Source organism: Magallana gigas, chromosome 4, assembly GCF_963853765.1.
Source record: "Magallana gigas chromosome 4, xbMagGiga1.1, whole genome shotgun sequence".
Lineage (NCBI taxonomy): Eukaryota > Metazoa > Mollusca > Bivalvia > Ostreida > Ostreidae > Magallana > Magallana gigas.
This window is the reverse complement of record NC_088856.1, coordinates 14,293,160-14,415,055: the sequence shown is the minus strand read 5'-3', so window position 1 is coordinate 14,415,055 and position 121,896 is coordinate 14,293,160. Positions and strand designations below refer to the sequence as shown.

General features: G+C 32.7%; 7 protein-coding genes and 1 long non-coding RNA gene across 20 annotated transcripts; 3 read left to right on the top strand and 5 right to left on the bottom strand.

The window, feature by feature from the left end:
• Window positions 1-2,190: 2,190 nt before the first annotated feature.
• LOC105333232 (inhibitor of growth protein 3) lies at window positions 2,191-8,753 on the bottom strand. The gene is made up of 11 exons (XM_011436103.4): window positions 8,599-8,753; window positions 7,527-7,598; window positions 6,780-6,886; window positions 6,347-6,412; window positions 6,005-6,101; window positions 5,577-5,627; window positions 5,114-5,317; window positions 4,791-4,864; window positions 4,229-4,392; window positions 3,703-3,979; window positions 2,191-3,121 (listed from the first exon to the last, which is right to left on the bottom strand). Exons 1-11 carry the CDS (start codon window positions 8,624-8,626, stop codon window positions 3,008-3,010), a joined length of 1,254 nt encoding a protein of 417 aa, XP_011434405.1. The 5' UTR covers window positions 8,627-8,753; the 3' UTR covers window positions 2,191-3,007.
• Window positions 8,754-8,945: 192 nt separating this feature from the next.
• On the top strand, window positions 8,946-18,294 carry LOC105333231 (aminomethyltransferase, mitochondrial). The gene is made up of 7 exons (XM_011436102.3): window positions 8,946-9,133; window positions 11,204-11,581; window positions 11,829-11,907; window positions 12,345-12,490; window positions 14,490-14,676; window positions 15,105-15,221; window positions 15,812-18,294. The coding sequence occupies exons 1-7, from the start codon at window positions 9,047-9,049 to the stop codon at window positions 16,030-16,032; spliced, it is 1,215 nt and encodes a 404-aa protein (XP_011434404.2). The 5' UTR covers window positions 8,946-9,046; the 3' UTR covers window positions 16,033-18,294.
• Window positions 17,489-23,140, bottom strand: LOC105333230 (calcium-independent phospholipase A2-gamma). The gene is made up of 8 exons (XM_011436101.4): window positions 22,981-23,140; window positions 21,529-22,365; window positions 21,121-21,275; window positions 20,589-20,855; window positions 20,230-20,287; window positions 19,757-19,948; window positions 19,238-19,433; window positions 17,489-18,950 (listed from the first exon to the last, which is right to left on the bottom strand). Exons 2-8 carry the CDS (start codon window positions 22,339-22,341, stop codon window positions 18,667-18,669), a joined length of 1,965 nt encoding a protein of 654 aa, XP_011434403.2. The 5' UTR covers window positions 22,342-22,365; window positions 22,981-23,140; the 3' UTR covers window positions 17,489-18,666.
• Window positions 23,141-23,355: 215 nt separating this feature from the next.
• LOC117682386 (protein SHQ1 homolog) lies at window positions 23,356-35,057 on the top strand. Of its 2 annotated transcripts, none has more exons than XM_034449759.2 (15): window positions 23,356-23,377; window positions 23,605-23,687; window positions 24,314-24,381; window positions 24,507-24,571; window positions 24,913-25,041; window positions 25,555-25,721; window positions 26,867-26,979; window positions 27,548-27,636; window positions 31,797-31,850; window positions 31,969-32,069; window positions 32,379-32,432; window positions 33,022-33,145; window positions 33,351-33,471; window positions 34,116-34,155; window positions 34,744-35,057. In XM_034449759.2, the coding sequence occupies exons 1-15, from the start codon at window positions 23,371-23,373 to the stop codon at window positions 35,011-35,013; spliced, it is 1,485 nt and encodes a 494-aa protein (XP_034305650.1). In that variant the 5' UTR covers window positions 23,356-23,370; the 3' UTR covers window positions 35,014-35,057. The 2 variants fall into 2 exon arrangements, with proteins under 2 accessions (XP_034305650.1, XP_034305651.1); XM_034449760.2 differs by lacking the exon at window positions 23,356-23,377 and adding an exon at window positions 23,382-23,454.
• LOC117682387 (uncharacterized) lies at window positions 28,851-31,085 on the bottom strand. Its single transcript, XR_004596748.2, has 3 exons — window positions 30,778-31,085; window positions 29,840-29,889; window positions 28,851-29,260 (listed from the first exon to the last, which is right to left on the bottom strand). It is a non-coding gene; the product is annotated as an uncharacterized lncRNA (long non-coding RNA).
• An 11-nt stretch (window positions 35,058-35,068) lies between the features above and the next one.
• LOC117682385 (putative ankyrin repeat protein RF_0381) lies at window positions 35,069-47,660 on the bottom strand. 8 transcript variants are annotated; one of them, XM_034449746.2, is made up of 10 exons: window positions 47,577-47,660; window positions 46,561-46,637; window positions 45,696-45,882; window positions 44,171-44,281; window positions 43,842-43,911; window positions 42,853-43,076; window positions 42,653-42,673; window positions 40,913-40,987; window positions 39,999-40,079; window positions 35,069-37,832 (listed from the first exon to the last, which is right to left on the bottom strand). In XM_034449746.2, the coding sequence occupies exons 2-10, from the start codon at window positions 46,621-46,623 to the stop codon at window positions 36,643-36,645; spliced, it is 2,022 nt and encodes a 673-aa protein (XP_034305637.1). In that variant the 5' UTR covers window positions 46,624-46,637; window positions 47,577-47,660; the 3' UTR covers window positions 35,069-36,642. The 8 variants fall into 8 exon arrangements, with proteins under 8 accessions (XP_034305637.1, XP_065937466.1, XP_065937467.1 ...); XM_066081394.1 differs by lacking the exon at window positions 47,577-47,660 and adding an exon at window positions 46,793-46,860; XM_066081395.1 differs by lacking the exons at window positions 39,999-40,079; window positions 47,577-47,660 and adding exons at window positions 38,810-38,887; window positions 46,793-46,860.
• Window positions 47,661-50,441: 2,781 nt separating this feature from the next.
• On the top strand, window positions 50,442-72,003 carry LOC105333226 (ankyrin repeat domain-containing protein 16). Of its 4 annotated transcripts, XM_011436092.4 has the most exons (9): window positions 50,442-50,539; window positions 51,300-51,399; window positions 60,995-61,050; window positions 62,489-62,675; window positions 62,929-63,039; window positions 64,259-64,328; window positions 64,680-64,924; window positions 68,890-69,009; window positions 70,077-72,003. In XM_011436092.4, the coding sequence occupies exons 3-9, from the start codon at window positions 61,000-61,002 to the stop codon at window positions 71,318-71,320; spliced, it is 2,028 nt and encodes a 675-aa protein (XP_011434394.2). In that variant the 5' UTR covers window positions 50,442-50,539; window positions 51,300-51,399; window positions 60,995-60,999; the 3' UTR covers window positions 71,321-72,003. The 4 variants fall into 4 exon arrangements, with proteins under 4 accessions (XP_011434394.2, XP_034304403.1, XP_011434393.2 ...); XM_034448512.2 differs by lacking the exon at window positions 51,300-51,399 and having other exon boundaries at window positions 50,480-50,539; XM_011436091.4 differs by lacking the exons at window positions 50,442-50,539; window positions 51,300-51,399 and adding an exon at window positions 59,482-59,756.
• Window positions 72,004-90,447: 18,444 nt separating this feature from the next.
• Window positions 90,448-110,009, bottom strand: LOC105333239 (putative ankyrin repeat protein RF_0381). 2 transcript variants are annotated; one of them, XM_034448509.2, is made up of 7 exons: window positions 109,882-110,009; window positions 104,656-104,731; window positions 95,536-95,722; window positions 93,452-93,559; window positions 93,152-93,227; window positions 92,709-92,884; window positions 90,448-92,574 (listed from the first exon to the last, which is right to left on the bottom strand). In XM_034448509.2, exons 2-7 carry the CDS (start codon window positions 104,722-104,724, stop codon window positions 91,262-91,264), a joined length of 1,929 nt encoding a protein of 642 aa, XP_034304400.1. In that variant the 5' UTR covers window positions 104,725-104,731; window positions 109,882-110,009; the 3' UTR covers window positions 90,448-91,261. The 2 variants fall into 2 exon arrangements, with proteins under 2 accessions (XP_034304400.1, XP_034304401.1); XM_034448510.2 differs by lacking the exon at window positions 109,882-110,009 and adding an exon at window positions 106,333-106,355.
• Between the last annotated feature and the right edge of the window lie 11,887 nt (window positions 110,010-121,896).

The window sequence follows — 121,896 nt, the reverse complement described above, 5'->3', positions numbered from 1 at the left end:
ATATTCTTATGTAAAAATTCTACCCCTGGGGGCCATGATTTGAACAAAATTGAATCTACACTATCTGAGGATGCTTTCACACAAGTTTAAGCTTTCCTGGCCTAATAGTTTTTTAAAGATTTTCTCTATGCATTCTTATGTAAAAATTCATCCCCCTCATTGTGGCCCTGTCCTACACCTGGGGAACATGATTTGAACAAACTTGAATCTACACTACCTGAGGATGCTCACACAAACACAAGTTTAAGCTTTCTTGGCCTAATATTTTTTAAAGATTTTCTCTATACATTTTTATGTAAAAATCCATCCCCCATTGTGGCCCCAACCTACCCCCGAGGACCATGATTTGAACAAACTTGAATCTACACTACATGCCTGAGGATGCTTCCATACAAGTTACAGCTTTTCTGGCCTAATAATTTTTAGAATATTTTTGAAAAAAAACAACAAATTTTCAATAATTCTAAATTATCTCCCCTTTAAAGAGGGTGTGGCCCTTCATTCGAACAAACCTGAATCCCCTCCACCCAGTGATGCTTTGTGCCAAGTTTGGTTGAAATCCATCCTCCAGTGGTTCTGGAGAAGAAGATGAAAATGTGAAAAGTTTACAACAAGGACAGTGCCGCCAACGACGACAGACAACGGACAAATTCTGATCAGAAAAGCTCACTTGAGCTTTCAGCTCAGGCGAGCCAAAAATTCTTTACATTGTATCTTTCCTACCTTCAAAGTTGCATAAAATTCTCTGCAGTGGTTGAAGTGGATTTGTACCAACAGAAAAACAGGACCGACTTACAGACAGGTAAAAAAATGTTCACCCTGCAACTTGTTGAGGGGGAATAAAATTGTTTTATAATCTCGATAATCGAATGAGATTGAAAACACAATTGATTATTTAATAATATCACAGACTAGGAACCAAGACACGTATACTACATGTACATGCGGTATTGTGCATTTCTCTCCCCCAAAAATTAAGTGTCAATAAAGAGTTTTAAAAATACAAGTGAAGACAGTTGAAATCATATTGAAAGTACATGTGTAAAAGATTACCACAGCGACATCATAATTAATGTAGATATGGCGTCATAAAAATTATATTTTGATAAATTAATGTTTTTTAGCAAAATATGGATGTTTTCCATTGGATTTTCAACTCGGAGACATTGAGCGCATGCTTGCTCAAGTAACTATGATGTGTATACCATATAATTATACAAAGAAAAACATGTGTTAAAATCGTACTTGAACAGACCTTCACTCTTCCAAAGGCACAATATGAGGGGAGATGGCAATATTTTCATTTGTTTGCAAAATTGCAAGAATTAGCCCATTTAAGTGATGCCATAGATAAACAGCTTTTGGACAATGACACAAGGTATATAAGATTAAAGTGATAGATGTATAACATTTTTTATTTGATTTTGATAACATACTATTTAAAAATTGGTTAAAATTCGGGGCAGATATTTGACCAAATCAAATATAGTCCTTTGAATTCAAGTTTCATTTTCAATCATTTTGAGATGCCAAATTTATTTGTTTTAAAACTTTATTGGTTTTTACATACTTAGTACCAGTACATAAAAATAAACCTTGACTCACATCTTTGACAACTATCAAAACCATATAGTTTATATGTGAATGTACCAAATTGTGGATATGATAATGGATTGTAAATTTTTGATATCTGAATTAATAATTCCTAATGTGCATCTTCTAGCAGCAATTTTTAAAAGTCAGCACGTTGTCAATCATCACTTAGAGAGAGAGGAGAGTGATAAAGAAGAGCGAAAATTTTTTTGCTAGTGTTTTTATATTTTATTATAACAAAGGTACAAAAATTAATTAAGCAACAATCAACACACAAGAAGCACTGAATTCTGGGAATCATTCACAAGTAAATAGTTTCACTTTCTTCCTGGAAAACAATATATATATCTACATAACAATACAAACTATAGGAAAGAACAAAAGCAACACAGCAAATATGTAACACTGAAAAGGCACGTATAAAATTAAAAAAGAAACAAAATTTACAGCTACATGTATATTACACCAATGGATGAATCATGAACTACATTTACAAATGTGAAAGAGAGTTGCATTACTAGACTTGCTCACTGAGTTCAGAATAACTTCCATACTGTCTATGATATCTGAACTCATGTAATCTAAGTTTTGCACACCAAAAATACTGGCTGGTGGGTATTTATAACAATATTGGGGAAAACGATCAACATGAAAAGAGTTTTACTATTTTTTTTTTTTTTTACATTCTATTTATTTCTTTACTTGTAAACAATATCCATGGTCAGAAATGATGCTTCCTGGTACTGTTGAAATTGGGGGGAAATTCTAAACATCAACTGCTTGAGGCTGTTACAGATAAATATGCACATGTCTGGGTGTTTGCTCTCTATTAGGCATTATAATGTTTTATTTTTTTTTTAATGAAAAATGTGAGTTTAATTCATTTTTCAAAATTGTTAATAAACATACAGCTGCCCTGTTTTTGTTTGTTGTAAATACTGTACATATATAATACACTGTCTCATATGCAATATTCATCATATCCACATACAAGTACAATGAATCACCTTATATGGTACATGTATATCCAACAAAAAAAACCCCCAGTTTGAACAGCCATTCTTATTATTGGCACAAAGAAAAACTGGCATATGTACAATTCTATGAATCCCTCATTGATATGCTAGATTCTAAGTAATCAGAATATTTCTAAATGTTGGCAGCAGTTTGAATAATAACCACTCAATTGTCTGACTTGTTCTATAGCAATAGAATGGACAAGGCTATTATACACACATACAAAACAATATGAATCAATGTTACGAGGACCAATTATGCATACCGGTATGTGCTTGCCAATCCTTACAAACATGCGAACATACAATCTTGTACACTATAAGTGTGTTAACATTCAAGATCAAACAAACTGATATCATCTTCTTCTTTTTTTAAACGTTATTGCACTTTAGCTCAGCTAGTTCCTTCTACCGCGACGTTTAATGGCTGCCGTACACTGAGGACAAAACCACTTCCCTTTGGGAGCCTGGGTCAGGCCAACACAACCGTAGTGGAACCACTCAATGGGGCACTGCAATAAACAAGAAAATATGTGTAATTTACCGCTATCAGTGACCATTCAATGGGACAATGCAAAGAACAAGAGCACACATAAAATATTTCTGCGACCATTCAAAGGGATACTACAATTAACAAGAAGAGTGTACATGTAAATTATTAATTGGTCAGAGCACAGGCGCTTGTTTCTGTGATAAAATTTATCCCTTGGTATGGTACATGTAAAAACATCAAGTTTCATTATTATACTATAGGGTGAACTTTAATTACAAACACCTATGGGTCAGAGACTGTCAGCAAATTGACAAGGATTAATTTATAGAGGTGTGAACTAAACTCCAACTTGTTCTGTGAAATCATTAGAATTTGAAGGACAATTTTTGCAGAATCCATGTATTATTATTTTACACGTTCAAGGGGACAAATTTTCAATAATAATTGATAATGTGTTTCATTATTACTTGATGATATTTAATTTGTGGGTAAGGGGGATCAACAAAAATTTTAAAAAAGAATCTACATCTTTGGAAGCAAATTAACAAACACCAATAGCTACCTTAATACACAGAAAAAAATAACTAAACTGGCACTTACATCATCATTGTCACAGCCCACCATGTCGCCATAAGACACCTGGTTACACAGACAGTAGCGGGGCTCATTGGGGTCATTTTGCCAGTCCACCGGCTGGCCGTTCTCGTCCACTATCTGGAGGTCGCTAGAGGCATCCTCCACCATGGGGGAGGCCACCTGGGCAGAGAGAGGGGTCTGTGGGGTGCTGGGCTGCTGGGTGAGGGACAAGGACGGAATGGAAGAACTGGCCAGCTGATTCTGAGCTTCCCGGATTAGGGTGCTGGCCTTAGAAGTGGCTCTGTTTACAAGAACAATTAGTATGTAGTTTAAGATCTTACGCAAAAAATCATCCAGAATAACTCAACTTTCTAAAAAACCTTGATAACCTTTCACCATTTAAAGGATGTATAAACAGAGAATGATGAAGATCAACTGCTTACTTTTTGGAGCGTGGCACTTTGTGTGATTAATTCTCGTCTATTCTTTGTATTTAAGTACATGTACCACTATTACATTAATACACTAATGGTATATAAAGAGTGCTTACTTTTTGGAGCGTGGCACTTTCTGTGTGATTTCAGCCACGGGGGTGGGGGTGGAGGGTTGGGAGGTATAGATATACTCCTTGGTGGACAGCTCCTTGGTCAGGTCTTTGGCCATGGCCACATAGCTGGCCTTCATGCTTGGGGTCCTCCTTCCCTGCTGGCCCATCTACCGAAAAGCATGTCAAGATAAGAGCAATCATGTGTAAAACTTGAAGCATAACCCTGTTTATTGTACACATTGTGGAAAATACTTAATAATGTTGATGAGCATTCAACATTTCTAATAAAGATACGACAAATCATGAATTCACAATTTTCATCAAAATCTTTTTCTGTCATTTTGTTCATTAGTCAAGTTGTCACAAGCATAAGCAACAACATACTTTTCGTATCCATTTTAAAGTCAATATCATAAAATTAAGTACACTCATGTTCATGTTGTTTAAACTATATTTCAAATATGCATGTACATGATCACATTTTTCTGAAACAAATATTGAAAATTTATCATTCCTGCAAGTGCATCAACTGCTATGAAATAGGCCTATAGACATTGACTCTTACCACCTGTTGTGTTGCTGCTATTGCTTGGGATGCTGCCGCTGCTATTGCAGCATTGCTACCCGCTCCCATATGACCTGAAAACAAAATAAAACTCAAACATCTTAACCCATTTTCAATTCTTAAACTTGAACGCAAATGTACAGTTTATGTTTGATAATACCATAACTGGCTTAATTTGATAATAAACTCCAACGTCTGAACCCATTTTCTTAAACTTGAATGCAAACGTACGGAATAAATCATCAGTATTTATTTACCCATACTGTGTCACTGTGGAATACAGATCAGTATGGTGCTGATATAGCACATCAGCATGTACTTACCCAGACTGTAACTTATGGACTGTGTAGAGGTAGAGTTGAACATGGAGAGGGACGGGGAATTGGACCCAGAACTGGACTGTCGGCGACTCTGACCGATGGCCTCGCGGGCGGCCTCGTTAGCGATGGTGGACAGGACTTTCTCCGTGGCCATGCGCTTCTCTGTGTGATTGGTTACCTGTGACTGGGCATGAAGTAACTTCCGCTCTAGAGAGAGATGAAAAGTTTTACCATATAATGAGTATTTAGTACAATGTATTGAATATAACTTTTTAAAATAAATTATCAGGTTTTTTTTTTTTAGCAAAGAACACTTTGCATGACTACCAGTACCCCTAGTAACTTGATTTTATTATTTAAGAATATGTCTGCATTTGAATTCAATTAAAAAAAAAAATTGAATGTCCTATAAAACACTCTGTAAAATGTGAATTTCTAGTTCATTAGCAAAAAATCTCATTCTTACTTTCTGCTCTGTTACTGCCCAGGGAAGGTGGTTTATCCAACTCCAAGGACCCTAAAATCATCAAAAATAAAACATATCGAGTTTAATGCCTAATAATTCAAGATCGTACATGCAATGATCATTCATAGCACTTGGGTTTAATTAAAGCCAACTGTTTTTTAAAATAAAACAACAACATTGTGTTCTACATGTACATTTGGAAATACATTTATAAATCAAATGCTGCTGACAAGAAGGATTGTTTATGAGTCTATGGAGAAATTTCTTAACCTTCTTTATTCCGTGTAAATTTACACAAATAAACTTGCTGTTTTATCTAGATAGCATACACGTAATAACGTCAAATAGCCTCCATGCTATTTGCCCATGGTGAATAGTCATTGAAACAATTCACCTGCCGCATTAGATTTTCCTCGCGTTTAACCTACTTTTCTCTAACACTTCTGTGATTCCTGCATTGTCCGCCTCTAGTTCCATTTTAAATTTCGACAGCTCTTGGTCCAGTTTTCGTAAATGTCTGTCCACCTGATAAAATTTAGCGGAGAATAAGGCAAAGACCAAATAGTATAAGTCACAAATAAATTGAATTCAATTTATTAGTTAAAAGAATTAAACCTTTGTTTTACTTAAGGAAAGAGATGTACCGGTACATGAATCACTTTAAGATTTGTTGCATGAAAACAATTTTCAATAATTAATGCAACCTAATTATGAATGAAATTGTAAGGGTACCGGTATATGACTTAAAAGTGTTTAATCTAAGAGCATACCAGGTCGTATATGTGATTTGCGAGCTGCACTTTTTCATCAGCATCTTCTAAGGTCTTGTAATAATCCTGTTAAACATAGAGATCTCAATCATAAATAGTCTACTCAGACTAGAGTTAAGTCCCTTTTTCGAAATCTTTCTAATTGCTTACACAAGTGAGAAGGAATTGGAAACCTAATGAGCAATTTTAGCTGTTTCCTAATAATTTTACTTTAAATTCACAAACTTCTGTGTCAAATAAATGATCACTCAATTATGCTACACAGAGTTAACCCCACTGATAACAATTATTTATCTATCTCCATCTCCTTTTGAACATGACCAAACATTAACAGTATCATACTGTGAATAGATCACACCATTTCTAACTGTGGAACCCCCCTCCCCTAAAAAAAAACCCCAAAACAACAAAACATAACCCAATCTGTGTTTACCTGTTTGATCTGTTTGTATTGTTCATCTTTTAGTTCGCCCTTTATGTTGGGTTGTGTACACTTCTTGAAGAAGTTCTTCACTCTTTCATCAAGATTGTCCAAGGCATCTGTCAATTATCAAAAAATTGTTTGAAAATTTTCTGAAGCAGCTACCAGTACTGTATATAGGGAAATACCCCCCCCCCCCCCCCCCCATTTTACTTTCGTCCACCTTGTAATGGGACAAATTTACGACTGGACGAATTCAATTTTTAATTACGTCTTAATAAAAAAGAGTACTATTACACAACTGTGTCTGGGTGAATTCAAGATGGGGCGAAACCATTTACATGTGTAGAAGGGCAAAAAACATCCCCCCGTTTACAGTACTCTGTATTTGATCAAACTCAAGCAAAAAGGAAATATCCTATATTGCAAACCAAGTTTAAATCAAATGTGAGGTATTCAACAAGGTTGTCAAGAATTTTGTTCTTACAAATAATTTCTGCACTAACCAGACTGAATCCCATCTTTCATTATCTACATAAGCTCAGATGTGAAAATTAGGAGCTGCAAGCAACTTTAACAATGGTCAAAACAAGGTTGGATTACAAAACAAGTATGAGTCACATGAACAAATGTCAATTTCCACATGCATTTATTTCAAAATCAAAGGTTTTTTTAGACCCGGGTTTAATTTGTATTGTAAGATAGTCAAGCATATTGATACCTTGGATGTCATGAAAAACAGCATTTTTTCTAACTTACTCTGAACTTGTAAATCCATTTCTCTCATTTCTGTAAGTCTTTCTCTCATCTCCATTGGCAGGTTCTCTATCACTGAAATTTATATCCATAGACACTAATAAGGGTAAACCTATAAAATCATTATTTCTGCATACTTATTCTCTTGACTATAACAACTGCAGCTAAATCCACCATTTAATAAAATAGGACAAGAAATAATCAAGTTACCCATAACATCATGTATACCTCTGTTGTTTTCGCTAAGTAACTCTATAATCACCACAATGATCATATGCTAGATAACAAATTTTTAAAAAAAAAAGTCAGGCTTTTTACAGTAAAATGTCGACAATCGCACATCGTTAATTTACATATTTTTCAAGCAAAACATTAGTCTGACCGGACTGACTTAGGACAGAAATTTTGTTAATCTGAAGTAAAATCTATTACTAGTAGTCTGTGACTAACAGACTAATGTTAGTGTTGAACACTAATAGCTCCTAAATCTCGACAGTCTTCTTCAATTTCTTGTGTTGATTATATTGGAAATGTCTAAAACCTAGCCCTCTGAAGAGTTTAAACAAATTTTTCTGAAACAAATCTTTTTAATCTATTTCTTTTCAAAGTTGTTCGGAGCATTGTTACTTTGCAGCGACCTTTAGCATAATGAATAAATAGAACGGTGGATCCAACTGTGCATGTTTCCAGAAAATTTGAAATCTAAATGTGCATGTGATTATCGAGATATTACGCAATAAATGGTGGAAGCAGAAACTTGGGACAGAGTAGAGTAAAATATACCATGAATGGCATGACTCATATTAAAGTTATGCCGATGGCATCTTTAAAATTATTAAAAAATTATCTTTTGTAAATCCAATATTAGAGAATTTAAATAAAACGGACATAACTTTTAAAACTTCGTTTTACAAAAGTACAAAATATTTTCATGATTATGTCATATCACAGCACACCTTCTCTGTATTTCAACATCATTTTTTCATGAATGAACATATTTGATTCGAAAGATGAAATTGTATTTTGTTATTAAACACATGTTTGATTTAAAGGTGCATTAAACATTGATACTTACTCTCCAAATAGTCTTCTAAGTACAACATGGTTAGCTTGTTTTTAGTCCACTTCTCTTTCTTTCGAAATTGTTTATCTACTTTCACTTTTCAGTATTGAATATAAAGATGATTCTCAAGGTCTTCCGAACAAAACATGCGCCAAAAATATTTTGTTACGCTGGTTTTCATTGGTCAATAATTTTGCTAAGAGATTAACGTTTTACCAGAAATTTTGACGTCATATTCATCAAGAGCAAATAAAATAATGATTATTCATATTTGTGTTAACCTTATAATTGTTATTATTATAACAATCCATAAGATCTTGTTAGAATAATTTATTATACAAAAAAATACACATCGGGCTCGAGGTTCCGGTATATCATCTGCAAGTTTCTCACATCGTATGATCGTAACGGTAACATCGTTGCGATTGTAGTGCCAATTTAAAAGAAAAACGACATAACAATGTTGTCAAGGAAACTTTTACCTAAGAATGTGACAAATGTCATAAAAGGGTTTGCATGCCAATGTAGAAATTATTCGCAAAACGAGGTAAATATAAAGTTTTCGATGCATTCCAGATTTAACTGGTTTACTTAAAATTGTGTCAGATAAAGTTTCAAAAAGCCAAATACACTGTACTGTGCTCTCTGTTTGGTTAAATTATTGCTGCTGTGCATCAGAGCAGTAAATTGTTGTAAATCATGCAATGCACAATTACCGAAGTTTTCGATCTTTAATGAATGCAATTTTTATTCTTGCGAACATACAGCTGCATACACCTGCTGTTTAATGAATTTTTACATGTGTAACGGGATATGAGAAATAATAAAAGACCAGGCTCAGACCCCCTGAATCTGCTACCTGAATCATTTTTAAGGTGCTCTAAAAACTGGTCTGACTGCCCCCCCCCCCCAACACATCCCTTTGAATCATCTTTGGCCTTGAAGATAAGAATGCACACCTCACACCTCAGATTCCTTCCCCTTGCGACGGGATTCTGGGGGCCGCCTTTGGCCCCAAAAGGTCCAGGGCAGATCCTTGGTGGGGGGTTCAGGGGGGGCAAAGCCCCTCAACAGAAAATTAATTTGCGATTTTTAGTTTTCCTGTCATTCCTGATCAGAAATTTTGTAATTTTACCAGTTACATTAATGAAGATTTTAGCATGCATGTGATACTACATATTGGAATTAGAGCCAGATCTCATGAATTTTGTTCCAGAAAATATTGATATGAAAGTACATCATTTAATAGGTTTGTTTAAACATGTTAAATGTAGAATGGTTTTAGTTTTAAAAACAAATTCAGTATTTTCGCAAAGTACAATTAGTTATTGGAAGGGGATTGTGGTGAAAAGTCTACTGAGGCAGTTGCCTCATTTCCACAATGAGAATCCCCTGAGATGGATGGAAGAAATAATGACAATTATTAAATCACTGATTCTCTACAAATAGAGGCAGAACTATCTGGCCACCAGCATGCAAAGAGGTCTGACTGTCGAATGTGAATAACATTGAAGTTTAAAGCAATGGAAAGCATCTCGGTCGTTTTATTAAGGATACATGATGTGTTGTACCGATGCAAATTTTATGCTGACCAGTATTTGGATGAAAAATGGTTGCAGAAATCTCTACTGGCGTGCGACCAGTTCTCGCCGAGTACCATTTCTCGCCAGAACATTGTGACGTCATTTTATCAACACATAAAATTATGTACGAAAAATGACGTCACAATGTACTGGCGAGAAATGGTACTAGGCGAGAACTGGTCGCACGCCAGTACTCTACACCGTTTTGTGTATTGTGTAGATCTTCTCTTACATAGAGACAAGTGGATCTAGAACTAGGATATGAATTGATAATGCTGCTAGATATAGATTATGAAGTCATAAAATTTAGCTGCAGGTCTGTAGCTCCCGGTCTGAAAAAATTCGAATGGACGACCTGGGAGCTACAGGGCCACCCATTGAAAAAATTGCGCAGAAAAACGTGTGCTAGTTTTCGACTAATTTACCTTATATATATGCAAATTCTGTGAAAACAATTAGTACCATTAAATTCTTCATGCAATTTACTACTGATATCGTGTCTTCACTTGCCTCGGATAGTCTTTTAAACACCATCACCAGTCCCGTAAATTCATGTGGTGCACTTTGTTTACATGTAAAAATGGCAACTCTCGATCTCGATGTATATTCAACATTTCCGAGGTCGGTAGCGTGTTTCGGAGAAAGTCTGAGGCAAATAAAGAGGCGATATCAGTAGTAAATTGCATGAAGAATTTAATGGTACTAATTGTTTTCACAGAATTTGCATATATATAAGGTTGCCTATAAATAGGTTAATCAGTCCAAAACTAGCGCACGTTTTTCTGCACAATAAATATACAATTTTTCAATGGGTGGCCCTGTATCTCCCAGGTCGTTCATCCGAATTTTTCAGACCGGGAGCTACAGACCTGCATCTACATGAAATTATGACGTCAACAAATTGATTTGCTTCATCAGATCTTTTTTAAATGATATTCATATAACATAAAATTAATCCTTTGTGATAATACCAATAATCATGCTCTATTAATATGAGGTATAACTTTAATTTTTAATTATTTTTCCATTAACAGACTTTGAAAAAAACCTGTTTGTATGACTACCATGTCAAAAATGGTGGCAAGATGGTTCCATTTGCTGGCTGGAGTATGCCTGTCCAGTATACAGAGGGTATATCAGAGTCTCACCTTCACGTGCGGTCGGCGGCCGGTCTGTTTGATGTCTCCCACATGCTGCAGACAAGGGTCACGGGGAGGGATGGAGTGGCCTTCATTGAGAGCATGATTGTGGGGGATGTGGGAGGGCTGAGGGACAATCAGGGCACCCTGTCAGTGTTCACCAATGAACGGGGAGGGATTCTGGACGACCTCATTGTGTCCAAGACGGAGGAAGGGTATCTGTACGTGGTCTCCAATGCTGGCTGTGCTGACAAGGACTATAACAACATGCAGGTCAGGAAATGTGAACAAGTGCTTTGTTGGACTGATGTAGTTGAGGCTGATTTTATGTGTTTATGAAATCAATTGTTGAAAATTGATTTTTGTTGAAAATTTGTATTACATGTACCATATTCATGAATGAGATGACAGTATGCATTTAGCCTTTGTAGGAACCATTATTAGAAAATGGATTGTATTTGATTAAGATGTAACTGTTTAAAACAAACTACCCATTAATTATTATTGTATATCCCCACAGACACAAGCAGAACAATGCAGGAAAAAAGGAATGGATGTCAATGTAGAAATTATTAGCAATGGACTTTTGGCCTTACAAGGTACACTTGAAAGCATTAATTAAAAAACCCTAATACATAAACAGTCAGAGGTGAGACTGATTTCCATCATATTTTGTCATGTTTCCATTTCAAAGTTACTGGTAATTCTTCCAACCCATTTACTCCATAGTACACTATCATGCCATGGTCCCAGTGTAGAGAAACTTCTTGACCCACAGTTGAAACCAAAATAAATTAGTGTGCCCCGTAAAACAAATGAGATGATTTAGTGTGCCCAGACTTATCAATTTGATGAGAAATAATGAAATACAGTCATATTTATTTACAGTCTGAGGTTTATATTCTAATCTATGTCCTAAAATGAAATCATTATTTTTAAAAATGATGAAATTCAGTCTCACCCCTGATTGACAAAAGGTGAAATCAGTGTAAATTGATAGAGATGGGGAAACTTGAATAATCTTTGTTGCGTTTAGGACCATCCATGTCTAGTGTACTGCAGGAGGGAGTAGACTTTGATCTTAACAAGCTTCCATTTATGACCAACAAGATGGCTACAGTGTTTGGTATCCCAGAATGCCGAGTAACAAGATGTGGGTATACAGGAGAGGATGGAGTGGAGGTAATAGATGAGTTAGAGTCGGTCAGACTCAGATATTCTGTGGTTTCATTAATATTCAAGGGTATCAATTTTCGTGGATAAAGAGAAAATCACAGTTTCAAGGATATGTAAATTCGAGGCCAATGACCCTACCAATACAAAATCTTAATAGATATTGCACTTCAATGAACATTTAATTTCGGGGATCAACTTAACAACGAAATCCACGAAAATTAGCATTCAACGAATATTGATGAAATCACAGTATATTACAGCATCGTTAACAAGGGATATAAAGAAGTAGTTTAGTGACAACAGTCACAAATTCTCAATCGACGATATCAGAGTAAATGATAATGTATGATGCAAACTGTGATCATCTGTTCAATGTTATTTACTAGAAAATTTCAGGACAAAACTTCCATCCATTGAAGGTTTAAATTTCTTACAGGTATTAAAGTTCCAAATGCATCATCACAAACTATGGCCAATATGTTTGATTCTCTCCCATCTGGCTGTGGTTGCTTGAGACAAGAATATCTAGTAGTTCATTTAAATATTATTATTATATTATTTCATTATTATACAAAATTTATAAAGCGCCATATATAATTTATGATAAATTACTCTATAGCGCTGTACATATAAAAAGCTATTGGCATAAAAAGCTAAGAACATAAATAATATACCTAAATACACCAAATTTAAAAAAAAAAAAAAAAAAAAAAAAATAATATACCTAAATACACCAAATTTAAAAAAAAAATAAAAATACATATAATAACACTAAATTTTGTTTACATGTTAAAATCAATGCTGTGCTGTCTCTGTACTCAATAAAATAAAGTTTAAAATGCGTAAATACTTAAGAATAGTCTGGATAAGCCTATCTGAAAAGATAGGTTTTCAATAATTTTTTAAAATGAATAAAATTTCCCTCTAATCTAAGATTTTGGGGAAGGTTGTTCCACAATGTAGAACTGGCCACGTCGAACCGCCTGTCACCATACGACCTAGTCCGCGCACGCGACTGAACAAGGTGCATAGAGCTCTCTGAGCGCAGAGACCTATTTGGCTTGTAGACCTGGACCAGTTCTTGTATATAAAATGGCGATGTTCCGTGTAAGGCTTTGAAAAACTGTAGGATCAGCTTGTATTGAATTCGCTGCTTGATTGGAAGCCAGTGTAACTTGACCAGCACTGGTGTTATGTGGTCATATTTCCTAGTACCTGTTATAATCCTAGCGGCTGTGAAGTCTTGACAAGGAACTGGTACATACACCGTGTAGTAAGGCATTGCCGTAGTAAAAACGAGAGGTCACAAGTGAGCATACAAGGGTTTTACTAGCGCTTTCTGATATAAGGGTCGAATTCGACCAATTTTCTGTAGTTGGTGGTACATGATTTTGTGATGTTTCGAACCTGGTGATCCATGTTCAGTAACGAATCAAAAATGACACCTAAATTTTTTACAATTGATGAGACGCTAATATTGACCAATGAAAGTAAAGCACAGTCTGGAAATGACCTTTGATGTGGTCCTTTATCATCCAATTGCAGTTTACTGCTTATGCAGTAACACTGCACTGCCTGTAGAATTAAAACAAATTAAAAATTGATGTAACAGAAGACGCATGAATATCACGATACTTTATGACAAGCAGCTTTAGAAGGAGAGTGCTATACGGCCTCTGGATCGTGGCTAGAGACAATGATTACTAATGATAATTTTGAAAAAATCATAGCGACTCTGACAAAGGGAGATAACTTTTATTAACATGAAAGTTTTCTGTTTTGGTCATTTTATCTTCCCAAGTCAAGGGTTTCTGATCCGCACCGCTTTTCACAAAGTGTGAGAAGCGGTGCGAATCAGAAACCCTTGACGTGGGAAGATGTGGTCATTTGTGTCTGAGCAAGTTGATCAGAACAGAATCTCTATTAATTAAAAATATTATTCATCCTAAGTGAGATATTTTCAATACAATTTTGAATGGTCAAATTCAACCCTTTATCTATTCAGATCTCTGTGAGACCAGACAGGGCTGTGGATTTGGCCCAGGCTCTCACTGGGTCATCTAAAGCCAAGGTCATGCTGATCGGCCTGGGGGCCAGGGACACACTGCGCCTAGAGGCAGGACTTTGTCTATACGGCAGTGACATCGATGAAACCACAACTCCAGTCGAAGGGTCGCTCACATGGACTATAGGTGAGATTTTTTAATTACAGGATAGGGTGTTTGTTTTTACAAATTTCATTGATGCTCCTAATCCAGATATTTATGTAACATTTTCAAATTGTTAAATATTACAGTACTACAAAATGTATAAAAAAAGAAATACCGGTAGTTTGAATTGTCACTTTACTTCTAAATGAACATTGTATTCAAGATAATGATGTTCATGACACCAAAGTATCACCTGTGGTGAATTAATACATGAATTTACATATAGTGGTTTGTGATTAAAATCTCCATGACGAAGAGTTACAATCAAACGTCTTACACATTTTTTGCTTGAAATTAAAAGTTGATTTTCAAATTGTAATTTAATGTTTAAAATATCAGAATAAATGCACCTTCATGAACCAGTTCAAATAGGGGACTGACAATAAATTTGGTCACTGATTGTTTTGTAGGAAAAAGAAGACGAGAAGAAGCCAATTTTCCGGGAGCATCAGTAATTTTGAAACAAATTAAAGAAAAACCTCAGAGGCGACGAGTTGGTTTCATATCCTCAGGTGCCCCTGCAAGAGGTAGGCTAAATTAATGCTGCCATCTACATTTGCTTTATCTTTTGGTTTGTTGTTTAAAATATAAAAAAACCTGACATGTCTTTCACTTGAAATAGAATGCAACATTGATTTGATATTAACCACTTTCTTCATGTAGATTTTAAAGTTAACCATATGTATAGTGAATTTGATCTTCAACTATAGATCAACATCAAGAATTACATGTATAACTTTTAATTAGATAAATGATAAAGATAACCAAAAAATGACACTAACTTACATGTACATATTAATACAAATGGGGTTCCTGATTATACAATACTATATAAAATTCCTTATTTTACACGAGTACCGATACTTAATTCCGCGATTCCACTATTTTGTATCAAATCACGAGACCAAAAAATCGCAAGCAGCAATTTTTTTTTTTATAATTTCCTATTGTTAGTTTAAAACTGTGTGAAAAATAAAAGCAAGATTTTAAAATCTGCTAGGGCTGCTTCTTAAAATTTAATGTGGATATTAATTCCTTAGGTTTAATTCGGATTGATTTAGGAATCTACAGTACGTAACAATATTGCTTTAACAAGAATTCATTCTCCTTTTTATAGGACACACCAAAATTTATGATGAGTCAGGCTCTAGTTTGATTGGTGAGTTAACAAGTGGTTGTCCCTCTCCATCTTTGAAAGAAAATGTCTCCATGGGTTACGTGAAAACGGCTTTCACCAAAAACGGAACCAAAGTGAAGTTTGAAGTCAGGAAGAAAATGATCGATGCTGTTGTATCCAAAATGCCCTTTGTGCCATCAAACTACTTTTCTCCAAAATAAACTGTGTGTGCTATGTATCCAATTAGGTTTGTTTTGCCTTTTTATAAGAATTGAGAATGAATTTATTGTGGAAGGAGATAGTTTTTTTTCATGGTGGTGCATTTGATGTTAAGCTATACAGAAAGAATATTGTAGTGTTTGATACATAAAAGTTTAAGCTACATGGTTGTAGCTGTGTGATATTCTAGGAATTTTTAAAAGTTTTTTTAATCTCTCATGTGTGAAGAGATCCTGAAAAGGTATATAATGTGTATGCAAAAAATGTATAAGTTGATGAATTGTGTGAATCTCCGTTTAACCTTGATCTTCAATTATTATCAAATATTTTGTATGGAGTTTTTATACCCATGTACATTTGTTTTGAAGTAGTGCTTGTAATATTACATGTATACACTTTACTATGGAGAGGAAAATTTTACATTTTACTCTTACTTACGTATGTCAGGGCATTATATCAAAATGAATGAAATTAACTAAAGTTTACTTTTTGTCAACATGCATAAAGTGCTTTTTTATACATTAATATTCAAATAGTTATTTTGATCTGCATGTAAGTAGATCTGAAATACAGCACCAGCCTAAAACTACTTCATTTATTAAGATAACTATTTTTTCTGCATGTGTTGATATTCATGTTTTGATTCCAAATAGGTACTATATAACATTGAATTTTTTGCAACTTCGGAAAAGATAGCTATTTAAATATCATGAAATTAAATGATATAAAACTCGTTTTTTGTTTTTTTTGCAATGGAATTGTTTCTGGTTTAGATGATGCTTATCAAGCAAAATGTAGCAAAAATTACACCCCACAGAAAAATTCAGCATGGTGCAAAAGGGGGTACCATGAGTATAAGGTGTCATATACTAGTATTGTGTAGAATAGTTTCAATTTTTCTTTTGATCACATGTACATGTGTGATGTTATCATATGATAACCCCCCCACAAAAACTGTTGCATCAAATTTGAATATGTGTACATTTCTGTCTGCAGGGATTTAATAGATTTGCAATGGACAAATATGTTAAATCAATACGTGTGGACACAAATAAAATATTTTAAACTTTAAAATTTGATTAAAAAAAAAAAGAGGAAATACCGGTACATGTAATGCCAAAAAAATATGTTTCATCATTATGGCAGTGTACAAGATGATGTGCACTAGTCTAGATGCATGCACAGAGGGATTCTTCTTATTTGGTGCTTAGTGCTTAAAGTGAATCAATTGAGCAGTCTTATCCAGAGATAAAGTTTTTGAAAAATGTGGACAAATTAGGAAAATGTGCATGTGGCCAACTAGTCTACAAGAATATTGTGATTGTTTTGTATACACATGTACATGTACCGCAGTAACTTTGTTTCCTCCAATATAAGTCTCTTGTGCAAGTACTTTGTTGACAAAATGGTTTATGAATCCGAAAACTTTATTTTATCACATTAAAAAACAAAACCAAATGATTGTTTATAATGTTTTAATTCCTTTCAAAGAATCAACAAGTGTCCATTTACACAGTAAATGATTTCCTTAATGGCACATAACAGACACATACTCACAAGTACTGCATGTAAGAAATTAATTATACACTCATGTACATTACATGAATCTATTACATTAAAATCAGTCATATAAAAAATCATAATGCCATATAGCAATAAATAACACATATGAGGATTTGACATGATCCTAGCACTAACCAGCTCAACCTCCTAAAAATCTATGATATGTTCTAAAATCATATCTCTCACTAATTTCTTAAACGAGGCAAAGTATTGTATAGGGAAAAAATAGCAGCATGCGTATCAAGATGACATAAGAAAGTCATGAAATTATTAACACAATGATGAATAGTGTGGCACCAATACACCTATTATGAATTTCTGTTTGCACCGAGAAAAACATGAAAAAAACAAATTGAATACAGAATGGACATTAAGTCAGAATATGTATTATACAGAAAAAGTGTTCAGGGAAGAGCAATATACACCATGGAAGTATTCTTTGCATGGAATGACGTTCGGTAATGTTCTTCAACCATGATGAATACAATCGGAATGATTGGCAAGACCAAACATGTGTGACAAAGCATGGAACACCAGACGCATGTTTTAAAATATATTTCATGAAAGACAAGAGTATTCAACAGAGAAAGTACTATAAAAGAAACTAAGGTAAAATGTACTATAAAATCAATCCTGGTCATTAAATAAAGAGAGGAACAAATCGCACCAAGGTTAATTGTGATGAAAACAGTTTTGTTGAAGGAGGCAAAATCAGTATTTCTCCAATTACATTTAAAGGTAAGAATTAAAATATAAACAAATTATATACCGGTATATGCACTTGACTAGTACACAACATTATTACAAAAAAAATTCTTTCATTTCTCTACATATCTAATTGCAGTTTACAAGTGTTACATGTGTAAATATCCATTTACCATTAAATGTTTATTTCACATAAAACATGTAATGCAAAATCCTTATTTAATTAATAAATTATGTCATACTTTCACAAAATACAATAATACTTGAAGCAATTGCTTACATATCAAGACAACACAAAATATAAGGTCATTGAAAGTCCAGACAAAAATTTGATATCACATTATTAAAAATATGGGATTCTTAAACTATTATTTTTTCCCTCCAAAAATTCCTGCCTTTTTATTCGACCTCATTAACTTCTGTCGTCTGCTCCAGTCGGCAAGTCTCTGGGTCTGTTTCCTTGGCAACATGAGCTGGTTGCAAGCTGCGACAAGCTTGTGCTCATTCTTGCGGATATACATCCTGGCATCTTTTTGCATCTGTTTAATTTTCTCCGGCTTAATCTCGTTCAGCATGATGTTGTCGGACATGTAGGGATTAAATCTGTAATATGTCGCTGGGGGCAGAAGATCCTGCAGAGTCATGTGCACATCTAAAAAAAAAATACATATACATGTACCACTACATCACAGCAAAGCCGAGAGAACAAGAATTGACTAAAGGATATTTAATTGTTTAGAGAACTACATGTACACGCAATATGAGCTAAATTTTTGTTGATGCCCCCTTAAGCCAGAGCTCTCAGATATTTCTACATACCGGTACTTAAATATTGTTTACATATTTCACTTCTATCAAAATACAAAGGCAAAATTTTTAATATCTTCACATGGAGCACACTTTTTCAATGCCTCTTCTATACAAGAAACAATGGCTTACTTTCAGTATTTGTAGCACTATCTATGATATTGTCAATCTGTTTCTTCGCTGAGGGTAGACTAGACATAAGTTCAATATTTGGCTCATAGCGACCATTTCCAAGGGAGATAACACTCTGAATGGGTTCGTCGGGCCACAGAAGTTTACACTCGTGAATGGCGACACAGGCTGGGTTGTTGTGCATGATACCTCCATCCTGTAAATATGCAATGTAAGGAATAGAACATTTCAGAATGTTTCAAGAGATAACTATAAATTTCCTAATAGTAAATATCTGTTTTAACTTCTCGATATTATCATAATATTATCTAAGAAATACAAATGGAAATACTCATAACTTGGTGTGGTTTTAAAATCATTAACCCGCTAATTACATTTCTGGAATGCATGGACATTGTTATGAAACTTGATGTTTGATCTAACGTTATAATAATGATTATACATATTAAACAATTTAAAACAAGACAGGCTATCTGACACAGCAAGAACAGAACATTATAATCTGATAAATCTTTTTACCTGATGAATGTACTCATCCAGAACGAAAGGTTTGTAGAAGCCCGGGGCTGCTGAGGAAGCCCGGATACACTCCCACACCCTGTGTTTACAGCTGCCCGGGTACATGGAGTAGACCCCGGGGGGCAGATTGTAGGTCCGGAACATGTAGCTCTGTAGCTGACTGATGTTGGATAAGGTAGATAAAGCGGAATACTGTAAGGATTGAAACTTTAATCAGTACAATAAAAAGAAGAGTTAGATTTGGTAAAAAATGCTCATATGAATAAACAATCTAGGTATCAAGTAACTGTACTGCCTTCTCAAAATTAATTTATCTTTTAAAGAAAGTAAAAAGGGAAAAGTTCCATCTTAAACTTATTGCCAAGTGCTACAAAATTTTTAGGTTTATAGAATTGCACTGTAGAGGAACGTGACCATAGACTTGATTGATCAATTTTAGGCATTTCAACAAAAACTGGTCTATTTTATCTTACCTTTGGACAAAGAGAGTCTTCTGAGAAATCAGAGAGGAATTTGTCTCCCATTTTCTCCCTGCATCAGAAACAAAACAAAATTCATTTTCTAAAGAACATGTACATCTATTTCTGCCTTTTTGGAGCTTAACAGATGCTATAGTACATGTATTTATAGAATGTGTGTTCTGTATTGGATCCATATAAGTGGGCAGTAAATAAAAAAAAATTCAATCCCAAAACAAATTTTCTTTGTGGTATATTACATGTTACAGCTTATAGTCACTTTCTGAACTTGATAAAAAAATAAGGAAATTAAATAAAGAAATAACACATTTATTGTTTAAATGGATCTAATACATAATTGCTTCCTTCTTTACCTGAGAATTCGTTCAAACAATTCCACGTCATAGAAGGAATGATCCAGCACCAGCTGACTATACCCCCGTGTTCTGTTCTGGGTAAACATCTGCCGACTACACTCTATGTACAGTTCCTCACACTCTGTAATACTTCGCCGAAACAGGAACAAAATTGCCAGAATGAGTGAACCTGTGCTAACCCCACACACATAATCAAACAGCTTGTAGATCGGTTTGCCGCAATGGCGTTCTATTTCCCTGAGGGTCTGTAAGGCTACCAATCCCCTGAAAAATTCATTAAATGAAATAAATTTTGATTTCCACAGAACATGGCTCAAAATCATGCAATAACATAAGTAGGATTCAATTATAAGATTTGCTAGAAGACTAATACTTAATATTAAGGTAATTTAGAGATCGAGCTTATATTATATAATAATTCAAATTCTTGATCAGACAATTCTACTTGAAGTTTTTACCAGGTTCACCTAGAGCAATATTGCTCTGAAGACAGCAGATGAATTAAGAATAACTGCTACATAAGTCTTACTTTGTTCCGCCTCCATCAATGGTAAGTATATTGACCCCGCGACCCCTGGGAGGCTGGACATAGCCAATCAGTGACAGGGCCTGGGAAATCTCACTCTGGGTTAATTCACTGGATGTGTTTAGCTGCATTTTCAGTAGTACTGATAACAGACCATGCTAAAAATAACAATGGAAAATTATTGAAACATGGGAAAGTTGTTTGTTAAACAGACAAACCATAAACAGTCATTGCAATAAAGTTGAAATTCATATTATATTATTTCTGTTTCAAATAGAGTCAAATTGCAAAGAGCTTATGTAGCTAAATTTTGGATATGCCAAAAAGGGGGAATCTTTTAATATCATGATTTAAAAAAACTGTAAATTCCAAGGAGTTTAATAACCATCAATATAAAGTACAATATGTTACCTTCATAGCAGTTTGTCTTTCATCTGGATATAACATTAAGTGGTGACAAAAGTCCTCCAGTCGCCTGAGTTTAGAGTCTGGGGATTCGGCACGACTTATTAAATTCACATGCTCCAGTGTCTTTTTGGAAATTGCAGAGCGTGACACGTAATCTTTTCTGATAATCATTTTCTTCTTTACTTCTACTGTTGGTGTAGGTTCCTTAGCACTAGTGGCCCAAAATCTGTCCAGCAAATGCCACAACCCTCGATCCTGCACTTGACTTTTCTCAACCGTAGCATTTTCATTTTGGTTCTGTGCATTTTCTGACTTGGACAAAGGTATTGGTCTGTACCTTGGTTCAGGCTCTGCAGTTGGGTTATAAAATGACAAGACTGAGCTTTCTGCTATCTGGGTGGGAAAGTCTTTTGAAATAGCACTGGCCTCGTCCTCTATTCCAATGTCAATATCTTTTGATTTTTTTGCCTCGGTTTTCTTATGAAACTTTTCTTTGATTGATAAAGACGAAACTGAAACATACTGGACATAACCTTTCACAAAATCTGGGGTTCTGATAACTGCTTCAGATACACCATCATAAGCATCTTTTAATTTGTCCTTTAAATTACTGGGTATTATTCGATCTAATAAATCAGCTTTTTTATTCTGTGTTGGAGAAAAGTGGAATTTCTTCACAGTTTTAGGATTCCCAGTCTTATGCTGTCCTAGTTGACTTGTTTCTATGCTCTGGTGGAGATACTTATAACTTAGTGGACCCCCGACAGTGCTCTCCAGTATCCGCTGACTTGCACAAGATGCCCGCAGTGCAGACATTCCTATCTAAAGCTGTTTAATCTTCTGAAATGATAAAACATAGAAATGACATTAAATTTAATTTTTATAATAATTTTTTTTCTTGCACCTTAGGTTGAATTTGAGTATTATGCAACTGTCCTGAATGTAGACCTGTGTGTTCAGACTGAGGTCACAAAGGAGATCTGGGTTAGTAGGTCAGATAAATATTATGTTCAGAACAAGTCCAATACTAAACATAACAACACCCGTCTCTTGATGGCGAAGAGTTTGTCAATTTATTATATACATCTACAAAGTACATGTGTATTTACATCTTAGCATATGTTACGAAATGGTCCAATAATTATGAATATTTTTAATACTAATAATCACGTCACTGGCTGATTGGCATAAAGCCATAGCCTATACATTAATCACTAATTAGTAACTGATAAATAATTCATTTTTATACACACTACATTTTCAACAAGTCATACCAATAAGTGATGTGTAATTAATTAATAATCTGGAAATGAAAATTTTAGGAATAGCTAGCTGAAGATAAACTGATAAACAGATCAAATCAGATTTATCGGTTCATATTCACTTCTGTCGGATTTTGGCCAATACTTCAGTCCCGATATCAATTTAAAAATTAAAGTAAATATGGTTTGCTACCTGTTGTCTGGATCAAAGTTCCACAAAATAATGGTAGGTTTCGTTATTTGTTTACAAACGTCAACTGGTAAGAAATGCGTCACGTTCTTGATGGTGTGACACCCTGACACGTTAAAAGGCGGTTTTTGATTGGTTGATATGAAATAGGCCGATTATCTTGTTTTGAATGACTGTAAGTTATTCGAATTGATTTTGATGCATTCACTTACAAAACATGTAATTTTTAAGATTTCATCATTTCTTATAAGCTGTGCATCAAGCTTTATCGGATTGAAATATTCATATATTAAAGTTAGTAAACATTGCCCCACCTACATTTTAAACCAATAACTAATCAGGTTGTAATCTTAATCATAGTCTCTAATACGCTTTTTTAGTTGTAAATAGAGCATGAAAAGTAAGTAATCTTTAAACACAGAATGTAAATACACATGGCAGGATTGATGACTGTTTTGATGGTTTAAAAGTCATTTTGTAAGCCTATGTTTCCTAACATATTTTGAATATGTTATGAAATAATTCATTTCAAGATAAAAATCCAATTAATTAGCCTGCCAAATCATCTGAAAGTAGAAATCTTGTCTTTTCAGCTGAAAAGAGTGTAATTTTCAATTTGTATTTTAGGAAAAAAAATGTTAACTCCAGATTTTCAATTAAAGCAGGATGAAAATAATCTCACAATCATCATTATTGCGCCACATGCACGGGTAAGTGTATTACTCTGTAATCTGCTAAATGGATTTACAGAGACACTGTCTCTGTCTTTTTAATGAATTTTAAGTTTTAACAGAGACACGCTGTCTCTGGTTTTAAAAAGCTAAAGGTAAGCATAAATGTTGAAATGAATTTATATTTACACATATTTTTTCAAATTTCAATCCAAATCTTTAAAGTTTTGTAAAATTGTATTTTTATTCAATGCTTAAAATAAACACAAATGGTTTCATATGGAAAAACACATGTATACAGTAATTTGTTAAGGTTAGTTTTACAAATTTGTTATACAGTTATAACAAATTATGGATAGGGTAGTTTTACTGTAATGTTCATTTCTGTGAGATCTTTTAATGGCTCAAAAAAGTAATATACTTGTGAAATTGCAGTTATCATGGTTATAATAGCACAAGCTGTAGCATTATCATTAAGATTGTATTCATGATTATTAATGATTTGACCACTCAATTATGAATGTTAGAAAAAATATATGATACATAAATGTATATGAGATGTTTATCATACATTTGATCTAACCTAGAAGTTTACGACAATTTACAATACATTCACAGCACAATATTTTTCAAATTCATTCATGTGTTTTTATGTATATTTTCAGGTAACTGACACAGAAATCTTTATAGAAGATGATGAATTCAGGTTTCATTCAAAGCCATATTTTTTAAGGTATGGCTTAAATCATATAATTTAAAAAATCATACAATTAAAACGATTACAATATAGCAGAAAAAAGGCAATTTGAAATACTGATGAACTTGATGAAAATATCAGACTCCTCAATTCCATTTTAGGCTGTGTCTTCCTGGTAATATTGTGGAAAATGGGCATGAAAAAGCCAACTACGACTCTAGTAAAGGTATGCAAAGTATCAATGGTGCATATTGTTTAATCCTTGTCCCTCTGGTAAATAACAATGTTATTACATGTATTAAATTTTATAAAATGTATGAGAAATTTGAGTTAAGTGTTAACCAATTTAGATATCTGTTGAGGTATTTATTTTTACATGTACAGTTAAGTCTTTAAATTTTGTATAAGATTTTATTACATGTTCAGTTTTATTTACACATTTGCGTTTATAACAGGTAGTAGCAAGGTCTTCAATATTTTAGAAACACGGGATCAATTTTTGTTGACTGATTCTTAATAAATCAAGCATTACACAACCACTACCATTCTATTACACCTCACATACAGGTATATTTACCATTGTGGTACCTAAAGAAAGCCCAGGAGAAATGTTTGAAGGACTGGACATGCTGACTTCTCTTCTGACTCCAAAGTCTCAGAAACTGAAGAAACCAGTGATTGAAGTCATTAAGAAGGGTATAAGTTAAATTATTTATCAAAATTAGTTAGATTACTGTTAAATGCAATTACAGCAACCATGATTATACAAAATTCATCCTTTAGTTGTTCCAAGATGGAATATTTTGTATTCTTTATAATCATTAATAGTTATATACAAAAAGTATGACTGTTACAAGTTTAAAATACTGTGAATTCCTTATATTACACGAGTACTGCGATCCCGCTGTTTTATATCAAATCACAAGAAAATAGAATTGTGAACGCAGAACTCTTTACCTAATTTCTTTTTGTTCTAAACTCTGACAAAATAATGATGAGATTTTAAATTCCGCGAAGGGTGCTTCTTGCGATTTTACTTGGATATTAATTCCTCGCGTTGAATTAGGAATCTACAGTATTGATACTTGTAGAATTAGGCACAAAATTAGCATCTAATACAGTACTACCTCAGCTATAATGTGAAAAATAAGTTCAGACCCATATTTTGATATAATGAATATTCTTATTCTGGTATTGCTTTTTAATCAGATGAAGATGAGAAAGTAGAGGAGGAGGCTCATTTAGAAGAAGAAAAGCAGGAGGAAGAGTTTGATTGGCATGTGGAACAACAACCATATAAGGAGAAAGAATTACTATTGGACGGCCAGACATATGGGTTTGCCAATCAGAAGTCGGGAATATTCAAAAGATTACAGGTCTGCAATTCTTATGTAAATTAATGTGAGGGTAATTTTAAATCAATTTGCTTATTAATTATATTTTACTGTACATAACAACACACATGTTGTATTGTTGTGTTTCAATTTACCTACAAAATAAAGCAAGTATTTGAAACTGTTTTAACGAGGCCGAGTACAGAACGAGTACGCACACTTTCGCGCAGCGTTTCATTTGTGTCGTGACATCATCTTTTTGCATTGTTGACGCCATGGCGTGATAGTTTCAACTGCAGATATTCCGTGAAAATTGTTGAAAATAGCTCATTTGATGCGTAAAATTGATATTATATTGTGGAATAAACATAAATATCTCGAAGTATAAGCTATATTTGGGCTCGGGTCGAAAACGTGAAGAGGGTTCAGAAAGCCTAGCCCTCTGTCACGCTTTCTTAACCCGCCTAAATATAGATTAATTCATATATTTCGAAACAGTAACCATGTCATGTATTTTATATTAATGGCCCTTAATATGTGATGTTATATATTTATTTATTACTTAACTATATCTGAATGTTTTGATAATACTATAAAGATCACCATTTCCATCTTTGTCAAATAAAAAATAGCCATTATCTGACAAAGTTGGAAATTGGGCATACAAAAAACAACTTTGATAAGACCCCTGGAACAAACCAGAAGGTAAAAAGTTTTTTTTATTTGACCTTTTGATGCCTTTTAGCAATAACATTAATATGTAGATCAGAAAACGAAATCCCTAGGGCAGAAGTTTAAAAAAATGTAAAAAATGTGCAAAATTGATACATTTCAAGCAAAATCCCATAGGGTCCTATGTTAAAAATTAACAAACTTTGAGATGACCCTTTAAACAAACGGTGTGGTAAATGTCTTATTATTTAATCTTAAAATATTAATAATATCAGTAGAAATTCATGTAAAAAATTTCATTCAATTCTAGGGCAGAACAAATTAGACCCGGCCTCGTTAAATCTTAAGTCTGTTGAATCAAAAGTGAAGAAGTAAACTACATGTATCTCAGCACTGAAACAATTAAAGTTTGCAATTCATACACTAATGAACTACCCTGTACACTAAATGAAGTGCATTATTTCTGAGACAGTTTTATAACAGTCCTATCATCTGATACATGTGGTGTTATATAGGATGAGGTCTATGAGATAGTGGATTTACCGAACCCTGAACACTGTCCACCAGCAGACAGACGGACGATGAGGGAACAGGCAGAAACTGAAAAGTTTGATCCAGACCATTACATGTAAGAAAATCTTAAGGAAATTATCACCAACACCAAACTCTAAGATTTTTGATTAAATATTGGACAAAACTTATGTCTCCTTTGCTGTTTATTGTGTTTTGTCTCCCTTGTGACCTACTGTTGTAATCTTTAGATTTTGTCTACTTTGTGACCTACAGTTGTAATCTTTAGTTTTATTTTGAATTAACGATATATTCCCCTTCAAATCAATTGTGTATTTATTGATTTTTGATGTCATTAATTTGGTTTAGCTGTGTTTTTTTTTTCTTGTTGGGTTCATTGTGAATGGTTTGTTAAAAAAAAAAAAAAGAGCCCACCCCAAAACATGAGTTCATAGGCCTTAGAGTAACATTTTTTTAAGGTACATTGTTTAATCATCCAAGTAATGAAAATAAAATTAATTAACACCTTTATGTAGTTTCTTTGGAAATGTAAATTTAAAAGTAAGAGGTATTCATGAAATTAACACTTATTCTACCATCATTAACAGTGATGATGCCACAGTATTACCTGTTGATATCTGGAATCTTCATTATAAAGCAGTGTATTTTCTTGTGTTTGATTACAGAGCTGATCTGTATGATGATGATGCCATACAACAGATAATGAAGTATGATCCTCCTTGGTGTTATATGTCAGAGGACAAGGACATAAAAGGTAGGACTCTCATACAACAGATAATGAAGTATAATTCTCCTTGGTGTTATATGTCTGAGGACAAGGACATTACATGTAAGACTCTCATACAACAGATAATGAAGTTTGATTCTCCTTGGTGTTATATGTCATAGGTCAAGGACATAACAGGTAGGACTCTCATACAACAGATAATGAAGTTTGATCCTCCCTGATGTTATATATCAGAGGAAAAGGACAAAAAAGGTAGGACTCTCATACAACAGATAATGAAGTTTGATTCTCCTTGGTGTTATATGTCTGAGGACAAGGACATTACAGGTTTATTATTATTATTATTATTATTATCATTATTATTTAAACATAGTGCTTCTGTTTTATTTATTTTAAAAGAGACAAGATGGTTACGATGAATCGTCCGCATTTCCTCTGTCGTATCATGGATGTAAACAAAAAACCGTTGTGTATCAGTTTTCTTGGTTAACCGAATTCGCAGAGTTATTGAGTTCTTAATATTTTTTTAGGAATTGGAGAAAAATATATAAGAGCTAATTGTACACAATTATTTGAGGGATTAGATGTCAACAGAGACATAAATGAAGCCCCTGAATATTATTAATATAACTAAATTATTCTCATAATATATATATATATTAAAAAATAAGATATGGAGTATTTTTTCATTATTTATAATTTAATGTCAGATGAATGCATGTGCACCCTTTGCCCAATGACTGCATATTGTATAGCACTGCTTGGGTCTGTTAATTTTATTCTGGGGAGGGGTTCAAAGGGGTAATTTTATTCTGTTTGCCAGGGGCCAGGTACCATGATGAATTAAATTAGAATTTGCCACGGGGTCTATACATGTAGATCTGCCCATGTATGAGGCCTTTTCCCATATCCCCCATAAGCAATCAACAGTATATATTCACTTTGTATCACACATGTAATTAAACTCATTAAAATTGACTTTTATTTTTATTCAACACATGCAAAATGATTAATATTAAGGAGAGGGGGTGGGTTAACATATCTATTCATTCACAAAATAAATTCTAATCAATCATTTCTCATTACCGAGAAAGGAAAGAGGGTGTGTAAATCCTGCAACAAGGCGATCAAAAGCCATTTTTGGTTCACATCAATATATTGAATTTAAATAAGTCTGACTTCTCCTATGTGAGAGACTCTCTCTCCCCCCCCCCCCCCCCATTTAGATTCTTTTAAATATATGCAGCATATAGCTATTTAATATATTAACTTAAGTAAATACCATCCCCTTTCCACTTCTCAAACAAAATTATGAATATAAAAACAATTATATTTGGTTCATTTGTTTTATTAATTCAAGAAGATAAAGGGAGTTTCTGAAAAAAATTTCTGTGACAACATCTAAACCTGACATATGCATGCAAACTCAAAATTGCAATTTCTTTTTATGATGTCAATGTGTTTATTGTATGACTTCTTAGTTCTGCTCCTCTTCTCTCTTCAAAAACACATGCAGTCTTCAGGTTCTTAAAGTTCAGGTTTTTCTTTTCATCATTTCATCTTGTATATATGACACCAGGATAAGGGTGCGGGTAAATTATCACCAATAAGAACATCATTTATGTAAATCTCAAGACAAAGCAGGTACCATCTAAAATGAAAATTATATATATTTCAGTAAGTTTAACTTTGTTATCAAAATGGCTGAAGGACTTGAAATGGAGGATTTTCTACAATTTGATAGTCAATGGAATTTATTTAATATCTTAATAAAAATTTCATTATGTTTAGATGTGCATTTAATTTTGCACAAATTCAAATACAGTTTTTCGGTTTGATCGATTTGAATTTATTCGCATCCTCACCCCTGATATGTGCATGATATTAGTTTAATTACACCCCTTTATTTTACCCGACCTGACCTTAAAAATGCACACACACACTCTCTCTCTCACACAAACATACACACACACAACTGATTTATACAAGATTGATATTATATAATGCTGGCGCAGTCAGTGTGAATTAAATCAAACCATGTATTGTTGATTTGTTGATGAGCAATATTCAAAATTGTAGATTTATAAATAACATAGGTTTATATCAATCATTTTAAAACCATTCGTACATGAAAATGCTTTTTCTAATTGAATTGTCTAATAGAATAATCAGATTGGTCATTATTTCAATGATAAATTATTGAACTTAAACATGTATGTTATTTACTTACATTTTCTTCCAGCCTTTTTTTCAAATCAGTGTAACACTTTTCAAATTACTCTGCAAATAACAAAATATGATTATGGAAAGTCATCCAATTTAATTTACATGCACATAAGGACATGTCAACATTAATTTGAACATTTTTGTGAAAGGTCTACATATATTTTGCATGGATGGGTAAAATGACCATCACTTCAAATTTTATTTGAAAGTTATACACATACACATTCTACACAAACAATACCATATACATGTATAACCATGAATGTTGAAAAAATCAGATGGAGACATGCAGTCATTTGTTTATTATTATTTGGTTTTTTTTATTACCAATAGTACAGCATCATAAGTATGAACCCAGGTGACAATATTTCAAACAGTGTTATGATAGTAATATACTGAGTAATAAAAACTAACTATAGTAATAATTAAGAATTAATGTGCATAAACATCTTATATCAACTGGATGAATGTGTAAAAAAAATATAAATGAACTGTCATGGAAGAATTTTGAACACAGTAGAAAGTTGTTATTGATCAGCTGTTCATCAATTTCCAGAAAATGAAATCAGCATCTTTTAGCCTGCACTGTACTGATTTTCAGAAAATCAAATCAGCTGTTTTCACACAGTCTTTGTATTGTTTACTTACAAATGGAAAAAAAACCCAACAGCTGTGTAAAGCTAAATATTGTCAGTACAAGTACTATGAACTGATTCGTGTCGATTGGTGAAAAAGATCAACAATTTAACGGACTGGCAATAAAGCTACATGTACAATGTACATTGTATAGGCCTAAATGTAAACAATGCAGTCTCTCCTCGTGTTTAGAACAAAACAACACATTAAGTCGATCAGAAATGCATCAACAGTATAAAATCACAATAAAATAGTTATTAAGCTATCTGGTACATTACAAATACACTTTATATCTATTCTACATACCTGATAAAATCAAAAGATCGCCATAATCGGGAATACCAGCTACACGTGTTTACATCGTCTGACGAGCGCTTTTGGGACGCAGATTCACACCCATACGACAGATGCGTTATGGAAATTCTTCGTATATTCTGATTGTTGTAAACTTATAAAAACATATATGAGTGATTCGTAGTTATAATTTTCTTAGGAAGTATTAAATCAGTCGTATTTTATGCTTAAACTGCTGTTTTCGGTATATTTTCTAAATATGGTAAAAGAGAGGTGGGGCGTATATTATGACGTCATAACTCATTATCCCTTCATTAGCATATCAAAACGATGTGTTGCCTTATCTGTCCTGCGTAGGACTCTCATACAACAGATAATGAAGTTTGATTCTCCTTGGTGTTATATGTCAGAGGTCAAGGACATAACAGGTAGGATTCTCATACAACAGAAAATGAAGTTTGATCCTCCTTGGTGTTATATGTCTGAGGACAAGGACATTACATGTAAGACTCTCATACAACAGATAATGAAGTTTGATTCTCCTTGGTGTTATATGTCATAGGTCAAGGACATAACAGGTAGGACTCTCATACAACAGATAATGAAGTTTGATCCTCCCTGATGTTATATATCAGACGACAAGGACATAAAAGGTGGGACTCTCATACAACAGATAATGAAGTATAATTCTCCTTGGTGTTATATGTCTGAGGACAAGGACATAACAGGTAGGACTCTCATACAACAGATAATGAAGTTTAATCCTCCCTGATGTTATATGTCAGAGGTCAAGGACATAACAGGTAGGACTCTCATACAACAGAAAATGAAGTTTGATCCTCCTTGGTGTTATATGTCAGAGAACAAGGACATAACAGGTAGGACTCTTATTACAACAAAAAATGAAGTTTGATCCTACCTGGTGTTATATGTCAGAGAACGAGGAAATTACAGGTAGGACTCTCATTACAAGGTCTGAAGGATTACTGTAAACCAACATTTTATTTGCATGAAATGTATGTTTGTTGCAGTTGAATTTACAGATGAAGAAAAACAAAAAATGAAGAACCTGCCCAAGAAAGAATGTATCTTTTGAATGTTAATATAAATGCTATCCATGTCTCAGTAATCATATTTTGTGGTGACTTTATTATTTTTGAGTTCTATATTAATATGATACATGTACCACCTTAACCATAAAAGATTTATTGGATGATGCCATGGTAACAACTTTGTATTTGGGATTGATTGACATTCTCTTTGGATACGCCTACAATGTGAGAATAAATGAAGGAGATGAAAATGTGAGCACTATCCTTAATTAGCTACATGTATTTAAAGTTTGCATTTTTCTTACTATATTGTTTTAAAAGTCAAAATACAGTTGCTATCTACACTTTACCCATAATACTTGATTAAAAATCAAAGTGTGGTACTTAATGATACTACATTATGAATTAAATATGTAAGTTGGTACAATGTCAAGTATTATATTTGTGTACTCAACAATTTACGGTACTGATACTGTACCAGTAAATTTGTAAAATTATTGGACGGGGTATTTCAGTTGTGATTTATACATGTATGTAAACTAGTCTCTGTTCTATCTGTAGGTGGAGTCTGGTTGGACAATCTGTAAACTTAGTGCCACCCTATCCTGGTTAGAGGTAAGACATTGCCATACTTTCTGTATGTAACAGGTGGTGAAAAGTCAAGTCTCAAGTGGGAGTCAAACCCAGGACCTCTGGTTTACAGTGCCAGTACTCTAACGACTGAACTTTTAAGACCTGATACATTGAGTGACACACCTGTTAACCCTGCGACATGAATTCATCAATAAAAAATAAGTATAAAATCTTTGTTTGTGTTTCTGATGTTAAGCAGTGTATATGTGGGGGAGGGGGATGATCTATAGAAAACAGACTTGTAATTCTGATATTTGCATTATTTTATGTTTTAGACATAAAGGCATTATAGAATACCATAACTACAAGTGGCATAATCATTATTTTTGTTTTAGACATTCATTTGTTTAGAAAGTTTTGTGATGCTACAGAATAGATTTTAACAAGTAACCTCCTTGTTTGTTTTTCCGACATTCAGCAGTGTGGGGATGTGTGTTTGTGGGGGTAGGTGGGGGTGCTATAGAATAGTAACCTCATTGAATGTTTTTGTTAACTATATTGCAGACATTCTGCAGTACGGGAGAGGTGCTATAGAATAATAACCTCACTATTTATGTTTATTATATTACAGACGTTCAGCAGTGTGAGTGAGGTGGTGAGGTCCTGTATCAGGAGAAGCCTCTGTTATCCCCTGTACAGACACTGGGACCTCTCCCAGACCGTTCTACAGGATGTACACAACATACTGGCTGCTGGTAAGGCCATTACAATGTTTGGATAGCTTTAATGTGTTGCTGCAACAACTTAGTTACATGTAATAGGTTGATTTTTTTGACTGATTATATGATTATATGATTATATGATGCTTTACACTATTTATCTAAAACTATGATAAGAATACATTGCAATGGATTTGGGGCAATGCTCTTACCTCTTCACTGCAAACATTTCTTGTAATAGGTAAACAGCAGGTGTTGAAATGTCTGCTGGACTTACACAGTATACTGGGCAGCTCCTATCCCAGGTACATCCTCAATGACCTCTACATCACAGACTACTGTGTGTGGGTACAGACAATAAGGTTAGTACAGTAAATGTTTTTAATCTTCATTTATAATACCAAATTATTTGTATTCATGTATATCACTTTTGTTAGGATTGAACTGCTTAATGATGGCTGGAAATATGTTTTTGGTTTGTCTGGAATTTAGTCTCCTTTTCTACAACTTTATTAAATCTTCCTCCTAACTTTTAAATAACTTGTGTTCATGATAGGTGTGAAGTCTATTGGCTTCAAAGACCATTAAATTTAATCTAACTTGTGGTATTGGATTTATTACCACTGATAATTGCCACGTTTGTGTGGTTGTCGAACTGCATTTATTTTTATTTATGAATTGATACAGGATAGTGTTCACCATTTCAATTCTGAAAACAATGCACTTATTCTGATGAAATAATCATGCTTTCATTTCCCAGAACTGTATTCACTTTATAGAAGTAGATATTCTGATAAGCAGTTAGCTTTTAAAGTATATGCTTTATGGTTATATTAAAAGTAATATGGAAAGCATTCTCTCTTTCCTCAACTGTCTATTTAGGGCTTTACACATTGAAGTCACTTAAAAAAGTAAAGATAAAACTGAAAAGACCAATTCAATGAAAGATAAATAACTACATTTATGTACTACCGGGGGTATTTAATTCTCATATTTAATATTTCAGTAATAAAAGACTCAAGACTTTGGCATCAGCATTGGAAAAGGTATAGTTCATTAAAGTCAAATAACAGTATAATTCAATAATGAGCGTAGGTTCTAGAGGTTGTGAGTTCAAAGCCCGGCCCAATACAGTTAATTTCGCTGTGCTGTATTATTTATTTATTTTTATATCAGCAATTCAAGTGTATTTTCAAGAAGATTATATATGAAATTGCATTCTCTAGTATTTTGCAAAAATGCCTGGTAAGGTATCCTAATTTTTTGTAAGTAAGCTTGTCAGAGTAGTAGTAAACCATTAACAAATTCCTGGAAAATGTTAAATAAAATTGAGGAACGTGTCGTCTGACCTTAAGGCAGGATCATGTCAGTGTAAGGCTATCAAATGATTTGCAAGAAGCAATATAGTTAGCAGATGCATTATATTTATTATGTGAGAAAACCAACAGCTAACCTATGAAAATGCATTTGATTTTCCCAACATTGGTATTTCAAATAATTTGATATGGCAAAAGAGTTAGTGGAAGGACCCAAGACCCAACCAGAGCTATTTTTGATTTATTCTCAGTAGAATGAATCCTCGGATATCAGTAAATATTTTACCAAATATAAGTATCTTTACATTAATTTTACAGAGAACAATTTCAAAAGAGGATGTGGGATTTGAACTGGAATCCATAGAGACAAATCCAGCAGATACAGAGAAAGGAGATAGTGATACAGAAGAAGTATTAGTCGATTCACTGAAAGCTGTCAGTATAAATCAAGCTGCCAATGACAGTGATGATGACAGTGAAGTGAGTGACGATGACAGTGATGAAGACAGTGATGTTGTTAGTGATGACAGTGTAGAATCAGTACACAGTGAAAGGATATTAAATTCTCAAAAAGAAAATATCCATTGAATTAGATCTTTGTAACAGTAGAAACAATAAAAATGATATAATAATTAGTGTTTTTATTTCTTCATTATTCAGTGTCATTTTTTCAAACCCAAGAAAGATGATCAGCCCTTTACACAAATGCATTTTATGGTAAATTCCTTTACACAAATACCTTTATGGTTTTTGTTTGTGCAAACATTAATAAAATAATTAATACCAGTATTTAGATATGTACTTGTCACCACTTCTTGACTTGATCTAATAAGCCTCTCTCTCTCTCTCTCTCTCTCTCTCTCTCTCTCTCTCTCTCTCATAATACATATAAATTAAGTAAAAGTAGGAAAATTTCTAAGACTTTCTTGTAATGATCCATGTAAATTAAGTAAAAATTCCATTAACAAAAATATATCTTCTCCAATGTTTCCAATGATTGTTGGCCATCCTTATATTCTGATTTTCAAAAACTTGCTTTGAAATAAAATCTGATTGTTATTCAGGTTAATAAGGCCATGGTTTTGAGAAACATCAATATTTTGTAAAATCATAAATAGATATGCGAACAAATGTCGGACACATATTCTCTCCGTTTTAATAAAGATTTGTTTAAAAAGCACATTTTTTAAAATATTGCACATACAATAGTACAATGAACCATTCAGTAATAATTCTATAAATTAAAACAGCATCCTCGTTGATGTTATTTTAAGCTTATGAACAAGAACAGGTCTCCACACTGTATCCGATGCTTGTTTGAAATCAACAAGATATGAAGGTTTCCTTAACCTAAATCTAGTTCAAGTATTGGCAATGGTGTTAATAAATTTCATATATACTGAAATATTGGAGTCGTCTAACAAAACCTTGTGTAAGACCATCAACAGAGTCCAAAGCAATATGTTTCTCTTAGCAGTTCTGTTACCGAATAAAAGTTATGCTACCAAAACGTTGAAAGTGAAAATATTAATACCTGTGAATAGTAAACATTTATAATGATCATATTATGATATATAATATGAGCATATTTCAGTTGGTTACATGTAATCAACAAGGACGTTCTCATTAGTAGATTGTATCAAAATCAATGGGTCTACCACTGATTAAACAAAAACAAATAATGTTTCATGATAATTCGTTGATGAAAATATTGCAACAAACATGTGTATCGGGAAATGACAGTTACATTGTAGATAACATTTCACTTGCAGCACTGATTAACAAGACCCGAAAAGTTCTACTTCTTAATTTTAATAACGATATCTCTCCATCATTTGAAAAGTTTTGAAATTCCATCTAGTGACAATTCGATAGGTTTATCAATTTTGAACCAACAAAGTAATTTTTTAACTATTCCAAAGTCCTTCCTTTAAAAAAGTTTGAAACACAGCAATAATTTATAGTGCTTATTATTTTACTTCTTTTAGAAGAAGTTTTACTTAATTTGTGAGATTTAAAAGACTATTTGATCATATTTTAACAAAACAAACCACATCATTTTGCTAAAGAAGTGGCTAAAACTACGACATCTATTTATTGAAATTTAGACAATAGGGACGTCAAAATCTAATAAAAAATAAACAGTATGATCAAATAAGGACATAAGTATGATAGTAAGGGGTGTGTGTAAATATACATGTATATTCAAACTACTTTTTATTGAAATGAAATTTGTCTCCTTAAACCTATTAAGTTCGGAAACTGTTGTGACAAGTACTGTTCAATATCTTTTAAGTTGTTTTTGCGTGCATTCACGAGAATAGTTTTTCCTGACTTTGATACACGATATACATCAAGGCCGTGATCAAGGAGATGTTTCAATATCTTGATTCTTTCTTCTTCTGCATCAGCTTTATCGGTGATGAAAAGTGCTGCATTCCAACCTTTCTCTGTAATTTCCTTTACCATAAACGGAAAAACCTTGGCAATTTTCACAACCATATCATAATGTGCATTTTCGCACGCGACATGGAGGATATTTATTTTGTCATGAGATGGTCTTTGCATGGCATATTTATCGACGTTTATCAACAGCTGTAGTATATCAGTATGTCCATTCTTTGCTGCGTAATGTCCCGCATGTTGTCCGCTAGAGTCGGTATCGGTTATAAGGTTTGGTGCTTTACTTATGATATACTCGCATATTTCATGTTTGCCAAACTCACATGCTGTGTGAAGACAATTTTTGCCGATTTTTTTGGATTTGTTTTTAACATCAACGCCATTCTCGAGAAGAAATTTCACTATATCAAGATGTCCATTTTTTGTCGCATACTGAATAGAATTCCAACCTCCGCCGTTTTTAGCATGCAGTAGTTTCTCCAGATTTTTGTTAGCCTTTACAAATTGGCACACTTCCAAGCTTCCTACCATACACGCCAAATGAACTATATTTTCGTTATTTTTCTCATCTTCGGCAAATAAATCACAACCTTGTTTCAACATGAGATCAAGAATATGATATTGACCAGCATTTGCTGCATAGTGTGCAGGATTCATACCAAGGTTGTCTTTTAGAGAAAACAAAGCTGCATAGTTTTCTAAAATATATTCACAAATTGGGTAACATCCGTGTTGTGCCGCAATGTGCAAGATATTTGATCCATCGTTTGTTTTTTTCTCAACGGAAACTCCCATATTGCATATCCTTTTGAAAATGCTCAAATTACCGCCTTTTGCAGCGGAATGTAAACAATTGAACCCATTGGAATCAACTTCTTCAAGTGAATGCTTATCGAATTTATGTATCAAATATTGAAACGTTGGAAAATCACCAGTAACTATAGATGTTCGTAATTGATGCGAGTTTTGAGGTTGGCTGATATGCTGCGGAGGCAATACAATGTCTGCAAGAAATAAAATATATATTATCCACCCATTCACTAGCAATAAAAAGTTTACCCCATCTACAGCAACTGTTTCCAAAGGGAAAAAGTTGCTATCGAGGGGGACAATACATTTTCTAATGTCCTCAATGCAAGTAAATAAGTATTTTGTTTTAACAACAACAACAACAACAACAACAACAACAAACACCTTTATTTATCGGCGATGCTGAGTTTTTATTAATGGTAAACAAGTAACAGTTTAGAGGTAGCAACTTTGATATCTTGATAGGAGTTCCGACATAAAAGCAAGGTAAATCGAATGTTGCTGGTAAATAGTTACGATGACTATTAACCCTGGGCAAATAGAACGAACAATTTTTAACGGTGAAGGCTATCTAGATGAAATAGCAAAGTTTATTCATCGTAATATTACATAAAAATACAGAGGTATACTCAGTAATATATATATATATATTTCCCTGTGCTTTATATATATGTCAGTATCATTCACTATGGGCAGGTATATGTCAATTTGAGAGTTATTGCAATGTTTGTGCTTATATTTATATATATATATATATATATATATATATATATATATATATATATATATATATATATATATATATATATATATATATATAGGTAAATCCAGGAAAAAGTTACAGTGATCGGATAAAATATAGAAAACTTAAATGAATAAAAACACAAAGTCCGAGTAAAACATAAGCGCTTTCATTTTCATCTTCAGATGTTTTACAACTAGGTTAGTTGAAAACATCTGAAGATGAAAATGAAAGCGCTTATGTTTTACTCGGACTTTGTGTTTATATATATATATATATATATATATATATATATATATATATATATATATATATATATATATATATATATATATATATATATATGCAGATGGTTTTAGCATTTAATCATTGTTAACATTGGAATTTACGAAATTGAAAAATAGCTACTTATTTAAACTGCTCTTTTACCATCTCTTTCTTTGTTTGACACAGTAGATATTTCCATGTGTTCAGAATTCATTTCTTGAAGAGGATGGCTTTCTCCTGCTTAAATAAACATATTTAACACATTTTTTTGTGATGTTAATTTTTCTTAATACAGTCACACAGTCGTATCTGCACGCTTATAGTGCAAGTCATTGAAAACAGACCTGGGTATACGAACAAAGAATACCAAATCATGTAAACATTAGAGGTTATTTTACTGCATTACTGATATTAATTTACAACGCTGTTTCAGCATAACTTAAAATTCGCTACTTGGATAAGACGCATTTCGTCTAAAAAAAACCCAAACATCCCATCCTTTACAAATCATTGTTCGGATGTTAATGTAATAACAAAACATTGTCAACATTTTGCAATTTTAAAACAAAATGTAAAAACTATGGTATATACAAAACATCTCGACATTGAATTATTCTCTCTTCAAATTTTTCATGGTATTTATCATTGACCAGCTGTCTAACTTTACCGGCGTATTTTGATATACTAGTGTCCTTTTAGGTCGAATTATTAAAGCCCCACCCTGCTGGCGACCTAAAGTGATGTTTATCGGTCCGTCCAACCGTCCGTCCGTCTGTCTGTCCGACTGAGATCTCTTGTCCGGAGCATATCTGCTCTCCCTTTGACCCATATTGGCGCATACTTCACCCACAGAGTGCCTTTGGGTAAAGGGTGTGCAGTGACCTTAAATCAAGTTTCAAGGTAAAATGTGAAGTCATATCAGAATGGTAAGAAAAATCCTTATCCGTAGCGTATCTTCTTTCTCCTTGGTCGAATTTGGTTCATACTTCAACCACAGGGTGCCTTAATTTGGCCAAAGGGTAGGCAATGATATTGAATATGTTATGTATACTTCACATAGCCTAACTTGGCTCATACTTCACATAAGTAGAGCTTTTCTGTAAAGTGTGTGCAGTGACTTTGAACCAAGTCAATCCCATTTGCTTAATCTTGCTCAGAGGAACAAAACATGCGTTATATAATGTAACGGGTAATGAGATTGGACTTAAAGTTTTATGCCAGTTAGAAAAATTTCTAAGTTACAGGTCAAAGTCAAAGCAAAATTCTCTGAAATGCTTTGTAAACTTTTATCCATTAATTCAGAGGGGCCCTTTAAATTTATGTATCATATATTGAAATGTTCAAAAATCACCTGCAACTAAAGATATTGGTAATTGATCCGCAGCGTTTTGAGGTTGACTAATATGTTGCGGAGGCAACGCATGTACATTGTCTGCAAGAGATAAAATTTATATTATCTCCCCATTTACTAGCAATAGGAAGTTTACCCCCTTAACAGCAACTATTACCTAATATTTATATTCATATTGATGTTTGTTTGACATATAAAATTTATGTATTGTCGCTGTTTCCAAAGGCAAAGCCGAGGCTAGGGAAGTAGTTGCTATCGAGCAGGAGAATTTATTGGCTTATGTCTTCAATGCAAGTATACATGTATAAGTATTCGTTTTTAACAAAAAAATTATTTATCGGTGATGCTGAGTTTTTTTTATGGTGAACAAGTAAGAGTTTAGAGGTAGCGACTGTGATATCTTGATTGGGGTTCCGACATAAAAGCAAGGGAAATCGAATGTTGCTGGTAAATAGTTACGATGACTATTAACCCTGGGCAAATAGAACGAACACTTTAACGGTAAAGGCTATCTAGATGAAATAGTACATTGATGAATGAAATGTAGGTACATTCGTTATAATTTTACATAGAAAAATACAGAGGTATACTGTAAAATCAATAGATTTTGTGGTGGCTCAATTTTCGTGGAATTCGTTGGTATCCCTCATCCTTGAATATACATCCACCGCAAATTAATAAATCAGGATTTAAAGTCATATTTCCTTTTGTACGTATAAGAGGATACACGAAATTATCGAACCTCGAACCTGTGAATTTTATACAAACCATGAAAATTCGCCCCTACGATTTTTAATGAGTCCACAGCAATGAGAATATATATGCATGTGGTTTTAGCATCAAATCTTTTGGTAATATTTATATTGTAATTATTGAAAATGAAGAATAGCTTCTTTTTTTAACTGCTCTGTTACCATTTCTTTCTTCGTTTGGTTCAATAGTTATCTCCGATTGTTCAAATCTCACTTCTTGAAGAGGATGGCTTTCTCCTACAAAAATAGACATAAAAATAAACACATTGCTTGTGAGGATAGTTTCTTAATACAGTCATATTGGCATTTACTGCACACTAACTGTGTAATAAAGATGTGCTAGTCATTGAGAACAGACTGGGTATACGAACAAACTATACCAACTCCAGTAAACATTGAAGGTTATTTCATTTACGTAATACAGTCCTTTTTGTCAACGCTACTCGAAATTCGCCGTTACAAAAACTGATGACTTAGTGTTCTCACGTGTACACATCGGTTTGCTTAACCTCTGTACTGTATTTGACCCGTCAGGCAGTAATGGGTACGATTGAGCAATTTTCGACAGAGTTAAGCCCCTTGGACGTAGAAAAATTCAGATAATTTGCAGTTTCCGTTCATTTTCTTTTCAGAGGATGCACATATTGGAATGGAATTTTGTATACAGTTTTATCATAATGATATCTAGGTCAAGTTTAATTTTAAATACAATCCAGCTTTTTGGGGAACAATAAAGCATTTTTTGACACAGTTATGCCCCATGGAATTCGAAAGTTTCCATTATTTGCAGTTTCCGTTCATGTTCTTCGCAGATGTTTCCATAGCATTTTCATAAGGGGGCATACGTGTTTTAAAAACATCTCTTGTTTTTCTTAATCCTTAATACTTTACGCGAATATGAAGAAACATAAATTTTCACTAAAATGCATCGTGTTGTGGAGGATTAATGCTTCTAACAAAACATGCAATTACTTTTACTCATCTGTGATTAAAAAACCAAAACATGCATAATGATTACTTGAAACGATGGTGTTAAGTTAGTATGGGCCACCTCTAAGTTGTGACGTTCTAATTATCAAAACAAACAATCAATTGCAAATTAAATGTCATTTTATAGTTTCTTTCCATAAATTGTCACCTAACAGCGAAAACCAGTGGGTTAGAGGGTTCACTTCGAATCTGTAAGTCATGAGTTCTTGCTGGGGATTTTTAAAGTTTTACTTTTCCAAAACATTAAACATTTAAAACTCATTTTTGGTTAAATATTGTAAAATTTTAAATTTAAACTGCTGAGAGTATTTTGATTATAATGTACTTTAATTCAAATTCAAACATGAATATAAAGAGATGCCCCGTACCACCTTAAAAACACTTTAGTTCTTGACAGTGACTATCAAGACTTAAATTAGAATGAAGGAATTTTAAAAAAATACTTTCGAAAGATTAATATTCATTTTTATATTGATGTTTTTAATTGCATGACATATTTTTGTATCGCTTTAAAGCCATTATATACTCTTTTTTGCAGGGATATGAATAAAAGATGGAACAGGCATACGTGTATTTACATGTTATTTAGTTTGTTTCCGCTGCTAAAAAAAATACCATAGACTTTGTCGAGAAGTATATTTTTGTTTTATTAACGAATAGATATGATTCATCTACCATTTTTATAAGTTCATATCAAATTGGTTGCATAACTTTGAACGGTTCATATGATCTCAGTACAATAATAAATGTATTCAAAAGCCTGATAATGTTTACTTATACTCATACTCCCTGATCAGGGCTGGTGAGCTATTAAAAATGAACGTCACAGATTTCCCTGTAAACAGAAGGGGAATTATACACTAAATGTAATTATAGCATAATGATGTTGAACGAAATGAATTACGTACATACCGTTTTCCAAATCTTGTAAGCCTAAACATTAATAAAAGATAATATGAATATGGTATATGTTATATATAATACTACTATGACAGAAGGCGATTCGTACATTGCCCTATTGCTTTTCATAAAGATAAACTACAGAAACGATGATAATATGACACTATTGAATTTAGTTAAAGCAAACACAAAATGTAAATACACGTCTTTACCTTTTTTTCTTTTGATTGTAACGTTTCTTCTCTTGATGAATACCACTAGCAAAACGGCCAGTATCAAAGAAATTATACCAAATATCACAGCCATCACAATAGCCGTAACATTGCACGAGTTGAGGAGGCTATTTTTCATTCCACAAATAAGGCTTTCTTCGCATGTTTCGTTTATCATAACTCTAGTTTGGTTTAATATATATCTGGTTTGGTTTATCATAGATCTGGTCAAGAAGAACCAAAAAAATATGATTTATAAAAAATAGAGTTTTTAATATTATTTTTAATGAAACATATTTGCTCAAAATATTCTATTTTAAAATGAAAACATATTAACTCTCCGTCTGACTCTCCAGAAATTAGAATTGCTGCATGCATTCACTCTAAGAATCAATTTTGTATTCACGTTAATAATGTTATCAGACATTAAATTGGTCATGTTTTTTATCATCGGATAAATGTTTACTTTTTGCAAGATATTGTCCATTATCACATGTTTATCTCAATATACGGTGGATATTACTCATGGGATAAATTTTTGATATTCCACTATGTGTTCTAACGCCACATGACGTCATAATTTAACATTAAGTAGCTTTATGCAGACTATTGACGTAGATTGAAAAAGTAACAAAATAATTCAATTGAAAAGCGTAGAGTTATAAATGTGCAGCATTTAGAGCTGGTTCAGGTGTTTTTTTTTTATAAATTGATAAAAATATACCACAAAATGAAATGTTTGTTTGCTAATCTTCAAGGAACTTTTTTCCATGCTCACAATTATGTTTACAGAAAAATTGAGGTTTAACAAAAGATTGAGGTTTAACTTGTGGTTAAGCATGCGATTAAAAGAATCTCTCATGATTTGCGATGGTATATGATTTTTATCCAACTGGTTGTGTGTTAAAAATCATATACCATCGCAAATCATGAGAGCTCCTATATAATCGTAGAAACACAATTTGCCGAGTAATGAGAAATACACTAACTTGGAGTAAATGCAATTGAAGTCGGCATAAAAACATTTCAGCGTTGTATTAATTGCAAGGCAACTTGGATCTAGAAACGAAGGAAATAGATTTGATATAAAAATATGATAATTAGATTATTATCTAGTCTGCATCAAATATTTACAAATAATTTATTTTTTATTTTTCTGCCGTTTTAACTTCCATTAAAAATAAACTGGCATACTTTGAAGGATTGTTAAATATGTTATGAAACACATCACGTCCAATAGTGCCAAAAAAGTAACAAAAAACATGGCAAAAATCGTGAGATTAACTTTGAAAAGTTATACCAAAACAAAATTGCTTACATTTATATATTTCGTTGCTTAAATAAAATTTGTCTGGACACCCGAACTCAAACATTTTGTTGCAAGGAACATGATTTAGAATTCCATCATCAGCCAATTCTAGGCAATTCCCTTCATAAAGACAAATAATATAATAACGGTGAACAGGCATACAACACAACCCTATTACTGATGTCGAATAAAAAGGGTGGTGTTCAAATTCATAAAATGATGCCGTTTCTGGGAGACATGTTTTTTTTACACTGTCATCTATAACCCAAAATGTTCACTTTAAAGGACTATATATGATAAGGGCCTAAAATGGCCCCCTAAGATGAATACATCATTTTACTATCATTCTTTGTTTTCTTAGTACAGATATGTATGTGATGTGTTTACATAATATTCACTTTGATTCAAGTGCCCACAATTTGTAAATATGCCATTGTAAAGACAACCTTTTCCCGCCATTTTTGCATTTTTAGCGTAAACAGCTTGTTTTCGAGCAGTTTTTCCTTTCCGAAAACATAGAGCGCATTCTTGAACAAATAAAATATTTTAATCAGAGATGTATCTAGCCAAGACTATTAGTGACCAAAAAATTTCCTTGTTTAAGCATGCGCTCTATATTTCCCATTCGTAAATAGATAAGAAAAATGTCAATTTTGGGCTAATATTGATTGAATTATAGAAATGGCGTCACTTCTGACGTCATATACTGCCAGCGAGTGCAAATAAATCAAATAAATAGATGAAAAATATATTTTATATCAACTCTTCTAAAAAATTAGTTAACATTTTATTGTACCCGAAACACTTAAAAAAATGGCGAATTATGGGGGCAAACTTTAAGTCTTATCATATATAGTTCTTTCAAACTAGGTATTTCGAATTTTTTGATAAGATTTTTTTTTTATTTATCTGAAGTAAATGTATATACATTATATATATATATCTCGGTTTCTTATCTATTTACCAGACAATTCTCTCACACGGCCTTTCTATTACCTTTGGTCAGTGATACCTTTTTCAGTTAGAGAACGATTTTGCAGATTATGTAAGATTTGGTGAACTAGTGAATGTCATTGTTAATTTGACTGGATCAATTGCTTGATTTTTGATTTTACGTCACTATGATACAAATTTAAAATAAATATAAAACAATCTATATTTTATTCAGAACAATATTTAGTTCCACGTGCTTTCGACATCCTAACAATATTATCAAGTATACTATATATATGATAGTATTTCGTTAACGTTTTTGTGACATAATCTAATGTTAGCAGTATATTACTGAACATTGCAATTTGGTATGCACTTTTTTGTAGCTGAAATTGATTATGTCAAAAACATATTATGGTTATGTTTTCAAATTAACCTCAACGATATAGAAAACCTGAGTTCAAAAAACCATTTGAAATTAAACGGATCGAAATTGATAGAATGGGCTTAAAATGCTGTCCTACTAGCTTATAATTTTTTTTTAATTTAACCAATCCCATTCAACAAATTTAAAGGTCATATTAAAATGAATGTTTCAAACCTTTTTCAAACAGGATATTGACACCCCTTGGGTAACAAAACTCAATGAGAGAAGTCAGATGTTTATTAGGAACACACTGATATCCATGTGTACTGTTACATCCTAATCGAGAGGATGCCATTCCCCAACCTTCTTCACTACTAGGACAATGTTTAACTGAAAATATTTGGAATGCGTACTCGGACATCTACAAAGAATGATATTTTCTGAGAAAAAATCAGGATTAATGCATTGTATGATAAGTATTTACAGATACATAACGTGTTTCAGAAATATTTTCACTAATCTCTAAATTATACACATATCTGTTTTAAATCATTCATACAAAAATGTTATACTCTAAAATTACGCTTCATGTTTATACGCACCATAATTGATTTAGTTGGAGAATGCCTTTCTGCTTTATAGTTAATTATGAATAATGAACATACAAAAAGCAAAGCAAGAAATGGGATTTTTACTTAACAAATACGCAAATTGATCTACAATAAAGTTTTACACACTGGCAGTAAAGTAACCAAAGCAGACTTATCTATTTATTTATTCCTTTATAGACAAAATAAAGAGATACAAATGAAAGCACGTTCAGTTAACTGGAAACTGGAAAGGGAGTCGATTTTGGAATAAGGTTTCTGACGCAGAACGTAACAGAGAAGTCTTTCAAGTTAATATGCTCTAGATGTGGACTTTCTGCAGGTTAGTTTAAATTCTTGATAGGTTTTGCAAAATTTAATAAACACACAATCTGCATATTCATCATCAATTGATAGTCCTTTGATCAAATATATACAGATACATAATTTTAAAGTACACGGTTTTTTTTTTAGTTTTCTCTAACCATCTCCGTGTATCATTTATTGCTTACCGACGAAGTCAGTGTGGATAAAATTACCAGGCAAATAGTGATGTAATATTGACTACAATCCATGTCCTCTATGATATCTAAAAATATTATGAATAGAAAATGACATTTACCTGTAATTTATTGTCACTGCATAGACAAAGAAGGAAGTTTATTTAAACTAAAATGTCACTGAATTACAGAAACACCATTGAATTAAGAAAAAAGCATATGTAGATCTAGTTTCATGATATACCTTGTGAAAGGAAAAATGATATATATTCTTTGTTATTCTTTTAATGATGTCTCTATAAAAATGTAAAGGACATTGTGGAAAACATTTTTTTGTCAAATTATCTTATTACAATCTGTATAAACGGATTTCAACCCCTAATGTTGCTTTGCTAACTTTGATAAGCTATATATGATCTGTCGTTGTTCAATGTTTTTTGGTCTAATTACAAAACAAATGAAGTCAAAGGACAAAAACCAAAAAGTACATGTACTATAAACTGTTTTCTTATATGTGTATGATTCTTTTTCCCAATCCCAAAAAATTAATTATATTTTACATCAGTTACAGATACATCATAACAACCAGTTTGGAACTGACCGATGCGTTCAATCAGATGATCGCATCCAATGAATCGTATTAACCAAAGATCACTATATATCTAAGTATGCTTTAAAGTAATATAAGTTTATTTGTTTTATGTCAAATAAATATATCAATTAGATATTAGCATGCTTAAATTCAAGCAATGAAATGAAGTAATAAACAGCATGGACAATTTTCTCTGTATTTATTAAACAATCAATAAGCATTGATTCACATGTCTCTTTAAAATTTGCAGTCATTATAAAACCTGGCTGAATATCTTTAAGTAGAAAACTTTCGATATCGAAAGCAAAACCACAAGATTTCTCTCCTTTAGCATTCAAAACTAAGTTTTGGATTACAAAATAACGCTTTACTGAATATTTAAAACATAAGATAAATTCAAATTAAAGATTGCAAGCAACTGAAAATATACGATTACCTGTTATGTCCGCTGTAAATTTGTTATCTATATTTATTTCCGTATGTGCATGGGCATGAACGTTTTAAACTGCGCTGTAGGTAATGAATGTTTAAATTGCAAGTATGCATATCCAGTGCAAGGGTATTGATTTTTAAATATTAGCTAATCTTATTTGATGGTTTAAATGTTTACGTATTATCTAGAGTTTTTACTTCTTCCTTTGAAAAATATCATTCTAAAAAAGCTTAAAATAATATGAGTTTTCATAGTACATATTTCCCACCTAAAAAAAAATCGATTTTTGCTGATACCAAATAACTCCAGATTTCACGGTTCAGTGACCATTCTGTTATTTCTACAATCGTATCATCGCAAGTGTCAATGAATGGTTATTCACACACTTTTTTGCATCATTGGTTGAAAGAAAAAACCCCAAGTGATGTCACCTCGAAAATAAAGCTATACAAATAAATAAATTACACTATGCAAACAAATAAATACTTGTAAAATCCCCAGTCGTCTACAGACTCAGGGTACTTTTAAAGCTTCAAACATCGTCTTTCGAACATCTTGAGGATATCGGTAAAGTTATTAATCTAAATTGTTTAATAGGGATGTGCAGCGAACGTGTGAATTTGAGGATAAAAATGTAAAATTTTTTGAATATGCATGTCTCCGCCAGAAACTGACCAAAACTGTTGCCAAAAGATAAAAAAGCAATGAACATGAGGTTCTATGTATTGTTTTTGTATGCAATTTACATTTCAAGAACAGAGCAATTCTTTTTAATAACTTTTGAAGATGTTAATAATCTTTAAAAATTATGACAGAGGTTTATTGATGTCCTCTCTACAACCTTTGGATAGGAAAAAGAGGTTGAATTTTGGACATTATAGATGTAACTTTGTATCAAAATAAGGTGCATATGTACCCTTTTTCTATCAATCGGAATGTGATCTAATTTTAGAACCTAAAAACGACAAACAAACAAACAAACAGTCTATACTTAGAACCCCTGTGTCGATGTTGAATTTTCATAAATACAATTATTGTCAATTCAAAACAAACTGTGTTGAATATGACAGACATATCTATACCATTTCCAGGTTTGTTTTTTAAGTACTAAGTATAAATTTAAGTAAATTGTCTTAAAGAAAAGCATAAATACCTGATTATATATTTTTCAATAAAAATAAAACATTAATGGACAGAGACAAAAAAATACATATCGTGAAAATTGATTGTTTCTGAGACCAATTTTTAGAATTGGGTACCCTATTTTGAGACAAAGTAAAAAATCTGATAAGCAAACTTGGATTTTTTCTCTCAAGAATGGTTGTAGAGTGGATATTAATGGCCTCCTCCTTCATTTTTTCAGATTTTTAAATTTTGAATTCAAGTCTGCAGCTGCGCAGTTCTAAGTCATTAGAAAGAATTATTCTGTTCTTGTAAGCATCATTTGCATCGAAACAACATGTAGAACCTCATATTTATTGCTTTTTTATCTTTTAATATCAATTTTGGTAAGATTTGGGCAGAAACAAGCCAGTATAAGAAATGTTTACAATTTTATTCCCAAAGATGCCACACATCTCTCATAATATTTTTAGCACAGTGAATACACAAAAACCAAAAAATCCCATTACAACAAGAACATGTACAAACATGTAGATAAAAAAATTGCCTTATATGTTTGATATGCTTATTATGTTTATTGAAAAAATGCCTTTGTGAAACCATAATATCTATACAGTAACATTATAACTTTGCACACTCAAAACCTGTGTGTTGACTTGAAAACAGTGTTCAGGTCACTGAATATAAATACGCCCAAATTAAGCCATTTTCATGTTAATCGCTATACTATAAGAATTAGAACTATGAAAGTTTCGAACTGATCGATGCATCCAAATCTAATATCAAGTTGTTTTAATATTTACAAATATTTTAAAGTGGCATTGATTTATCATTTTACGTCAATTGAATATCAGTATACAGTAATATGCATGCTCCATTACAAATATTGAAATGAGGTAACCATGTATCATATTCATAGGTGAATTTCTTTATTCATAAAAAAATAAAAACAATCATCAATGCAATGATTAGGTACTAACTGTCGAATTGCATGTCTCTGTAAAAGTTACAATGTTCTCAGATGACTTTTGTAGGTCTAGATTTGTTAACCCGTTGTCATTCTTTGTTAACGCTGGGGTTAAAAATTCTCATCATTTCCCCTTATGGATTCTGTTTCTGGTTTTTATAGAACGAGGCAAGTAGTATTATATGTTTTTAGGATCCCGACATCCAACTGGTATATCAGTAAAAAGCTAACTGCAAAGGAATATTTGTATTGAGGCTAGTAGTTAGTTTTTACAATCTCTACTCTTAAAACGATTAAGAAGCTATCGCACCTACATTAAACAAGTTCATAAAGTGAATTACAAATATAATTTTTTTGACAAATGAACAATTAAGACTATACTTCATTAAAATGGTATATGGTTTTTGATGATGTAGATAATTAAGATATGTTTTTAGAATAATCTCTTGTGAAAAAATTATTTTAGGATCTTGTCATATTAGAATTTTTCTCCTATTCAGTAACTTTCAACTAAGAATTCTATATAAGATTTCTTTTTTGTTTAACACTTAATTCATTAGTGCATTTATTGTTTTTTCATTTTAAAACACATCAACTTGTTTTAAAACATCTTTAAGTAGAAGGATGTATAAATGCATGATAGGCAATTGTTTATGCAATATTGCATAAATTTTTTTAAAGCTAGTAAACTTAAAGAAATTTATCGATGTTAGTACATTTATTCTCTGGATAAGATAGCTGCATGGTTTAAATGCACTTAATTATGCATCATGCATTTCCTTGTCTGTATAAATAAAACAACCCCAGTAACTTCCTTGTTTAACTTTTTCATAAAATTGAAAGGAAAAATACTGAAAGAGAAATATAGCAGCAAAAGGTAAACACTTTTTTATATATGCATGACAATGCGTGCGAATGTTCTGTCAATATTCTATAGGTATATCTTTGTTTTAATACAAATCATTGAATAACACTAGTAATTCCATTCATTTCCTGATTGTAACATTCTATATAATACTCTGAGGTTTTAATAATTTTGATCAATACTTCATATCTGATAATATGTCCTTGACAACGTGCAGCCACGCTCGTAATGATATCAGCAAATGTTGCGGGATAAAAAATTAATGGATTTTGAACAAAATTGATGAATATCATAATACATTCACAACAATTATTTTGCTTTTACTTATATATTTATGATCTTGCTATCTATACTATTAAGGTCACTTCTATCTGCATCATACTTTGAACTATATCATAAAGATCATGTTGTGTTTGTTTTATTTTAAACACTATAGCGTAAACATGACAAATTTAAAACATGCGGCGGACTGTTTATTACAATGGCAGTGCATGTCTGTACAATATGTAACTTATAATGGCTTTGTCATTAGTAGTATTCATATCATTTTAAGTATATTCTTTAGCATGTAAAATATTCATGTGGTTGTATCTGAAGCTGGGAAGTGACTGTATTGTATTTCCGGGATCGAACTTGATAACGCATGTCGATTTGTTTATACCACAAAACAGGATATGAATCTTCTAACTAGCATGAGAAGTGCATGTTGTACATGCTTTAACATTGTGTATACTATATCGTTAGCGTTTACTTGTAATCTCAATTTATTCAGGGAGAGGGCGTTTTCAATTTGAAATAGTTTTGAACGACTAAGCACTGGAACCAAACGACTCTGACATACATAATCAATATCCTTGATACCCAATGAGCAAGTAAGATTATTTTTTAGATTAAGAATTATAAATAGAATACAGCTTTTTTTGCATTGTAATGTATAAAAACGGGTCTATCATATATAATAAAGATAATAAATGAGTTTGCAATTAAAAGATTCTTTTAAAAAAAAAAATTATTTATCCTAATTGGTATATACACATTCTGATCAGTAATGTGAGTTTATTAAAAAGTGCATGTATGCATGTTTGTCTCGATTGATCTGTTTGATTATATATAGATTATTAAATGATAATATGGTTATATTCAGCTGCATTCAAATACTTAAATGGGTTCATTTTTTATATGTAATATGAAATAGTTACATAATATAGCATATTATCGAATTCTTTCAAATGAGTATACTGTAAACAACTTTATGTTTTGATTAGATTTTCAAAACTCTAATACGTGCATATACTTGTGTATGAATTTAAAATTGTACAGTATTGTTATTATTACACTTAAATATCAGGTAAATTCAATATTGAAGATTTAGCTAAATTTAATTTGAAGAGAGTGTGACTTATTATATCCAAATGTCCTCTGTTGCTTAAAACAGACAATTGGTATCAGATAGACGAGACATTGAATTAAGTCATTTCCCTCTTTAAATTGACATATTCTTAAACAACATCCCTACCTAAAATGGTCACGATTTTTGTCAAAATTTATTTTACCATTTTTGATATTTTCAATGCTTTAGTAAGTTGTTTAGAATTGTCGAAAACAATTTGAGTGTCTATCCTCAAGTTATTAGCCAGGTAAAGAGCTCACAATTCTTTGTTATGTAAAGGAAGCCCAAGCCATGTTTTGGTTTATATTTTTGAATGTTGAACAAAAATTCCAGGTTAAGAGCTAATTGGAATTTGACAAACTCTAGAAACTGATTATCAAAGATGCCTAAGGCATAGGAGTAATAAAAATAACAATACAAACATTACCTCATAATGGTTTTATTGGCGATTTAGGCCAAAGATACTTACAATAAGGGGGGCAGGAACCAAATATTGCCTTGTTGGGCATCCCCAAACAATACAAGCAAGACTGGTGAGCCCTGCGAAAAGATGCTCACCTGCTCGATCACCTAGCATAGATTAAAATGCAAATACCAAGTCAAAAAGGAAACAGTTGAGCCCTACTGGTGAGCCAAATAGACGCCAGGAGAGCTCCCATTCCTGGTAAACTTGTTTACAGCCGTGACGATTCGGTTGGTGGAAGGTTAGATCGACCAATGAATGTTTCTCTGAAAATATAACAAGAAAAAACACGAGAGAGCAGCGGAACTAGGTATCGCAAAAGTTAACATTTTAATTACATTAAAAAAGATTCACGGGTTTTGGAGGGAGGGGATGGATTTTTTCGAGAAGATTTACGCATTTGCGTATGACGTCACAGATGTGGCTGAGGTTACTAATATCCAAAAGGCCAAAGAGCCTGAGGACACTGATAATACTAAAGTCAGGACAAGACCCATATGAAACTTGAAACAAGCTTATTTGCCCTTCGATAAATGGATTTAACCCTAACCACACTGTGTTTGATATTTCAAGCTTTCTACTGAAGAAAGATCTCATGATAAATAAGCTGGTCAATTTTGATGATAAATCTGAGAGCTTTGTACCCTGGAAGACCAGTTTTAACTCAGTTATTCAGGAGGCCTCAGTTTCTCCCTCTGAAGAACTTAATCTCCTTATCAGATAGTTGGGCCCTAACTCCAAGGAACAGGCTAAACATCCGAGCAGCGTCAATAGGAAATCCTACACACGGCTGTGAGACCTTATGGACTAGACTGGAGGAAAGATACTGCTCACCTGAACTGATCGAAACAGCAATTAAGACTAAACTTACGAATTTTCACCGACTCAGTGCGAACGTACCAAGACGTTTGTATGAACTCTCAGATATCTTGACCGAAACATTGACATAAAGGAAAATCCAAAATACAGCCAGCAATTTAGTTATTTTGACTCATCAGTGGGAGTTCTTCCCATCAATTGTTCAGAAGTTAAAACCTGGTTAACAGAATAACAGGACTTCGAAAACCTCGAAATACAAACACGATTCATGGAGTTACTTCCCCGCATTTACTGTATTCTGTCAATTCGTGAAGGAAATGTCGACTATGATGAATGACCCTGGCTTACAAGTGACTCAAGCCTTTGTCAAAGAGACACCAAGTTTCAACCAGCAGACTTCAAACGTGAAATCAGTGAATGTCAAGAAAACTGATTTAAAAGACCCAGGAAGAGACTTTAAGACTGCAGTGAAGAGACGCCCTATTCATGATGCCGAGCATACCATAAACGAGTGCAGGGCTTTCAGGAAAAAATCTGTTCATGACCGTAAACTATTTCCTAGAGAACATAACCTGTGTTACAGATGTTGCGGATCAGACACACATACGTTCAAGTTCTTCCTAGCAGATATAAGATGCGAAGAATGTGGAAGCTCACAGCACCTAACAGCTCTTCATCCACCTGAAACCAAGATACAGAATAGCGGGGAGGGCAAAAACATCCTCACAAAGTGCACAGCGCTATGTGGTGCGCAGTTCACCGGACGTTCATGTGCAAAGGCTGTTCTTGTGGATGTATATCCGAAAGAAACCCCTTCACAACGTTTACGCATCTATGCTTTAATTGACGACCAGTGCAACTCGACGCTGGCAAGATCAGAACTGTTTGACTTTATGAATGTGCCTCACTCACAGACACATTTCTTTACACTTACCTCTTGTGCGGGCCGCATGAAGACGAGTGGTCGTAGAATATCATATTTAATGGTTCTGTTGTTATGGAGCTACCTACCATTACCGAGTGTCACGAGATTCCCAATGAAAAACATGAAATACCGTCGCTTGACGTAATGAAACACCACCCTAATCTTCAAGACGTACCTTTAGCTCCCATGGATCCAGAAGCGGAAAGTCTACTTCTAATTGGACGTGACCTACTTGAGGCCCATTATGTGTTGGCTCAGAGACTTGGACCTAAGAACTCAACCTTTCCATTGCAGTTAAAACTAGAGTGGCTAGTCATTGGAGACGTATATCTCAGCAAGTCGCACAACCCATCGACTGTTAATGTGTTAAAGACCAACGTTTTACCTGTGAACGGCAGTCCATTTTCCAACCCTGTTCTAATAGTTTCCATCTAAAGGAGGACGTCGCATTCTGCCGACATGATGTTGGGTACAGCATTTTCGAACGAAACAAGGATGATGACGAAGTTTGGATCTCTGTCGAAGATCGTAATTTCCTCAGTGTTATGGACAATGGATTTGTGAAAGATGAAGACGAGAGATGGAAAGCTCCATTCCTTTCAAGCATCCTAGACCTCAGTTCACGAACAACAGAAGTCAAGCGTTGAAGCGTGCACATATGCTAGACAGGGACCTTAAGCAGAACCCGATAACGAAGGAGCACATGATCACATTTATGAAATCCATAACAGAGAGTGGTGCGTTAGAGATTGTGCCACTTGTTCCTTCAGAAAAGGAGTGCTGGTTTTTACCTCTTTTTGGGGTATATCATCCAAGAAAACCGAAAAGATATGTAGTGTTTTCGACTCATCAGTGACCTTTGAAGTTCTCTCTCTCAATAGTGTCTTACTGTCAGGACCTAATCTAACGAACGACTTGCTTGGTGTTCTGTTACGTTTCCGTATGGACAAAGTAGCCATCATGGCGGACATCCAGCAGATGTTTTATTCATTCCTTGTTAGAAAAGAGGACAGAGACTTTTAAAGATTTTTCTGGTACAAGAATAATGACTCGGAGAAAAAACTTATCGAGTACTGTATAGAATGAAGGTTCACGTGTTCGGGAACACACCTTCACCGGCAGTGGCCACTTATGGTCTACGGAAACAGTAGAGAATGAAGACAGTGATGTGAAGAACTACGTGATGAAGAACTTTTATGTGGACGATGGCCTTATCTCGTTGCCTTCTAGTACAGAGACCATTAGTTTGCTAAGGAGGACTCAAGGTGCGTTGAAGAATGCAAGAATCAGACTCCATAAGATTGTGTCAAACGATGTGGAAGTCATTGAAGCTTTTCCGTCTGAGGACCTGGAAAAGAACTTTATGTCCCTGGACATTTGATCCAATGATTTGCCTGTCCAGCACAGTCTAGGCCTGTCGTGGGACATAAACTCGGACAGCTTCACATACAACATATGCATTCTGGAAAAACCCTTCACAAAGCGAGGGCTTCTTTCTGTTGTCAACAGCTTTTTTGACCCTTTGGATTTTATTGCACCTATAGTGATACATGGCAGAATTCTGTATAGAGAAGTGGACGAGTGCAATAGTAGTTGGGATGATCTCTTACCTAGTGACCGAGAGGAAGAGTGGGCACGATGGAAGGACTCCCTCTGCTCTCTAGAGGACTTGCACATTCCAAGAATGTTTACACAGATTTCCTTGAGCCGTTCTCACCTGAGGGAAATACATTTATTCTCAGATGCCCCTGAGAAAGCTATCTCAGCAGTGGTGTACCTTCGTACAATCAGCAACTCTGGTGATGTACATGTTGGATTCGTTATTAGGAAGTCTAAGATAGCCCCACTTTAGACTACAATCATCCCACGTCTCGAAATTTGTGCAGCGGTCCTAGGCACAGAGTTGGCTCAGACAGTGTTCAAACACATGGATATTGACCCAGATGCAGCAACGTACTACACAGATAGTAAGGTAGTACTAAGTTACCTGAACAACCAAACTCGCAGATTTTACAACTATGTCTCAAACCGAATGGGCGTCATCCACTGACGCTCTAAACCTCTACAGTGGAACTACGTACCAACTGCGCAGAATCCAGCAGACATAGAGACTAGATGTTTGACATCAGTAGAAATGCTGGCAGAGAGTGACTTGCTTAGAGGATCACTTCTACTCAGATCTCCTCATAGTAAAGACGAAGTTCTTACCTTTCCTTTGGTCTCTCCTGAAGAAGACAAAGATGTTCGTCCAGAAGTGAATGTGAAGAAAACAGAAATATGCACACCATTTTTGGCAAGATTTGAACACTTCTCAACTTGGAAAAGTTTGGTGCGTGCTGTTTATAATCTGAAGACGATTTGCAGATTGAAAAGAGGAGCTACAGATTCACCAACGTTTGATGTTGAGGTCATGCAAGAAGCTGAGCATTTCATCCTTCAGGACGTACAAGATTTCTTTTACAAGAAAGAAATAATGTTCTTAATGAACGGTAAACCTGTACCACTTTCAAGCAGCATTGTAACCTTGGACCCATTTATGGACAAGCAGGGCATTGTACGTGTTGGCGGACGCCTCAGCCAATCTAACCTTCCTGTTGATGAGAAGAACCAAGTAATCATCCCTGGAAAATCTCATGTTGCAAGACTTATTGTGCCCCATTTCCACAGTAAAGTTTATCACCAAGGAAGACTTATATCAGAAGATGCAATGACTCAGTAATACACAAGTGCGTTACCTGACGGAAACTCTGAGGAAAACTGGAACACTAGCGTATGAGTGACTTACCTGTAGACAGACTGTCGCCTGGTCCTCCTTTCTCAGCAATAGGTGTCGATGTGTTTGGCCCGTGGACTGTAGCTGAGCGCAAGACCCGAGGAGAATTTTCGCACAGCAAGAGATGGGGGGGGGGGTACTTTTTAGCTCACCGAGACGAAGTCAAGGGGAGTTTATGCTATACCCCCGACGTCGGCGTCAAGACCTGGTTAAAGTTTTTGTTGCAGATCCTGTATCTAAGTTATTACTTGTCCTATCTTCACCAAAGTTGCACGGATGATGCATCTGGACATACTTATGGACTTGAAAGACTTGGATGTTGAATCTGGGTCCTAACGTAAAGATGCTGGAGGAGGTTAAGGTTTTTGGAACAGGTTAAAGTTTTTGTTGCAGGTGCCCTTTGATAGCAATATCTATCTGCTGGTCCTAACTTCACCAAACTTGCATGGATGGTGTGTCTTATAATACTGATGCACCAGACAGGCTTGAATGCTGAATCTGAACTATGGGTTTCGGATGCTGGAGGAGGTAAAGGTTTTTAGAGCTGGTTAAAGTTTTTTGTTGCATGTGCCCTCTGATGATTAAATCCCAGTTACTACTGGTCTTAACTTCACCAAACTTTATTAGCCAGTTACTACTGGTCTTAACTTCACCAAACTTGCACGGATGGTGCGTCTTATGATACCGGTGCACCATACAGGCTTGAATGCTGAATCTGAGCCATAGGTTTTAGATGCTGGATGAGGTTAAGGTTTAAAGAACTGGTTAAAGTTTTTGATTCAGGTGCCCTCTGATGTTGATATCTTATTATATTTTTATTACTTGTCCTAACCTGACCAAACTTGCATAGATGGTGCGTCTTATGATACTGATGCACCTGACAGCCTTGATGCTGAATCTAAGCCACAGGTTTCGGATGCTGGATAAGGTTTTGAAACAGGTCACATGTTAAATAGATAATAGTACTACAATGCATTTCAAACCTGCATAGTTGATTAAACTATAATATGAATGAATCGCATGGAGGTAGCTTCAGTTGCAGAGCTTGATCTCCATTATCAAGGATGCTAAAAACTATATCTTAGTTATTACTGCTCCTAACTTCACCAAACTTGAATGGATGGTATGTCTTATGATCCTGATGCACCTGACAGGCATGGGTGCTGAATCTGAGCCATAGGTTTCGGATGCTGGAGGTGGTTAAGGTTTTATTAGCTGGTTAAAGTTTTTGAAACAGGTGACCTCTGATGATGATATGTTAGTTATAACTGGTCCCAACTTCACCAAACTTGCATGGATAATACGTCTTTTGATACTGATGCACCTGACAGGCTTGAATGCTGAAACTGAGCCACAGGTTTCGGATGCTGGATATGGTTTAGTTTGGAACAGTTCACATGTTTTAGATAATAGCTTGCATAGAAGATTGAACTAAATTATAAATAAAACGCAGAGGCAGCTTCAGATGCAGAACCTGATCCCCATTATGAAGGATGCTAACAAAATCTCCGACCTCTCTCAAACCTCCTTGGTAGAAAGAAGTGTTTGTTGTTAAATGATATTACATGATTCTTTTGATAAAGTATTGTATAATATGATACACTATTGTTTAAAATGATACAACATAATATCATATGTTATATTGTAAAAAACTATATGATATAATATTGTATCAATTTTTTTTTGATGTTTTATGATATGATATTGTATCATGATATTGTTATCTATAGTTTTGTATATATGATATTGTAATATTTATTTATTATATTATCACATGATACAGTTACATATGATACTGCAATATATAATATTGTATTGTATGATGCAATATTGTACATTTTATAAAATTTTATCATATGATATTGTATAATATGATTTTGGTTTCTATGAAATAGTATTAAATTACATGAAATTGTATTATATGTTATCGTTATATTGCGTAATATCGTATCATACGGTATTGTATAATAGATATTTGTTTATATTATATTTGATTATATCACATGATATTTTATTAAATGATATTGTAATATATATTATTGTATCATATGATACAATATGGATCATATATAATTGGATTATATAATATTTTACTATATCACATGATATTGTACCATTTGATATGATGTATCAAATTCTATTGTATCATATGATTCAATATCATATTATGTATTAAATATGATACTGTATCATACAATACAATATCAAACTATATTATACAATATAATATCATATGTTACAATATTATGATGTATCATGTGATAAAATATTGTATCATACAATACTATATTGTATTAGATATTATATATTATGATATTGTATTATGTGATAAAATACAATTATTCATAACACAATACAATTTCATATCATATGTTACAATATCATATCTAATCATTGTTTATTACAGTATTTTAATGTATTATATGATATATATTATAAGTATGATAAGATGCAATATTGTATTTTATATTATTGCATTGATAAACATTGTATCTTATAATATCATATAAAAGGAACATATGATTATCATACAAATTTTTAACAGATGATATACGATATTTTGTCAAAACAGTATGACAAGGTTACAACATATATTCAACCAATAACGGAATTGGTGCTACTGATTAACTGAACCTGTTCAATTTATTAGTGTGCTTTAGTTTAATCATCTACTTTTGTGTCATATGATTTTTAAGATTTTGTATGATTATAATATCCTTGGGATATTAGGCGGGGAGTGATGTGTAAGAAACGTACGAATTGTTAAGTAAACATTTTGAGTTTCACATGTCGGCCGGAGCCGAGCTGTTTTGCTACAGAGCAATTTCTCATTTTGTGTGAATTGTGTAGTGCCATAGTGTAAGTACATGTTTATCTCATTGTATATGTATCTTTCCAGAGATTTGAGCTCAATTTAGATTTAGATTGTATAAATTTGCATTCTCATTATAGTTCTGTATTTCTCCCTGATGTCTATCGGCCGACATGACCTATTTTCTGCATAGTGCGCAGATTCATGTTTTGCATAGCATGCAATTGTTTTATTGTATAAGCAACCAATATAAAGCTGTATTTTCTCATGCAGCATAAGTTCTTGGCAGATTTACGATGCATAAGTAAATGTCAATGTAGTTATTTCGGAAGGGTTTGCTAAACACGTGGTTGCTGATGAAACTTATATCTATGGAAAGCAGTTTGAGTCATTAATACATTTATATACGGAAATGTATGGGGTCGCATTATTGTCAATGTTATTATGTTTTTAAATGTATGTGTAATGTAACAACAATTCATTTGTCTTTTGTAGCTTTTTACTAATAAAGTATGGAAATAAGTGTACACACTTAATCCAGAACAACCCTCTTTAATAGAAAATCTTTTTATGTCATCATTGGGGTCACCCCATCTAAGTTAGCAACTTAAAGACCCAAATTGACGTACTACCCATTTGCGATTTTAACTCTGTGTTTTGGGCAAAACAACTGTCAGAAATGATTTCAGGCACTGTACCTATACACTGATCATGGCCCGCCATGCTTGGCTGTAGCGGCTAGATGGGCAGTGGCTGGGTCTCATTTTGGCCTAGAATATCCGCCACCGCTAGGGACACCTGTGGCAACTGCTCGCTAGAGAACAACGATGTTGTAGTCTGTGCTGGTGCCACAGGGTCAATGGGTATGGGCGCTGACTGGGCTTGGGAGTTAGCGGCAGCTGCCCCATCTTGGCGCCTGGGTTGCCTCTTAGACCTTGTCGTTGGCTTGGCCGGCTCTCGATTTTTCCTCTTTGGCAAGCCAAATTGCTTGTGAATGGTTAAATCCTTTTATTCATGTTTAAAACCTATTAGCAGAACAATCAACTTTGAAAAAGGAACGATTACCGGTTAATTGAACTAAGGTGAACAAAACATGGCGCGAGCACAAAAGACATTCAAACTTTAGTTGAACAGTAGAAATGCATTACTTAAGCACTGCAAAAAATAGAATAAATTTTGACCAAAATCGTGACCATGCCGCTTAAACACGGTATATCTATTTAAATTATGTTTTATGGAGATGCAAACACATACTACTATGTAAAATTATTGTGTTATTTTTCAGTCGGTATGTTTTGGTCTGCAGTTCTGATTCTGATACTATCAATATTAGTTATATCGGTAAGTAAAATGAAACACCTATCCCTAGCTAATAAGTACATTAATTGATCAAAGGAATGCGAAACTTCAATCAGTTTTTGCTCAATCTTTTAAAATAATGCATGAATCCAACTCATATTCTAATATATTTTCTTTGTAAAAGTTTTATAATACAATTTCTGCAAATAATACCGATGGTATTTATGAAACCCACCAAAAACATGTACATTTGTTATATAAGTACAGTTGGATACAATTTTATTATCAGTTTCGTACGATTTTCCGATCATCTGTTGTCTGTCTTAGTGGTTTTTATTTTACATTGCTCTTAAGAACCTTCTAACATCTATATAGAACCTGACAAAAAACATACTTTGGTAAATTACTTACTGCTTAGGCGAACGTCTAATTCCCTGTTGTAGGAAAGACGGGAAATTATAGTTTTTAAAACTGAATTTAATTCTCAACAATATTCTTGCAGGGATTTTTAAAGTATGATTTCTTTTGTTATACCAGATGTTTAACTTATCATGCGATGAATATCTTCCATGGAATATCTTTAACATGTTATAATGTCGATTATCGTGTCGATTATTTACTAATTACTTTTAAAATGACGTATTTTGCATCAAAAAGCCAAAGAAAAATGTTTTAACATGGCATAGCATTTGAACACGTTATAAAATGAATCTTTCAAAATTGAAGAGAATTACATACCACTTAAAACAAAGTCTTGGTTTATTTTTTCTGTTAAATAAGCAAATTATCCAATGATATTAAATAAGTTAGAACTGAGATTTCTGAATAACAAATATCAGACTTTAACTGATAAACGTTTTGCAGTCAGTATTGTTTTTCTTAGTAACATCCCTATCTTGAATAAAGCAAAATGTACCATTGAATTGTGTTGAATTTAAAAAGGATATAATTATCCACAGATACACGTACGAGAAATACGATAAATGTAAATCTTTTTTAAGGGGGCATAGTGACGATTTTGGTCAAAAATTATTTTTCCGATTTTATGGCATATTTAATAGGCAACCAAAATTTGAGTGTCAGTCGTTGAGTTATAAGCGAGTTACAGAGCTTACAATTATTTGCTATGTAATCAAAGCTTTCGTTTACGTTTTGAATGTTGAAGTGAAATTCCAATTTTAGACCTAAAATGAATGTGTTAAACGTTAGAACTGTTAATGAATGCCCTAAAATGAATGAGAAGATAAAAAAAATCTGCTTGATTTTTTTTTACCGGTATCTTGAACCTATGTAAACACAAACAGGGCACGGAACTTGTTTACATTGCAAAGAATTGCTTATAACTTAACGACCGACTCTCAAATTTCATTTGATTATTAGAAATGCATTCCCAAAGCATTGTAAATAATGATTTATTGACCAAAATCGTGACCATGCCCTTTAAAGTATTTTATTATCTAATTTATCAATATAATTGCAGTTTTCCGATTATGAATTTGAAGTTTTCCCTGTTGAAGTCTGTCCTCGAAACACGGAAGAAAGTACCAACGCATCACTTCGGTTAAACTGCAACACAACACATGGATATCACTGTGTACCTAACAAAAACTTTACATCTCTCATTGAATTTTGTTATCCAAGGGGAGAAAAGATTCCATTTCACAAGGGTACTATAATTATATCTGTACTGTCTCTTGATAAAGTGTGTAAAAGGCAAACTGCAACTCTTTGGAAATAATAAATAATTGACAGTATGTTTTTAACTTTGAAAAATGTAGTCTTTCAAGATAATTAATGTTGATGCTAAAATATGTTATATACTATGTTGATGCAATGATTAATAAGATTTAAGGGAAAGGCGATGTCTTTTTGCTGCAAAGCTTATTTTCAATACTTTCTACCAACACGCATACTTTACAGGTAACTGTTTAGAACTAGCAGACGTTGGTATTCTAAATCATGTAAAATGCGACAAGACCTTCCTTTGTGGTTGTCCTGATGAATTCTACTTCAGCAACGAACTCTACAAATGTTAGTACAGGTACATGTATCAAGGAAAGAAATATGTTTAAAAGCATTTAAACTCTTCATTTACAAGTTTGAAAATCTTCAAAAAGACTCCCGACTAAAAATTGTAATTTTCATGAAACTATTTCAACAAGGTGGTTTTGATTTTACAGTGGTTAGAGTTAAAATTATAATACTCTGTCCTGAGTTTTTGCTTCCAACACTTTATCCAGATTATCTGTTTTGAAACGCCTCCTCTATCCTTCAGGTTTTAATACACTATACCCCCCCCCCCCCCCCCAAAAAAAAAAAAGTCTGGCCTGAATGATAACGTCGAGAAATTGTGCGAGGTATTCCGAGTAGTTACGAATGGAAAAAAATTGTAAACATTCCTATTATAAATCTTCGTAAGAAATCTTTTTCGTTTCTTTGAACTTTTATGAGTGAAAAATGAAAATGTGTCAATGAAGATATCTTGTATATTTTCCCTTTTATCGATATCAACTGTATTTCTTTCACAGGTGTGTGTATTCTTTATTAAAAATCATCCCCAAAAAATGATAGAAACAATTACTTGGGACAGACTATAGTCTGAGGTAGAGGTTGCATCCTATCGAAAACGATTTTTATCTCTTATAAAATACACCTAATAAATCTATCGAGGAAATCAATAATTGTTATTAATTTGTTTTCTATGGTTAATGAAATGATAAGGTTAAATGTTCCTGACATACCTTTCTGGATAATGATAACGGACGTCGAACAGAAACGTCGGTGAGATATAACGCAATTCGGCTGAACTTGTTATCCAGCAAGGTGCACACGTGACTGAATTTTGATTTTATTCCTTTTTCATGTCTTGTTATCATATCTCTTGTCTACTTTTTGAAACAACAACAACAAATCACAGCAGGTTAATTGCGTTTGATAAAAGGTCACATTATATGGACTTCCATTTGTAGTGTTATACATCCGTTCACGAAGCAGAAAACAAGTTTACATTTTTAAACATGTAACATGGATGTTAAAAAGTGTGAAAAGTGTAAAAAAAAATTAAAAAAGATGATGAATAGGGGTTGTTGTCTCCTAACAAATTGTAACGGACGTCGTAATGTACACAAGGAGACCTGATTTATTTATAATATTCGTTAAAAATTTCGGATACGCAAAAAATACTTTGTCAGAATAGTTTTCGAAATTTCTCAGAAATTCATTCACATTTAATCTACTTCTTATTATACAGATCCACTGTGCACAAATATAAACCCACAATTTGGATGCTTTAGTGCGGACATGGAATGTATTGTGTCAAGGTTAGCTATACAATTTGAATGCTAAGTTTTCTGTAGATTTCAAAATAAATAAATAAAGACTAAAGGAAATACCAAAATTAGTAATAAGCCAACTGATATTTTATTGTAAAGGAGATTATATCCTAATATCCTGAAAAGTCCTGAAAATAAGGAAATTACATGTAACTTAAAAGATATTGATCATGGTATAAAGATATAAGAAATAAACTGTGTTAGAAAGGAATCATCAGTACTGAAGATATTCCATAACACATCCAAAGCCTTTAAAGCATTGTAAATATGTATGCATTTTTATCTACGTGACATGCATTATAATACTGTTACTAATCATTATCATATTTTTATTTTAAGATTTATGGAGAACATGACAAAGACACACAACTATTCCAACTATATAACTGACAAAAACAACAAAAATGAATATAACTATTCCAACAATTCCAACAACAGCATCGATACAGACAACCAAAAAGATAACGCCTGTGTTGTTGGGTGCACTGTGGATATAGTGGTATCTGTAACTGTGACATTGGCTCTATCTGTAATCATTATTATGATGATTTTTCTTCTGCAGTGGATACGGGACAGAAAAAATGGTATGCTATGCATTAAAATACGATTATCCAGCACTAAAGCGTTGTCCACGCTTCAACACGCCTGATGGCCCACTGGGCATTGTCATTCGTGCATGCGATGCCACAAACGCATGGAAGAAAACAAATCGGTTAAGAAAAAATAGAAAGTAATGTTAAGTATGAAAGGATGTTGTTTTCTCCGATGAAAAGAAATAAAACATCGACTGATCATAATGTAGACCTATATTTTGTAAGTTATAGAGCTTTAATTGTATTGTTATTTTCACTTTCAAGTACTAGGTTAATGGCATACTTTATTAGTAAGTGGCCATGGAATATTTTATAAAATTAATAAAAAATACATGTACCATAAAATAGGACATATGATATAGTTTTTAGTAATTGTAAAAATATAACAGATTGAAGGGTAAATGTAGTTGAAAAAGAAATTAAGTTCTTCTTAAATATTGCAATCCAAATTTCTTCTTTTAATTTGCTAAACATGACAAATTGATACAACTTATATTGATAGATAATGAATAACTCAAACTATACTCTAAGTTTACATATATTATGCCAAAAAATCATTGACTAACAGACAGAAACTTTACTTTTAAACAATCCAAATTTAATAATTCAAACTCTGAATAAATAACATCCTTAACAAAGATTATTATTCCCCTGCGCATCTACTCTCTTTCAAAGAATAACTGTGCAATGTTTAAACATGCTGTTGTGGTAAAAAAATAAGTTGAAACACTGTATCAGAAAATATTTGTCCAAAATTTAAAGGATTGGCAAATCATCCTTATATAATGCTACAATAATGCTACAAAAATAAAATTTGTATTCATATCCAATAAATTAAATAAAAACCATACAATGTATAATATGAATCACGGCTTCACGAATTTTGGGTGGACTTAAAACTCAGTTGTTGATTTTTTGATTTAAAAGTAATATACAGTGAAAATATTGCACCGAACATAACTATAGTAATACAATTATAAAATACATTCAACTCGTTCAAATAAATCAAAGAATTAAGTTTCTTTCAAGAACATACTAGTACACAATAAAGTAGATGAATGTAAAGGTGTTTGATTGCGTCAATAGAAATTCACTTTCAACAAATCTTTAGAGGGATTAAAATTGATACTGTTATACGAAATTATTGAAACGATTTTATTTATTTACAACTCTATATCTATTTTGACTCTTTGGTTTAAAGTACATCTACTACAATGATTTTTGTGTAAATACCAGACATTGTAAAGTTCATACATGTATAAATATATCGACGTTGTATTATTAAGGTCTTCCGTTGGAAACGGAAAACCTTATTGTTTTTGCTTTGTTTCTTTTCCTCTATTATTATTATTAAGGTCTTCCGTTGGAAACGGAAGACCTTATTGTTTTTGCTTTGTTTCTTTTCCTCTATTATTATTATTATTATTATTTTTTTTTTCTGTCACGTTTTCTCAAAAACGCTTCAGCCGATTTTCGTGAAACTTTCAGATCTTACTCATGACAAAATTTGTAAGAAAATTACACGAGATTTTTTTAGTCGTCACTTCCGGTACCGAGATATTAAAGATTTTATGTTTTTGCTTGTTCACAATTTTTCTCAAAAAGTATTGAAGAGAGGACTTTCAAATTTTCAGAGAAGGTAGAGAGTGAACGGCTGCAGTGCCCTTCGCATATCCGAACGTCCGCCGTCACTTCCGGTCGTCACCGGAAGGAAATGAAAAACCTTAATTTTTTAATTTTTTGGATTTGAATTTTTTTTAGTTTTTCATTCGATAGAGACGCTCTCAAAACTTCAGAATATGAAATTCGTATTAAAATCAATCCACGCATTCTTGAGATTTTGGACTCCAAAGTTCTGAAGCGAGGGTCCGCGTAGCTCAGTCGTTAGAGTGGTGGACTTGTGCCCAGGCGACCCGGGTTCAGTCCCCGAGTGCCGAATCTTTATTCTCTCTCATTTGTGTTTTGATGAATGGGTTTATCTTTAAAATGATGGATTTGAATATTTTCAGTTTTATTTTTGTCATAAATAAAAAAAGATAGCGGCTTTTTTTAGTACAAATATAGAGCTCTTTTCTGTCAGCAGCTCTCTATATTACGACGCTCGTCGCATCGCCGACATCAAAGACATGCCGCCGAAGTGCAGTTCGCCCGCATTAGAGTTCGCTTGGTCGCTTTGCCGGCATCAAAGAAATGCCGCCAACTCAATGACTGTATGCACACAACATTTAGCAATGCACCCAAGTTATTCTACTCGGCTTAAAAAGGAGGACTGCTTAGTATTTAATCCCATATAGTAAAACTCGTTTAGTACGAACACGAATATTGCGAATTTACGGATATAGCGAAGTCATCTTGGATCCCCAGCTATGTAAATTTCATGAATTTTTTATACGGTTATAACGAATTACGGATATAACGAAGTAATTTCTTAGGTCCCAGTGACTTCGTTATAACCGAGTTTTGCTGTATATAGATACACACATGCATGTATACATGCGTTTATTGACAAAGGTTGCTTATATATTGATTTCCTGAACATTATAAAACGCTATGTAATCTCTCTCTCTCTCTCTCTCTCTCTCTCTCTCTCAAGTACAAATGTTTTAGCATTTGAATAAGAACTAGTACAGGTAACGTGGAGTAAATTGGAAAGAAGCTAAATGTACATTGGCGTCCAAAAACTATACATATTTTATATCAAGTTACGGGATAATGTCTATGGATTCAAATAATTCGAGTTTCGATTGGCGTGCTTGACATGTACTGTAGAAAAAATTCTAACTCCCGAGCCCCTTACTCAATCCAAATGAAATTTTGTGTAAATGTACCTCGGACCCCATTCTTATTGTCTGCCAAATATGCAGCAGATTGAACAATTAAGAAGAAATTCCTGAGATCAAACGGCGAGTATAGCCTGTATGGGGACTTAAAATTTACACAGTACATGTAAGCTGCCGCGTAATATTTCTGTTGCGTGTATATTTCTTGTTTTCCGTTTAATCTGTATCTACGATAGCGTGTGAACTACTTATGAATGTTAGAACTGTGGAAATTACTGTCATCAAATTTTTACCGAATAAATTTACGTGTTACTGATTTCGTTATTTCTACATTTATAAAGATGTTATCAATCCTGTTGAAATAAAACAGTCAAGCATAATAGTAAACGACACGAAAAAACGTTCTCAACACTGAAATACATGGGTAAAATGCATCAGTCATTGTTTTAGGACTTCCCCTAATTGTTGTTAACCGAATCCGAGATCCACACCTAAAAATTCTATTTTCGATTTATTTAAGACGAAAAATCAAGCTCGGGTCTTTTCATCCCCCCCCCCTGCAGACACAAACACGCATCAATATTTCAAATGACCTCGCACTGTTACCAAACCTGAATAGTCAGACATCTTACACGTTGTTTTTCATCTCATACAAAAACTCAACTCCTCTCCCGGGCGAAAACTCCCAAAATTCAAAGACAAATTCGGGAATTATTTCGCGTCAGCAATGTTTTGAGACACCTGCAAAGGCTGTGTGTTCTAATCTCGCCAGAGCCAAGATTTGTTCTTTCTCTCTATTTCTTTCTCTCCTTTTTGTCTAATTTTCTTACTAAAATGGGAATTATTTCGCGTCAGCAATGTTTTGAGACACCTGCAAAGGCTGTGTGTTCTAATCTCGCCAGAGCCAAGATTTGTTCTTTCTCTCTATTTCTTTCTCTCCTTTTTGTCTAATTTTCTAACTAAAATATTCAACATAAAAGGGTGTTTGACTGTAAAACAAGTTGAAAAACACTCTTTAATTAAGATTTAGACAAAAACAGTGTTTTATTATTAGGGTCTTCCGTCTTCAGCGGACGGAAGACCTCCTCGTTGCTCGCAACGAGATCGTGTCTAGTTTTTTGTATTTTTCTTCAAATACCTCTTTTGAATTTCACAATATGTACGTATTATTTGCAGACCACAAATCTCTGCCATGTAAGCCCATTGTTCAATATTCACCTGCGTCTTCTGAAGATCCACAAGTTAAAACGTTGTCTTCTGAATCAGATTCCTATAATGATGGAAATATACCACTGAGTGAGTAGAACAGTTAAGGCCAACGATTTAAGTCAAATTTTATTTTTCTATTTGTATTGTTTACACTGCTTCAGTAATGCATTTCTAACAAACAAGCAAAGTTTGAGTGTCAGTCGTAGAGTTATATGTAAGTAAAGAACTCGCAATTCTTTGTCATGTAGACAAGGCTCGTGTTATGTTTTTGTCTATATAAATTCTTGTAAAAGTACTTTTTCAATCTGATTTTTCTATCTGCTAATTCGTTTTGAACATGAAAAAACAGATCCTAGAGTTTGTAACATTCATTTTCAGTTTAAACCTGGCAATTTCTTTGCAACATTTAAAATGTCGACAAAAACACTACCTGAGCTTATTTACGTAGTAAAGAATATTGAGCTCGTATCTCTCTTATAACTTGACGACTGATACTCAATTATGGTTGAATATTAGGAATGCCTTATTGAAGCACTGTAAAATTAAAAACAGACAAAATTGACCGAATTCGTAATCATGTTCCTTAAAGGCTTACAAACTTTACAAACTCTTATGTTGACTAAATACTAACACGTGTATACCTCGACCGATACTTGATCTCCCACTTCTTCAAAGGCAAGCATATGATAATGTTAAAAAATAAATAAATAAAAGATTTGGTATTCAGGTATGATTTGCTAGTACTGGGTTATGCTGACCATATTGTCATCATAGTAAAACACGAAATAAGATTTGATACGATAAATTCTTGAAATGCATGACCTACATTCAAACATCGTTTCATATCTAGCTAGCAACTCACCTATTTTTTTATCCTTGTCCGCTGACTAATTATAGATGTTGCTTTGAATAATGTATGACCTCTAAAGATACCTTTGATATAAGATAAAGCTAAGATATCTTTAAAATTATCTTTAGATAATGAATGAAATTGTAATCATCTTTAAATATTTGCATTGTTCCATGTTTTTACATAGTACTATTCTTTTCAGTAGACAGTAAAGGCTAATGACCATTTCGTTTGTTTGTAAAATATCGTCTTATATTTTGAACACACTTATAAATGCAATGAAGTATGTTATCATTTTCTGCAGCAAGGACACGAAGTAGTCGACATAGTGAATTGAATCCGATATCAGCCATTCGACGAAGAATCATGGAAGGAAGACAGCAATCATCCGTTGAAACTGCAAGGAAACAATTAGGCCGTAGAGGATTTAATCCCTTACATATTGCCGCTAAAGAGGGCAATTTGGATGCGTTTAAGACAACTTATGAAGCTTGTAATGATATCTCATCCACGACAACAGATGGGCGCAACATTCTGCACATTGCCTCATATTACGGGAATCATGATATTTGCGAGTACATTTTGACTGAGAGGAAAGAATTGTATGAGAAAACAGACAATAACCAAATGTATCCTGCACACTGGGCCGCCCTTGCCGGACATGTAAACATTCTGGAACTAATGTCAAACCATGGCTGTGATTTAGCATATAAAACTCGTAAATACGAAGAAAACATTGTATTGTTTGCGTGTATGAACACGGGTTTAGATGTGTTTAAATTTGTGGCAAAAAATGAAAATTTAGCTACTTTACTTCACGCCAAAAACAGAGAAAATTGGAATTCAATTCAGTATGCAGCCAAAAATGGAAATCTCGAAGCAGTCAAGTTTCTTTACGAGAATGGCGTTGATATTAAAAACAAATCCCATAAAACGGGGAAAAATTGTTTACATACAGCTTGTGAGAAAGGATTCAATGACGTATGTGCATATATATTGCAAAAATGTCCAGACCTAATACAAGAAAAGGACAAGAATAACAAACATGTCGGTCACTTTGTGGCAAAGAGTGGTAATACAAATATCCTTAAAGAATTGTTAAAATACAGAGATAAATCGTTATGGAAAAAGGCCACTTCAGACAATGTCAACGTTCTGCATATTGCCTGCAAATACGCAAGGCTTGACATGTGTATTGAATTCGAAAAACTAGATATTCTTCATGATTTGGTTCTTGAACTCACTGAGAAAGGTTGGAATGCTGCTTTATTTTTAACAGAGAGAGCTGAAAACGAGTTGAAGCGAATTGAAATTTTGAAACTTCTTGATAAACATGGCCTAGACGTTCATCATGCATCAAGAGCAGGAAAAACCATTCTATACAATGCTTGTGCAAATCAGTCTACAAAATTAATCGAATACCTATTACAAAATTATCCTGATTTGTTATGTCTCGAAAGATCTATTGATGCTAAAACTGCCACAGATTCAACTGAAATTAAATCACTTCTTGATGAGTATCGGCAAAAAATAGTTGGACATCAATAACCATAAATTTTTGTGTTGTTATTAATTATGACTACTGACTTATTACATATCTAAGGCAATGTTGTTTTCTTTAATTTTAGCAAGTGTCTAAGGAGGCAACCTTTTAAAAATGTAAATATTTTGGTATGCAATTAGTTCATGTACAACTATAAAAGAAACAGTTTCGGTTAAACCTGTGTTTTTTCTTAGTTTAATTTCATAATATAGTACAATACCACGCATGTCAGCCATTTCAAAATACTACATGTACTAATTTTCTTCGTGTTGTTTCACTATGTTTCTTATTGGAAAAAAATGAACAAATTTGTTTTAAAAGAAGATAGCGTTTTTGAAAATGAAAAAAATAAATAATCAAAACTGTATTTTATACTTTTGTATAATTGCCATTTATAATTCTAATTCAAAATACAAAAAATGTGATATTTTTTTAATGCATCGTTTCGAAATTTTAGTATTTTTAAGCAACGTAAGGAAATTTTTTGTACGACAGACTAACACACTATTGTAAATAAACAAATAAATTATTTTTTGAAATTACCTTAGTGCAATATTCAATTGTTTATTTTGGTTATAATGTATTGTAAAAAATAGCACCTGTAAATCATCTTTGAAAACAAAAATTAATAAAATTGATCAGTATGATTGTCATGACCCCGTAATAAAAATCATGCCAATAATGAAAATTTGACAGTGGGTTTTAGATAATTGAGGTTCAAGTATATTTGGCAGAGGTGGAAATTGATAAAAATCCTAAATGACGTCATCATATTTGACCTTTGCCCATTTTACATGACCTTGAAATTTTATGGGCATAAATTCTGAGAACTGGTAATGGTTGCGTACAAATTTCAGATTTTTACCATGAACGAAACACAAGATACACATTTTTAAATCATAGAAAGCTAAAATGCACAAAAATCAAATGAACACCATTCAAAGGTCGGTTTCGAAGTTATTAGATTACCTTATACCTTTTTTGCATTGAGTAATTGATAGGTATGATTTACATTATATTATTTCCATAAGATAATGGATTAAAATATATTTTACATAATATTAAGCCATTTAGGTATTTGAGAAATTTTTTTAAATGTTTCATTTCAAAGTGTTTTTTACTATCCAATTCAACTGCATTCATTTTATAGTAGTTAGGGTGTTTTTTTTTTAAAATGAAAAATTAGTCAACAGTAAATTTATACAAACCTACCAACAGTGTTCACATTTGTCAAAAATATTTGATCAGCTTTGACAGATGTACTAGAAATTAAGGTAATGCATAATGAATTTAAGCATAGAAGTAAAAAATATATATGTAAAAAATATTCACAATATTTTTGTGAAGTACACAAAAATGAAGATGTTTTGTGCGCATATATAAGTTAGCATTAACTTTTGACGTATTGAAAGGTTTTTTTTAATGTTAATATCAGAGTATTACCCCCCCACCCCCCCCCCCAACTCTCCGTGTGTTACAAAAGCTACTAACTTTATTACGAACCTTTGAATAAAGATTCAACATCAGTAACGCTATAACCATTTTATAACGCGCTTAAAGGAGCATATTCACGATTTTGTTCAATTTTTTTTCTGTTTGTATTATTAACAAGGCTTTAGGAATGCATTTGTAATGATCAACCAACATTTTAGAGTCAATTGTAAAAGTTCAAGCAACATACAGGGAACGCCGTTCTGTGTTATGTAAACAAGGTTTTTGCTCTGTTTTTGTTTACATAGGTTCAATATACTAATAAAAAATCATTTTGAAGCTGGTATTCTATCTTCTTATTCATTTTAAGCATAAATAAACAATTCCTAACGTAAAACGCATTCATTTAAGGTCTAAAACGGGAATATTTACTTCAACGTTCATAATATAAACAAAAGCTTTGTTTACAAAGCAAAGAATTGTAAGCTCTGTAACGTGCTTATAACTCAATAAATGACACTCAAATTTTGGTTGCTTACTGTGGTTTCATCAATATTAATTGAATACCAATTTTCGGGGATTTCGTTGTAAAGTTGATCCATGAAATTAAATGTTCATTGAAGTGCAATTTTTATTAACATTTTGTATTGACAGGGCCATTGGCCACGAATTTCCGTATCCTCGAAACTATGATTTCCTCTATATCCACGAAAATTGATACCCTTGAATATTAATGAAACCACAGTATTAGAAATGCCTTACTGAAGCATTGTAAACAATAAAATCGAAAAAATAATTTTTCGACCAAAATCGTGACCATGTACCTTTAACATGCATTAATTGTAATAATTTTTGTCAAGATTCATTTTTCCGTTTTTATTGTTAACCAAAATTTGAGCGTCAATCGTCGAGATACATAGCTCATAATAATTTGTTCTGTAAACAAAGCTAAGGTGATATTTTTGTTGACAGTTTGAATGTTAAAAAGAAATTCAAGGTTTAGACCTAAAATGAATGTGCCAAACGTTACATAACAATTTTTAAAAGAATTGTGAACATAAATATCTTGCTTATAACTCTACGAATGTCACTTGAGTTTTGTTTGACTACTAGAAATTGCTTCACTTTAGCATTGTACACAATAAAAATAGAAAAATTAAATTTGACCAAACTCGTCAACATGCTACTTTAACACTAAATATATAGTTTATGTTTATTGTATCATATTGTTAGGGTAAACAAGTAAAAATATAATTCTTATTTCATCTCCCAAGCTTAAATAAAAAGTACTGATAAACATATTCACAATGTTGATTTACTGCGGTATATAAATATGTGTCTTTTATTTATTTAACTAAACCATTAAATATTTAACAACGCATTGTCTATAAGGAATTTAAGGCAGTGCTATTTAGAAAAAGAAATGAAAAATCTTTATTCAAAATAAGGGTGTGCAGGTTTGTACAGGACATTGATCTCTACGGACGGCCAGAAAAGTCACAAATAATCCGTTTAATTGGGAAAATAAAATATCTGTAAGTAAGCTTTCCACCAGGCAGAGACACCAGCCTAGCTTTACTCCAGAACTTTACAGATTAATGTCTAATCTAAGTTTCCAGACAGCTTTTACACAAACTCTGTATTTAAACATTTCTTTCAATACAAAACTATAGACAAATTTTATAAAAACATTTTAACAAATTTTTGCAGTTAACAAGTATAAAATAAACTCCTATAATTTTGTGTTCTTATTTTAAGCACTCACTTTCAGTAAAATTTATTTTTACCAAATAAGGTAAATATCTCAATTGATCCATTCTTATATGTTACATCAAATTTCAACAAAATGTCAAAATATTTGTAAATATTACTTTTGTAAAAACATTTACTTTAAAAAAGAAAAAAAAATTTTCAACAAAGACAGCACACGGAGATACGTTTAATGAGAGAAAAATATTTTAAAAATAATCTTAAGTTTGTGCCCTTGAAAACATTTTAAATAACCACAAGTAGGCATAACATGAGGTGTAATAAATTTAAAAAAAAGCCTTTATGGTAGAACATTAATATTTCTTATGTTTCAAACAGATTTTAAGTGACTTGAATCAATTTCTCATTATTACTAGTACTTGTTATTTAAAAGTAGTACGAAGAACACAAAAGTTTGAGTTTATGAACAATGCTGACCTTTATATAGGAATCACAAGCATTACAGACACAAGCAATACCATCACATCAACGAATTCAGAATAATATTTTTAACAAAGATATAATAAAATATATGGTTTAAACATGACATGTTATTTCGGCTGAAAATGTAAATCTATAGTAATTACATGTAAATATCATTATGATGAATATAAAATTGCAATAATTATGAGGGGCCAGGTTTGAAAAAAAAAAAGAAAGTGGACGACTTGATTAATAAAATTAAAGGTGTCAGCTGTATCTAAATTCATCTTTAGCAGTTTTTAAAAAAATCAATTTTTAAAGATAAAGCTGTTATCATCTTCCTGATGAATTCTACCGATCAAAGGGCCTTCTACTGACATAGAGGCTATATCAATTTGTAAATAATATGATTTATTGAAACTGGCTTTGTAAATGGTAACCCAAACGTATCCTGAAATGAAAAACTTTCAAAAGCTCTGATATGTTTGTCGTGTATTCTCAAGAATTGATGCTTTAAACATTGAAGAAAAGCTTCACTTGATTGGATTATTCAGTATATGTGTACGTGTTATCATTGCGTACATAATAATACAGTAAGTGTACTATTAATTACATATCATAGAAGATCAACTTTAGAAAGCAGTTTTTTAAAAATTGTATATAATGTTTTATTAAATCACTCAAAACTTTTAAAGTTGGTAAAATTCCAGATACGTTGGTAATTATAATCATTATTTTGATACTAAACAAATGGAAAAGTACATGGCTATAACTATAGATAACATCTTTCTACTGATGATTAGGAAAAAAATTTTTTTAAATGTATAGGAATCAATTATATTTAAACATCTAAAATCATGATATTTCCAGCAAATTTGAATTAAATAAAATGTCAAATATACACAATCTGAGAACATTTCTTTTTTAGGTTGACGTGAAACGTAAATCTCACGTAATTCATGTTTTCAAAAAGTTATACATAATTAAAAATATAATATTAAGTATGAAATAATGCAGAGTTATGTCTCGATATGTTGTTTAAAAAGCTCTTCAATCTCGCGAGATTTGCCTGCTGTTCTAGGATCCATTGTTTTTTTTATATATTCAATAAATCGGGATAACGGCTTACTGAATATTTCACAAGTTTTCTCGACCGATTTACACATGCATTTTACAATATAGTTTTTCTTGATCTAGTTACATGGTAAACATTCAATTTACGCTTTTCTAAGAAATGTAAGATATTAATTCTTTCTCTTTCTGCTCCTGCTTTATCAGTGATAAAGAGAGCTGCATTCCATCCTCTCTCTCTGTTATTTCGTTTATCAGGTCAGGAAATATGTCGGCTATTTTGACACATATATCAGCTTTGCGTGTCTACAGACAATGTGAAGGATGTTAATATCGTCAGTGGTGGGATTTTAACTCCTTGGTATATTATGAATAGTCACACCTTGTAACAAAGATATTTGAATACTTTGGGGTTACCACTTTTGGCTGCATATTGAATGGAATTGCATCCTTCACTATTTGTTGCATAAAATAGGGAAGCAATATGTTTGTTACATCCTACAAATTTCAATACTTTCACCGATACATGCAAACAAAACTATGTTTCCTTCATATTTTGGAGTTCTATAATTTGATTATGATCCAACAGCACAAATGATTTGAATATAATTAACAAAACTTATAACTGTCAAGTTACTTGAAATACGACAGCAGATATATGTAACAAAAGCTGTAAAGTGATACTTCATATAAAATTGCTTAGAGGACGATTCATCTTGGGCAAACATAACATAATTGATGATTTAATATATGTTCAGTTTGGCAAATTATACATACATAAAACATCTAATAACAGTAAATAATTCAAAGCAAAGTGTAAGATCTCAAATCTTTAAATGAAATTTTGTAGTATGTGATGAAATTATCAAATTTACAAATAAAAAATATCAATGCATCTATACCCGATATATTGATATTTATAAAATAAAACTTCTTGCCATTTTAATGGTTTGAGTTCTCTAAAAGAACCCGTACCCTATTACAAGGCTACAGGTCATTTTTCAGGTTACGTATTCTGATACGCTTGCCAAAACAGTACTTCCATCCAATCGCAACATCTTGAGCCTTTCCGACAGAGATCGTATGTATTGCAGGTGTCACTATGTAAACAATATTAAATTTTACTATATATTCTTAGCAATGATGCTTACTTTAGATACAAGTTATACATTCAAAACGAATTTCTAGGAAAAAATCTACTTGACATATTTTTAAACAACATTTCATTTACAATTTAGCAGCAAAAACATAGGTGCATCTTGCAAGGCATGAGAACTTGTTTACGTCGAAGATACATGTGCTTGAAAATAAAGCCCAAACCTTCTCACCCCTTAAAAACATTACGCATAAAAAAATTAAAATGACCTCGCTTGATTACAAAACTTGAATAGTCAGACATCTTATAATTTTTTTCATCTCATAAAAGAAAACGGTCACAGTCGTGGCAGGAATTACACCAAATTCAAAGGAGAATTTGAAATTATTTTGCTTCAGCCATGTTTTGACGGTGAAATGCTGTTGTGACACCTACATAGACGTCAATGACACCCCCCCCCCACCCTTTGACAAAACTTACTATAAACACGACACTTCACGTCTGTTGAGATATGAGCTAGACGTCATTAAATTCAACGATATTCCCTAAAATATACCACAGAAGAGACTGCCTAGCCAATACTTAAACTGATGAGAAGCGTCTTCGTTTCGAATAATATTCCAACATCCAGTAATGTTTATATATTGGAGGTGTTTATGCCCATCTTTTCATGAGATTTGGAGCAGAGGGGCGAACCTGATGTTCGAATACCAAAGCTAAAATTTAGAAGAATAGATCTAAGTGGCATTTCCTGCTAGGCATATCTGTAATACGATCTTATTATTGTCGTACTTTGTCAAAACATTTGGCTTTTTATTTTGTTACCGTAATTTGCCAGTTTTAAAAAAAAAGTTTTCTTCACTTATTGCTTACGATTTATCAGATGTAATAACAAAGAAATGAAAATTAGCAAACTGAAACCCCATAAATAAATTTAAATTATCATCTGAGCTTTGTTATTTTACTTTATTTTCGTTGCAAGAAGCATATACTGTTTATCTGTGCACCAGCAAAATCTGTTTAAAATAAAATAACTCAGTTAGTCTAGCAATGCTCTTATAAGATTATTACTTCTCCATTTCCATAAATTGCTAAAATTTCAAAACAATCGTGATATTTTAAAACATGTTTATATTGTAAAAAGGAAATTTTGACTTTACAGTCAAATAGATAAAATATTTTATGCTTCAAAAATAAAGATTCACATAGATTTTTTATGAAATGCCGTGATGCTGATTTTTTTTAAGTCATCAGCATTATATTTAGTTTTCATTGTAACACGTCAGCATGCATTAATTATTTCAAAGATTTATGTATTCTTTAACTATGTACTAAGTGATATCCGATTTCTGAGTGAGTGCATTTTTACAATAACGAACAAATCAAGATTCAAATATGATTCTTCACAAATATTTTTAGAACATTTGGGATATTTTTAACAGTTTTATCCAGGCTTAACGCTTTTCAGTTCTTTCAGTTCTTTGATTCATATTTATCTTTACCATACTGCGAACGTAATATTTCAAATGCTTGTTCGTAAAGATGGATAACTATGTTGTGTAGATTTCCTATAGTATCTTTTCCTGTGTCATTTTCCTCGCTAATTACGGCAACAAACAAGTCCTTTTCAAACGCTGTCATCATCATAGTTATAATGTTTTGTTTGAACTGACAGCTCTTTGTATTGTGTGTTTGTTTTTGAAGTTCCTTGCTTGTTACCGTCACTATCGAAGTCAAACCTGTCTAGTAGTAGAACAGTGTCTGAAAAAGATTTTTTTTATTAGGGCAATTGTTGTAAATGTAAAATAAAACGTTGGGTTTTCATCGGTTTATACCGATATTTCAGATATTTTTCAATAACAAATAACATCAAATTTCTTTTCTTAAAAAGTTTCATAGCTATGAATTATTGCATTTATTTAGAAAAAATTTAACATTCTTCATACCTTTGCTTCAATCTATAGATTAATTGTACAGTTTTTATAGACCATAAAGGTTTGCACTGAGTCTGTTTCCTCTGGGCCATCGCTGGTATATGTAACAAACTGTAACTACCAATTTTTGTACCTTTTACTCATAAAAATAAAAGTTATATAACTTGATTGACATCAAAAAGTCTGTCAATACATTCCAACAGGTGAAACTAAAGAAGGTATATTTCCTGTCATGGTACAGAACTGTATCTTGACACAGCCTGTGCTGCTATTAAAAAAATGACACCCCCCAACAAAAATAAATAAATAAATCTAACTATCAAGATGAACCTTGGGTGAAAATATTACATTGAAATAAAATATACATATTTTTGATAATGTACCGTTTCTGAGTTGATTACATCGTCTTAACCTTTTGCAACAAATAAAAACACAAGTAATCAGTAAAGCAGACACAGATATGCCCAGTAAAATAGCCAAAGCTACGACAACTGCTGTTGGGCTGCTTTCTGTCGTAATATTACTACATTGATTGCTAGTGTCTTTTACAGATGTTTTGGTGGTAGTGACGTTTTCTTCAAATTGCTTGTTTTTCAGTACTCTAAAATTTTTCAAAAGCAAAAATCTAGTATAATGTGGAAATTAACTGCATTTCAAACAAATATTGCAAAGTTTTGTCACAAATGGTCCACCATAAACATGATTGGAAAGAAAAAAGGAAAACTCCACAACTGAGAATATTGTAGACTTTTATGTCAATGTCAGAATACCTCAAATAAATGCATTCATTATCAGCTTCAAAGCATTTGAGTTGAGCCTTCTGTTGATCATCAAACACTTTGGGTCTATAGAAATGCACAGGAATATAAGAATTAAATAAATTGGCAGATATGACGTAAGCTTATTTTTGTTTAATATTTTGTTTAAATTTTTTCCTTGAAAAAAAAGATGTTTTGAAGTGGATACTTACAGTTGAATATTTTATCGCTGAAGTAGTGGTTCTCTGGGCAATCATCATCGAATGTGTTAGCACAAGGAACTTGATTCAGAGTACCATTGGCGGATAGCTTTAAACAGTTGCCTTTGAAACGCGCATTAAATATGATTATAATATTTTTATAGCTAAAGATTATTGATAATGATAAAATGATGAATTTGGATATCGACTTTAATTTATCATTTTTGTCGCATATATATGAAAAAAGTATCTATAGACTTGTTTCAGGTCAAGATCTAGCAAATGATTTCACCGTGCATTTTTGTGCTTTATACATTATAATGACATAATTAAATGTACTAATCACTTTTTCGTAAATTCTGGTATAAAGGGAATCGTGTAAAAATTAAATATTTTCTTCATTATCCATTTGAAAAACATTTAATACAATCACGTTACTATTATCCAACATTTTTGTTTCATTATTTAGAGCATGACAAAGAATATTTGAGAAGATCGTAAAAGAAACAAACTTTAATAGTAAGTTACAAATCAAGAGCTTTATTTTACTTTTCAATACATATATGTTTTATAGCTTTATATTTTTATCCGTAATTCATTATAAATATTTTAGTGTGATTTATATATATATAATTTCCCAATGCAACAAAAAATAAATCGGCACAGTTTTAAATAATTTAAAAATAATAAATATCCAGAATAAAATCACAAATTGATCCTATTAACCGCAAACGTTTTCGCCATTCCTGGCTCTTCAGACAGTTATGTACATATAAATGTACTAATCTGCTGTGCAGATAACGCGGCTTTTGGAAATACCTTTCCAATTAAGAAATTATATATTGCATGCAGATCAAATGCTTTGAAATATATGAGTCGGAGAAAACTAAGATGGTGTTAAGATGGTCAGTTATTAGATATATAAAATATCATGTGTACGTTTACGTCTCACTCTAACTTTTTTGACGCCATATTTGTCACTTAGTGTAGAAATAACAGTTCATTTGGCGTTTTTGCGTATTGTAGCTCGTCATTATGTTATACATGAAAAATGATAATAACAAACTGTCAATTAAAAAGAAAATTAGGTTTTAGTATTCTTAGAATCTATACAAGCTAATCCCTAAATGTGGTGTGCAACTTGAAAAGTCTTAGATTTTAGTTAAAACTATGAAAGTGAAGATTATACTTGCTTTTCAATAAATTATAGATTTAGAAAAAATAGTGTTTAAGAATAACAAAGATAATGTACAAAGAATAGTAAGGACAGATATATATCAAGTGCCTAAAATAATGTATGTTATTTTAAAATACATTATTTATACACAAATCAATTTGAAAGTGGAATGATTTTGTATCTGATACTTTATTAGTAAGGTGCTTTTCGAAAGTGCTTTTGTGTCGCAAGTTTAATGTTTTAATCTATTTCATGAAAAGATTAAAGAAAATATCTCCATTAAGATATACAAACCTGATTCAAAAGGAAACCTGTATCCTTTCGGATAGCAGAATTCAATTAGAGAAGTTAATTGTTTATTAGGTACACAATGATATCCATGTGTATTGTTACATTTTAGTCGAGCTGATGCCATGTCCCAATCTTCCTCACTCATTGGGCATTTTTCAACAGGAATAACATTAAAATCGTAGTCAGCCTAAAACATGATTTGACAAGTAAAGAAATAGTTCTTGTTTTCAAATTGATAGCTTACTACTTATCGTAAATGGTTTGTAGTTGAAGTAAACATTTAAGCATCGATTGCTTATTTTTGGATATCTTCGGTCCTCAGGCCATACAGACAAATTGAACAGAGCGTGTTGCTTATATTTATATTGATGTTTATGTATATCGTCTCAGGATGTGAATAAAGAAAATTATACACTAAGTGTAAATATTGTAGTTTGAATACATACATTTAAAATGTTTACAGCATATTATGATTTCAAATGAAAAATTAGAAGTTTGATAGAGTTCGCAGTTAAAGTATTAGCAATTAAATAAATGTAGCGCATATCGAAAAGTGTTAAGTGTGCTTTGATCAACCTCACCCCTCAAAAAAAGAAACCATTGAAAGCACACTACGAAAATGATGCAAATTTAAGAGACTGACAAGATTCATCATTTGAACTTGTACGAGAACAAATTTGTGTAACTAGGGAGTCCCCACGAAGCATATTTACGTTTACAATTCTGCATACTACTTAAGCCGTCTGGTTTTGTCCGTTTAAAATGGAAAGGTTGCAAAATACAAACGTGTAGCTTCATATTCACTGAAAAATAAGGACTCTGTGTATAACTGACGATGTTTCAGTGAAGGAGAGTATTAACTAAGAACTCTTGAGATATGATTTTATCAAGGTAGTAAGATTAAGTAAGATTATTTGGTAAACATAGGTACAGTGCTGCTATTCTGAAAGTTGACAAAACAGTTCTAATCGATCCTATATCCTGTATCATGCATCCTACCCGCAAATTAGCTCAATCCTATCATATCATATCCTTCCCCATACCATCCATATTTAGAGAAAAAGTTATATTAAACAAAATTATAAAAATATGATAATTTTATAAACGAATTATTAAGTAATGTAATAATCAAAATGTCTACTTAATACAAGAAACTGGAAATCTTTAGAACGAGGTAGCTTATTTCGCTGGTAGGTTAAGGAAGCATATGAACAATTTAACGTCTTTTTTTTTACTTTACTACACTACTTTACAAAATCGTAAGATTAAATTGCTGTTTTGAATATAACCAAAAAGGTATTATTTTTTAAATTAAATAGATGTCACTGCAATAATATCACTGCCACCTCGGTACATATCACGTGATAACTATACATAGTTTACATATACAAGTATTCCTTTATAAAAAATGAGATTGAACAAGTCTGCAGGGAAAAACGGAATGTTGCATCAAAGCAACAGATAACACGGGATTCTAGCTGCACTTTTCAAGTAAAGCATTGACCAAAATATGTTACGTGCTTAATGTGAACTTCAAAATATACGGGGTTATGTTGTTCTATAGTCGGATATTTACATCGTTAACAACGACAGAAGGAAGCATGGCCGAGAAATAAAAGCATATTTACATACCTTTTAGCGAATATTTCATAGAGTTAACATATGTTCCAGTACTGTCTTTTTTCAATTCTCAACAAATTACACCAAACTTCTTTATTAGAGTTCTTAGATTTCTTATATTTTGAATCTGTTTTCCGGTCAAATACACACGACATTCTACTTTCAGTTATGACGTCATCAATGTGTAAATCAATGTGTAAATCTAGGTTATGAAGTCTAATTTATAAAAAAAATTGTCTCTGGTATATTCTAATGATCTTTGTCTTCGTTTTGATGTTTAAATATTTGAATAGGTATTTGTTAACTCAGATTATTCATTTGTTATTTCACTGAATTACATGCACCTTTGATTCAATATGCTTCCTTAACACCTCTGCGTTACCTTTGCATTAGTAATATTAAATTTACGTAAACAGAACGGTAAACGATTATATTTTTGTTTTCATTAGATATATATATATATATCATAATGGTTAAAAAGCAGATAAAAAACTTTTATATTTTGTTAAAGCATTTCAGTCTATTAAGTTCTTTTCAGTATCATATAATACCATAGTGAGCTTAACGGTAATCGGCTGATTCGCTCGGCGATAAATGTAAACACATTTCGTGAAATTAATTCTTTTAAATTCTTTTAATGAATCATTTATGATATCTAATCCCAAGCCATGTTCGATAAGTCTTAATTCTTCAGATCTTTTTTCATACCATAAATCAGCCTTTTATATAAAAAAATTAATCAGTCTTCTGGTGTTAACATTACAATCACTTATTCAACGAAATACTTGGCTTAGTGGTTCCTCTGATATCTACTATATGTAAATATATCGAGCCACAGATTCCCAGGTTCAACATTCTTATTTTTAATTGATCACATTATATCCATCGTGTGCAAATATGCAATAACTTCGTAAAATGCATGGATACTATCAAATGCAATTAATTTCATTTCATTTTTGAAGAACAAATAACATTTTTATGACCACCCCCCCCCCCCCCCAAAAAAAAAAAACAACAACCAAAAAACCAACAACTTGGAAGCCTATGGTCGGAAAACTTTAAAGATATCGCATTTGTTGTTATGTAATTATTAATTGTTAAAATATAAATTCATACGTGAAAAGTACAAACAAACAACGTACGCTCCTTGTGTATATATTTGTTTATCTATATGTCGAATTGTTCATCGATTGAATTGTTCTTTTTTAAACTATTGAAGAAGTCTTTAAAATAAAGCAATACAAATTTATGTGTTTGGTAATTTTAGGCTGTATTGTGTAACCTAATATATTCATAGTAACTTCATACTTACGCTATTTCTGAATTTAGGGTGCATCAATTTTCTTTTTTGTGAATCTTTTTTGTTTTGTGAATATATCACATTATTTATCATTCTAAAATGTTTAACATTGCATTACATATAAAATTGAACTGATGTTGTAAATGTATATTTACATCAATTTTCGCTTCGCAAAATCACTCTGAAAATTATACTCGAATCTGATTTGCTACAGGATGCAGGATAAGATATTATAGAATTTAACCCAAGTATTTCTAACATTTATCGTGCATCCTGCATCCTATTCTATCCTTGTCAGCTTTCATGATGGCAGTACTGTGATGAAGAAAAATGTTGAATAAGTTGTGTTACACGTATATAAAGAAACGAAGCATATGGTACATGTTCCATTTAACATACATCTAGCTTAACACGGCCACGTAAATGTGCATGTTTAATTGCTTTATCTCTGTCAAAATTCCTTTATAGTCCCAAACTGATAACAGGGCATTAGTATTTTATAAAGTTAATACTTTAAGGAAAAACATTTACCATGTTTTATTGTGTAAAAGGATTCTATTTTCCGTAATATGAAGAAAGATCCCCAAAACAATAACGAGGAAATAGAAGTAAGGAAATATTTGTAAATGCTTTTCACATTTATGAATAAATTTGTCTATTGAATATAAACTTGCTCAATTAAAGTCAAGTAAACTGATAACACCCTTCTATACGTTAAACTTCTGTTTGTGTACATGTTTTAGTCGTTAGATACATGAATTTTTAAATTTTAAAACTGTAATTTCTGCCAGGCGTACTCGTAGATGTACACGTTCAATTACATTTCTTCTGTCAAATTCCTTTATTGTCCCAATATACCATGTGTTATGTGTAAAATGATTCAATTTTCCGTAATATGAAGTAAGATCCAAACCAAAAGCCCCAACAATAACGAGGAAATAATCTTTATGATTCGAACACCCTCTCAATCGAGAAGAAGTAAGTACATGTACTACGAGCCTTCTGCTATCACAGTGAGTTACGTTGACACATTAAAGGCGAAAAAAATTAACTGTTTGATAGTAATCAATTATGTAAAACGTTTTTGGTAAAAACCATAAATTTAACCCATTATGAGTCGAGACTCCATTTTAATAAATCAATAATAAAAGTCAATACAAACCTATTCTTCAAATAAAAGTACTTTTAAGATGGAGTCAGGACCAATTTATACTTAAATTATATAATATTTAGAAAATTGGAAAGTGAATGATACAAGATCTAGGCAAAAAACGATGTGCAGCTTAAATTAAAAAAACCTATACCTGTCGTGTTTATAGAATGAAAGCACAATATTGTTTTCCATCGTGAAATTGATACTAAAACAATGCATACAAACAAAAAATTAATATTATAACTTAAATTGAAATTGCATTGTCTTCATTGCTCCGAATGGGGAGCATACAACACGATGTACGCCCCGTGTATCTCCTTTAAGTGCAGAGGTTTGGATTATTTGTCTTATATGTCATCTTTCAAGGGTTTTTGGTTTTCTTAACATAGTTTCTGAACGGATTGTGTTACGATTTCACTTATCAGTGTATAAAAATAAAAATAACAAAACAGTACGTTTAAATATCCGGAATATAAAACATGTAGCTATTTCATCAGCGTTGAAAACAGTACAAATAAATTAAAAAATATATCTTTGGATACGTGTGTGCATGATACATATGAATACATGAAGAATTTTGATTATCGTAAAAAATACATCGTGTGAGTTATCGTAATTATCGTAAATATGGGACATTGGGTTCCATTTGTACATTCACACATATTGATTTGAAATGTTAGTTTGTTACCAAATTCACAGTGGCTTCCACCATTCTGGCGTGCCTGATACATCAAATTCCTCTAAATTAGAATAACGTTGAATAACGGGTTGAATCAATTTCTGTCAAGATAAGCAAATTAATACAGGCCAAATAACGTAAATTGGGAGATTGAACAGCATTACACAAACCAAAAAAATAACATAAATATGGATCAATTCTGATAATGTACGTTGATCATTTTCACTGAAAGTATGTGATTCAAAGAAGGATTAGACAACACTGGTTATAAAAAGTCATGGGAAAGTATAGTAGTGGTAACATGAATGAATATGGTGAATATCTAGCAAAGTTTTGTGGTAACAACAACTTGGTGATAGGTGGAACATATTCCCACCCAAAGAAATACATAAGTTGGTATGTATATCACCTGGTGAAAGAGACAAAAAATAAATAGACCATATTGTTACATGTATAAATTGTAAGTAGAAAAGATCGCTGCAAGGGCTCGTTTCACAAAGAGTCCTATATTTTTGGCCTTACTTTAGTCTAGTATCACAACGGATATAGAAATTGGTTAAAGTGCATGCGTTATATAAAAAGCATATGTTTATTTATGTTCATGGAGAAATGTGTCATTAAGTCCAGTGATGAGCCTGTCGACGCCGGGTCAGAAATCTAAATAAAATGCTACTACTGACCACGGTGCGTCAGATCATTAATATGCACTTGATCGCATTTACATATTAGGAGGAGAATGTTGTAGCGCAATGTCCGTGCGTATAAAATGGGGGTGCGGGAAAAACAGCTCTTTAGTTGTCATCTGGAAGCTGTCTTTCTGCCTCCTTTTTTTTAACAGGTAAAATAAATTATAACGCTTGATCATGTTGCATCCTAGAACAGATTTTTTGTCACATTTTTTGCAGCTTTTAATGACAGGTGGTTAAAATTTTAACACACTCTTTGTCATACGATGGGATTCAACTATTCATCACATATGGCTGAAATTTTGTATGTTCGCATCAGAGATGGGGTATCATTAGTCAACATTTGGATTTGCTAATGTGAAATTTGTTCCCTCATTACATGTATAAGAAAAGAGATTGCGGTCCTTCCTTTTACAAACATGAATTCCCCTTTCCAAATGATGTTTTGAGCCAAGTTTGGTTGATTTGGCCAGGTGGTGCTTGAGTAGAACTACTCAGAAGTCAAAAATATAAAATATTTATGGACGGACAGATGCTGGCAAAAGATGATCAGAAAACTCAGTTTAGCTCAGATTAGCTAACACATATCTGCCCTGTATGTTTGTACATCTGTCTGTCCATCCATATGTCTGTATATTGGGTCATTCAAATTTGTATGTTTATACTTTCATAATTTTTTATTGGTGCATGTTCTAAGTACAAATGTATCTCCATTATAAGATAGTCCAGATGTTCTTCGCACCAGGGATGGGTTCATGTGTCCTCCACCAGTAGCTGCCTACCAAAAATACATTAGTGGAGTAGACAGATGTATGCAACATCGTGCTAAGAATCCTGTCGGCAGATCATCCAAAAAATACTGGAAGTTTTTCTGTAACTTTATTATGGAAGTGTGCCTTATAAATGCCTCTGAAATTTTCAACAGAACACCTAATAAAGACATTCGGCTGAAAACAAGATTTGACCTGCCGGATTTCAGGATGGAAGTCAGCACAGGATGCTTTGGACGCACCCCATATTCTCTGCAAATTGGAACGACCCAGATCAACTTGCAAGTGGTGTACAAAGCATGGTGATAGGAAAAGAAAGGAGAGAGTATACGGTTGCAAAAATTGTAAATAACATCTGTGTAACGGGCAGTGTTTCAGGGCATTTCATTTAGATATCAACTTATAAGATGACTTTGTTTCACATGAAAGAAAACATGTCAGTACATATAGTTCAATGGGGGTACATTTCGTATTGTGACATAATATGTACAATACGTACATTTTGTCAGATTCAGGTGTATTATCTGTGTACATGATCAAACACTAGCATTGACTTCGTGGGTGTCTACCTTTGCAGCAGGTTAAGATCTTTACTAAGTATTAAGTCTTCTTTATTACTATGTTTATACATTTATAAACACAGCCAAGTTCGGTTTATTACAAAAATGAAATGTTTCTATTTCAAGGGCAAGTCCTGTCTTTTGCAGATAACTTTTTCGTGCATATTTAGGTCTTCTTAAACTTTAATTTTGAGGTTGTAATTTGAAACGTAAATTTATATAATCAAGAATTAAGTTTAGAGAGTTTGTGTCATGTTTTTGACAAGGATCCAATAGCATTCAAGGTCATTAAATGAATATAAAATGCAAGATACTTTGTTTTTCATTTTGAATTTGAAAAATGTGTAGCCTGCTATGAATTGAAATGTCAAGGTTTATTAAATTTTCTAGTGAATATTATTTGAATCATTTGCCATATTTACAAAGTAATATATGCATCGTTTGAGTCATTTTGACATCCATTTTTGAAGTAATATCTGTTTGCAGATCCTATTTGAGTATGAGGCCAAAATGGGTTTTATTTCTTAAAATTGTATTTATTTCTTGTGTTCAGTCATTGACTTTATTTCAAGGTAATTCTTATTTATGAGGCCACCAAATTTTATTAGAAATGGTTCATCAGAGGATTTTTTTTGTTTCAATTCTATACACATGATAATGGAAATATTCAATTTGAATAAGGTTGACATGGCAACAGGGTGATATTTAGAAAAATAAAAAAAACATTATAAACAATAAAAACAGTGTATATAACAATCAGTGTATTGATATGTAACAAGTGATGGTCATAGAAAAAAGAAATTTGCATCTATTTTATATGCATTGGATCATTAAAGCAATAAAATTAATGAAAATTTGCAAAAATGAAATAAAATTGGGCAAAATGGGATGAAAATACTTAGAGTAGAAGATGATTTAAATTAAAAATTAAAAATTATAATTTTTATTTATTAATTTGAAGAACCAAAAAGTCTTTTATTTGATAAAATTAAAGAAATTATAATGATTTTCTTTGACTTAGGCATTGATCGTTCACATGGTTGCTCTAAAAAACATTTTTTAAAATCATTTTCAGAAACTTGAAGATGTACCCTTTCAGTATATATATTATATATATATATATATATATATATATATATATATATATATATATATATATATATATATATATATTGGTATACACAAAAATTGCTGGATATAATAGAAAAATGGCATTAAAAAAACCTGATGATTTTTAAATTTCAAAAGGTAAAGTATGAGTAGTTTTTTTTCTCAGTAACTATATATGTCTGACAATAACTTAATTCAATTACATTAGTGATAAAATGCAATCGCCGTTTCATGATATATATTCTTACTTATGTTTACCCTAGAACTTACGCCTACCTATTACCTGTGGATGAACGTAAAATTTTGGCTTAACTTTAGTCGTAGGTAAAGATGCGCGTTTTAATGAAACGGTTTAATATTCGATCTAGTCCCGTATTTACACCGGCGTAGCTCTAATTCTGGGCGTACGACCCTTTATAAAACGAGCCCCAGATCTGGGCAACGTTTACTACCTAGTAACTGGAGATTTTAAACCTAAGGAAGCCGACTTTAGTTATCATCGTGTATTTTTGCCCATTTTGCTTAACTTTTTATTGTACTGGTGAGCGCTGCCATTGTGCATTTAAGACGGTCTGACAAAATAAAGTTTTATAGGATTACGTTTGAAGAAACGACTTTAAAGAAAAAATGAATATTGTATGCCTTTGACATTTTACACACAGAATAATACCATTAACAGGGTTCCTTTCTTTTTTTTTTTTATTAGAATGTATACTTTGTGCCAGTTTACATTTGTTATACTCCAAATATTATCTCGTACAAAATATGTCCCCGAAATATGTTTAATAAAGTTAATATAAGTTTACTTTGCTTCTAAATTCTAGAGAAAACTGATAGCTGCGCATGATCAAGATAATTTTGCTGTGTTGATCAACGATGTTGACGGAATGCGGTATGCAGACGTCAATTCTTTTCAGTTTCCTATGATGCCGACGAAGAAATCTTTCTCAATTCAATATATGATGTGTTTGAATAAAATGGTTTGATATATCATTTATAATTAGTTGAGCTACATTCTAGATTTTTAAGAGGGCTCTTGAAATGCAAATATCATAAATTATATTACCATGCTCTACAAGTTTAATTTATGATTAATAGATATTGTTAAAATGTATATTTCTTTATTATCTAAAACTATAGAACAAGTACATAAAATTCATCAATAAATATATACATGGATGTATGTACATTATTATCATGCGCGGATCCGGGACATGTTTCCCCGGGCATGGGTCCGAGGCCTATTTTAAAAAAAAATTACCATGTGAATAAAAAAAAAATCATTTTTTTGAAAGGCGGGTAGGGTTATTGTCTGGACATCCCGACCTCTCTGGATCTGCGCATGATTTTACAAACTATAACCAAACTAAAGATAAATATAAAGCATAAGAACTGGCTAATGACATGAACAATTAAAATTGTCGAATAATTTGGAAAACCTATTCCTTCGTCAAGACGCAAAATTACTTGGAGTAGAAAAACACAATTTGAATATACCACTGCAAACCACACTTTCAAGAGATATAAACGAAACAACTTTAACACTATATAATGTTACAGTCAAGGATATATACATTTAGAAAAAAAGTATAATAAAACCAGACATTATAGACATAGAGAACAAAACAACAAAGATTTCGAGCAGGACTTCAGTTTTAGGTAAACTTGAGTTTTCAGGTAAATGTAGCATCTGATTTTTTTTTAGGTTTTTGCAAAGGTAAAATTTTCATTTACTTCATAAATGATTCATTTGTTAACATTTGTAGAAGGACGTCCTTACGGTTTTTTTTATCGCCTTTAATCGTATTCCTTATCTTATATACGTTGTCTACGCCGAATGCGTAAGTGTTTGGAAGGACATCTACTTGTTAAAAATGAATCCTGCAGCAACAAAGCCACAGGTTTCAACATTTATACTGGAAACGAGGCTAGGCTGCTTTAACATTTGTAACTTTTTTGATAGTGTGTTTTAAAAATTTCTTTTATCTCCTCTGAGTTTGCTGACTCTATTGGATCCATTGATTTTTCAATTTCTGGTAAGTCTGGAAAGTTTTCTAACAAAAATTGAACCAGTTTAGGTGACCGGTTTACGCATGCATTGAACAAAATAGTTTTTCCGGATCGTGAAACATGATACGCATTTAAAGGGGATTCTGATGATATATCAGTTAAAGTTTTCAAAATTTGTATTCGTTCGTTTTCGGCACCAGCTCTTTCAGTGATAAATAGGGCAGCATTCCATCCTTTTTCTGTGATTTCGTGAATCATAAAAGGAAACTCTTTCACTATTTTAAGACACATATCAAATCTTGCATGCCTGCATGCGATATGCAGTAGATGAATATTATCAGTGGCTGGTTTCTGTAAGAACGCGTTATCGACGAGGGAATGATCTAACAAATGCTGCAGTATTTCAACGTCCCCGCTTTTTGCAGCAAAATGTCCTACGTGTTGCATATTTTTGTCTAGTTCTGTTAAAAGCCCGGGTTTCGTTTTCAATATATACTCGCATATTTTCAAATGACCCTTTTCACATGCGGTATGTAGACAATTCTTTCCAGTTTTCTGTGATTTGTTTTCAATATCTACACCTTCATCAACAAGATATTTAAAAACCTCAAGATTTCCACTTTTAGCTGCATATTGTATAGAGCTCCATCCTTCTCTATTCTTTTCGTGCAAAAGGTGTGAAATGTTTTTGTTTGATCCCACAAACTTGCAAACAGCTAAACTTTTTCCCATACAGGCAAATAAAACTATATTTTCTCTATATGGATGAGTAAGTTCAGTTAGATCACATCCATATTTCATGAAGAGCTCCAATATAGATTTCTCTCCAGCAAGTGCAGCCCAGTGAGCAGGATTCATTGCATATCTGTCAGTGTCCGTGTATAGGTTCTTATGTTTTTGCAAAAGGTACTCGCATATTGCATAGTTCCCGTGGTGGGCAGCAATGTGCAAAACATTCCTTCCGTCAGTTGCTTTTGTGTCAATGCTTACACCGCATTTATGAATTCTTTTAAATAATTGAATATTACCACCTTTTGCAGCAAGATGTAAGCAGTTTAATCCCCGTACGTTTAATTGTTCCAGATCATCTTTATTGAAATCACATATCAAACGAGTAAACCCTTGTTTTGTACCCTGGACAATCAAGTCGTGTAATCTTCGTATATTGGATTTTCCTTCTTCTTTGCCTGTAAGTTCAGACTCCTCGTCTTTGTTTAAAGCGTTTTCCTTTGATTTATGTCCTTAAAAATTAAAAAAAAAACCTATTTTAGAAAAATGATTGAAGCTTTTAAAATCAGTATATGTATAAACACCATATAAAGATCACATATTGTCCAAATATTACTTTAGTAAGTAAGATATAATATAACTGTACCTTTTTGAAACCAAATTGATTTTTGCTTCAAGAACTTTATTATTTTTAGAATCACAAAGATGATTAGAGCGAGAAAGAGGAAAGAAAGACATATGGCAAATCCAATTGTAGTTTTGAAATAGTTGCTGCTTTCTTCTTGATAGGCGGTTGTTTTATTTGCAGACTTTCTTACTTCTCTGTACAAACAAAATAGAGTAATAAACTCATATGTCATTGGAATGAGTAGCATTCAAATTAAAAACAAAATATATATATTTTTTCAAATATTTGTTTTTTTATATTTGATTTTGAAAACATAGGATGTATTTCAAATTACTTTTTAAACGTGAAAATTGCTTTTTCCTTTTGAAGCTAATGCAAAAAGTAAATATGTATCTAATTTGATATGAAATATCTGCCAAACTTAACATAAAAATTGCATGGAAACAATTTAAGTTACGTACTTGTATCGTGAACAAATGCAGGGAATGTCGGCCTCAAAGCAATGTTCATTCGTATTGATGGACAAACACTTTGGAACTTGTAAAAAAAAAATAAAACAGTGAAACTGATCGCCACATATCCTGAATATACTAGTACTAGAAAACAATTAGTATGACATTATGATTTTAAGTCATATATAAAATTTAAAAAAAATCTATAATATGATAAAATTTAAGAAACAAAATACGAGAGCAAGTACTACCTAGTTATAATGTTTTTAAAAATATCATAGTTAAGAAGTGCAAATTGATATAACTTACAATTGTAAAGTTCATTGCTGAAGAAAAATCGATTAGGGCAACCACTGGAAAAAGTACTGCACGGCACCTGATTCAGAATACCGTTTCCAGCCAATTCCAAACAGTTTCCTAAAAATAATTTTTAAGACATAAGATAAAATTTTGGGATTGATAAACGGTCATCTAGATTGAAAGTTGTAATATGCATTAATGAGAGTTATGAGACACTTGATCTTCGTATCAGTCATTTAAAAAACCAACAAACAATCTCACAATTGTTGTCGTACAAACTCTTACAAACTCAAATATATCATTACAGTGTATGGATTATGCCATATCCTGATAAAACTAGTCTCTTAACGCTTTAATTCTCATGCCAAACCTTTAACAAAAATGCAGTGTTTGTAAAATGTTGCATCGAAAATCCAAAATATGTAAGGGTATGCTACATTATTTAGTATCTACTTTCTGAATTCTAATTGAAAATTACAAAGAGCAGATTTACTTTCTAAACACTGAAACGATAATATAAACGTTTCAATAACTTGCATGTTGGGAAAAAAATTCAATTCTTTTTGAGGCTATATTTTTACCAAAAAAAAAATCTCAGAACATAATACTAGGGGTTTTCTTGCATTACAATCATACATAAATGGTTTTTGCTAAATATTGTAATGTGTTTGTGCCTGCGCCTCTGTCTCTATATCATTTTTTTCTCTCTATCAATATATTACATATATAACTTTCTTATCAGACATACGAAAATTACGGATTTTGATGCTATTAATACGGGATTATGTGTTCTCCTTTGTCCATATATAAAAATGAAAGCAACATAAACATGCTTTTATTTAGCATGCTACTTTTTAAATTTAAAAATAGCATATATATATATATATATATATATATATATATATATATATATATATATATATATATATATATATACACACCGTATAACGGGTATTTTCTGCGGCTTGAAATTTTTGCGGTTTAACCCCTAAAAAGTATCAAATTATATTCTGCGTTTTCAATTTCTGCGGTTAAATTAGCCCGAAAAAAAATTACATATGTTTACCGGATTTGCCTTAGGGAACGTAAACTAGAGAACCAATCGAGAACTAGTTCCCGATTTTGGCTCGGTCCCTGGGCGAATAGGTCGAATATGAACCACGCGTTTTTTGCTTGAATTTGGTGTTGTAGATTTATCCATAACTTCAGACAGCCTTGTGTTACACTCTTGGGTCGATCTAGGGGATAAACTTGCCGATAACCGTCCGTTAGGATTTGGAAGAATTCTTCCGCGCTTTACATATCTTAAAATCGACATTCTTACCGTGTTCACGGTGAACGAAAACTAAATCTCAATTGTTTTACAAGTCTACTAAATACTGCTTGTGAACTTTTCTCAGATCATTTTTATTTCATACTCGACTAAACACACAGTCCTTATATCTGTTCAGCTATAATTGATATCGCACAGATAACATGAGATAATTAGGTGTGAAATACGACGCAGAGCCCCCTTATAACGGACTGATCACGTTTGAAAATTATAGCTTGTATTTTAAATAGTGTCAAAGGATTTTTCTTATCCGCAAAATACCGCAAAAAATTAACAACCGCAGAAAATACCCGTTATACGGTGTATATATATATATATATATATATATATATAATCCAGAGCGCTTCTACCTGATCGGCTCTTAAGTAGATTTTAAATCAACGGAAGAGCCGACCAGGCGAAAGTGCTCTGGATTAAACCTCTCTCAAATTCAATCCAGAGCGCTTTCGCCTGATCGGCTCTTCAGTAGATTTTAAACCCACAGCCGATCAGGCGAAAGTGCTTTAGATTGAATTTGAGAGAAATGGAATATCATTTCTCTTAAAACGCACTGGACTAAATTTGAGAGATATAGAGTACCATTTCTCTCATTTCTCTCATTTCGCTTTTGCTTGATCGGCTCTTCGGTGGATTTTAAATCCACGGAAGATCCGTTCAGGCGAAAGCGCTCTGGATTAAATTTGAGAGAAATGGAGTATTGTGCTATTGTCTACTGTCTGTAAGGACTTATTCGTTTATATATATATATATATATATATACCTTTTTCAAAAGGATACTTGTATCCCTTCGGATAGCAAAATTCAACAAGAGATGTGAACTGTTTATTAGGGACACAATGATATCCATGTGTTGTGTTACAATTTAGTCGAGCAGATGCCAGTTCCCAAGCTTCTTTGTTGATTGGACAGTAATTGACGGGATGCACTTCGAAAGAAAACTCCAAGTCCTAAAAATTGAAACCAAAACATTCATGTATATGCCGTTTCATTTTATTTCATAAAATTTAAATGTTTCTTAATTCATTATTTAAGTTTAACTTGTCTTAATGATATTACAATCCAATAAAATATTTCTAAATGCAGTAACCATAATTTAAAATAAAAGAAATTAGAGAGCATTTATAGTATAGTACAAACATTCAACTATTACCACTGCAATAACACTGTGTTTCTTTATTCAACATTCTGGTGAGAAGTTGAATCATTTGTAATTTAATTTAATGAATAAAGCAGTTTTAAGTACTTAGTAATTGAATTAATTGTTACCGTAACGATATCCTTATTGTTTTCTAACATTTGGTATCTAGAATTTACTTTATTTATTTGCTGTATTAGCAATTTAAAGCAACGGATGTTTGAATTTGCGTATTTTGAATGCATCTATTCTATTCCAATACATACATGCAATGCACTTAGAGATGTACTTGATTGTGCGGAAACCGCTTTCCGCTAAAAACACAGTCATATTGAATACGTATCAGTAAAATACGAATAAGGTTCTGCAAAAAATGATGTGTATAGACTGTTAGATGATAATTAAAAATTGAGAATGTTTACTTTAGCATTTCCTCTTGTAGAGTAATGGGATATTCTATTTACCATACCTTTGGGAAAAACCCATACCACATCAACTAAACATATAAAATAGGTTCACAAACAATAAGAGTTCTATAAATATTGCAGTCAAATTCCACAAGAACTGGTAGTGTAAGTAGGAGAAAACAGTCAAGTAATCCTCTACCCCGAATCTGCACATACTGTTAAACAGTGCAAACACTAGGCCGCATTTGAGAGAATGTTCCATGAAAACTTAACATTATTCGCTAAATGAAATTTCCGTCGAACATCATCATTTATACAGATTTAGAAATTTCGAACAAGTATTGTACATAGACAGCTAAAAAATAGTTTCAACCCGAGTACACTTTATAAGGGCAAATGTAACTTTGGCATGATTTATAGAACATAAAAGTTTACTTTTTATGGCTTAATAGATTCTGACAAAAAACTTATAATTCGGTAATCAGAAAACAGACGGAAAATAGGACAGTTTTAAAAAGTAAGCCCAAATAAAGATTATAGGTAGCTTATTAATGCATTTAGACATCAATCATCAATTGGTATACAGTGCTAAATGTAGGCACACATCCATTGAAACTAGTAGATTAGGTGTTCACGGAACAATTAGAGGCCTTTTCATCTTTCAATATGGTTAAAAAAAATCATCAAAATCTTGATAATTAAAGAGTAATAAGAGAAAAAACAATTTCTGACTCAATTTAAAACGGAAATAAAAAAAAGCCCACCGACGAGTTTCGAACCCGCGACCAATAGCTTTGCAATCATGTACTCTAACCACGAGGCCACGTACGGCGACTTGAATTTATGTTTTATATTATATAGGATGTCAATTGAATGAATGCAATGCGATGCAAAACAATACATATGGTTTAGATCCGCCGTGTTTACATTCCAGAAAGTGTTAATACACCATTGAGAAGCCTAATGAATAGATGGGCGCTTAGTGATTGGTTCAGATGCTTAACAAGTGAAAAGCTGTCAATGTGACAGCAAACCGGGTTTTCTTTTATGTGAACTGTATCCTTAATCCATGTCAACCCGTATCCAGTGAAATGGAGTACCCTATATGCAACATTTTGCCAAAAAATGACTAAGTTCAAAAGCTAGTATTTTTTTTAAAAATTATTAAAAATCAAAATCCTTGCAATATGCACACCTCTGAAATATGTACAATTGATGTGCAAAAGAACAACTTCCTATCTTGAGAACTGTAGGAGAAGTTATCCGTACAATGAGGGTACCCTATATGCAATATTTTGCCAACAAATGACTAAGTTCAAAGGCAAGTATTATTTTGATAAATTATTGGAAATCAAAATCCTAGCAATATGCACACCTCTGATATATGTACAATTGATCTGCAAAAGAACAACTTCCTGTCTTGAGAACTGTAGGAGGAGTTATCCGTACAATGAGGGTACCCTATATGCAACATTTTGCCAAAAAATGACTAAGTTTAAAAGCTATTATTTTTTTCATAAATTATCAAAAATCAAAATCCTAGCAATATGCACACCTCTGATATATGTACAATTGATCTGCAAAAGAACAACTTCCTGTCGTGAAAACTGTAGGAGGAGTTATCCGTACAATGAGGGTACCCTATATGCAACATTTTGCCAAAAAATGACTAAGTTCAAAAGCTGGTATTTTTTCCATAAATTATCAGAAATCAAAATCCTAGCAATATGCACACCTCTAATATATGTACAATTGATGTGCAAAAGAACAACTTCCTATCTTGAACAGTGTAGGAGGAGTTATCCGTACAATGAGGGTACCCTTTTGGCAGCCGCTCGCCCGCCCGCCCGCCCGCCATTTTCACCATTTTAATAACCGGATTTTTCCGTTGGAAAACCCGGTCAAAAATTTATTATTAAAAATCACTGCTGCTTGTAAACAATGTGGCCGGATAGCGTAGACCAAGAAATCAACAGGTCAGGCAAACTTTCGTCGCGAGCGGCTATTTGAAGATGCTGGAAGGCCACGTCGGATTAAGGGGGTTATGTGACCATCTTGTACATTTGAGGATAAGAATGTAAACATTTCTTGAACTGGAAGCTACAGACTTATTTTGAAGATTTAAAAATCTGAAAAATATGTTCGTTGGTGTCCTCTCTACAACCATTTGTTGAGAAAAAGTTTTAATTTTGCTAATTTAAGTTGTAACTTTGTCTCTTGGTCAAAAGGTCAAAGATCAAAGGTCACACAAAATGAAAGGGAGTGTATTTCGTATGTGTTTGTGAAATCAATGAAATTCAAAGGGGAATTACTGCACAAAGGGGACGTTGGATCATAGTAGAAGAAACTTCTATGTGTACTGAAGACAGTGGTAAAAGTTTTATGTCTCTATCTCTTATGACATTTTGTTTTCTTTAGGTTTTTCTTCTTCTTCTTTTTTTCTATTTTCCCCAGGGTGACTTTTTTGTTATAAGGGTTATCCAAACAATTTAAACTTTATGCAATTGCTCGTTTAAAATGATGGTACCAATTCACCCTGTGTCAAAAAAACTCCCAGAACTTACATAGTTATTGCCCTTTGACAAGGAAATGCTTGGTATCGCTGCTCCTATGAAACCATAAGAGATAGAGATTTGGAACCTTTACCAATGTCTTCAGTACACCCCTTCTAGCAGTTATTGCCCATGAAAGTATTTAAATTTCTATAAAATCACTTCGAACTTTTTTACTATTTGTCATAGAGACTTCGGACCACTTGAGATGGGCACCTCTACCTTGTCCGATCAAAATAACATAAAGGTCAAGGTCATTTTAAAATCTGGTTATTTATGTGTTTTCGTATCTCTTTTGTTTACGGTGGTATAAAGTATAAAGAAACTTTATCAAAGATGTAGTAGGACGTCATAAGCCATATCAAAATATAACCCTTTAGCTCCCACCTTGAAAAAGTTAGTAAGTTATTGCCCCTGTTGTACGAAATGCTTGTTATCGCTACTCCTCTGAAATCATAAGAGATAGAGACATAAAACTTTTACCACTGTCTTCAGTACACATAGAAGTTTCTTCTACTATGATCCAACGTCCCCTTTGTGCAGTAATTCCCCTTTGAATTTCATTGATTTCACAAACACATACGAAATACACTCCCTTTCATTTTGTGTGACCTTTGATCTTTGACCTTTTGACCAAGAGACAAAGTTACAACTTAAATTAGCAAAATTAAAACTTTTTCTCAACAAATGGTTGTAGAGAGGACACCAACGAACATATTTTTCAGATTTTTAAATCTTCAAAATAAGTCTATAGCTTCCAGTTCAAGAAATGTTTACATTCTTATCCTCAAATGTACAAGATGGTCACATAACCCCCTTAATCCGACGTGGCCTTCCAGCATCTTCAAATAGCCGCTCGCGACGAAAGTTTGCCTGACCTGTTGATTTCTTGGTCTACGCTATCCGGCCACATTGTTTACAAGCAGCAGTGATTTTTAATAATAAATTTTTGACCGGGTTTTCCAACGGAAAAATCCGGTTATTAAAATGGTGAAAATGGCGGGCGGGTGGGCGGGCGGGCGGGCGGCTGCCAAAAGGGTACCCTCATTGTACGGATAACTCCTCCTACACTTTTCAAGATAGGAAGTTGTTCTTTTGCACATCAATTGTACATATATCAGAGGTGTGCATATTGCTAGGATTTTGATTTCTGATAATTTATGAAAAAAATACCAGCTTTTGAACTTAGTCATTTTTTGGCAAAATGTTGCATATAGGGTACCCTCATTGTACGGATAACTCCTCCTACAGTTTTCACGACAGGAAGTTGTTCTTTTGCAGATCAATTGTACATATATCAGAGGTGTGCATATTGCTAGGATTTTGATTTCTGATAATTTATGAAAAAAATACCAGCTTTTGAACTTAGTCATTTTTTGGCAAAATGTTGCATATAGGGTACCCTCATTGTACGGATAACTCCTCCTACAGTTCTCAAGACAGGAAGTTGTTCTTTTGCAGATCAATTGTACATATATCAGAGGTGTGCATATTGCTAGGATTTTGATTTCTGATAATTTATGAAAAAAATACCAGCTTTTGAACTTAGTCATTTTTTGGCAAAATGTTGCATATAGGGTACCCTCATTGTACGGATAACTCCTCCTACAGTTCTCAAGACAGGAAGTTGTTCTTTTGCAGATCAATTGTACATATATCAGAGGTGTGCATATTGCTAGGATTTTGATTTCTGATAATTTATGAAAAAAATACCAGCTTTTAAACTTAGTCATTTTTTGGCAATATGTTGCATATAGGGTACCCTCATTGTACGGATAACTCCTCCTACAGTTCTCAAGACAGGAAATTGTTCTTTTGCAGATTTATTGTACATATATCAGAGGTGTGCATATTGCTAGGATTTTGATTTTTGATAATTTATGAAAAAAATACCAGCTTTTAAACTTCGTCATTTTTTGGCAATATGTTGCATATAGGGTACCCTCATTGTACGGATAACTCCTCCTACAGTTCTCAAGACAGGAAGTTGTTCTTTTGCAGATCAATTGTACATATATCAGAGGTGTGCATATTGCTAGGATTATGATTTCCGATAATTTATCAAAATAATACCTGCCTTTGAACTTAGTCATTTTTTGGCAAAATATTGCATATAGGGTACCCTCATTGTACGGATAACTCCTCCTACAGTTCTCAAGATAGGAAGTTGTTCTTTTGCACATCAATTGTACATATATCAGAGGTGTGCATATTGCAAGGATTTTGATTTTTGATAATTTTTAAAAAAAATACTAGCTTTTGAACTTAGTCATTTTTTGGCAAAATGTTGCATATAGGGTACTCCATTTCACTGGATACGGGTTGACATGGATTAAGGATACAGTTCACATAAAAGAAAACCCGGTTTGCTGTCACATTGACAGCTTTTCACTTGTTAAGCATCTGAACCAATCACTAAGCGCCCATCTATTCATTAGGCTTCTCAATGGTGTATTAACACTTTCTGGAATGTAAACACGGCGGATCTAAACCATATGTATTGTTTTGCATCGCATCGCATTCATTCAATTGACATCCTATATAATTATATATATATATATATATATATATATATATATATATATATATATATATATATATATATATATATATATATATATATATATATATATTTGAAACCAATATCTACTTAGATATCATATACAGTTAGATTTGTATTATCCCTAAGGAGCCTCGATCTGATCATCCTCTAAAAGCCTGATTATGTCACCTAGCTATAGAAGATAGATCAGGAGTTTTGGCGGGATTCAGCTAAATGGTACTAGGATCAAGTTTCAGGTTTTAAACATTATTGTTTCAGGGGTGTCAAATTATCTGATGAAGTAAGAATGATCATAATTTATACCATTAAAATTTTACTCATAAGCGATGCAACACAATGCAAATGATAATTTCAAATTGATAATCCTATGAACACTCAGAAACCCCTCCAGAAACAGCATACTCCATTCATGAAACAAAAGCCTATGCCATTTTAATGAGAACAATCCTGTAATTATGGCAAGTCCGGTTATAAAGAGAAATAGAAATCACAACTTTAGAATTGAGTTTGCAGGAGATGATTGACAAAAACGAAGTGTGCTTGAAAGTTTTCAAAGAATCAGGGGTGAACTAAGTTCAAAACATAACAAACCTGTCGGAAATTTACAGGTTATTGAAAATCTGTTTCAACTGTGGTCTGATGGGTCAATGGCAAATGGGTCTGAAAATGAGCTTGCGGAAAAGGAAAAACCGAGTGTACCAAGTACGTATATAAAGGTACAGAAAAAAATGTAAATCAAAAATTTTTTCTTTGTGCCAAAGAGTCTATAAAACGACTTGTAGAGATGGCTGAGCACCATGGAAGTAGCTGTAAAAACACCTGAAAGTGAAATCAAAGTACTGAAGTACTGAGGGGAGTTGATTTTATGGATTAGCATTTATTTCAACATCAAGTTATTTTGCGTAGCAACTGCGTAGCAATCGGTTTCTAGTCTGTATTTAAATTACGCACATTTTTATAATATGAATTTTCAGACTTTTCCGACAGGAATTTCGGGAAACTCCATATGAATCATGTTGTGTAATATTTAAAGATCGATTTCAAACTATGTATTAGTAATCGAATCAATTCTAAAAATTGTATGGATCCAAACACTATTGATATTAAACTCTAGTCTCGTTCAACCACACGCTCAGCTGTCTCAGTTAATCTCCGACGAGCAAGAGAGCCTCTCCGTCGGATTTTTACGGAGACCGCCGAGCGTTTGGTTGAACGAGACTCTTGCGTAGTAATACATGATACTACAAAAATATCTACATTATTCGTAATATATAAAATCTGACTTTTTTCAAAGTGTTTATAGATAAGTTTCTTTGAAAAAAAATGCGAATTTTTCTATTGTTTTCAAGAACTAAGTCTTGTCAGCGGTGATGATTTGTACTTAGGTCCAAACACTGTTTCACTTTCGGTTTGCCAGAGTAACTGCATAGAAGAGTTGATTAAAATCAACTCCCAAAAAATACACCAGAAAGGCCACGTTGTTACTACACATTTTTTCTGTGATGAGCAAAATGACCACAGTTTTCTTTGGTCATCCTCCCCATATTTACCAAATAAGGAATACTTAGTTTACAACAGAGTTAAACATGGATTCACATGTAGTGGTATGCTACCATCACATTATGTTCGATTTACTAAAGGAGCTTGAATTGGAAAGATTTTCAAACAAAGTAGACATCATTTTTTCAATGAAATGCAAGAACATATACAAAGGGAATATGATTATTCAACACATACAGCAACACTAGAGGAAGTGGCTGCCTATGAAAATGAAGAACTTGGAGCCAACAACATTATGTCTGATGCCAGGCATGGAATGAGAAAAAAATGCCAAAGACACAAGTGTTGTGGCAATTGGAGAAAAGTCTCACAAAGTACTGTCATGTCAGAATGTGACCAAATCCGATGATGTTATATCACAGAGACATGAAAAGCTGGGAACAGGAAAAATCTGTCAACATCTTAAAGATCAAGAGGTAAACATCGGAGTCCATGCTCATGACAGAAATTTGTCAATTAACAAATTCATTCGTGAGGAGTGCGACTCAGAGAGCCAAAATGACACATGGCATGCTGTAAAGTCCATGAAAACAGCTCTGATTTTTTTTTTCGTCTGGACCAGCTTATTTAGATGGAAAAACCTGGTCATCCCAACAAGGTTGAACCAATATCCACACATTTTCATTTGGCCATCAGAGACTGTGATGAAGACCCGGAAAAATTGAAATCTCTTCTTCTCAACATTGTTGAACGTTACAAAAATAATCATCAAGCTTGTCATGGATCATCAAAAAAGACCCTAATTATGAATTTTCTAAAAAGGTTATAACAGATCCAAGAGCTGAGAAATTGTTGTTAGGTGTCAAAAAAAATTCTGTTATATTCAAGCATCCTCATGATTACAGAGTTTGTAAGGATACATTTTAAGTAGAAAGTTTTAATAATGTTGTAAATGTTTACGAAGATAAGAAAATATCGTTTTTAGATACCCAGTATAATGCTAGAACAAACTTAGCAGTCTGTCACTGGAACGAAAATGTTGAGAGAAAATTTACTTCAGTTAGGAAACCAAATCACAGAATGCCACGAAGTGTTAAAGGAAAGAAAAACTTAAAAAAGTGCACATTCATTTTTCGGGGAAATATTTGGAAAAGATATGTTAAGTCTTCTTTTAGAAAAAGAAATAGAATTTTTAAGGACACTTGTTACAGTCTACAGGCTGCTAAAATAGTATTTTCTTTGTGTACATACAGAATAAATTGCAATATGAAATACTCTGATTGAGTTTTCTTGCACTGTGTTTAGATCGGGTTTTCCCCAGTATATAAAGAAAGCTGACTCAGCCACATGCAATGTTTACTCTTATCAGCATCACTGACAGTGATGGAGGTAACCCCGCCTTTTTGCCCTTATAGGCTTAATTATCTACCAGGTGGCAGAAACTCTAGGTCGACCCCTTTAAGTTATTAACTGAATGTCTCGCAAAAATGCTATTTAGTCAGCATTTTTCCTCATTTGAATTTTTAATTTGGCTATGGTCATAAAGAAAAAAACAAAAGCATGTTTAAATTAACTTGAATAACTTTGGAAATACACGTTTTTATACTTTTGAAACTACCATTCGATGCTCTCTACCTACGTAATAACCACCAACGATAACATTCTATTGTATATATAAGCAGATTATGTAGATAATTACTGTTTTATTTTAACAAAAACTTACTGGAATGCTGACTGATGTTGTCAGTGGTAGACTCAGTGCATAGAAAACTGAAAAGGCGATTAAAACCATTCTCACTCTGTAAAAGAATTTAAAAAAAATTACTTTACCATCAATGCATGATTAATGAAAAACGCTTATTTTGCTTTCTTTGGTATTTATGACATAACATATGAAGCATTAATATATATATATATATATATATATATATATATATATATATATATATATATATATATATATATATATATATATATATATATATAATTCGTATAATTGCAATTTATAAATATAAACGGTTTGATGTCTTTTTAATCTGTAGATATAAACAACATTATTTTAACATGCACAGCTTTCCCCTCGGGGAGCCCCTCAGTTTTAATGCTGAATTTGAAGTAATCTGATTGTCTGAAAGATATCGTCACTTTTGGTTTATCAGTCTACAAATTGTACAGTCTGTATTTTGTTGAATTTCTTTCCCACCTCTGTTTTGGCCTATTCCCACATCATCTGCCATCAGTTTGTATTATTAATAATTTACTTATGTGTTTGAATGCATAGTTTACCTTGTATTAGATTCTGCTCTACATATTATATATGTTGCAGTTGGTTTTAACGTACTAGAGTATAGTTTTTTCAGTTACAGTATTTTGATTTTTGTTGTACTTGAATTATTGGTATGTACTAAATTTGATGTACATCAATGTTTATACGTTTTGATCAGGATATAATCATATTCTGATCAATAAAATTTTTAACACATTTGATGTGTAGGCAGGAGAAGGAGGAGGCATAACTATTACTTTATATTTGTTTTTGCTGCTTCAAAGAAACTCAAAAACAATGCGCTATGTCTAAGTCTATTTAAGCATTGTTCAAGCAAATGCAGTGAACAGTAACTCTAAATAGAATGTCTCTTTATGCATGGATATCGATATATTTAACGTTCTTTCATGTTTCATAATTCAATCCAGTTCTTACGTAACTGTTCGATATATTGTGGTAAACACAGTCTAAGTTTATTTTTTTGTTATCAATCCGTGTAACAGGGTTTGTGGTAATCGATATTTTTGCATTTAAATATTACCTTTAAACATCAATGTACACATATGTGCACCGCATTAGGTAAAGGGCAATGGTGGTATTGCATTTTCTTGTTGATGATCAAGTTTTCAAACATGCAAATTTTGATGACTATTTAATTAAGAACATCTGACATTTGAAATAGATAAAAGTTTTAAAACTAGTCCTAAAACGGAAAAATGAAACTTTTAAATGGAAAGTAGACGTAATTTCTCAAATCAATCAAACGCTCAAGCAAATAAGACATTTGCTTTTAAACTACATTTAATTTGATCATGAAGTCTCCTTTAATTAATTGCCTTCTGAATATTGCCCAATTTAACTCCAAACATTATGATATTTAAGAAGTTATTCAGAGTAAATAATTTGCTCAAGCCACTTACTTTGTTTCCATTAGTTAGTATTAGACAAGAAAACATTGTGGTTTCGCTTTCTGAACCAAGAAAAAAAGTGCTCGACAATAATGAAAAAAAAAATCATTATTTCACGTTTTTTTTATTCAACCTACCGGTAAACATACGGCTATTTCATTTATTGAAAATAATAATTTTTCCAGGATAGAGATTAATTTCTTAATGAAGGGCGAACACAACTTACCTTCTTAGTAGCTATAGAGGTTTGGTGCAATATATAATCTATTAATAATTATACATGATTCAACATGTCTTTTTGGTTAAAGTTTTGCACGATATATTGACTGAAGGAATTTCCGGCCTACATCTTGCTTTTCTTTACTTATATTCTGCTAAACCATTAGTTTTGTTGTCAGTTGTAAATGCTTTAGCCAGTTGCAAACCCAATAGGCAGTATTTTAGTTATTGGAATAGTGAATCAAAAAAAAAAGAAGAAGAAGTTATGTTGAAGTTTCGGTTTCGGGAGTAAAATCAAACCTTTTTTTGTTGTTGTTTTTCTGAAATCAATTATATTAATGTTTGGAAGGGAAATGCTAAGAGTTTAACATCAACCTCTATCGCAAAATTTTATTAAATGTATCATTTTGTTATTATTTTAAAGATGTCATTTAATGTGTACAAGTATTTGGATTAAGTATAATGAATTATGTAAAAGACACTTATTATTCATTTTGTAATCGCCTTATTCGCCGTTTAGGTCAAACTTACATTAATACATGTAACAATCACAGATATTATCAAAGGAATGAATCTTAAGAAAATACTTTCTGAGACTTTTTGTTATCCCTATGAACTTTAAGAGAGTCGTTTAAATAGTTTATATCGCATTTTAAAGTATGATTGAACGTAATCATTTGTCATTGTACAAAATAATGCATCAAACTTTGAGCTCGTGTGATGTCAATTGTGGCGTCATAAATATGCTTCTAATATATCCTTTTGAAAGAAAAAACCAAAAAAACCAAACGAATTTCCTTTTAGAAAGTTCATATAAATGCAAATGAAAATGTTCATTTTTGTTATAATTAATGTGTTTGTCGACAAATAATTTTTCTTTTTATTACCTATCGTAAATAATTGTTACCTATCGTTCCATTGCTCAAACTAAATGCTAAAATTGAATTTGGAGAAATGATTGATAATTGTTAGGAATGCACTATGTACATACGTTTACAAGATACATATATATATAATTGGCTTTAATGACCACTAGCATAGCATCAGGATTAATTTTGAAGAGTGTTTTTAAACGCCTTATATTCATGACTGTCCATATGCTTTTCTCGATTCCAGTATGCCAAAATTACTACCAAAATGCATGAAATGCAAAAAGTGGAATTCTTTGACACAGCTGAGAGTGACTTGATCACATAAATTTAAAAAAAAAACGTTATTTATCAACCACTATGGAAAAAAAATAACGATATGTACTGCAAACACCAATTCCAAAGTTTTTTAGAAGGCATACATTCGAAAAGAGATATCATATAGTAGAGAAAAGGATATATGTTAAACTACATATTTTTTTATTAAAAACTTCCTTAAAGAATATTTATTGATTATTTAAAAGGTCTTTTATGTCCCTATATTCTTTCCAGAAATATTGCTTTTTTAATGGATAGCAGTTCCCGATCATGAAATATATCAAGATGAAGGTTAAATGCACAATGGACTTTAGCTGTCTACCGACTAGCTTGATTGTTACATGTCAACTTTGTACCATCCAGGCATATGTAAGAACGTATACAAGGATATTTCATTTCTCTTACACATGATATAAAGCTCAATTTAAATAGTTATATTAAGACGTAGTATTTTACTTTCGTTTTAAATGTTTGTGTAGATAAACAATCTTTATGTTAATAAAAAACGAATATTGACAGTTGTTCTATTAAATACAACTTAATAAATTATTAAATATTGATATACAAATATTAAAGTATATTAAAATATATCTATATAGTAAAAATATTTGTGTATAAAAAAGAAATAAATTTCAAATTTATAAGCAACCATTGCAGCTTACCTAGTTCAACGATATTTGCAATTCATACGGTGACATGTTTCAACATGCTTTTGATCATGCCACCGATGTTATGCAATCCCAAGAGTTGAAATGCCATTTGACCTTCTTCATTCATTCATCAATTTAGAAATGTTTGTCATAAACCAAATGTTTAAAATGATTGACACGTACAAAATATTTTGACAACTATTGATGTTAAGCCCAGGAGCTCTGAGCCCATTTTGCCATTTTTCTAAATATTTATAATGTAATAATGGATACTTAAAATCTAATTCTAATTTAAATTAAAAAAATTCCAAAAGCTTTTCCACAGAAAGTGATCCAATGTCCACGCCTGTCGCAGAAACCAATAAAATGCATCTATTTATGTTTAAAATGCTTATATTTGTATTTGTTTATTGTATACTATTTTGTGATAGGAAACTCCCTAAGTAGCGGTGTTAAAGCTGAACACCGCTCGTAAATAGGCACTGTCCGCCATATTTCTCTTTCAGCACCGCTCTTCCTACACCCCTATATAAGCCATAGACCTCTTAACAGTTCAAAGTATATCGCTGTAGAGGTCTCACCTGTGTGGACGTACATCTTGCCTCACCATGTTACTCGGTCGCGATGAAATTGTCAAGTTTTACGCATTTTTTCAAACCAGGAGAGTACTAACATCAAATGAACTGGTCATTGCATTATTTACAGACATAATGTGCACATAAATAACAATTAAATGCATAAAAATCCAAAGACAACGAAAGGAACACTACACGTCGGCCACGAGTTTCAGATGTGCAATCGGGTGTAACGAAATCGAAGGGTTTATATACCAGGTACCTGTGTGACGGTTCCTATTTACGAGCGGTGTTCAGCTTTAAGACGGTCTGATAGAGGATAGAGAAAAGATGTGGTCTGTTTACGACTCTAAAATTCCATCTACCATTTAGAAAAAGGTCTGTGTAAAAATATAGAAAATAATTAATTTTTAAAGCTAAAAAACGTAATTTGTTGACCATTAAACCTCCTATGAAAATATTAACGAATTTAGACCTATTTAGATATATTGTACCGTAATACCTATATAAAAATAGTATACAATGATATTAATTTGATTCTAAATGAAATAACATACATATAGTTTATATTACGAAGTAATACACTAAGTATGGTTGACTTTGAGGGTCGCTGAAATAATAGTAATAAGGATAAAATATCATGACTTTTTGCTCACGTAATATCTTCATAAGGAATAATATCGAAACTTGAACGTCTGCAGTTTAAAATAATCTTCCTTAGAAATGGGACTCAAATCACCTTGGCTAGTACATACAATGTTTCACATTTCTCCATGATCCAATAAGCTGTACAAAGCTGTTTCTTAAAACTTATAGTAAATTACTAGTTTAAACCGCATGAAAATTTTTTAACAACGCAAATAATGAAACGACAGGTTTTTGCTTTTCTTCGTTTAGCAAATAATATATTACTTCCTTACCACTTTATCCCTTTTAGCAACTTAATACAGCTCCCCAATAGAGAGATAACCTTGCTAAAGCGCAGTTATCCCTATTTATATTAATAAAACATTCCAGTAAATGCAAGGATTTCATGATATACTTATATATCATACTTAATATATAAATATAGAAATTGCAATAAAATAAAATAAAAATCAGCGTTAGAAAACCCATGTATTCAAATGTAGTTTATAAGACTGACCTGGTCGTGGCATATAATATCAGTCATTCACAACTGTAACGGAAAGAGGATGAAATTAAACTCGTAGAAATCGTGAGCATTTTCCCATAAAAATTATTTTTGTTCTTCCTGCAAACAGAAAATAATCAGAGTTTGTATTCATTTCAATGACATTGTTGGACCAAGCCAAAAAAACCCACTAAAAGCTAAATAATAATAATAAAATTAAATCACATGCGGAAATTATTGTTTGTATTTTATGGACTCCGGATAGGGCCATGTAGTTCACCATCGCATCATTGCACCAAAGACGTTTGCGTCAATAGTGCGATAGTGCAATGACGATGATGCTGTGGTGCGATAGCGCCACCACGAGGATGCGATGGTACGACAATGCAATGACGATGGTACGATTGCAAGATGGAGCGATAGCGCGAAGACGCGACGATACGATAGCGATGACGCGATGGTGTGATATCGATGATGCGATGCTCTATCGTGACATCGTTACCTCTTTATTGCGTCATCGTGTCAATGCATCATCGCTCTGTCGACTTTCATAAAAAAAGATTACATTTCCAGCAGTCATTGCACGACATGGCGTTTGATGACGAAGAGATGCTAGAATTTTTTTAAGGAATTTGATTTAAGATGAAATAAATCTAATACGGATATAGTAACATGCAGATGTTTGTGTTATTTTTTTATTTCTAAATATTAACCCTGCAAATATATCATAAGAAAAATAACTATAATGTACTTGTTCTAAAGTTTAATCTAAATTTAAATAAAAGTATAATACTATTACAATATCATACTGTAACGTGGTTGAGCCAGGCGATCTCCAAATAACACTCAAGATAGTTTCAATTAATTAATTTATTTACAAGAAAATAAATCAATCGAAAATATTAACAAATTCTCACTCACTTTCACCCTCACTCACACACACACTCTCGTTCAAAAACTAAATGCTTAAATCTAAACCCCCAAAATTAAATTCCCTTCTTGACAATTACTAATATAAATAATAAATAATAGACAGCTAAATGATCTTATTCATAAAGTTCAGTTTCCAAACAGAATTATATTGTATATTATATTCTATTCTATATGTTGCCACACGTTCACAAGAACACTTCTTGTCCACTAGTCCTATCGCTATAGGGTTTCACTTATCTCAACCATCGACATACGAACTTCTGCGCTGATGGCTCAATAAACACAATCACATGTCCACCCTCATCACAATTTCTGGGGCTGTAGTCCTAGAGCTGGTTGTGGTGTGGCGTGGTACTGAGACAGTCCTATGGATCCAATCGTGTGCTACATCATCATCATGCTCATCGACCACTGTCACAACGCTACAAAGTCAACACTAATAAATCAACTGTATCAAAACGTACAGTATGTAAGTCCATGTAGGCAACACCATAGGCAACAGTATTATATTACTATAGTATATAATATCTTATAGCTGTCTATAATGATTAAAATACATATGCATTGTAACGTGTAAACAAAGTTTAAACCAATATGGCTTCCACTTCCGGGAACTCACTTTCGCCCAACATATCTAATTCATTTTACAAAAAAATATCTCCACAGTAGAAAAATACGTTTAAAAGGAAACGAAAAATACAAACACAAAAGGCGTTTAACGTTATCGATAGAAATAAGAATGGGGTATTTAAACTTTCTCTCCACTGTCACACCTGAGTGAACAACACAGGTAAGTTTTGTGAATGCCAGCCAAGCTATATTTAGAAATAAGTTAAAAGACAAAGTTTTACTTTATATGCAAAAATAACAAGAAAACATATCGAATGCACTGTACAGTACTCACCACGGTCTGTTTTCCGTGCCCGTGTTATGCAGTAAGTCATGCAGCTATATGCATAGACATGCTAGTAGAAAAATCGTGCGCCCCTTTTGCAACACGACCGCACACCCGAGAAAATGGCTCGATTCTACTACGTCACACACGATGACGTGTTTTATAGAATTGTGGGTAATACCCAGCCGGGTTTAAAATAGAGGGTCGTAAAGCTAACCTGATATATGTGATTGTTACACATACTTCATTTTATGTAAACACATGTTTCCAAATTTAAATGGCGGAAACTCTGACAATTACAAAGGATAAAGAATACTTACCTCTTCCTTGATATTCTGGTTTAAAATATTGAAGGCACACTCCTTATCAAATCTAATATTTCACTATTTAACTGGAATAAAATCTTATTTCGCTCAATAGATGCATATGAAAAGGGTGTGTTTTTAATTTTTTGGAATGACAATAATCACTTATTGCAAGTGTTTTTTTTCTGTTTATTTACCACTAAATAATTATGTAGCAAGAAGAACAGGGCTAATTTGTAATACCTAATTATTAGAGAGTCAAGTTTATCGACCCAGTAAGGTCAATTTCTCCGTTCATAAATTCACTGCCTGACGCTTTTCTCTTTTCAATGGTGCATTCACAAAACAGTCGATAGCGCAATGGTGCGATGACACGATGAAGAAGGCGCAATAAAAAACCTTTGATGATGCGATAGAGCATCGCATCATCGTTTTCGTACATTCGCATTTGCTATCGCACCATCTCGTCATCGCTATCATATTATCGCTTCATCGTGTCATCGCACCATCGTAATCACATTGTCGCACCATCGCATCATCTCACTATCGAACCATCGTCATTGCATTATCGCGTCATGGCACTATTAACCCAAACTTCAATGGTATGATGGCACGATAATGAACTACATGACCCTATTCGGATTCCATAGTATGAAATGAAATGAAATAGTCTTATGTTTTAAAGAAAACATTTATTCCATAGTCAAACAGTGTTGAAAAGAAAATTGTTGTACTATATTTTAATAAAAAATGAGTAAAAAAAACTATGAATTATTCTATGTACGACTTTTTAAGCGTACAAATTAATAACTGGATGAAAAATCCAGTTTTAGCAAAACTGAAACTATATGGAAACCTTGCTGAAACTTGGAGTGGAGGTCTCCTGTATAGTTTTCGCACTGCGGAAACCATTGTATGGATTCAGCACGTATCTATAAGGTTTCAGTCAGCTGAAACTTTAGTCTTAAAGAATCCTTATGGATTCTGCAATGTGGAAGCCAAAATTGATATGTACGTAAAGTTTTGTAAGTTATCATGGGGATATCTACGAAAGCCGAGAAGGATCATTCGAGATTCGAGATTCGAAATACGAGATTCGAAATACGAGATTCGAGATTCGAAATTCGAGATTCAATATCTAAATTAACCAATCAAATCAAGGATCTGAAAATATGTATCCTAGCGACATCAAACTGTTCTAAATAAAAATCATACGTACATGCTCTTATAAACAAATAAATGCTATGTTCACTTCTCCCTACCTAACTAAATAATTATTTGTATTTACTTTTACACAGAATATCTAAGTAGACTAGAAATAATGCAGTGTGCTTCGCGGATCTAAGTGATTTTGTTTGCCCTGGTGCATTTCCACCTGATGCGTTTGAACCCTAAGGTATTTCACCACCAGTAATAGTTTAAAACCCGGGTTTATTCACCCCTTTTGTGTAAAAATGCGGTTATGGTAGAGAATTTCATAAGCGGAGCTATTTTTTTCTGTAGAGGGTCCTAGGCCAATTTTAAACAAATTTACTATGTAAATTTAATAAGCTCCAATTTTCCCGAGGAGGGGGTCCAGATCCCCTGACCCCCTCCTTTCTAGATCCCCGCATGAAGATTAGTACATGTATCTAAATAATCTAAATATAAATAATCTGTCCTGTTTCACTAATAAATATGAGCATTACTAATCGTTTTTATGTATGCATACAGTGATACACTAGTACTATGATTATAAACAAATCATTGAGATATTATCACATCATACGGAATTATTAATAAATACAATTTTTTTCCTTTTCCTCAGTAAACAACTTATTATGAGTCTTGCTTTTGGAATTGTTTTCAATATAGAAGGATACCTACTCTCTACAATTAAAGGTAGGGATGATAGGATGCCAATTTGTTCACATTGCCGATTTCTTGTGCAGAGAACAGTAAAACCTTTTATTTGATTGTGCATGAATATTTCAAAATTAATTGTTGTACATATATTTTGTTATAATTCATTCATTGATATATCAACAAGAAAGAATAAAAGCATATGTTTCACAGCCAAGTTAGGTTTCTCTGTAGTTTCCTACCCCCCCCCCCCCCCCCCCCCGCACCAAAATTGACAATAATTACATATAAGTCATACAAATGTTTACTTTTTTTGTAAGTAAATCTCTAAAGATGTAAATAAGCACTGCAAACAAAGATGTGTGTATTTAATATACTACTACAGTACACTTAGCCAGATAAAATGTAATCAGGATGAAGCTACAAGGGGTGAGTGGTGCAAATTTACCAATTTGTCGCCATACACACAGAACACCAAATAAAGAAACTGTGAGTGGTGTGTGGAATGCATAAAAGATGGCGGCAAATTATCTCAAATAATCAGTGCAAAAACCCACAAATAGGCTGTTATTTGTTACATATCCTGCAAAAACATTGATAAAAATGTTATCGTCCCATAACATAGCCGATTAAGTTAATGTGTACATATGGTCAACGTACATGTAATTCTAATATACAAGAAGGCGGACGTATCAGGCGGGGATCCAGAAAATTAAATTTCAAAAATGATCGGTTGAATTACATTAAATGCTTTGAAAAATGTTTTAAACTATCGCACGGGTCAAAATGCGTGATAGAAGCTATGTACATCAATATTTAGTTTTACCTATTATAACAAATGAGAGTATAGCACAACTGCCACAAGCAATACATGTCCTTTACCGGCACCACCTCCCTCCCCATAAAAAAATGAAACAATTGTCGTTTTATTTGCTAAAATGTGTGTATTTCAAGATTTTTCTAAAGGACATACCTGATTAGAATTGAAAAAGAGTCGTACGTTTAAAACTAATTTTGTCAAAATTTTTAGATTCATTTGGTTATTTTTGGTCCATTTGGGTAAATATTTGCATATCCATTGTTCTTTCCCACTGTAAGCCCATACGGAGGAACTGCAATTATATCTCTATAATCGCAATTGCTCTGTCAGTATACTATGACGTCATAAAGGTGTAACGTTATATATACTTTTCCATGACGTTATAGATTTAAACCACTATACTATACATCATGTGTTTTCTCCAACTCCATTAAAATTGACGTATTTACATGTAATATTAAAACATGTTTTTGATAACATTTTAAAGGAATTACTGTTATATAACATATCATTGATTCTGTTAACAAATCTATGTGAATTAAAAAGATACATTACAGTCTGAATGTTTACTTTTGATGTAATAGCTAAATGTCAAGGTCTAGGCTAATACAGGGTATTTGCGAGTGGTAAAATGCAAATATAAGTAATAAACAACGATTATTTAGTGAACATGGCTTTATGAATAGCAACTGCTCTGCTGGCATATTTTCCATGATGCGCTAGCGCGCATCATGGAATATGCCAACAGAGCAATTGCTATTCATAACGCCATGTTCACTAAATAACGTTGTTTATTTCTTAAATATATGCACCAGCGCAGCTCTAATTTATATATAATCAGGCCATAAATTCAAAATATTTTCAAAAATTAATAGCTTTTAATCCAGTGGATGAAAGAAAAGGAAAGCAAGTCGTCAGACTCGATGAGTGCTAATACCAGTGTTGAATGAATGGTAGAGTAGGATATGCGCAAAAAAGTCCCGTCTACTCTTTCCTACCTTATAATTATTGGAATATTAAATCCGATTATAAGAGTCAAATTAAAAATCAAGTACGGATATGTACCTGTTTATCAAAAGTAAAACTACTCATAATTTATCTACAGTGCATCGTTATGGAGCTACACAGAAAGTTTTATATTAATTTGCCGAGCCAAATAAAAAAAACCTGGAAAACGAAGAGAAAACAAAGTGGGGACAGAATAACTGACAAATAAATTAGGACTATATAGCCCCCTCCCCCTCTTGAAATGTATATACTGAAAACATATTATTGGCGTACAACATCCACACACAATTTAAAGAAAATTTCATGTTTTTTTTATCATATTCGCTAGCTAATGTAAGACATCACAAATACCCCAAACCCCCTCACGGAAAAGGAAATGCTAGGTGATGAGAGAGAGAGAGAGAGAGAGAGAGAGAGAGAGAGAGAGAGAGAGAGAGAGAGAGAGAGAGAGAGACGATGTAAATCACAGGTGCGCTAACACCGTTAAAATTAAAGCTTGCTAGTTGGTCTGCCCTACCCTAGCTACCTCCTCTCTTTTCTCGTTTTAGAGGTTTAATTATTGTCTATATATGCTTGTAACAAATCAAATCAATTTCAAATTCTAAATCAAACTGAATTTGACACTACAAAACTCTCTCTGTTTCTGTCTGTCTCTGTCTGTCTCTCTCTCTCTCTGTCTCTGTCTCTGTCTCTCTCTCTCTCTCTCTCTCTCTCTCTCTCTCTCTCTCTCTCTCTCTCTCTCATATCGACAATGGCATTGCCATACCCTACAATACACTATTCTTATCTGGATTTTTGTCTTTGAGGTTGTAAATCATTATATCTTCTATGGTTTAAAACTTTATCATAACCTATATTTTGACATGTCGATTATTTCATTGAGTTTCGTTTCATAGCTAAAACATTTAGATTAAACAGATCTTTCTTCGCGAGCCGATTTTACACAGTTGGGGCGAATACACTTCGGGTTAAAATTGTTCGGGGGAAAATACATACAGGGCAAACAAAACCACTTAGATTCGAAAAAGCCAACAGTGTTATTTCTAATTTAATTGTTTATACTGTGTGGGGTTAATTCATCAATGTTGATTTAACCATTTTATAACCACTATATAAGAGCTATTAAGACATTTATTTGTAGGAAAGAGCAGGTACGAATGATCTTTATTTAGAACAGTTTGATGTTGCTAGGATACAGGTTTCAGATCCATGATTTGATTGGTTAATTTAGATATTGAATCTCGAATTTCGAATCTCGAATCTCGTATTTCGAATCTCGTATTTCGAATCTCGAAACTCGAATGATCCTTCTCGGCTTTCGTAGATATCGACCTGTTTGTTCATTGTTTAATAATTCAAATGAAAATTTATCATTTTTTTTTCAGAAGAAAGAACAGATTTTAAGTACAGCCCAGTAAAAGAAACAAGTTCATCACAAAAAGAAGAAAATGCTACCACTGTCCAGAACGACCAGCTGATGACCCTTTATATTTGAGTCTGGTACCATGATGTGATCTTTCGTGAGTGTTTCTTAAGCCTGGAGAATGCTCGAAAATCCCACAGAAAGGCCTATTTTAATAACTAACGACTCAGGTTATATTAGCAACAGCCAAGGGCACTCCTTACTTGTTCTTATGGACACGCCTCTTTGACCTGATTATACCTTTCCAAAACAAAGACCTGGTAGTTGTAAAGTATTCCCTTTTCAAAGCACATATGAACTATTCATTTTTTATAACCATTCAAATGCCAATTATGTGCAATGTCTGACTGTAATCTAAAATCTTAGAAAACCACTACGTTTTGACTTTTCAAATGATTGATCATACCTTGATATTATCTTTGATCATACCTTAATATCATCTTTCATTTTCTGAAAGAAATTGTTATATTTGAGTATGATGCATAAAAAAGTAGACCTGTTCAGCAGAGCGTGTGCTCGTGAGTGATCACCTAAATTTGAATTACGGGTAAAGGAAATTTTCGCAAGCGCTTGCAAGTGCCTCCTCTATTGAACATGCATCAGGTATAAAGTAGCATATACTCTAAAACCTCCTTGTAGATAATATACATACATGGTAAATGATGTTGTAGATACCTAGTATATGATTCATGTACATGATGTTACATGTAACAATACAAAAACAACCCCATATATTAATTTTTATGATGGGACCTTTATTTTATGAAAGAGAACTGAAAGTCATATTTACTTGTAATAACCAATTGTATTCTGAAAAATCTTAATTATAATATAAATCCTGAATCAGATATATAAATCTAGATATCAATGTTATGTAGGTAAGTTGGTAAGTGGTAGGAATGTGGACTTAATGTAAAGATAACAATAAAAATATTCAAGGTAAAGGCATGATTACTTGCTTCGAATGGAAATCTCGGTCCCTTCGGATAACAAAACTCACTAAGCGATGTGAGCTGTTTATTAGGTACAAGTGATACCAATGTATACTATTTAATTTTAGTTGATGCCGTTTAGAATAGTGTCAGAATAGAAGACAATATTGAATAACTACCTAATAAAGACAAACAACGTTTCACATTTTTTATCAACTTTGCGAATGCTTACTGAAAATGCAAAAAATACAATCATCGCTTGAACGATCAGCGGTACAAATAACCGTAAATCCTCAATCTTCACTGATCTAGTATCCGTTAACACTTGACAAAAAATTATCAATAAATAATCTCGAATCTGTAGCAATCTAAATCAATTACAAGCAGGCTTGGGGTAATGCTAAATGTAATGGTAATGCATTGCAATGCATTACATATTTTCAAAGTAATGCTAGTAATGTGTAATGCCACGATTTTAGCATAACAAGTAATGGTAGTGTAATACATTACTTCCAAATATCTAGTGTAATGCTGGCATTACATGGCATTACTTTGCATTACTATACTTTCTATGCATGTTCATTTTTAAAAAATAATGAATTGAATAACTGAAATTGTATTTGATTAAAAATTGTTTTAAAGAAGAACATAATTCTTGAGATAAAAATATTTTAGTTGTATGATTAAGCATGTTTAAAAAAAATAAAAATCCATTCTTAAATTGTCAATATAACTGGCTATATCAACACAATTTCATAACATTTTAGGAGTGTTGTTATTAAGAATTTCAAATCATTTGAAAATGTACTTCAATTAGTTGCTCATTCAATGAATTCTTTACTGTGAAGAATGTGTCAACAACACACAATGCCCCCAGGATAATCTAAGTATCAAAACAATCTATTGTTTTAAGAGGTGCTAAACACCCCAATCACCACCCTTCTATTGGCTGTGTTATATTAGAATAGAGAACAGACATACAACTTAAAAGCAAAAATGAATGCACTAAACAGAATGCACTGTCCAACCATGATCTCTTTAAGCTTAAAAATTAAAAAGTTAGTATTATAACCCATTTGAAAATAATTTTACTCTCTCTCTCTCTCTCTCTCTCTCTCTCTCTCTCTCTCTCTCTCTCTCTCTCTGTTGTATACATATATAAAGTACAATAGTTTGGACTGATTCATGTACTTTTATTTATTATCGCCTGAACACTTATACATCTTAAATTTTCACACCCGAGAGGATGCAGTTAAAAGATGACACCTGTAAACTTTGATTATCATAAAAAGCAACAGCAATCTTGTATAAGTCATTAAATTTGAACCTGATAGTGAACATGAACCTGTAAATATGTTAAAGCATGTTTCATTTGTGAAACATTTACAAAAACTCTTTATTTAGCTTTTAAATTTTTTTTTAAAAATATTAACTTTTCACAAAGTAATGGTAATGGTAATGCATTACTTTACTCATGTAATGGTAATGTAATGCATTACTTTAAGAACATAAAGTAATGGTTATGGTAATTTAATACCCTAATTCATGAAGTAATGGTAATGTAATGCATTACTTTACAATGGTATTCACCCAAAGCCTGATTACAAGGTTAGATTTTTTAAAAACTAAGGAAGGCAGCCAGTGGAATACTAATTTTAGGCTAAAAGTGAATACACAATCTTAAAAATACAAGATATATATATATATATATATATAGTTTCCTGGTCAATAAAAATATGCGGGTGTACATTTAGTTTGCTCATTTATTCTTATATAATGACTATGTGATGGAGACACGCGTGTAGCGGTGTACATGTATACAAATGTACAAGCAATCACAACATCTCGGGCCTTTCAAGCAGAGCTCGGAAAAACACATTGAATGTATTAACATTATGGGATATTAGAATCTTAAACAAAAGGAGTCGCTTCGCATTCAACTAATTATCGGATAGACAACCTTGTATGTTGCTTCTGTGGTATTTTTCATGGTAATTTCATTGACTTTAATTAGGTCAAGCTCAGATCTCAGCAAATTGTAAAATATTTCGTATCTATATCAAGTTTTATAGAAAGGGGTAGTAAAGGACGCCTATGTAATACATGTACATACGAGGTGTTTTTCGAGCTTGCCGGAAAGACCCGAGAAAGTGCGATTGGTATACAAGGTATGAATGCACACCCACTTATTATAAAGTAATCAACAGCAACTGTGCATGCTGTTTTAAAATGATTTTATGCTCTCCGAAATTCATGGTCCGGTCGCAATTATATTACTGACCATCATTTTCCTCTCCAATCTAACTAAGATTCGGAAAGATATATAAAAATTATGCGTTTTCCTGACCGTGGCTGCAGACGATACCTGTGGACATTCTTGCAATAACTGGCCAGTTTAATAACTCCTTCGAATTTCTCTTGCACGATTTCTCTAAAGTCTCTATAGTAATTCTTTCCCAGGATTCCAATTTACGCAAGCGCATTAAAAGTTTCATCCCAACTTAAGTCAGCCCGCGACTACACAAGGTGGGAAAATCACACTTATTGATAGAACGTAAACATTTAAGGATGCCTTCATTGATCAAAGTGAATATAGTGAAATACAATCTACCTCTGTAATTTTATATGGGTTTGTGTCATTTGGTCAACACACCATGCACAGATTCATCGACATTTTGTGCAAATGATTTCAATTGTACGGATGATTGATCGCAGGGATATAATTTCTCTTAATATTTATAAACAGGATCGAGTCACCTCCTTTAACAACTTCAAGACCTGGTTGAGCGTTTTTAAGTCATTTGAAAAAAAGGAAAAAAAAGGAGTCAAGCTCAACGCCTTGGGTGGGAAGGCGCATCTAGTTCTGCATTTTAAAATGCAACATTTGTTCGGTAGTGACATGAGGGGCTTAATGGTCCAAACATTATCAAACATAACATTGCAGTTGCAATTATCCTAATTTGGCATTACTGATCAACAGTGCAACTGAAATTTATTAAAATAATGAGACAAAGTGTTTACAACCCAAGAGTGCAACTTTGTCTTTTCAGCAAAATCAACAAAGAAGATAGGTAAATAAGGCGTGTAAACTGCCAATATTGGAATAGATATGAAACTATGAAATTAAAATATGAACAAAGCTCATAATTTCTTTCTAAATTATTGAAAACAATGCATATTTACCATAACATCGATTTATAACATTTAAATATTTTACATATTTAGATTAGGTTGATTTAAACTGACGTATACGTGTCAAAGACTTCAAATAGTGTAATTTCTATAACTTCAATGCCTTTTCTTTTATAGAATGGGTCTAGGCTCCATATTTTTGTCTTTGTATATATATAAGGTTTAAAGGAAATCAAACCGATTTTAATCAACAAAAATGTGGAGAGATGACCCACTTAACTTTAAAAATGTCATTTTGTATCACAACAATTAACGTTTTAGAGAAATACTAGAAGTCCGTAAATTCGGGGTTGAAGTTGCATTTAGCATTTTTATAATGATGTTTGTTGTCACTGAAATGGCTCAGTGGTTAGAGCAGCAGACATTAGGTAACATTATAGAGGTAGGGTTTTTAGGTTGTGGTTTCGATACGACCAAAACTTTACAATTTATTTTAGCCGGGCTGCGCTGAAAGCAGAGTCCTGGCGGTAGGCAGGCAAATTGCCAATGTTACTATAAATAGCACAACTTCAAAAGAAAACAAAAAAAACAAACAGCGTCAAAGTAAAAGCTTCCGCTATACCAAATAGTTACACAAAGAGCCACGTTTTGTCAAACGTGTTGGCATTTTGTTTCTCCTTTTTAATTTCGAAAGAATTGTCTATCTTTTTTTAGTTTTCTTATTAATTACGTGATTT

Excerpts from the sequence above, each read along its gene's own strand:
- LOC105333232 (XM_011436103.4), bottom strand. The coding sequence starts at position 8,626 with ATGTTGTACTTAGAAGACTATTTGGAGA. Across the intron at positions 5,318-5,576 it reads GGGCAGTAACAGAGCAGAAA|AGCGGAAGTTACTTCATGCC; the intron begins GTAAGAATGAGA and ends ATCTCTCTCTAG. Across the intron at positions 3,122-3,702 it reads TGGGCTGTGACAATGATGAT|TGCCCCATTGAGTGGTTCCA; the intron begins GTAAGTGCCAGT and ends TGTTTATTGCAG.
- LOC105333231 (XM_011436102.3), top strand. The coding sequence starts at position 9,047 with ATGTTGTCAAGGAAACTTTTACCTAAGAATGTGACAAATGTCATAAAA. Across the intron at positions 9,134-11,203 it reads GAAATTATTCGCAAAACGAG|ACTTTGAAAAAAACCTGTTT; the intron begins GTAAATATAAAG and ends TTCCATTAACAG. Across the intron at positions 14,677-15,104 it reads GTCGCTCACATGGACTATAG|GAAAAAGAAGACGAGAAGAA; the intron begins GTGAGATTTTTT and ends ATTGTTTTGTAG.
- LOC105333230 (XM_011436101.4), bottom strand. The coding sequence starts at position 22,341 with ATGTCTGCACTGCGGGCATCTTGTGCAAGTCAGCGGATACTGGAGAGC. Across the intron at positions 20,288-20,588 it reads TTGTTTGAACGAATTCTCAG|GGAGAAAATGGGAGACAAAT; the intron begins GTAAAGAAGGAA and ends TTTCTGATGCAG. Across the intron at positions 19,434-19,756 it reads TGGATGAGTACATTCATCAG|GATGGAGGTATCATGCACAA; the intron begins GTAAAAAGATTT and ends GCATATTTACAG.
- LOC117682386 (XM_034449759.2), top strand. Across the intron at positions 32,070-32,378 it reads TAAATGAAGGAGATGAAAAT|GTGGAGTCTGGTTGGACAAT; the intron begins GTGAGCACTATC and ends TTCTATCTGTAG. Across the intron at positions 33,472-34,115 it reads GTGTGGGTACAGACAATAAG|TAATAAAAGACTCAAGACTT; the intron begins GTTAGTACAGTA and ends TTAATATTTCAG.
- LOC117682385 (XM_034449746.2), bottom strand. The coding sequence starts at position 46,623 with ATGGATTGTAGTCAATATTACATCACTATTTGCCTGGTAATTTTATCC. Across the intron at positions 45,883-46,560 it reads TATCCACACTGACTTCGTCG|ATGTCCGAGTACGCATTCCA; the intron begins GTAAGCAATAAA and ends CATTCTTTGTAG. Across the intron at positions 43,077-43,841 it reads TTCAATTGCATTTACTCCAA|ATCTATGATAAACCAAACCA; the intron begins GTTAGTGTATTT and ends CTTCTTGACCAG.
- LOC105333226 (XM_011436092.4), top strand. The coding sequence starts at position 61,000 with ATGTTTTGGTCTGCAGTTCTGATTCTGATACTATCAATATTAGTTATA. Across the intron at positions 61,051-62,488 it reads TATCAATATTAGTTATATCG|TTTTCCGATTATGAATTTGA; the intron begins GTAAGTAAAATG and ends ATATAATTGCAG. Across the intron at positions 64,925-68,889 it reads GATACGGGACAGAAAAAATG|ACCACAAATCTCTGCCATGT; the intron begins GTATGCTATGCA and ends TATTATTTGCAG.
- LOC105333239 (XM_034448509.2), bottom strand. The coding sequence starts at position 104,724 with ATGGTTTTAATCGCCTTTTCAGTTTTCTATGCACTGAGTCTACCACTG. Across the intron at positions 93,228-93,451 it reads CAGCAATGAACTTTACAATT|TTCCAAAGTGTTTGTCCATC; the intron begins GTAAGTTATATC and ends TTTTTTTACAAG. Across the intron at positions 92,885-93,151 it reads TGCATTTGTTCACGATACAA|AGAAGTAAGAAAGTCTGCAA; the intron begins GTACGTAACTTA and ends TTGTTTGTACAG.